The 144,179-nt window shown below is 39.7% G+C and overlaps 6 protein-coding genes across 9 annotated transcripts in view; 5 read left to right on the top strand and 1 right to left on the bottom strand.

Annotated features, from left to right (window-relative positions):
* The window catches only part of LOC311304850 (dynein regulatory complex subunit 3-like), a gene marked incomplete at its 3' end in the record, with an annotated part of 45,171 nt that extends 5,675 nt beyond the window's left edge, over positions 1-39,496 (top strand). Inside the window, exons 2-11 of the mRNA XM_084432194.1 lie at positions 28,266-28,381; positions 28,546-28,707; positions 35,526-35,639; positions 36,014-36,128; positions 38,155-38,327; positions 38,433-38,564; positions 38,672-38,789; positions 38,833-38,939; positions 39,085-39,216; positions 39,368-39,496. Coding sequence (XP_084288320.1) covers positions 28,699-28,707; positions 35,526-35,639; positions 36,014-36,128; positions 38,155-38,327; positions 38,433-38,564; positions 38,672-38,789; positions 38,833-38,939; positions 39,085-39,216; positions 39,368-39,496 — 1,029 coding nt within the window. The 5' untranslated portion in view covers positions 28,266-28,381; positions 28,546-28,698. The remainder of the gene's footprint in view (positions 1-28,265; positions 28,382-28,545; positions 28,708-35,525; positions 35,640-36,013; positions 36,129-38,154; positions 38,328-38,432; positions 38,565-38,671; positions 38,790-38,832; positions 38,940-39,084; positions 39,217-39,367) is intronic.
* A 25,896-nt stretch (positions 39,497-65,392) lies between these two features.
* On the top strand, positions 65,393-72,692 carry gid4 (GID complex subunit 4 homolog). The gene is made up of 6 exons (XM_084406148.1): positions 65,393-65,790; positions 66,612-66,671; positions 67,567-67,674; positions 67,774-67,875; positions 68,955-69,085; positions 69,819-72,692. Exons 1-6 carry the CDS (start codon positions 65,602-65,604, stop codon positions 69,880-69,882), a joined length of 654 nt encoding a protein of 217 aa, XP_084262274.1. The 5' UTR covers positions 65,393-65,601; the 3' UTR covers positions 69,883-72,692.
* Positions 72,693-81,030: 8,338 nt separating this feature from the next.
* On the top strand, positions 81,031-84,793 carry noxo1a (NADPH oxidase organizer 1a). Its single transcript, XM_084422463.1, has 8 exons — positions 81,031-81,159; positions 81,683-81,763; positions 81,869-81,941; positions 82,020-82,203; positions 82,307-82,476; positions 82,587-82,694; positions 83,214-83,331; positions 83,774-84,793. The coding sequence occupies exons 1-8, from the start codon at positions 81,094-81,096 to the stop codon at positions 84,387-84,389; spliced, it is 1,416 nt and encodes a 471-aa protein (XP_084278589.1). The 5' UTR covers positions 81,031-81,093; the 3' UTR covers positions 84,390-84,793.
* Positions 84,794-86,984: 2,191 nt separating this feature from the next.
* On the bottom strand, positions 86,985-114,420 carry tbl3 (transducin beta like 3). Its single transcript, XM_084413780.1, has 23 exons — positions 114,255-114,420; positions 114,062-114,113; positions 113,659-113,754; positions 111,195-111,242; positions 110,975-111,116; positions 109,689-109,773; positions 109,369-109,539; positions 109,207-109,282; positions 108,982-109,078; positions 106,747-106,958; positions 106,525-106,666; positions 103,717-103,775; positions 103,496-103,602; positions 100,881-101,016; positions 97,475-97,705; positions 95,053-95,123; positions 94,723-94,879; positions 92,347-92,405; positions 91,335-91,438; positions 89,376-89,447; positions 89,130-89,288; positions 88,936-89,029; positions 86,985-87,542 (listed from the first exon to the last, which is right to left on the bottom strand). The coding sequence occupies exons 1-23, from the start codon at positions 114,284-114,286 to the stop codon at positions 87,197-87,199; spliced, it is 2,748 nt and encodes a 915-aa protein (XP_084269906.1). The 5' UTR covers positions 114,287-114,420; the 3' UTR covers positions 86,985-87,196.
* Positions 114,421-115,061: 641 nt separating this feature from the next.
* On the top strand, positions 115,062-123,813 carry sco1 (synthesis of cytochrome C oxidase 1). 4 transcript variants are annotated; one of them, XM_084413744.1, is made up of 7 exons: positions 115,062-115,405; positions 117,125-117,238; positions 119,899-119,989; positions 120,118-120,315; positions 122,902-122,994; positions 123,086-123,201; positions 123,344-123,813. In XM_084413744.1, the coding sequence occupies exons 1-7, from the start codon at positions 115,235-115,237 to the stop codon at positions 123,476-123,478; spliced, it is 918 nt and encodes a 305-aa protein (XP_084269870.1). In that variant the 5' UTR covers positions 115,062-115,234; the 3' UTR covers positions 123,479-123,813. The 4 variants fall into 4 exon arrangements, with proteins under 4 accessions (XP_084269870.1, XP_084269872.1, XP_084269873.1 ...); XM_084413746.1 differs by having other exon boundaries at positions 115,216-115,405; positions 117,125-117,311; XM_084413747.1 differs by lacking the exon at positions 115,062-115,405 and adding an exon at positions 116,733-116,911 and having other exon boundaries at positions 117,125-117,311.
* Positions 123,814-124,599: 786 nt separating this feature from the next.
* On the top strand, positions 124,600-127,704 carry LOC311305667 (uncharacterized protein). The gene is made up of 2 exons (XM_084433481.1): positions 124,600-124,834; positions 125,788-127,704. Exons 1-2 carry the CDS (start codon positions 124,707-124,709, stop codon positions 126,989-126,991), a joined length of 1,332 nt encoding a protein of 443 aa, XP_084289607.1. The 5' UTR covers positions 124,600-124,706; the 3' UTR covers positions 126,992-127,704.
* The last annotated feature ends 16,475 nt before the right edge of the window (positions 127,705-144,179 follow it).

Genomic DNA, 144,179 nt, shown 5'->3' with positions numbered 1-144,179 from the left:
AATTGCCTGTGACGTGACGCTATCTGTATTTGAAAATACGCGTCTTTTAGATCTATTGACACAAACCAGTCCCCTCGGCGGACATGCGCAAGGATTTTTCTGGTTGTGAGCATCCTGAACTGGCGCTTCAGAAGCGCTCTGTTCAGCTGCCGCAGATCTAGTATGGGTCTGAGACCCCCGTCTTTCTTGGGCACCAGGACGTATCTGCTGTAAAGCCCCCCTTCGCTTTGAGCTTGAGATAGGGGTTCTATAGCCCCTTTGCTCAACAGTTTAAGAATCTCGGCTCGAAGTAGATGAGCTACTTCTGATTCTACCGTGGTCTCGACGCGCGCCATGAAGCGGCGAGGGCGTCGGCGAAACTGCAGCGAATAGCCCCGGGAAGCTTTTCCCACGCAGGTGCGCGAGTAGCTAGGGGCTGGATGCGAAGCACGCTCTGATCGGCTCGCGATACAGCGGCTTTTGTGTGCTGCGACATAAATGTCGCGCTCATGACATCTGAGGCAGGGGGCGCGCTGATAACAGCGGGCAGAATGCCCGTGCTCGACTCCTCTGCAGTGTCTAGCTGAGAGGGGGAGGGCTGGGCTAGTTTCATGTCTGTGTGTGGGCGTGGGCGCAGAACAGCGGGCAGATACACCACCTTTACAGCATCGCTCGCGTGAGCAGAGCATATGCATACTGGTCCTGTATTTACAGGGACCGTGAGACATGTGGGAAGTAGCGTTTGTGGGCACTGGGTAGTGGGCACGCATGCTACATTTGAAGCGCAATCGATCTGAGTCGATTTTATGTGCGCGAGCCCTGTGTGAAGGGCTGTGCTTGTGTGTAGGAATGGGCACTGAGTAGTGGGCATTTTTTCTACACATAAAACACCTTCGGCCGTGGCCAGGACACCAGAAAATACACTCTTTAAGGGATTTATCTGGGTAGCCGTAAAAACGGCTTTTGTGTGCAGGCAAGCGGGCAATGGAACCGGCTTGTTGGCTGCTAAATACGCTGGACCAGTCACATTTCCTGGAACTGGACGAGCGGCAAGCTTTGGTGGAAGTCCGGCCACAGCGGGACTTGGACACCGTCGCTTTCCTAGGCGTGCTAGGACGATTTCGGGGCCTCTGGCTTCAACGCAATCTTTTGCCGCGGGCCACGCGGGGCGGGGCGGCAGCCGGATGAGCGAGATCTCATCAGCGTCATCGACAGAAGCGGCGGCAGACCGCGGCCGCTGTCCGTCCGGAAGTGAAGCTGATGAAACCGGAGAAGCAGGCGGGCGCACCGGCGAGCTTTGACGGCTGGGAGAGGGCTCCGGTGCTGCGTTCCAGTCCAAAACTGTCATGCCCTTCACTCGCAAACTTCCCTCCGTCTCGTTCACTCGGATGTACGTCATTGCGAGTGCCCACTACTGGCGGAAACTGCAATGGGCTGAACTGGAACGTCCTAAGCCCTTGATCACTTGGAATCAGCTGTGGAGTTGATTTATTATTTACATTTTTTTTTCCTTTAAGAATTTGTTTAATGCAGCATCCAAATGTTTATGTGTGTTTGGGTTGTTTTAAACAAAAAATATATATAATTAATATATCATAGAGTTGTCTGTTGTGGTGGTGATTAGATGAGATATGTGGTGACGTCACAATCGTACTGCATTGTGGGACATATAGGTGCCTGAAGTGTACATTTGAAGCAGACTCGCTCCCTCGGTCAAAAACGAGGGAACGAGGGTCTGTCCATATAAACTTCCCTCGTCCACTTCACGAAGTGGAACGCACTTCAAAATGGCGGCAGGGATTCCCCCAAGGGGAAGTGCTTAGGGAAGTTCGCAAGTGCGTGTCTAAAAGTGGACTGGAACGCAGCACTGGATTCGCTGAGCGCGGCGCTTTTTACGGCGCGTCACAACAGCAGGTGTGGGCGCAGTCTCGCTGAACAGTGCCAAGCGAGTCCTCAGAGTCGCTAATATGGCATAATAATTATAGTCTAGATGGAAATAGGGGTCCACGCGCACCCCCCGGCTTTTTTTATGCCACCTGATTTTTTTAAATCTTTAAAGTGTCTATTTTCAGAATCTGCCAGGTACCAAGCTGAAATAATGTCCCAAAGGCTTCATTTTTAACCCTTTGCGGAACCCGACCGGAACCCGAAAAATAAAAAAATTATATATAAAGTGGCTTAACATTTGAAGTAAACGACATACAGAGACAAATGAACACATTTTCCCATACAATTCTGACCCCAGGAATTTAATGGAATGGTTATTTTTAACATTTGATAACATATTGACCCTATTTCTGGACAAAAATAGCAAAAAATGGCCAAAAATGTGTAGAGGATCAACTATATTTTCATTTTCTGAAGCGCATAGGGTGATTTCTTTTTCACAAACTGTTATTTCTTTATCATTCAAGTGTCTATTTTAAAATTAAATTGGGTACCAAGCTGAAATAATGTCCAAAATGCTTTATTTTTAACCCTTTGCACCAAACCCGAAAAATCGAATGTGATTTAAAGTGCCATAACTTTTGATGTAAACAACTCACAGAGACAAATGGACACATTTTTCCATACAATTCTGACCCAGGGAAATTGTTATTTGTTATATTTTACAACATCTTGACCATCTATGGTCAAAAACAGCTAAAAAAAGCTAATTTGACACCATTTTCACCATCTAATAGCAGGCTGAAATGGGGTTTATTTGAACCTTTTACTGCACCTATCCTGAACCTTGAAAATTAAGAAAATAGCTTTACTTTTGAAGTAAACAAAACAAAACAAAACAAAACAAAGCAAATTAACTTAAAAAAAAAAAATCCAAAAAGGTCCAAAAAGTTGACTAACTGCCAGTTTGGGAATGTTGGGGCTTTGCAGTTGGCAGTTGTGGTACCTACAGATCGCCATCTCACACTGCTCTCTCTTTTGGAACAATTTCAGTACGTATTTGAAACTATAATTAAGATATACCTTTGTAGTCATAACTAAGTCATAAGTCATTTTTCAACAGTTTTTACTATAATCACAGGCTTTCGGAAAGCGAGAAGCTATCATATCTGCACAGTATCCGAGATATGAGACTCTGTTAAGCAGCCAGTTCACCATACCGCAAGATGGATATTTGTGAACAGATTCCATTTACATTAGAGGACTTGCCTTTGGATACAATTGGCTATCACCAATACTGCTATAAAAGCTTTACAGGGAAAATAGATTGTTTACAAGTGTCAAAGGTTTCTACATCTGGTGAATCATCATCATTGAAAAAGGACTCTCTGCGCCATGTCAAATCTCTGTCAATTCAATCTGAAGGAGCTCCAAGAAGGTGTTCCTTCTTGTTTCCCAATCAGTGACAAAGCAAAATTCAAGTTCAAGGGCAAGACTGAAGAGCTTACAAAGTTTCAGAGTTGGAAACACAAGGAACTAGCCTGGAAAGTTATTGAACCTAGGGCACAGGAATTAAAGAAAGAGGCTCTTTATTGCAAGGTGTAGGACAAGGACCTTTTTGCAATGGAAGCTAAGTATCATCTATCATGCAGAAACAACTTCAACACAGAGTTCCAAACCCATGAGCGTGGAAGGGAGAGAGCAGAAAAGGCAGCAGACAACATTGACAGCCTGCAGGCCCAGAAGATAGCAGCACATAACAAGTCGTATTGTGTGGTAAAGGATTACATTCTTAGGAATGTGATTGAATGCAAAGAGGTTGTCCAGCTAAGAACCATGTACAACTTGTACATGAAGACATTGGAAAATAACGGTCATTGGAATCGAGAACGGTCACTTCATATTGCATTTACATTTACATTTACATTTAGTCATTTAGCAGACGCTTTTATCCAAAGCGACTTACAAATTAGGACTAGATTAAGCGAGTCATCATGAAGAGGCAAAAACGAAAACAACGCAAGAAGTGCTCAAGATACGAAGTTCAGGCATTATTCAGAGTAGCATAAGCCCGATAAGTGAGGTTTTAGAGGGAAAGGGGAGTTTTTTTTTTATTTTTTTTATATCTATGCAGTTAAGTGCTCACGGAAGAGATGGGTTTTCAGCTGTCTTTTGAAGGTTGTCAGGGATTCTGCATTCCGGATGAGGGTGGGGAGAGCGTTCCACCAGCATGGAACTGTGAATGAGAATGTTCTGGAAAGTGATTTTGTGGCTCTCTGTGATGGAACCACGAGACGTCGCTCGTTGACCGATCGTAGGCTTCTGGTAGGGATATAGGCTCGTAGTAGTGAGTGAAAGTAGGAGGGAGCTGAGCCTGTGATAGATCTGTAAGCAAGTGTCAATGCCTTGAACTTGATGCGAGCAGTGAGAGGTAGCCAGTGCAGAGAGATGTACAGAGGAGTGACGTGGGCCCTCTTGGGCTCGTTGAAGACAAGACGAGCTGCAGCGTTCTGGATTATCTGTAGAGGTTTGGTTGCACATGATGGAAGTCCAGCCAGAAGAGCATTGCAGTAGTCAAGCCTAGAAATGACCAGGGCCTGGACGAGAAGTTGTGTTGCATGCTCAGTTAGGAAAGGCCTGATCTTCCTGATGTTGTGCAGTGCAAAGCTGTCTTTGAAATGTGATCTGTGAAGGTCAGCTGGTCATCAAACATATATTGCAGCCTGTATTGCAAATATTGCATAGCTAATACGCAGTGGGAAACTCCTTTCCTTGAGAATATTGAAGCTAATAATTTAAAACGCAGTGCAGCTGCACAGCGAACACAGCAGAGCATCTAGCTCGCCCATTGGCTGTGCTGCGGCAACTGCACAACCTATGGCCAAGCGCCTCTGACGTGCGACCCAATCAGATGACTTGGCGCCCAACACGTCAGAGTATGCAAGGCTTGCTCTAGCTGTTATTGCTTGTTTCGACAGCGAAAGCTTCAGAGGAGGTCAGAGACGCGAAGAGTCGCTAAAAGAGATAAAATCTGCTATTTGGCCAAAATGGGCTTCCTTTATAGACTAAGGCCACGCCCATTTAGGTGCACAGTAGACAGCGACTTCAACTCACCTCATAGCCGCTTCTCTTCTGTCGCTGCTCTCCTGAGGCCATCCGGCGAGAAAAACGCTATATCCTTTTACTGCTACTGTTGTGTTCGCCGCTGCGACACTCAGTTCTAAAAGAGTCAAATTTAGCGAATGTTGTTTCAAATGCCTCGCCCCTCGTGCATCCTGTGCGGAGCACGCATACACAAGGAAGATGGGCACTCAGAGTACGCCACGTGCCTGGGACCCACCCACACTGAAGCTGCACTCTCTGCTGTGGGCTTATCTCACTGTGAGAGCCTGTCCATCTCAACACTGCGGACGCGCCTTCTCATAGTCTGGTGCTAGCGCTGCTGCTACCGGAACTAATTCGGTTGCTGAGATGCTGAGTATCCTCACTGCGGCCGTTTTAGACCTCGGTCTCGAATGGGCCTCGCCTGAGGAGCCACCCAGAAGCAGGCTGGATGGATGGTTTCTGCCTGGGCACCAGCAGGCCCCTGTCACAAGCCAGCGCCTTTTTTCACCTCACAAAATCATGGTGTGCACCGTACTCAGCACGCACGAGTGCTTTTACTTCCGCCATGCTCTCATCTGTTGACGGCGCAGCAGAAAAAGGTTATGAGAAGCTGCCTCCGCTCGAAGAAGCAGTTGCCGCCCATCTATGCCCGCCCACTGCTGTTGGCTGGAGATCCAGAGCAGTTCACAACCCATCCCTGGAGTGTCGAAATGGGTTTTGTACAGTACATTATAAAGCGAGGTTACTCGCTCCAATTCCCTCGCAGACCCTCACGGTTTCAGGTGGTTATCGAGACCTCGGTGAGAAGCGGTGTGGCTCACGTGCAAAATCTGCTATAAAAGGGGGCGATAGAATTAGAGGGACCATGTGAAACCCGAGGGAGGGGTTCTAGCAGACCAATCACAGCGCTTGCGTCCGCAAAGAATTGACAAGTGTTACATTTTTGGAGAGGTGCTCGTCAGGGTATGCCGAAGGGTAAGCGCTAAACACAGCCTACGATGTAGCTACAGCGTAAGTTTGACACAGAAGTATAAATTGGGCTTAACTTTCACATTCAGATAACGCCCCATCACAGGCCATTCTTGAGATTCGCCTTCGAGGGGGAGGCTTATCAATACACAGTCATACCATTCGGTCTGTCTCTAGCAGCCCGTACTTTCACAAAGTGCATGGACGCAGCACTTTCTCCCCTGAGGCAACGGAGTGCGCGTGCTGAACTATCTCGACAATTGGCTCATTATGTGTCAGTCGAAGACCAAATTATTGACACACAGATCCATGCTCCTCATCTATTAGAATGCTTGGGGCTCAGGGTAAATTTTTCCAAGAGCAAACTGTTACCCAGCCAGAACATAATCTTTCTGGGCACAGTTATCGACTCTACAATGATGAGAGCGCGGCTCACACCAGAGTGCGCTCTCTCTATAAGGGGTCCTTCAGGGTAGGTGCGTGCATGCCCCTCAGGAAGTTTCAGAGGCTTCTCGGTCTCATGGCCGCTGCATCATCAGTACTCCAGCTAGGGTACGATCTTATCAGTCTACCTATTACTGTCCATTAGCACAATTGTCCAGGGATTTATGTTCGGAGCGAGCCCGGCTCTTATACTCCAGCCCCTTATTCATGAAACCCGACTCATGTCTGGTTACTGTCACTATGTTGGGGTTTGTTATGGCTTGTTTCTGTGAGCCTCGGGGTGCTTCCCTAGGATCCAGTTGTATGCAGCCACTTGCTAATAGTGCAGCATTTTACATTGCGTTACAATACGAAGTGACCGATCTCGAAAGGGAACGTACTCGGTTACTAATGTAACCTCGGTTCCCTGAGAGTAAGGGAACGAGTATTGCGTAGCCTGCCGCACTATTACAATCTGTTGGGATTTGTCACTTAAGTCGATTTAAACCTGCTATTTGGCCAGAATGGGCTTCCTTTATAGACTAAGGCCAAGCCCATTTAGGCGCGCTCTGACGTGCGACCCAATCAGATGACTTGGCGCCAAACACGTCAGAGCGCGCCAAAGGTTGTGCAGTTGCCGCAGCACAGCCAATGGGCGAGCTAGACGCTCTGCTGTGTTCGCTGTGCAGCTGCACTGTGTTTTAAATTATTAGCTCGAGGAAAGGAGTTTCCCACTGCGTATTAGCTATGCAATATGAAGTGACCGTTCTCGTTTCCAATGACCGTTATTTTCCAATGTCTTCATGTACAAGTTGTACATGGGTCTTAGCTGGACAACCTCTTTGCATTCAATCACATTCCTAAGAATGTAAATCTTTTACCACACAATACGACTTGTTATGTGCTGCTATCTTCTGGGCCTGCAGGCTGTGTCTGCTGCCTTTTCTGCTCTCTCCCTTCCATGCTCATGGGTTTGGTACTCTGTGTTGAAGTTGTTTCTGTATGATAGATGATACTTAGCTTCCATTGCAAAAAGGTCCTTGTCCTAAACCTTGCAATAAAGAGCCTCTTCTTTAATTCCTGTGCCCTAGGTTCAATAACTTTCCAGGCTAGTTACTTGTGTTTCCAACTCTGAAACTTTGTAAGCTTTTCAGTCTTGCCCTTGAACTTGAATTTTGCTTTGTCACTGATTGGGAAACAAGAAGGAACACCTTCTTGGAGCTCCTTCGGATTGAATTGACAGAGATTTGACATGGCGCAGAGAGTCCTTTTTCAATGATGATGATTCACCAGATGTAGAAGCCTTTGACACTTGTAAACAATCTATTTTCCCTGTAAAGCTTTTATAGCAGTATTGGTGATAGCCAATTGTATCCAAAGGCAAGTCCTCTAATGTAAATGGAATCTGTTCACAAATATCCATCTTGCGGTATGGTGAACTGGCTGCTTAACAGAGTCTCATATCTCGGATACTGTGCAGATATGATAGCTTCTCGCTTTCCGAAAGCCTGTGATTATAGTAAAAACTGTTGAAAAATGACTTATGACTTAGTTATGACTACAAAGGTATATCTTAATTATAGTTTCAAATACGTACTGAAATTGTTCCAAAAGAGAGAGCAGTGTGAGATGGCGATCTGTAGGTACCACAACTGCCAACTGCAAAGCCCCAACATTCCCAAACTGGCAGTTAGTCAACTTTTTGGACCTTTTTGGATTTTTTTTTTTTTAAGTTAATTTGCTTTGTTTTGTTTTGTTTTGTTTTGTTTACTTCAAAAGTAAAGCTATTTTCAATTTCTTAAGGTTCAGGATAGGTGCAGTAAAAGGTTCAAATAAACCCCATTTCAGCCTGCTATTAGTATAATAAAAATGGTGTCAAATTAGCTTTTTTTGCTGTTTTTGACCATAGATGGTCAAGATGTTGTAAAATATAACAAATAACAATTTCCCTGGGTCAGAATTGTATGGAAAAATGTGTCCATTTGTCTCTGTGAGTTGTTTACATCAAAAGTTATGGCACTTTAAATCACATTCGATTTTTCGGGTTTGGTGCAAAGGGTTAAAAATAAAGCATTTTGGACATTATTTCAGCTTGGTACCCAATTTAATTTTAAAATAGACACTTGAATGATAAAGAAATAACAGTTTGTGAAAAAGAAATCACCCTATGCGCTTCAGAAAATGAAAATATAGTTGATCCTCTACACATTTTTGTCCAGAAATAGGGTCAATATGTTATCAAATGTTAAAAATAACCATTCCATTAAATTCCTGGGGTCAGAATTGTATGGGAAAATGTGTTCATTTGTCTCTGTATGTCGTTTACTTCAAATGTTAAGCCACTTTCTATATAAGTTTTTTATTTTACGAGTTCCGGTCGGGTTCCGCAAAGGGTTAAAAATGAAGCCTTTGGGACATTATTTCAGCTTGGTACCTGGCAGATTCTGAAAATAGACACTTTAAAGATTTTAAAAAATCAGGTGGCATAAAAAAAGCCAGGGGGTGCGCGTGGACACCTATTTCCATCTAGACTATTAATTGTGTGTTATGTCAATTGATGTTTTTATTCAGTTCAATCAAACTGTGCAACTGAGAATTGATATAGATCTCATGATTTGAACAATTACTAATTAATAGGTACATTCAGGTACTCGTAAATTAAGAAGAGGAAAATTTCTTAATTCTGTAGAGTATAAGGACTCTAAATAGGTACATTACTGTAAAGATAAAAATAATCTAGGGACTATTTTTGAAGAAACTTGAGGGGTTTAGAACCCTAATTCAGATATCGTAGATGCTAAAAAAAATGTATAGTTGTAATAGTTGTTCTCTAATAAGAGAGGATAAGTTACTTTGCTGGACTAGGTCCGAATAGATAATTGGGTAAACTTCTATAGCGATTAATTAATGACTAAATTAAATATTTTTTAGGTGTTTCCATTTGTTAAAATAGCAAAAGAAAAACTTTCAAAAGGAGATTGATTTTGGGAAACATATTTAATTTCTGGATTATTATTAGTTAAAGAAGTTACCAGTTGATTATTGAAATTTTCCTTTCATGTATTGTCTAATGTCTGTATTTGATATCTGAGAGGTGACTGCGGGTCTAGTCTATCTAGGAATACAGTAACAGTGCTTGCTAATTTAGCCAGGCTTCCATAAATGAAATATGGACTTGTTTTGTTGAGAAAGGTCTTCAACGAATTAAAAATAATTATGTAGGGGGCACAAAGTTAAAACCTAGACCAAGAACAATGTAACACTTTTGAATTTGAATTTAACACAGTTGAAATGTTAAATTTAAACTAAAATGAAACTAAACAGTTAAGACATTTCAGTGAAATAGAATATTTGCTCGGTAAAGCAAAATTCTAAAAAGCTTTCTTAATTCAAAATGAAGTTACAGATTTAATGATCTGGATCAATGGATCCATTATGAACTATTCCGCATTGCCAACAAATAGAGGCAGGACATGTTATGTCCATCGGTTAATTCTGGAAAAATAGGATTTTAGGATAGGTGATTAATGATTATATGGCACATCAGCAGCTAAATCTATTCTCATGGCAACAGCTGGGTGAGAGTTAATTTTAAAATTAATGACATTGTTTGAAACAAGGTAATACAATTATTGATATTTGTGTTAAGGATAAAAATGAAAGTATTTTAGAACTTTTTGGTTAGATTTTATTACACAGATCCTTAAATAGATCTGACTAAGTAAAACAATAGCCTACTTGAAATAAAAGCTAGCAAAATAGGGTACGAAAAATGGTTAATCAGCAGGTATCAGCCTGTTAAAGGCCTAATAGATCAATGTGATTCGAAATTTAGCAAAGGATAATGAAACTTGATTCAAAGTTAAAAGGCAATGTACTATGGTATGATTAGTTTTTTCTGAAAATAGAATTAGATTGCTAGAATTAGAATGTTGGGAAGAAGATGAGTTTGAGGTTACAGTGCCTGAAGATGAGGTATACGAGAACGAGAGCGAACATGAGTTTGACTAAGAAATTAAATGACCATGGGAAAATTTACCTGTTGTAAATTACTATGATTATGGAGAAGTAAATGTCAAATTGTGTGTATGTGACATGAACATGGGGTGGATTTGTATTGGAAATTTTACATTTAGATGTGTTTTTTACTTTCAGATGTGTGCAACTTGTGTTAACGTTGAATATTTATTTTCACTCATAAGCATTTAAAGAAATATAATCATATAAGCTTGCAGGAACAAAATGTCCTGGGTGATAGACGACTTAGTAGCAAAGAGACTATGTGTACTCAAAGTGACCTATTGTTGTACTTCAAGTGTGAAAAGTATGTGCGCAGCTTGGATAGAAATAGAGATAAGCAAAATGTGTGAAAAAGCTGCAGCTAAAAACAGGAAACTTTTTCAGACGCGATATTGTTCTGTCTAGATAGAATTTATGTTAGACCAGAGATCTCGAACGAGAGACATTTCCTTTTAAGGTAACTAAGGCGATCTTTTGAGACAGACCAGGATGTGTTTTGTGTATATAAGCTGGGCAAAAAGCAGAAGTCGGGGCGCTTCTCATATCAGACTCTGACTGATGTGTGAACAGCCTTTCTTGCAAGAAATAAAGCTGATCTTTAACCTTTTGAGATATCCTACTGTCTTACAATTATTGAGAAAAGTTGAGAAAAGAATTTCCACAACACTACACATAAAACATGATATCAGAGTTTTAAAATCTTTTTTTTTTTAAAGAGAACAATAGGCTCCATCACAGTTGTTTAAGCCAATGGACATTAAGCTGTGTCGTCAGCAAGTCGTTTCCCATCGTGCTTTTGATCAGCGCAGTCGGTGGTTTGACATACGTCAGAATGACATCAGAGAAAGGCGGACCGCACTCGGACACATTTCTAACCGGCATGCATCTCGCGCTGATCACCGGTGATCGGTTCTGCACAGATTTTGGTCATCTCAAACAAGCCTAATATCAATGAAAGTGTGGACATTGTTTTGTATTGAGATCTCTAATAAAAATAAAACAAAAAAGTGAATTTAACAGTCAGATGTTTTTAAGTACTCAAAATGTATTATTCCACTGTCATTTTAGTATTCCAAACTGAGGTGGTTTTGGAGCAGACCCTTAGGATGATTTCCAGGCAGTGGCCAAGACAGGTTAGCCTGGTCCTACCAGACTCTCGTACTTCATTTCATTTACAAAAAGAGTCTGGCCACTCTCCATTGACAAATGTTAACTTCCTGGAAGGTGTATACTCTGTTGAAGTTTAAAACTATAATTAAAACTAGCAACAAGTACTACTACTACTACTACTACTACTACTTCCGCTGCTGCTGCTGCTGCTGCTAGTACTAATACTAACTACTTCAACTTTCTCAACTATTATACATCGTACTTTGTCCAAAGTGACACACAATGAAATGTAACAGTGAGATGATAGGCAAGGCAAGGCAAGTTTATTTATATAGCACATTTCATACACAATGGCAATTCAAAGTGCTTTACATAGAATAAATTAAAATAATAAAAAGAAATAAGAATAATTAAAACAGTTTATAAAAATAAAAATAAAATACAGTACAGTACAAACAGTCGGAAGAACAGCGGCACAGTGCTCATTCAGTAAATGCACAGCTAAACAGATGTGTTTTGAGTCTGGATTTGAATGTGATTACTGTAGGAGCACGTCTGATCTCCTCTGGAAGCTGGTTCCAGCTGCGGCTGGCATAATAGCTAAAAGCGGACTCGCCATGCTTAGAGTGAACCCTTGGTATTTCAAGCTGATATGATCCTAGTGATCTGAGTGATCTGTTGGGTTTATATTCAGTGAGCATATCTGCAATGTATTGAGGTCCTAGGCCATTGAATGATTTATATACCAGTAATAATACTTTAAAATCAATCCTAAATTTAACTGGGAGCCAGTGTAAAGACCTGAGGACTGGTGTGATATGTTCATATTTTCTGGTTCTGCTCAGAATCCTGGCGGCAGCGTTCTGTATGAGCTGCAACTGTCTTATGGTCTTTTTGGGAAGGCCAGTGAGGAGTCCATTACAATAATCCACCCTGGTGGTGATGAAAGCATGCACAAGTTTCTCTAAGTCTTGTCTGGAAACAAAGCATCTAATTCTTGCAATATTTTTCAGATGATAGTATGCTGATTTAGTTATTGCTTTGACATGACTACTGAAACTAAGCTCTGACTCTAGTGTCACACCAAGATTCCTGACTTGATTTTTGGTTGTTTGACCCCTAGAGTGAAGGTATGCGTTCACCTTGAGAACTTCATCTTTGTTTCCAAACGCAATGACTTCAGTTTTGTCTTTGTTTAACTGAAGAAAGTTTTGACACATCCAACTGTTAACTTCATCAATGCATTGGCACAGGGAGTCAATGGGGCTGTAATCGTTAGGCGATAGGGCTAAGTAAATCTGTGTGTCGTCTGCATAGCTGTGGTAAGCAATTTGGTTCTTTCTCATTATTTGGCTCATTGGGAGCATATACAGGTTGAAGAGGAGTGGCGCAAGAATTGAGCCTTGAGGGACTCCGCATGTCATGGATGTCCACTCAGACTTATGGTCTCCTATACTCACATAATAACCTCTCCCATCTAAGTATGACCTGAACCATTTTAGGACTATCCCAGAAAGCCCCACCCAGTTTTCCAGCCTGCCCAGAAGTATGTTGTGATCGACAGTGTCAAATGCAGCACTGAGGTCGAGTAGTACCAGCACTGATAATTTGCCTGAGTCAGTATTTAAGCGAATATCGTTTATTATCTTTATGAGCGCTGTCTCTGTGCTGTGGTGCGGTCGGAAACCAGATTGAAAATTGTCAAAGTATCCATTCGAGCATAAGAATTTGTTCAGCTGATTGAAGACAACTTTTTCAATGATCTTACCTATGAAAGGAAGATTTGAGATCGGTCTATAGTTGCTTAATATGGTCTTATCCAGATTGCTCTTTTTCAGGAGGGGCTTGACAACTGCAGTTTTCAGGGAGTTTGGAAAACTCCCAGAGAGAAGTGAGGCATTTACCACTTCTAGAAGATCTGCTTCTAAACTGTTTAACACACTTTTGAAAAACGATGTGGGAAGTGTGTCAAGAGCGCAGGTTGATGTTTTAAGGTGCTGTACGGTTTCTTCCAAAATTTTGCCATCAATTTCTTTGAAATCAGACATAGTAACTACTTTCTCAGGTGGTTTGATTTGTCTGACCCCAGCGCAAGTCAAGGATGTGCTGATCACCTTTCTGATATTATTGATTTTCTCAGAGAAGAAAGACGCAAACTCACGGCACTTGCTGTCTGAGAGCATTTCACTGGGAATCTGGCTTGGGGGGTTTGTCAGTCTCTCTACAGTAGCAAAAAGAGTGCGTGTGTTGTTTAAATTGCTGTTTATAATATTTGAGAAGAAAGTCTGTCTAGCTTTGCCTAGTTCCATATTGAAAGCATGAAGGCTGTCTTTGTAGATGTTATAATGGACTACAAGTTTTGTCTTCCGCCACATGCGCTCTGCTTTTCTGCATTGTCTTTTCATATTTTGCACTGTTGTTGAGTTTCTCCAAGGTGCTTTTTGTCTGCCACTCTTCTTCCTGACTTTCACAGGAGCAATATCATCAATTACACCTTTAACTTTTGAGTTAAAAGAATCAAGGAGAAAATCAACAGAGTCTGCAGATATGCTTGGTGTTAAGGATATAGCCTTAATAAATAGGACACTAGTGTTCTCATTTAAGCATCTCTTCTTGACAGACACAGATCTAGCTTCAATGGCAGGAGAGATCAATATATCAAAGAAAATACAGAAATGATCAGACAGTGCTCCATCCTTAATAACAATCGATGAAATGTTTAGACCCTTACTGATAAGTAAATCTAAAGTGTGTCCACGATTGTGTGTGGGTCCATGTACATGCTGAGTCAGATCAAAAGTTTTTAAAACAGTTTTGATTTATTTTGCCATATTGTTTTCTGCATTATCTATATGGATGTTAAAATCTCCAGCAATGGCAAAACAGTCAAACTCTGAGGTAATTGTTGATAATAGTTCTGTAAAGTCCTCAGCAAAGGCTGGAGAGTATTTTGGAGGCCTGTAAATAATGAAAAGTAAAATGCGTGGAGCACCTTTTAACACAATACCCAGATATTCGAAAGACAAGTAATTCCCAAATGATATTTGCTTACATTGATAGATATCTTTAAAAAGAGCAGCTAGACCCCCACCTCTCTTAACAGCTCTGCAGACACTCATAAAAGTAAAGTTAGGAGGGGCTGCTTCATTGAGGATTGTTGCACTGTAGCTGTCTTCTAGCCAGGTTTCATTTAGAAGCATAAAATCCAGGTTGTTTGTGGTTATTAAGTCGTTGACTAGAAGTGATTTATTTTTAAGTGAGCGAATGTTTAAAAGAGCTAACTTAACAGACTTACTTTTCCCCACAGCAATATTAGTTTGACGTGTAATAGGCACCAGATTAGTTGGGTTTGCTGTACGGCTATTGAAGGCCTTAGACTTTCTATCATGTAATAGAACAGCAATAGAGAAAGATGCAGGCACACTGGGTTCCCGCTTGTTTTGTAAACATTTGAGAAAGTTACTGTTATCAAAACGGGGACCCGACACATATCACTGAGAGCTGGTATCAGTTGTTTTTGGTTCACCTCGAGCAGAAGGAGGAGGCTGTGGGCCCTGGCGTTGTGGCAGAGGCCGAAGAGCTCTCACAGGAGGAGGGGGAGGGCGAGCTGGGCCCGCAGGCTTTGGTGGTAGTGGTGCCTGTCTTTTTTTAGTTGGTATCTGGGGGCTTGCAGCAAAAGAGTGGGATAGTCTGGTTCCAGCATGCACCAGTTCTTCCATTTTCTGTGAGAAGCACAGTAGTGGCGTTGCAGGGGAGAGGGAGAAAGTGTCTGGTGAAAGGGGCTGTTGCTCTGGTGTTATAGGAGGCTGTAATATGCTGTCCTGGCTTCCCTGGCTGTTTTCCAGGAAGTCGTCCTTGGGTGCTGAATCTTCAAGCAGTTCTGATATGGCTGTCTGTGGTGAGCTCTGTGTGCAGGGCTCAGCTGAGATTGTGTCCGTGAGCAGAGGTTGTTGTGGCGGAGTGGTGTTATCATGTCCATTTTGCTGCTGAAGTGAAGTCCCGTGGTCATTCATACTGTGTCCAGGTGTGTGTGTGCCGTTCAGATTGAGTGGATTGGCACAAACCGCAGAAGGATGATTTACACTTTTGTTGAAACCAGATTTGTCATACACAGATAACGTATATAAAAGATCATCCTTAAAGAGTCCTTACATGTAGAGCATACATGCATAGCTAAACATCATTGGTGATTGCCATTATATACCACAGCGGCACACTGTAAACCCCCTGTGTGAGTGAGTGAGTGAGTGTGTGAGGTGTGTGAGTGAGTGAGTGTGTGTGGTGTGAGTGAGTGAGTGTGTGTGAGTGAGTGAGTGAGTGAGTGAGTGTGTGTGTGTGTGTGTGTGGTGTGAGTGAGTGAGTGAGTGTGGTGTGAGTGAGTGAGTGAGTGAGTGAGTGAGTGAGTGAGTGAGTGTGTGTGGTGTGGGTGAGTGTGTGTGTGGTGTGTGTGAGTGGTGTAAGTGAGTATGTGTGGTGTATGAGTGTGTGTGTGTGTGTGTGAGTGTGAGTGTGTGTGTGTGTGTGTGTGTGTGTGTATGTGTGAGTGAGTGAGTGAGTGTATGTGGTGTGTGTGAGTGAGTGAGTGAGTGAGTGAGTGAGTGATGGTGTGTGTGTGTGTGTGTGTGTGTGTGTGTGTGTGTGTGTGTGTGTGTGTGTGTGTGTGTGTGAGTGAGTGTATGTGGTGTGTGGTGTATGAGTGTGTGAGTGTGTGAGTGTGAGTGTGTGTGTGTGTGTGTGTGTGAGTGAGTGAGTGTGTGTGTGTGTGGTGTGTGTGTGTGTGAGTGAGTGAGTGAGTGACTGTGTGTGTGTGAGAGTGAGTGAGTGAGTGAGTGAGTGAGTGAGTGTGTGTGTGTGTGTGTGTGTGTGTGTGTGGTGTTGAACCAGTGATTGGAGCTCAGTGCAAGGTGTTAACAGGCCTGCAGGCACAACTGGGAGACAAAGAATGCTAGCTCTACTAAGAGCTCAATTGAAAGTATCTACCGATCTATATATTGCAAGTCAGTCTTCTGCTGTGTCTTCCTCTTCTTCTGTAAATTCATCCTCCTCGTCTTCCTCCTCCTCACTGCTGTCTTCGTTTGTATGGTCATCTTCTGTGTAATGGAAATAGTCATTGTCAAGTTGATCCCTGAAGATTAAGGTGTATTGTCTCTTGACTTCTTGCAGGTGATGTGTAATGTGATGTAGTCTGCTACGCAGGGCACATCTTAGGCCTCTGCTTCCCTCCTTGGACAGCGTCTGTGAACAGCCTTACAAGAGATCGCAGAATATATTTTATTTGAAAAATAAAAATGACATGACAAAGCACTGGTATGCAGTTTACCATCATTCATGAATTCAGTGTGAGGGGGAAATGTTATTTGACTACTTACTTAAATGGCTTCCGGTGTCAATGACAGTTTGCAACTCCTCAACTTTTCTCTGCAAGTTACGACAATGCTGCGTCATCTCACAAAGGAGGATGTCTTTTTCTTCCTCCAGTCTACTCACAAGCATCACCTGGTCAAACATCTTTCTTTTGACATCCAATCCAATCCCAGCTGTAGACAAAACATAAAAATGGAAACAAGTATCAGTTTACGCTGATTACAAACTGATCCCTTCTCTTGTAATCATAATGCAACTTCAAACCGCTGTCAATGTAAGAGTAATCTTTAAGAGTTCAACTGTGTTTACGGGGGAAAAAATTGTCAGGTCTGACCATTTGGTTCTTCCTCCCAGGGCCAGATGTAGCCTCCTCTTCCACTGGTTGCCTCCTCAGGGTCAATTTTCTGGTCCGATGAACTGTTGTACAGTGAGATGGCTTCTGTCAGGTTGTCTTTAAGTGTGGATATCCGCCGTCTTTCCCTAAGTTTTTGGGTACTATTGCCTGCAACACGAGTGTGCAAGAAAACATATCCATAACGATCACGTCAACCTTATTGATATGAAAATTATGTTTTTCTTGTTACCCTGAACATGCCCTTGAAAAGGCCCTTTAATCATCTGCTTTCATCACCTATAGTTGCGTTAGCATCTAAATCATTTGCATATTGTATGCGCATTCATGAAAATGTGGCTTACGAACACGTGCATCTGCTTGCTTTTCCATCCATGTGTTATGTGCATTAAGAATTACTTTTTCTTAAAGACATTTACCCAGCTGTACCATTAAAACATGAGGTGTCACAATACAACAAATGTGAATGTATGCAAATAAACTGTTTACATCAACTTAATTCCCATCATACCTTATGCGCATCAAGAGTTAATTCACCCCCCTCTAGCGAATCAATTATCTATGCGCATTAGAAATTATTATGTGCATCTCACGGGTTTCCAACCGGGATTTCTTCTTTGAATAGTTCCAATGCGCATTAAAAGGTTGGATGGAAAAGCAACTATTGACTGGTTATCAGCATTGTTGTCGTACCTCTTAGTGCCCACTCTTTCACATCTGTCATCCACTGGCTTGGATGCAGTAAAATTCAAGAAGTAAAATCATAATTGTACATAACCAGCAAGAAAGCCTGAATACATAATGCTTTAAATCAATGTTTAGGCTGCTGATGGTGGCGTGAGGCTGTTTTAACAGCACACTTTTCCCTCTGATAATATCTAGAATTCCACAGCCTTGTTCATTACTTCATGACCCCTATGTACCCAAACATTAAATGGGTACTATCAGCAGGAAAACATGGCATGCTACAAAGCTTGAGCCATCTCAAACTGACAAAAGAACCTGAGATGTGGTGGACATTAAGGAGGTGCAGCTGGCACAACCGGAAGCACCTGTGTGTTGTGGTAATAATAATGTAGACTAAAGTGAAAAGTGAAGACAAAAGTGAGCCAAACATGATATGATAATAGTTTGGCTGGTGAATGTGTACATTTCATTCAGTCTTACCACTCTCATGCCTGATTGCAGCTTCTCAACGAAAGAGGCCACATCATTGTCAGGAGCAAAGAAGAGACCTTCATAGAAGGACTTATCACCAGTTCTAAAAATAAAAAATGTTGAATACAATGAATAGAAGAACATTTAGTTTGGGTATATCTCTAACTTTATATTCCCTTTCATAGTCATATACTTGTTTCCATAAAACATCTTTGTTTGAGAAAGCAGGCTTTGAAATGGCTAGACCTTGTTACACAGACACATACCAGTCATTGTGACTAAAGAACATAGGCTATCAAACAGAGCAGAGTTATAATGTACATAAACATGTCATACAGATTTACTTCTGCAGGAGCAGCCAACACACACACACACACACACACACACACACACACACACCCCCTCCACACGTGTTCATACATGCACACATGTGCCCTAGTAATCTTCAAATGACTTATTGTCACAGTTTACACACTGAAAGAGGTTTGTACGTGGCAACTCATGCAGTTTACATGTGCATCTACCCTTAACACAATTTATTTTATTTTTTTACACGAGCAGTGCACAAGTTTCAGTATGCCAGTATGGCCTCTGGAGCTGGACGTCTAGAGATCATGGGCGCAAGACCTCAGAGCCCATGCTTTTACTGGAGTTGCCTCATCATCCTCTGCCTCTACCACTAAAAAAAGTGCAAAACAATAGATCTAGGTTCTGCACCCTTCCCCACATCACTGATTAAGGAAAAATGGTTTGTAACTTTCAGCAGGGGAAAACTCATGCTCCATATATTGGTTCCACCTGTTCCCTTAACATGGGTAATAGACCAGTTTCACAGCGTTCAGGTGTCCGGCCTTGTTGATGTTAATGATGCCATAATTGGAAGGGTACATTTTTGCAGGGTGTTTTAATTGTTAATACACTGTATATTATCTATATATTATTTGTACTACTCTTATACTGTTACTGCTACTACACTGCACATATGTTGTTCATACTGCATATCCATATCTATTCTGCTCTTGTAAGGCTACTGCTAATACATTGCACATTTATATTTAATTTATATTACTGTCTACACTGCACTGTATGTCTTATACTGCACCGCCTGTCTATACCATATAATACTAACCTTCCTTTGCAGTTCCTTCAACTAATACTGCCTTCTCTCCTCTCCTTTTGTGCTCGTTTTATCTTCGTGATATTTGTGAAATGGCTGTAGCACTCCCTGTGGTAGCCAGTGTTAGCTGGTTTGACTAACTGGTTTGTAGGTTCATGGCTTTGTAACTTGTATGCCTGTACTGCCTCTTCTGCTATAATACTTTCTCTGCACTCAAGGTCTTTACACAGAAACACTAATTTAATGAATTTGTCCCAGCTTGTGTCTGTGAAGGGAATGGTGGGTCCACTTCCCTCAAATATATGCATGCAGCACTTCATGTTTTGCCATTTATACCCAGTAAACGTGTGCGGGAAAAAAAGTATTGTCTGGCTCGTTTTTATGACGTTATGTTTCCAAGCAATTCAGATCAAATGTGTGAAATCAGAACGGTGTATTTATTAAAGATTACAGGCTTGTTCGACTTCATGCCGCTCTGCGCAGACCGATCGGCGGCTGACTTGAAGCACTGCATGCCGGTTAGAAATTTTGTCCGACTTGATACCATAGACAGCTTGATACAGCGCCGACGCCACGTGACTGTGACGTATGCCATCAAAGTACCGCGAGAGCGTTTCGAGAGTAGCCGGAGAACTCAGCCAGCGCAGCTTCTCAAGAGCGGCTGCACTGGGCTGCACATGGGCTGGTGACGATACAGCTGTTCCACGATTGGCCGGATTCACCACATGACAACGATCACGTGTGTTTCGTGTTTATTCGAACACCTTTAGTTCCTCTAAAGCTCTCAAATCAGTTTATTATAACAGTGAACACTCTTTTCATGTCGTTGTCATGATATATTGTGTCATATTTATCAAATTAAAACTGATTAAAAAAACATAGACTCCACTTCATTGATAGTAGCTTATGTTGAACTTTATTCTTGTTCAAACAGACGCTGTATAAAGCAGTACAAAGTATTGAATGAAAATGTCTCTGAAACATCTGTGTATTATTTGGCGAATATTGCATTTATTTCACTGCAGCTGTGGTAAAGTATGCAAACACCACGTGAGCGGTCACTACGGGAACCAGAAAGTGTCCGACTTCACGTCTCGCCGATCGGTTACATCCAGCCGCATCGGCTGCGGCTGGATGTAACCGATCGGCGAGAGTAGCCGCGTGCAGGCGGGGAGGAGCTGCAAACGGAGACGTGAAGTCGGACACTTTCTGGTTCCCGTAGTGACCGCTCACGTGGTGTTTGCATACTTTACCACAGCTGCAGTGAAATAAATGCAATATTCGCCAAATAATACACAGATGTTTCAGAGACATTTTCATTCAATACTTTGTACTGCTTTATACAGCGTCTGTTTGAACAAGAATAAAGTTCAACATAAGCTACTATCAATGAAGTGGAGTCTATGTTTTTTTAATCAGTTTTAATTTGATAAACATGACACAATATAACATCGCAACTACATGAAAAGAGTGTTTACTGTTATAAAAAAAAATGATTTGTGAGCGTTAGAGGAACTAAAGGTGTTCGGATAAACACGAAACACACGTGATCGTTGTCATGCAGTGAATCCGGCCAATCGTGGAACAGCTGTGTCGTCATCAGCCCTCGTGCAGCCCAGTGCAGCCGCTCTTGAGAAGCTGCGCTGGCTGAGTTCCCCGGCTACTCTCGAATCGCTCTCGCGGTACTTTGATGGCATACGTCACAGTCACGTGGCGTCGGCGCTGTATCAAGTCGGACAAAATTTCTAACCGGCATGCACTGCTTCAAGTCAGCCGCCGATCGGTCTGCGCAGAGCTGCATGAAGTCGAACAAGCCTAATAACTAAATGACATGACGTCGTATGACAAAAGATGGTTACATAAAATAAAAAACAGGAAAAATGGATAATGTTACCTCTACATTCACATTTTCACATCAAACTGAATATGTAGCATAAGTGGGTAAAATGAGTTAGCGGAGCGCGCCAATGTGTTGACAAACGCATCACCAACACCGACACTTTCCCCGGCCCGAACTCCATCTTGATGACGACAACAATCCTCCGATGGTGAGAGGGTTTTCACCTACGTCACGATTTGGTCAGTTACCCGGATGCGCGGCCATATTGGAGGTACTCGGATGTAAACAACAGCATGGATTGCACTGTTCCCTTTCAAGGCGGTCACTTCGACATTACGTCACTGACGTATATGGGAACTCCCTTCCTCCTCATTTCCACTGAAATCTTATAGGCTAACGCCAGCTGGAGACAGCTGGCCAATTGACGCGAAACATGCAAATGCTGACCGGACCGCGGGCAGTATAAATAGCATGGGCGCGACAATTACGTCAGAATCTCTTTCTTCACGCTAGAAGTCTTATCTGAAGTCATCGTGGAAGTTGCAATAGAGGTTACTCACCATGTTTCCTCCCCGCATCCGATGGCTGCTAACTTACATGCCAGATATGTGCGGGTCCTATCGACTCGCTCTACCCTAGCAAGGATCAACCGACGCCGCACTCACGACGGCGGGCATGTGCCGGACAGTGCGCGCCCTCAGGGGAATAAACCCGGGCATCAGCGGAGATGAGGCCCACTGCCGCCAGCAGGCGGCTGGTGGGCCCTCTCCCGCCCTAAGACGAGTATGACGCTGCCCGTCGCCACTCCGGTCCTCTTCGCGGGCTCGCTAGAAGGACTCGACGCGAGAGGCTCTGTTGATAAGGATACTTAGCCCGGTATCTCAGCCAGGCTACTTCAAGAAAGATTCCGTCTTTCCACGGCGTCCTTTGGTAGTCGTGCGCAAGACGCGCGTCTAGAGAGACGAGGCAAAGGCCATGGCTCCGTGTCTAATAAGAAAAAAAAGGGAACTACGGATGTTATGAGTTTCTAGCATAGAGGTCTCTAGCCGTCCCGCTCTGACAATGGAAAGTGCACAGCCGCAATCCGGTGAGTGTTGTTTACCCCTAGTCAGTCTTGACTACGGGGTTGCGCAGTCGTTACCGCTTATGCTGTTGACGCTGGGCCAACGTAACATTACATTTTGATGTGCTTACAGCTTATGTTGTCAGGCTGCCCTGTATCCTTCAGTGCAACTGGCCATGCTGATTTAACTACGTATTCACAGTTGTTGTCGCTACGCCACTGACGCTGTGTTTATGTACACACTGCACACTGAAATGTGCTATGATTTGTGCCGTTATATATTGCCCTGTATCCTTCAGTGCAACTGGCTATTCTGATTCAACTATGTATTCACAGTTGTTGTGCGATGCCACTGACGCTGTGTTTATGTACACTGATATGTGTGTGTTATGGTTATGCCACGATATTGCCCTGTATACTTCAGTGCAACGGGCTATTTTGATTACTACATAGTCACAGTTGTTGTGTGATGCAACTACGCTGTGTTACGTACACACTACACACTGTTATGTGTTAGGATTTATGCCACTATATATTGCCCTGTATTTTTCAGCGCAAATGGCTATTCTGATTTCTACACAGTACATTCGCAGTTGTTGCGTGATGCAACTGACGCTGTGTTTACGTACGCACTGATTTGTGTTATGAATTTTGCCGTCGTATATTGCCCTGTATCCTTCAGTGCAATGGCTATTCTGACTACTACGTATTCACAGTTGTTGCGCGATGCAACTGACGCTGTGTTTATGTACACACTACACTACACACTGATGTGTGTTATGAATTTTGCCGTTGTATATTGCCCTGTATCCTCAGTGCAATGGCTATTCTGACTACTACGTATTCACAGTTGTTGCGTGATGCAACTGACGCTGTGTTTATGTACACACTACACTACGCACTGATTTGTGTTATGAATTTTGCCGTCGTATATTGCCCTGTATCCTTCAGTGCAATGGCTATTCTGACTACTACGTATTCACAGTTGTTGCGCGATGCAGCTGACGCTGTGTTTATGTACACACTACACACTACACACTGATGTGTGTTATGAATTTTGCCGTTGTATATTGCCCTGTATCCTTCAGTGCAATGGCTATTCTGACTACTACGTATTCACAGTTGTTGCGCGATGCAGCTGACGCTGTGTTTATGTACACACTACACACTGATGTGTGTTATGAATTTTGCCGTTGTATATTGCCCTGTATCCCTCAGTGCAATGGCTATTCTGACTACTACGTATTCACAGTTGTTGCGCGATGCAGCTGACGCTGTGTTTATGTACACACTACACACTGATGTGTGTTATGAATTTTGCCGTTGTATATTGCCCTGTATCCTTCAGTGCAATGGCTATTCTGACTACTACGTATTCACAGTTGTTGCGTGATGCAACTGACGCTGTGTTTATATGCTCACTACACACTGATATGTGTTATGAATTTTGCCCTTGTATATTGCCCTGTATCCTTCAGTGCAATGGCTATTCTGACTACTACGTATTCACAGTTGTTGCGCGATGCAGCTGACGCTGTGTTTATGTACACACTACACACTGATGTGTTATGAATTTTGCAGTTGTGTATTGCCCTGTATCCTTCAGTGCAATGGCTATTCTGATTACTACACAGTACGTATTCGCAGTTGTTGCCCGATGCAACCGACGCTGTGTTTACGTACACACTACACACTATATGTGTTATGATTTTGCCGTTATATATTGCCCTGTATCCTTCAGTGCAATGGCTATTCTGATTACTACACAGTACGTATTCACAGTTGTTGCGCGATGCAACTGACGCTGTGTACACACTACGCACTGATATGTGTTACGATTACGCCGCTATATATTGCCCTGTTCCTTCAGTGCAACTGGCTACTCTGATTATTGTGTATTCACAGTTGTTGTGCGCTGCCACTGACGCTGTGTTATGTACATTGATATGTGTCTATGATTTATGCCGTTATATATTGCCCTGTATCCTCAGTGCAACCGGCTATTCTGATTAACTACGTATTCACAGTCGATGTCGCTATGCTTCTGACGCTGTGTTTTGTACACATCAATGTAACTAGGCTATCACGTTGCCCTGTATCCTTCAGTGCAACTAGCTATCCTATCTAACTGTGCATAGTCACAGTCGTCGCTACGGCGACTTGCACTGCATCTGTGTACACAACTGAAGCGTTATGCTGTTATGTTGCCCTCAATGTAACTGACCATTGTGTTTGAACTGCGCATATTCATGCAGTTTCGGTCGCTTCGACGACTAGCGCTGCATTATACACACAGATGTTTTAAATGTGCACACTGATGTGTTATGCTGTTATGTTGCCCTCTATCCTTCAGTGCAACAACCAGCTGTCCTATCTAACTGTGCATATTCACAGTTCTGTCGCTATGGCGACTACACTGCACTTATGTACGTACAAGGACGTGTTTTTGCTATTTTGTTGCCCTGTTCCTTCAGTGCAAAACTAGCTATCCTAATCTACCGTGCATATTCACAGTTTCTGGATGTATGTATGTGCACAGATGTGTTACGCTGTAATGCTGCCCTGTTTCCTTCAGTGCAGCTAGCCATCCTGATCTAACTGTGCATCTCAGCTACGGTGACTTACGCTGCGTTATGTATATACATGGATGCGCTATTCTTACGCACTTGTGTTATGCTGTCATGTTGCCCTGTATCTTAGTGCAACTAGCTACCCTAGTCGAACTGTGCATATTCACAGTCTCTGTCGATACGATGACCTGCGCTGCATTTATTTGCACATGCATGTGTTCATGCTGCGGTGTTGCCCCGTATCCTTCAGTGCCTATACTGAGCTACTGCGTATAGTTGGCGCTACAGCGACCGATGCTGTTACGTACATGTGCTACGCTGTTATGTTGCCCCGTTTCCTTCAGTGCAACTGGCTATTCTGTACTAACTCGTATACTCACAGTTCTAGCTACGGCTACGACTGTGTTTGTGTACTTCTGAGGCGCTATGCTATTATGGGGCTATTATCTAACTGCGTATATTCTCAGTTGTTGTCGCTACGGCCACTGGCACTGTGTTTATGTACATTCAGTTATGTGTAAATTCCTCGTGACCCCCTTACTGGCCTATCATCCCCGGTTCACGGACCTGAGAGAGTTATGGGGCTCCCCCATGACTATCCCCCTCAGACGATTGGCACCCCAGCCCCAAGCTGTGGAACCTTCTTGTGTGTCCGCTGCTGGGTCCTTAGTTGAGCAAGACACTTCACACTAATAAGTGCTGAGAGATCTCTTTGAGAATGACCTTTCCACCTGCTCTCGCCCCAGCGAAGCACTTGGAGATCTACGCTCATTCTACGTGAATGATGTTGCATTGTCTCGGACCTAGTGACTGCAGCGTCACTCTCCGTCCGATACCAAGCTGCGTTCCGAAGTCGCTTAAACCGTTCAGAGCACAGATTGATCCCTGCCCGCCTTATCTGTTGAGCCGTCAGCCTCACAAGTGCTGTTGGCCCTGTAAGGGCTTTGCGGATGTACGTGGACCACTAGGCAGCAGTCTGACTAGCTGTTTGTGTGCTTGGTGGATGGTACTAGGGACTGAGACTTTCTCACTGAATTCGACGCTTTTCAATGTGGTTTAATGCCTACGGGATTTAGGTATGCTGGCTGTCTTCTCAGAACACGTTCGCCAGGGTTTCAAGTACTGCCTATAGCGTCGTGGGTTTGGTGAGTTTTATTTATGTACTCATGAACTGTTACCACCAGCTGTACAGTAGTCTGCATTATGCAGAGTTACCATTGCTGCTAACTCTGTGTTATGACTATAATGTATATAATGACTATACATAGCTGTTTCCGCATTACACAGTAGTTTTCAATGTACTGTTAACTCTGTGTATGGCTGTAAGGTTATGCAGCTGTCACCGCTATGCCGTTGACACTGTGTTAACTCTTGTGCTTGAGTGCTTATGGTGTTGTGCTGCCCTCCAGTGCAGCCTTCGCTTCATTGCATTGGATATGCAACTTGGTAGGTCAGAACAGACGTTTCTTGGTCTAGTTTCGCCTATCAGTTCGAGTGCTCCTGCGGCGCTGCTGGCTTAGAACTGTTGTCTCTCGTGGGAGTGTAGCTTGACCCCGTTCAGGGCTTATCTTCTCTGCGCTCACGGCGGGATTCTATACAGTTCCCATATACGTCAGTGACGTAATGTCGAAGTGACCGCCTTGAAAGGGAACGTCTCCGGTTACTATCGTAACCTCGGTTCCCTGAGAGGCGGGAACGAGACATTACGTCAGCCGCCGTGCTCGCCGTTTGATCAGCTGTGCTAGCGTTCAGTCTTGATTCTGACGTAATTGTCGCGCCCATGCTATTTATACTGCCCGCGGTCCGGTCAGCATTTGCATGTTTCGCGTCAATTGGCCAGCTGTCTCCAGCTGGCGTTAGCCTATAAGATTTCAGTGGAAATGAGGAGGAAGGGAGTTCCCATATACGTCAGTGACGTAATGTCTCGTTCCCGCCTCTCAGGGAACCGAGGTTACGATAGTAACCGGAGACGTTTATGTACTACTGAACACATTGTTACACTAATTTCTGATGTCTAAACCACGGGAACAACACATGGAAGCTGCGAAATCATATAGAGAAGGACTTAAAGCAGGAAAGAGCTCAACATTTTGACAAACTTAAGGTAATATGTGGTAAAGATCTGAACGAGCTAGCTTCTCCAACTAGTCCTTACTTCTATTTCGACATTGGCTACGTTCAGATTGTCAGTCCAAAAAAAAAAAGCACATGAAATCCGTTTCAAGCTACATCCATATGTGGTTTAATATCCTATTCAAATCATATATCAGGAAATCCACCAGTCTGAACGCTCTTTCGCGTGGTTTATGTGACTTTCTCACGCCACGTAAAATGTAAACATCAGACGTTGTTATAGGGAACATGCTGAAAGTCGCGTCCGAAAAACAAGGCTGTGTTGTTGCAAAGTGCCGGACAAGCAGAAAATTATTATTTTTGAAAAGTATTTTGAAACCGGCGCGGAAAAAGAGTTGTGCATACACCAGCCTCCTACAGTTCTGCAGCTCGAGACGCAGTAGTCCAGCGCAGCGGCTACACATCTCCATATTGTAAAATTTAAATAAGAAAACATTTATATTGCAAATGCAAACCCCTCCATCAACGCAACATCATTGCCGTGTTGTCAAAGAGCTGCGTGGACACACAAATCGGACCTGAACAGTTGCAATACAGTGTGGACATCATTTTAGATCATATTCCAATCGGATACAAAGATAATCGGATTGACAGTGTGTATGTACCCATAGTTAACTATTTTACGTCAAAATTTTAGCCATAGTTAACGCTTAATTTACACATGTGGCTGATGCTGTGCCTCTCTCAACCACAAACGCCATCTTTCATCAGTTTTTTGCACTCTTCTCTTTAACTTTCGGCAGTCTATAGAACTAGAAATGTTTTTTCTCGGTGCGACCGATGAGTACATACCAAAACTTGACCATTTTTCAGAAGCAATAATCAGCCAAATTTGCGATCCGTTCAGTTCAATGGCACTGTTTACGTTCAGTGCCTCCAAAATGGCCGACTTCCGGATTGATGACGCGTCGTGAAAACCCTATACTTGGTACTTCTATACTCTTTGGCTGTCCGTTATAAAAACATAAATTTATGGACATGTTTGCTTTTCGAAATTTAGTTTAGAAATAGCGGAGGCATTTTAGTACACGTGGAATATTTCTTCTAAATTCAAATTGCCAACATTTCCTTAGATTTCCATTTCATGAAGAATCTTACAAATTAAATACTCGGAAGAATATCATAAACGTTATATGGCTGAGTATTATTACTAAAATGTATTTTAATTTCTTTAGAGCGCCTCAAAACTCCTGAAAACTCCGGAAGCTGATGGCGTCATGGCGGTAGTCTGTGGTTGCTGAGCAACAGTGTTTGCGTCCAGCACACGAGTACTTCAGTGATATATTTCCAGGTAAGTTAAGTTTGTTGTGAAATGAACGAGCTTTTAGTAATAACATTTAAAATAGGTGACTGATACCGTGTTTTGACTGATTGATGTTTTTGACTGTCTGACTGATATTAAAATCATATCCGGAGTATCTCCAAATACTAAGGCAGAATTATTATATTCCTCAGATCTGTCATTCAATAATATTGAAGTGATTGAAGGACTCTCTTGTGAAACTTCAGGACTTGAGTTTGTTCAACAACCACATTTCTGTCATTGAAAAACTGGATACGCTGCAGAACCTGCACATCATCTCTATTGGAAACAAAAGCATTGCTCAAATGGATAATGTAAGCCAACTATATTTTACATGATACAATTTTAGAAAATGTGGAATCCCCGCTGGGTTTCGATATTCCCCAGACATTCGCTGAAAAATGGCAATACCTCCTAAACGACTTGGCCAAAAATTATTTAAACCCTAATGCCGCTAAAACGGCAAGGCTAACAATGTTTCACAAGCTTAATTTTCCGTATTTTTGCTCTATATAATAAGCACTGCCCCTCAAAAGACGCCGCAATGTGAGTTTCGCCGGGAAAGATGCGAGTAAGGGACCGTGGGGAAAGTGCACTTTTTCTTTGTTTTTAAGGAAAACGCAGAGTGTGTGTTTTTGTAATAGCTTTTTGATTTTAAAGGGCCTATTGACATGAGACCAGTGCAGTTCGGTAGGGGGCCTCAGTGGGCATCTTTAACAACCTCTCCTTTACCCCTACTGGCTGAAATGGGTATTGCATGTCCAAAATTAACATTCTTTTTGTAATAGCTTTGTCCATCAGTGAGACAGAGACATCAAACCAGTGTCATTAAGTAGAGGAGGACAGGGGACAACTTTCACAACCTCTATTTTTACCCCTACTGGCTGAAATGGATATCACATGTCCAAAATTAACATTCTTTTTGTAACGTTAATAGCTTTGTCCAGCCGCAGTGAGACAGAGACATCTAACCAGTGTCATTAAGTAAAGGAGGACAGGGGACAACTTTCACAACCTCTATTTTTACCCCTACTGCTTTATTTTCACCCCTTACTGGCTGAAATGGGTATTGCATGTCCAAAATTAACACTTTTTTTGTAATAGCTTTGTCCAGCAGTGAGACAGAGACATATAACCAGTGTCATTAAGTAAAGGAGGACAGGGGACAACTTTCACAACCTCTATTTTTACCCCTACTGCTTTATTTTCACCCCTTACTGGCTGAAATGGGTATTGCATGTCCAAAATTAACACTTTTTTTGTAATAGCTTTGTCCAACAGTGAGACAGAGACATCAAACCAGTGTCATTAAGTAAAGGAGGACAGGGGACAACTTTCACAACCTCTATTTTTACCCCTACTGCTTTATTTTCACCCCTTACTGGCTGAAATGGGTATTGCATGTCCAAAATTAACACTTTTTTTGTAATAGCTTTGTCCAGCAGTGAGACAGAGACATATAACCAGTGTCATTAAGTAAAGGAGGACAGGGGACAACTTTCACAACCTCTATTTTTACCCCTACTGCTTTATTTTCACCCCTTACTGGCTGAAATGGGTATTGCATGTCCAAAATTAACACTTTTTTTGTAATAGCTTTGTCCAACAGTGAGACAGAGACATCAAACCAGTGTCATTAAGTGGAGGAGGACAGGGGACAACTTTCACAACCTCTATTTTTACCCCTACTGCTCTATTTTTACCCCTACTGGCTGAAATGGGTATTGCATGTCCAAAATTAACACTTTTTTTGTAATAGCTTTGTCCAACAGTGAGACAGAGACATCAAACCAGTGTCATTAAGTAAAGGAGGACAGGGGACAACTTTCACAACCTCTATTTTTACCCCTACTGCTTTATTTTCACCCCTTACTGGCTGAAATGGGTATTGCATGTCCAAAATTAACACTTTTTTTGTAATAGCTTTGTCCATCAGTGAGACAGACACATCAAACCAGTGTCATTAAGTGGAGGAGGACAGGGGACAACTTTCACAACCTCTATTTTTACCCCTACTGCTTTATTTTCACCCCTTACTGGCTGAAATGGGTATTGCATGTCCAAAATTAACACTTTTTTTGTAATAGCTTTGTCCAGCAGTGAGACAGAGACATATAACCAGTGTCATTAAGTAAAGGAGGACAGGGGACAACTTTCACAACCTCTATTTTTACCCCTACTGCTCTATTTTTACCCCTACTGGCTGAAATGGGTATTGCATGTCCAAAATTAACACTTTTTTTGTAATAGCTTTGTCCAACAGTGAGACAGACACATCAAACCAGTGTCATTAAGTGGAGGAGGACAGGGGACAACTTTCACAACCTCTATTTTTACCCCTACTGCTTTATTTTCACCCCTTACTGGCTGAAATGGGTATTGCATGTCCAAAATTAACACTTTTTTTGTAATAGCTTTGTCCATCAGTGAGACAGACACATCAAACCAGTGTCATTAAGTGGAGGAGGACAGGGGACAACTTTCACAACCTCTATTTTTACCCCTACTGCTTTATTTTCACCCCTTACTGGCTGAAATGGGTATTGCATGTCCAAAATTAACACTTTTTTTGTAATAGCTTTGTCCAACAGTGAGACAGAGACATCAAACCAGTGTCATTAAGTGGAGGAGGACAGGGGACAACTTTCACAACCTCTATTTTTACCCCTACTGCTCTATTTTTACCCCTACTGGCTGAAATGGGTATTGCATGTCCAAAATTAACACTTTTTTAGTAATAGCTTTGTCCAACAGTGAGACAGAGACATCAAACCAGTGTCATTAAGTAAAGGAGGACAGGGGACAACTTTCACAACCTCTATTTTTACCCCTACTGCTCTATTTTTACCCCTACTGGCTGAAATGGGTATTGCATGTCCAAAATTAACACTTTTTTTGTAATAGCTTTGTCCAACAGTGAGACAGAGACATCAAACCAGTGTCATTAAGTGGAGGAGGACAGGGGACAACTTTCACAACCTCTATTTTTACCCCTACTGCTCTATTTTTACCCCTACTGGCTGAAATGGGTATTGCATGTCCAAAATTAACACTTTTTTTGTAATAGCTTTGTCCAGCAGTGAGACAGAGACATCTAACCAGTGTCATTAAGTAAAGGAGGACAGGGGACAACTTTCACAACCTCTATTTTTACCCCTACTGCTTTATTTTCACCCCTTACTGGCTGAAATGGGTATTGCATGTCCAAAATTAACACTTTTTTTTGTAATAGCTTTGTCCAACAGTGAGACAGAGACATCAAACCAGTGTCATTAAGTGGAGGAGGACAGGGGACAACTTTCACAACCTCTATTTTTACCAATACTGCTCTATTTTTACCCCTACTGGCTGAAATGGGTATTGCATGTCCAAAATTAACACTTTTTTTGTAATAGCTTTGTCCAACAGTGAGACAGAGACATCAAACCAGTGTCATTAAGTAGAGGAGGACAGGGGACAACTTTCACAACCTCTATTTTTACCCCTACTGCTTTATTTTCACCCCTTACTGGCTGAAATGGGTATTGCATGTCCAAAATTAACACTTTTTTTGTAATAGCTTTGTCCATCAGTGAGACAGACACATCAAACCAGTGTCATTAAGTGGAGGAGGACAGGGGACAACTTTCACAACCTCTATTTTTACCCCTACTGCTTTATTTTCACCCCTTACTGGCTGAAATGGGTATTGCATGTCCAAAATTAACACTTTTTTTGTAATAGCTTTGTCCAGCAGTGAGACAGAGACATCTAACCAGTGTCATTAAGTAAAGGAGGACAGGGGACAACTTTCACAACCTCTATTTTTACCCCTACTGCTTTATTTTCACCCCTTACTGGCTGAAATGGGTATTGCATGTCCAAAATTAACACTTTTTTTGTAATAGCTTTGTCCAACAGTGAGACAGAGACATCAAACCAGTGTCATTAAGTGGAGGAGGACAGGGGACAACTTTCACAACCTCTATTTTTACCCCTACTGCTCTATTTTTACCCCTACTGGCTGAAATGGGTATTGCATGTCCAAAATTAACACTTTTTTTGTAATAGCTTTGTCCATCAGTGAGACAGACACATCAAACCAGTGTCATTAAGTGGAGGAGGACAGGGGACAACTTTCACAACCTCTATTTTTACCCCTACTGCTTTATTTTCACCCCTTACTGGCTGAAATGGGTATTGCATGTCCAAAATTAACACTTTTTTTGTAATAGCTTTGTCCAGCAGTGAGACAGAGACATCTAACCAGTGTCATTAAGTGGAGGAGGACAGGGGACAACTTTCACAACCTCTATTTTTACCCCTACTGCTTTATTTTTACCCCTACTGGCTGAAATGGGTATTGCATGTCCAAAATTAACACTTTTTTTGTAATAGCTTTGTCCAGCAGTGAGACAGAGACATCAAACCAGTGTCATTAAGTGGAGGAGGACAGGGGACAACTTTCACAACCTCTATTTTTACCCCTACTGCTTTATTTTTACCCCTACTGGCTGAAATGGGTATTGCATGTCCAAAATTAACACTTTTTTTGTAATAGCTTTGTCCAGCAGTGAGACAGAGACATCTAACCAGTGTCATTAAGTAAAGGAGGACAGGGGACAACTTTCACAACCTCTATTTTTACCCCTACTGCTCTATTTTTACCCCTACTGGCTGAAATGGGTATTGCATGTCCAAAATTAACACTTTTTTTGTAATAGCTTTGTCCAACAGTGAGACAGAGACATCAAACCAGTGTCATTAAGTAGAGGAGGACAGGGGACAACTTTCACAACCTCTATTTTTACCCCTACTGCTTTATTTTCACCCCTTACTGGCTGAAATGGGTATTGCATGTCCAAAATTAACACTTTTTTTGTAATAGCTTTGTCCAACAGTGAGACAGAGACATCAAACCAGTGTCATTAAGTAGAGGAGGACAGGGGACAACTTTCACAACCTCTATTTTTACCCCTACTGCTCTATTTTTACCCCTACTGGCTGAAATGGGTATTGCATGTCCAAAATTAACACTTTTTTTGTAATAGCTTTGTCCAACAGTGAGACAGAGACATCAAACCAGTGTCATTAAGTAGAGGAGGACAGGGGACAACTTTCACAACCTCTATTTTTACCCCTACTGCTTTATTTTCACCCCTTACTGGCTGAAATGGGTATTGCATGTCCAAAATTAACACTTTTTTTGTAATAGCTTTGTCCAACAGTGAGACAGAGACATCAAACCAGTGTCATTAAGTGGAGGAGGACAGGGGACAACTTTCACAACCTCTATTTTTACCCCTACTGCTTTATTTTCACCCCTTACTGGCTGAAATGGGTATTGCATGTCCAAAATTAACACTTTTTTTGTAATAGCTTTGTCCATCAGTGAGACAGAGACATCAAACCAGTGTCATTAAGTGGAGGAGGACAGGGGACAACTTTCACAACCTCTATTTTTACCCCTACTGCTTTATTTTCACCCCTTACTGGCTGAAATGGGTATTGCATGTCCAAAATTAACACTTTTTTTGTAATAGCTTTGTCCAACAGTGAGACAGAGACATCAAACCAGTGTCATTAAGTAGAGGAGGACAGGGGACAACTTTCACAACCTCTATTTTTACCCCTACTGCTCTATTTTTACCCCTACTGGCTGAAATGGGTATTGCATGTCCAAAATTAACACTTTTTTTGTAATAGCTTTGTCCAACAGTGAGACAGAGACATCAAACCAGTGTCATTAAGTAGAGGAGGACAGGGGACAACTTTCACAACCTCTATTTTTACCCCTACTGCTTTATTTTCACCCCTTACTGGCTGAAATGGGTATTGCATGTCCAAAATTAACACTTTTTTTGTAATAGCTTTGTCCAACAGTGAGACAGAGACATCAAACCAGTGTCATTAAGTAGAGGAGGATAGGGGACAACTTTCACAACCTCTATTTTTACCCCTACTGCTCTATTTTTACCCCTACTGGCTGAAATGGGTATTGCATGTCCAAAATTAACACTTTTTTTGTAATAGCTTTGTCCAACAGTGAGACAGAGACATCAAACCAGTGTCATTAAGTAGAGGAGGACAGGGGACAACTTTCACAACCTCTATTTTTACCCCTACTGCTTTATTTTCACCCCTTACTGGCTGAAATGGGTATTGCATGTCCAAAATTAACACTTTTTTTGTAATAGCTTTGTCCATTAGTGAGACAGACACATCAAACCAGTGTCATTAAGTGGAGGAGGACAGGGGACAACTTTCACAACCTCTATTTTTACCCCTACTGCTCTATTTTTACCCCTACTGGCTGAAATGGGTATTGCATGTCCAAAATTAACACTTTTTTTGTAATAGCTTTGTCCAACAGTGAGACAGAGACATCAAACCAGTGTCATTAAGTAGAGGAGGACAGGGGACAACTTTCACAACCTCTATTTTTACCCCTACTGCTTTATTTTCACCCCTTACTGGCTGAAATGGGTATTGCATGTCCAAAATTAACACTTTTTTTGTAATAGCTTTGTCCATTAGTGAGACAGACACATCAAACCAGTGTCATTAAGTGGAGGAGGACAGGGGACAACTTTCACAACCTCTATTTTTACCCCTACTGCTCTATTTTTACCCCTACTGGCTGAAATGGGTATTGCATGTCCAAAATTAACACTTTTTTTGTAATAGCTTTGTCCAACAGTGAGACAGAGACATCAAACCAGTGTCATTAAGTAGAGGAGGACAGGGCTTGCCTTGCCGTTTTAGCAGCAGTTTCAGCGAATGTCTGGGGAATATCGAAAACAAAACTAACTTTACCCCGCTAGAAGAGCGGGGCTTCGTTTTTCAGCTGACCACTTGTGAAATAGAAGTGCACCAGCACACTTTTAAAAAGAGGAGCTATTATGGAAATATTTTATTTTAAAATATGTCGGTGCACTTTTTAAAAGTTTACTTAAGAAACATTCATGAAAGTGAACTCATTCATGTTATATTATCTGCAAGTACAGTTTTGTAAAATGTATGAGATTCGAATTAAACATACAAGTGCACATTCAATACATTTAAACGCGCTTCTTTTTCACAAGTGAGGGATAGCTAACATTTGGCCTAATGTTCTGTTCATAATTCATATTTTTTGCACCTACATATAAAGCGTGAAACTGCCGTTGCAAAGTATGGAGAAGCTGTAGAAGATGTGCAATACAATGAGCTCCAGAAGGCAATTGAGGCTCAGAGGATCAGAAACGAGACGCTTCAACTACACAAGGTAACCAACATCACCATGCCATCCATCTCATCAAGGGCGTAGATTTGGTTTGAACATTGGGGGGGTTTAAGTTTGGGTATGCCTCCTGATGCCTCCTTTTCATGTGATCATGGTATAAATATTGGAGGGGTTGTAATGCATAGATATAAATATTGGGGGGTTATCTCCCCCCCAACCCCCCCACAAACTACGCCCTTGCATCTCATTCAAGTACAGGAACACTGATCTTAAATGCTCGAGGTTTAATAAGTCAGATTTACACTACAGTGTTTGAAACGCTGCACTGTATTAAAATCTTCTTTCTACTGGACATACAAACTTAATATATACTCTTCTTGACAGTAGTGAATAAATATTGCTTCCTTCTTTCACAGAACGCATTCGTGGAGTTCTTAAATGGAGGTCAGCTTTTCGACAGCATGTTTGCTGAGGATGCTGGTGCAGAGAAACTGGCTCTCCTCCCGGGAATTGAAGCACTGCGCAATATATATCCTTATAATGAATAGCAAAATATACAAATCAAACCACAAATGAAAGCAATACTTTATAATTCACTCTTAAACATAGGGTTCTTTTTTGGCATTCATGGAGCTTTCTTTTCTTTAGATTAGATTTTTTTTCAGATAAAAAAGGGTCCTTTTAAGAACTGTTTCCTGAAAGGTTCTTTGGGGAATGAAAAATGGTTCTTCTATGGCATCACTGCAAAAACAAACAAAAAAACAACAAACCTATTATGCTTTTTTTACATTGTCAACTCCATTATTGTGTAATATTGCTGTTTGAGCATGAAAAACGTCTGCAAAGTTACAAAGCACAAAGTCATTCCAAAGGGAGTTATTCTTGAGTTTTCGCCCGGGAACAAACACGTCACAATATTTCCCGCCCAAGACATACGCAATATAAAGGGGCGGGGCCTAGTTGAGTTAGTTAGTAGTGCGTTGAAATTCATGGTTATGGTTAAGGGCGGTACATTTCCCAAACACGCTCAAAGCAGTTGACCAATCACGACACATTGATTCAGCTGACCAATCAGAGCACATTGTGCTTTTCAGAAGTTAGGAGTTCATTGAGACAGGAACTAAACAGGGGTGCATTTCCCAAAAGCATAATTAGCAGTGTTGGGTAAGTTACTCTAAAAAAGTAATTAATTATTAGATCCTAATTACATCTTCAACGGTGTAATTAGATTACTTATTACTGTCTCTCCACCCCTTTTCAGCGCTGCGCTCATTGTCTTTTGACTTCCGGTCTGTATTTTCACAGCGTTTTGCGTGTTTATTAATGAACGGCTCGTTTTAAAATCTTCCCGGTCGATTTACATTTGTTAAGTCATCTGCTTTAAACATTACAGTCCTCATGATAACTTTCGTTAACTTTACATTAAGTAAATCCACTTAAAAAGCTAATTACTCCTGGACAGAAATGCCATATAAATATACAGAGCGACCGCAAAAACGGAAGTTAAAAGACAATATTCCAAAGATGGCGGCGCCCTTGTTTCTCTGGTGCATAAGGTCTATACCGCTGTTTTCACTGTCCTAAGAACGGGCTGATGACTTCCTTGTTCTATGAAGTCCCTCCTTCAGGAATACGTAACGAGTTCTGATTGTGCCAGCGGTTCCTGTGTTGTGATTCGACAGCAGCTTAGCGCACGTTGCCCAGAAAGGTCACGCCTCTTACCATAACGTGGAGATGCATGCGCTCAGTGCCAAACAAAGGTGATTGGACTCCGGGATGAGAATAACAGCGTCTCGACGACATGGCGACAAACACACTGTACAAACGCAACTCTTCCTCTTCGCCGTGGGAGCGCAACAAGACCACGCCCCCTTTTTTGTGTATTCCTGTGGGCGGAGTTTAGTCAAAAAACTGTTCTAGTGACGTCATTAAAGAAGGAAGTAGAGGGATGTAGTCCAAACCGGCCGTTCGATGTAGGCGACTTCTGTTAAATAAAATATCTCGCTTTGCATTGAACTTTGAGCTTTATAATTTTACAGATATTATTTATACTCTAACAACAACATTACACACTAACTAAAGTTTGAAACATGGGATCACGAAGAACGGGACCTTTAACATAAAATTTTGATGTTAAATCCACTATTGTTTTATATAGAATTGTTGTACAGCCTATACAGTATTGAATGCAATTACATCAGAAGTAATTGTAATTGAATTACAAAGAAATTAAGAGTAATCCCTTATTTTACTTTTTCAAGGGAAAAGTAATTAAAATACAGTTATTAATTAATTACGCCCAACTATGGTCGCAAGTTCTGTCGTTTCGGCATAGTTCAATGAGTCTGTGTTTCCCAAAACTATAGTTCCAACAAACATTCGCTAACACCATCGCAAACTTGTGTGGTCGGATCGACAGCTCTCGACCTGTGGTTAGAAGCAGAGTTTTTTGTTAAAATATAATGTGGACTTATCCTTATCTTTAAGAGTGCAGATGAGGGAACAGCTGTTAAAAAGGACTCAAAATAATCCATTTACCTTGACAATCCATTTACATTTAGGAGCAAAATGGAAGTTCTATGTGTGCAGATATTTGATGCGGGTTTGGCTCAGCTTGCTCAGAGAACGGCTGAGGTGGAATGCTTTTTAACCTGTTCCCATGAGGCAGTGGCTGACAATCGGCGCAAAGCAGCGCAAATAGTTGCTGACTTTGAAAACTCCAGGAGACAGGTTGGTTTCTTCTCCGACTCAGTCACACGAGGAAAACAAGACAACCGGTTTCTGACCAGTTGAACACATCAAAACGCTCATAAATTAAATTCTGTTCTATTGCAGAAGACTGTGGAAATGCAACAGATAACAGATGCCGAGCTTCTTAAAGCTCAGATCACTTCCTGCCATGAACAGGCTGACCAGTTGACTGAAACCCTCATGAGTATTGAATTGCAACTGGTGGACCAACTGGAGGTCAGAATAAAAATACCTATATTGTTAATGTAATATTAATTACGGAGCATATCACCTACAGTAAACGAGTGGAAATTTCACAAATATGCTTTTTTAATTTTTTTAAGGACATCTTCAAAGACTTTGAGAGGAACATCTCAGACATGGTTGGAGGGTTCATTGAAAATGTGCAAGGGATATATCCTTTATCTAACAAAGCAAAACAAAAATACTTTTATTTTATTGGTAAGGCTTCTTTAACTCTAACACACATTTGCACTGATTCGAGACCTGGAGAACCAGTACAATGAACAACAGCTTGTGATTGCCTTGGCAACACTGGAGAAGGTGGTTAAAAGCGAGCCAGAGGAGGAAATACCGGATGATCTGTTAATGGTCAGTGGAAAACTGTCTTCATGATCACTTAATTTCTGTGTAATTATGAATAATTAAGAAGTCAAAAGCCATCGCAACTACATGCCAGACACTTATTTTTAGTATTGACTGATCCTTCGTCCTCATTTCCTATGCTGCCCTGTAGCTCCTGGTAGATAAAGACACAGTGACCAATGCAGTCAGTGCTTCTCACGACTCAGCCCTTCAGAAGATTGATAACAGGGAGGATGAGCTACTGGCACGGGTCAACAGCTGGATGAGCGATCTGCTGAAATCGGTACTTGATTATGAACACACATCCTGTGAACTCCTTAACAATATTATTATATTATATTATATCAAGTTGTGTCCTACCGTGCAGCTGTCCAGGATCAGAACGACCTTTTGTTATTAAATAAAATATAAATCTTTTTTGTTTGTGTTAATAGATACAAAATGATGACGTGAAGAGGAATCGCAAGCGCATCTCAGAGATCCAAAACTACATTCGTTTTGTAAAGTATGAGCTGGAGGACATGGCATCATCAGCAGAGATGGCGGATGGTAGATGGGAATAGGAGATAGAAGAGGATGATCGCAGGTAGGTAGATTGGGTAAGTCTTTAAGTCTTTAGAGTGAGTCTTGTTGAGACTATGTTGAGACGAGACCAGTGAACCAAAGGTGCAGTGGGTTTATAAAGGGAGTGGGTGATGAGGTGATGATGAGGTGCAGGGTCAGCTTGGGTTTTGTGCCTCTGCACTGCCTGCTAGAGGTGCACGTGAGCCGTGTCCCATACCCTCTCGCTCTGCTCAAACCAGTGGTTGACAGCTGGAACCTCCGAGGGCTCACCCGACCAGGAAAAAAGCGGCATTTATATAGCGCTTTTAACAATGTAGACTGTTCCAAAGCAACTTTACATTGATAATAGGAAATTAAAGTAAAGTGTTTTGGCATTATAGCAGCTCTAGAATAAAGTTATTGTCCAGCTAAAGTTAGTTTGATTGATTCACTTCCGACGCAACGATCATTAGTTATTAACTTAGGGGCCGCTAACACGACACCGTTTTAACAGAAAACTCTTAAGTTCTTTCTGCTCAAACTTCAAAAACACGAACCAGCGAGAACGACGATGGCGTGCACATGCGTATTACGAGTTCAGTCTATAGGTATGTGCATTTGAATATATGTACGCAAGCGTGTAGTCCTTCCCTACAAATCAACCCTCAACATACTACTTGCCTGGCCTTAAAATGAATAATACAGAATTTGTATCGCTTCCACGTAGCCACGCGAACCGTAATTATCCCGACAACGCTTTATCTGTAGATAGGTAAAGGGAGGGGAGGGAGGCCTTCACATGGAAGAGCCTAGTTGACATTTCAGGACTGCGCTGTCGTCGCATCCAGGCGCAGGTCCTTCGTCAGGTCTGGATACGGCCTGGATCCGGCAGACTGCGGTAAACCTCGGGATAAACAGAAAGACTAATATTAGCATAGACGCCATTCTTATTATGATTTAACGAGTACATCAGGATTTATGGGAAGTGTTCCTGGTTCCGTCTGATCTAATCTATGCAGCCTAACATTGAATTATAGAAGTCTATAATGTATTATGTGAATGCTAGGTCAAAGAGATGTGTCTTTAATCTGGCTTTGAACTGACAGAGTGTGTCTGCTTCCCGGACAATGTTAGGAAGACGGTTCCAAAGTTTTGGTGCTAAATAGGAAAAGGATCTACCCCCAGCAGTTGATTTTGATATTCTAGGTATTATCAACTGGCCAGAATTTTGAGATCGCAATAGACGTGAAGGACTATAATGCGTTAAGAGCTTGCTCAAGTACTGTGGAGCTAAACCATTTAGTGCTTTGTAAGTAATCAGCAATATTTTAAAATTTATACTATGTTTAATATGGAGCCTGTGCATTGTTGACAGAACTGGGCTAATATGGTCATACTTCCTGGTTCTGGTAAGAACTCGAGCTGCTGCGTTTTGGACCAGCTGTAATTTGTTTATTAAGCATGCAGGGCAGTCACCCATAATCTAGCCTTGATGTCATGAACGCATGGACTAATTGTTCTGCATTTGTCAATGAGAGCATATGACGTAATTTAGGTATATTTTTAAGATGAAAAAATGCGGATCCCTTTCGAGGGAACTCGAACTGCGTCGATAAGACACTTTGGGGAACGCCCTTAGCGTAGCGGCTCTGAAGCATGAATGAAACTAAGCCAATCTTGATTGGTGTTGCGTCATGACGTAACGTGTGACGGCATAACCGGAAGATACAAAGGGACGCTGGCACAAACACACATTAGCTCCTTTGCGATGAAGCAAGCGCTCTGCCCGCGATAGGTGTGGCGACGAGACGCAGTGTCTCGCTCCCTTCTCGGGGAACAAGGTTTACAGTCGTAATCCGAGACGTTCCCCTTCGAGGGAACTCGCACTGCGTCGTCGTCGTGACGACACTTTGGGGAACGTAATGGCCACTATGCCACACCGTAATCACGCCCGCCCTAGTATGAAGCTGGAAGACCAGGCATACCTAGGACGCGAGCACTCTGGCGCCAGGCGTCACAGGGAGTTGCAGACTGTAGAAACGTATGAAGGTGTGCGGGGTGGCCCACCCAGCCGCCTCGCAAATCTCCTGAAGTGAGACACCAGAAAGGAGGGCCACCGAGGAGGCCATGCCCCTGGTGGAATGAGCCCTCACGGTCATAGGTGAAGGCAAATTGTGCACCTGATAAGCCGTGGCTATAGCCTGGACAATCCAATTGCTGATTGTCTGTTTAGATGCAGGCAGCCCTTTCTTGGGTGAACCAAAGCACACCAACAACTGGTCTGACTTCCTCCACTGAGAAGACTTCTCCAAGTAAACCCTTAGGGTAGAGTCCTGCACGGGTTCGGGTATCCGCGGGTACCCGACGGGTGACCCGGAAATTTTGCTCAAACGGGTGAAAAATATCCAACTGTGTCGGATACGGGTGCGGGTCGGGTCGGACACGGGGGAAACACGGGTCTAAACACGGGTTTAAAACAACCACATGCAAACGTAAAAATATATGCATATTTTTAGGAACACATCTACAAAAATATGCCTGTAGGCTATTTCAAGTTGATAAAATAATTTAAAATCCACATCAGTTTATTTGTGCCCACGCGCCACGCCCTCCCAGTAGCCTATCTATAACGTTACCTAGGCTTCTTTCACTTTTAAAAATTCATCATAACTGCGCGCGCGCGCGATCTGCTTGCAGTCGTCGAGATGGATGCTAAGGAGTTGAAGAAAAGAATAGCAGTGGAGATTGTAAAGTTGTCGACAATACGTCATAAAAAATCAAGTCCAGTGTGTGGGAGAAATTTGGAGTTATCTGAAGAAAATATTGTGAAAGGCTTTGCTGCATGCATTTTCGTGTTGGATAGCTGCAAATGTGGAACTTCATCGCAGAGGAAGCACGCAGATAACTGTGGTAACAAACCAAGCAGTTCTATCGAGCAGTATTTTTCAAATTTAACATTGTTAAGTTTGTATGGCGTGCAGGGCGTGTTTGAACCCAAAATTGTCAGATGTAGGCTAGACGAAATTGCGTGACATATAGTGTTGTAGCCGCGTCTGTTCGATTGGTAAAATGTTACAGGCTACTCAGTTTTGTGGTAACGTTTGCCATGTTCTTCATGTACCGGCCTTTTGACAGCTTCGGCTGAAGTTGTCCTTGTGTTAATTGTTGTGTAATAATTTCTGTATGACCTGGCAATAAACATTTTTGTAATTGTGTCTATAATGTGATTGGCTAAACTGATTTTATTTTGGGTGCGGGTCGGGTGTCGGTTCTATTTTAAGCGGGTCGGGTCGGGTGCGGATTTGAATTAGTGCTGCTGTCGGAAAACGGGTCGGATGCGGTTTTAAGCACTGCGGGTACGGGCGGGTGCGGATTTACAGAATCGGACCCGTGCAGGACTCTGCCTTAGGGCTCTGACTGGGCAGAGCAGGTAAAGTCTCCCCTCTTCCGCCGTCACATGAGTTGGAGGATGGAAGGCCTGAAGAACCACTGACCTCATCCTCCGAGCCCCACGGAGGAAACGTACAACCAGATGGTGCTTTCCCAAAGGCCCATCACCTACAGGCGAGTGGAAAGCCGCAATGGCAGCCACATACACCTTAAGTGTGGACGGGGTAAGACCAGCAGAGAAACGATCTTGGAGGAACTCCAGCACTGAAGCCACTGGGCAGTTAACTGGTTCCACCTCACGCTCTCTACACCAAGTGGAAAACACATTCCACTTCAGGCTGTACAGTCTCCTAGTAGAAGGAGCCCTGGAGCTGAGTAGGGTCTCGACAACACCTGCTGACAGGCCAGCCTCTAGGTACCGAGCCCCCTCAGGGGCCAGACCCAGAGGTTCCACAGCTCTGGCCGGGGGTGAAATATTGTGCCCCCTGCCTGCGACAGCAGATCCCTCCTCAGAGGGACCTGCCATGGGAGGCCGTCCAGCAGTGCTACAATGTCCGAGAACCATACCCGGGTCGGCCAGCGGGGTGCTACTAAAAGTAGGCTGATCCCCTCCCGGCGGACCCGCTCCAAGACTCCCGGGAGCAGAGCGATCGGGGGTAATGCGTACAGACGCAGCCTCGGCCACGTCTGCATCATAGCGTCCAGCCCCAGCGGAGCTGGATGCCTGAGAGAGAACCACAGTGGACAGTGGGACGTCTCTTGAGACGCGAACAGATCCACTTCCACTGGGCCGAATCTCACGCACATGGCTTCCACCACCTCGGGGTGGAGTCGCCACTCCCCAGGCCTCAGCCCCTGTCTCGACAGGACGTCTGCTCCCTGATTTTGGTCCCCGGGGACATACATCGCTCTGAGAGACGACAGTTTCCCCTGGGACCACAGAAGGATGTGGTGTGCCAGTCTGCATAGAGGGCGCGACCTTTCGGGGGCGAAGCGTACCAATATCGGGTTCTTCCCTTTGGCCTAGCTCTCTCCCCTCGCACCTTCACCAAGTGCATGGATGCAGCGCTGGCTCCGCTGAGTGTTGAGTCTCAGCCCCAGGCAGCTGATATGGGCCAGAACGTCATCTCGATGCCGAACTGCCATCTCGCGCGACTTGGCCAATATTAGCCAGTCGTCTATATAGTTGAGTACACGGATGCCCTGGAGTCTCAGCGGAGCCAGCGCTGCATCCATGCACTTGGTGAAGGTGCGAGGGGAGAGAGCTAGGCCAAAGGGAAGAACCCGATATTGGTACGCTTCGCCCCCGAAAGGTCGCGCCCTCTATGCAGACTGGCACACCAGATCCTTCTGTGGTCCCAGGGGAAACTGTCGTCTCTCAGAGCGATGTATGTCCCCGGGGACCAAAATCAGGGAGCAGACGTCCTGTCGAGACAGGGGCTGAGGCCCGGGGAGTGGTGACTCCACTCTGAGGTGGTGGAAGCCATGTGCGTGAGATTCGGCCCAATGGAAGTGGATCTGTTCGCGTCTCAAGAGACGTCCCACTGTCCACTGTGGTTCTCTCTCAGGCATCCAGCTCCGCTGGGGCTGGACACTATGATGCAGATGTGGCCGAGGCTGTGTCTGTACGCATTTCCCCCGATCGCTCTGCTCCCGGGAGTCTTGGAGCGGGTCCCTCTGAGGAGGGATCTGCTGTCGCAGGCAGGGGGCACAATATTTCACCCCCGGCCAGAGCTGTGGAACCTCTGGGTCTGGCCCCTGAGGGGGCTCGGTACCTAGAGGCTGGCCTGTCAGCAGGTGTTGTCGAGACCCTACTCAGCTCCAAGGCTCCTTCTACTAGGAGACTGTACAGCCTGAAGTGGAATGTGTTTTCCACTTGGTGTAGAGAGCGTGATGTGGACCCAGTTAACTGCCCAGTGGCTTCAGTGCTGGAGTTCCTCCAAGATCGTTTCTCCGCCGGTCTTACCCCGTCCACACTTAAGGTGTATGTGGCTGCCATTGCGGCTTTCCACTCGCCTGTAGGTGATGGGCCTTTGGGAAAGCACCATCTGGTTGTACGTTTCCTCCGTGGGGCTCGGAGGATGAGGCCTGCGGCTCACTCCAGAGTCCCAACTTGGGACCTGGCGGTGGTACTTGAAGGGTTGGCTGAGGCCCCCTTCGAGCCACTGGAGTCGGCTGAGGCAAAGAACCTGACCTTCAAGGTGGCCTTTCTCCTTGCTATCACCTCTCTGAGGAGAGTGGGGGATCTATAACGCCAACTTGCCTGGAGTTTGGATTTTGCCCCTGGCGGAGTTAAGGCCATCTTACATCCTAGACCGGGCTATGTGCCCAAGGTGCCGTCTAGTGTGGCACGGTCAGTGGTTCGTCAGGCCTTCCATCCTCCAACTCATGTGACGGCGGAAGAGGGGAGACTTCACCTGCTCTGCCCAGTCAGAGCCCTAAGGCAGAGTCCTGCACGGGTCCGATTTTGTAAATCCGCACCCGCCCGTACCCGCAGTGCTTAAAACCGCATCCGACCCGTTTTCCGACAGCAGCACTAATTCAAGTCCGCACCCGACCCGACCCGCTTAAAATAGAACCGACACCCGACCCGCACCCGAAATAAAATCAGTTTAGCCAATCACATTATAGACACAATTACAAAAATGTTTATTGCCAGGTCATACAGAAATTATTACACGACAATTAACACAAGGACAACTTCAGCCGAAGCTGTCAAAAGGCCGGTACATGAAGAACATGGCAAACGTTACCACAAAACTGAGTAGCCTGTAACATTTTACCAATCGAACAGACGCGGCTACAACACTATATGTCACGCAATTTTGTCTAGCCTACATCTGACAATTTTGGGTTCAAATTTTGGCCTCCTCGGTGGCCCTCCTTTCTGGTGTCTCGCTTCAGGAGATTTGCGAGACGGCTGGGTGGGCCACCCCGCACACCTTCATACGTTTCTACAGTCTGCAACTCCCTGTGACGCCTGGCGCCAGAGTGCTCGCCTCCTAGGTATGCCTGGTCTTCCAGCTTCATACTAGGGCGGGCGTGATTACGGTGTGGCATAGTGGCCATTACGTTCCCCAAAGTGTCGTCACGACGACGACGACGACGCAGTGCGAGTTCCCTCGAAGGGGAACGTCTCGGGTTACGACTGTAAACCTTGTTCCCCGAGAAGGGAGCGAGACACTGCGTCTCGTCGCCACACCTATCGCGGGCAGAGCGCTTGCTTCATCGCAAAGGAGCTAATGTGTGTTTGTGCCAGCGTCCCTTTGTATCTTCCGGTTATGCCGTCACACGTTACGTCATGACGCAACACCAATCAAGATTGGCTTAGTTTCATTCATGCTTCAGAGCCGCTATGCTAAGGGCGTTCCCCAAAGTGTCTTATCGACGCAGTTCGCGTTCCCTCGAAAGGGATCCGCATTTTTTCATCTTAAAAATATATATAAATTACGTCATATGCTCTCATTGACAAATGCAGAACAATAAGTCCATGCGTTCATGACATCAAGGCTAGATTATGGGTGATTGCCCTGCATGCTTAATAAACAAATTACAGCTGGTCCAAAACGCAGCAGCTCGAGTTCTTACCAGAACCAGGAAGTATGACCATATTAGCCCAGTTCTGTCAACAATGCACTGGCTCCCTATTAAACATCGTATACATTTTAAAATATTGCTGATTACATACAAAGCACTAAATGCTTTAGCTCTGCAGTACTTGAGCAAGCTCTTAACGCATTATAGCAGAGTCCTGCACGGGTCCGATTTTGTAAATCCGCACCCGCCCGTACCCGCAGTGCTTAAAACCGCATCCGACCTGTTTTCCGACAGCAGCACTAATTAAAATCCGCACCCGACCCGCTTAAAATAGAACCGGCACCCGACCCGCACCCGAAATAAAATCAGTTTAGCCAATCACATTATAGACACAATTACAAAAATTATTGCCAGGTCATACAGAAGTTATTACATGACAATTAACATAAGGACAACTTCAGCCGAAGCTGTCAAAAGGCAGGTACATGAAGAACATGGCAAACGTAAAACTGAGTAGCCTTTTAACATCTTACCAATCGAACAGACGTGGCTACAACACTATATCTGCCACGCAATTTCGTCTAGCCTACATTTGACAATTTTGGGTTCAAACACGCCCTGCACACCACACATAGTCTACTTAACAGTGTTAAATTTGAAAAATACTGCTCGATAGAACTGCTTTGTTTGTTACCACAGTTATCATATAATACATTATAGACTTCTATAATTCAATGTTAGGCTGCATAGATTAGATCAGCCGGAACCGGGAACACTTCCCATAAATCCTGATGTACTCGTTACATCATAAGAAGAATGGCATCTACGCTACCATAAATTATACATTTATCTCTGTAAAGCTGCTTTGTAACAATCTACATGGTTAAAAGCGCTATATAAAAAATGAGGATTTTTTTTAATCCAAATTTTCTTTGCGGGCAAAGAAGAGAAAGGGGAGGTGACCTTTCCCCTTATGACGACATAAAGGGAAGATTCTAGATTCGCCCGTCTGAGCTTTTATTTTATTACAAAAATACCCAGGGCTTTGTTTACACCTATCAAAATGTCTAGCCACTGGGGGACCATAGGCAGGCTAGGGGAACTCATATTAATGTTAAAAAAACCTCATAAAGTGAAATTTTCATGTCATGGGACCTTTAAAAGCTGCTAGATCTGCTTATTTTTCAACCCTATTAGAAGAAAATAAACAAAACCCTAGGTATTTATTTGAAACAGTGGCTAAACTAACAAAAAATAAAGCTTCAAGCCCAGAAGTTTCCAAGCAGCACAGCAGCAATGACTTTATGAACTTCTTCACTTACAAGATTGATAATATCAGGGAGAAAATTATAACTATGCAACCGTCTACTACAGTATCGCATCAGGCAGTGCATTGCAGTGTCCCTAAGGAACAAATTGATTCGTGACTTTCAAATGAAATATTGGTATCAAAGAGCACACCCAGGTTCCTAACCGACGACGAAGACTTAACAGAGCAGCCATCAAGTGTTAGACAGTATTCTAGATTATTATTGTCCAATACTTAGAATCTCTGTTTTTTCAGAATTTAGTAGTAGGAAATTACTAGTCATCCGATTTTTTATATCACCTATAAATTTTTTCATTTATTTCAGTTTGGTCATTTACAGATCATTCAAACAAATCATTCGAAACAGTGACGCCAAATCGGCATAACAGTGAAAATTAATTCCATGCTTCCTAATGATATCTCCCAAGGGTAGCATGTACAGAGTGAAAAGCAACGGTCCTAGTACTGAGCCTTGTGGTACGCCATACTGAACTTGTGATCGATGAGACGTCTCTTCATTTACTGCTACAAATTGATAACGGTCAGATAAGTATGATTTAAACCATGCTAATGCGATTTCACTAATGCCAACATAATTTTCGAGTCTATTTAAAAGAATGTTGTGGTCAATAGTATCAAATGCAGCACTAAGATCGAGTGACACTAATAGAGAGACACAACCATGATCGGATGATAAGAGCAAATAATTTGTAACTCTAATGAGAGCAGTCTCAGTAGGGGAGAGCAGGGGTGAAATTACCATTTTTCAGAAAAACATAATTTGAAAAGATAATGTTTTAGACAGAGATATATTTTTGTTGTGGTCAGACACTCACAAGTGTGGTCTATCAAAACCAGGTGGTATTTTAAAAAAAATGTAGAATGACTTCAGTATAATTTCACTTTGAACTTAAAGGTATAGCGGAGGATTTTCTTTTTCCGGGTGGATCATCAAGACTATTGGTCCTCCTAAGTGTCAATCATTCTGGTGATATGTTTACGTAAGGCCGTCGTATGTGCTCGTGCACACGATTCACACGATGGCGTGCGCTCAAAACACAGGTTGGGCTTCCCACTGATGCCTCAGTCGCGAAGTTTCTACTTGACAGGTAAAGTTTGGCATGCTATTTGGAGAAATCCATTTAAAATCACTGCTAGTAAAAGTTAATGTAAGCTATGATTAGCTCGTGCATGCTCTCTCGTGCACACGTTTAATAGGCGTTCCCTCTCGGGAGCAGGTAGAGTGTTGCGCATGTGCATTTTTTCAAAAAGTGGAGAGGGCGGTTCTTTTCTAAAATTCGGGAAAATCCTCCGCTATACCTTTAAGACTGCTCATGTTACTTTCGACCCCGTCAGCTGGGACGAAAGTAACACACAGGTAGGTCAAAAGTAACAACAATATACAAGCTAGATTTTTTGTGTCACTCTTTGTTTTGTTTTTTATTAGCCTAAATATACATGAGTATGACCTTGTTAACATGTAACTGCAAACATATTTTGGCCTTTATCTTTGCAAAACTTCATCAATGTTTCAAAAGTAACCCAACAGTACAAACTTGAATTGTTTAGAATATTTTTGTCAATCTATTTTATGAAATGTTTTATCAACATGAAAAATATGAAAATTAAATTAAATTGGCATAATATAAATTCTCAACATAATGTAACACTAGTCATTTTTCACTATAGCGGGACAAAAGTAACAAGTGTTACACCAAAACAGTGAATGAAGATCTCGCAGTTTCTGCACTCTCACTAATGATTTCACCAATGCAAACATGATGTACGTACAATAAGAGCTTCGTTGTGCAGCGTTACAGCGTCATTGATTTCATAACGAGTTTTGGCAAGTGTCCAGATAAACTCGCGCTGTGTGATTGACAGCTTGGGCGACTGGAAAGGGATCGTTCTTTGATCGCTATCTGTATATTAATCACAGTTTAAGTAAGATTATTTTCATCCTACTAAGAGAAACGACGTTACGTTGATCGTTTAGTCACTGGCTTGATTTACTGATGCATAAACAGTATTGAATGACTTTGAGAGAAAGATTATCTGTCTGAACTTGAACAATTACACATCAGACATTCACATAACCCACTGGTTCTTCAGAGGCTCGGATGAAGGAACTAAAAAAATACCTTTGTGTTCATTTGTACATCCAAACACTGAGCAACTGAGGAAAAATGATTCGGACGATGATTCGGCTGCGCAGTTCCACCTGGCCTTGAACATGGGCTGGCATATGCAAATTTTTGGAGGCGTACATATTAATGATCCCGACTGTTGCGTCACAGTCGGTGTTATGTGGAGATTCGCCTATTTTTCAGGGGTGTTTTTCAAAAACGAGATTTAAATAAGAAGGAGAAAACAATGGTGTTTGAGACTCACTGTATGTCATGTCCATGTACTGAATTCTTGTTATTTAACTATGCCAAGATAAATTCAATTTCAAATTCTAGGGCACCTTTAAAAACATACTAACATTATAAGGGCACCCCAGGAAACATTATAAAATAATCCATGTCATGGGACCTTTAAGGCCTCTCTGTATGCAATCGAGCTCTCTTTCCATGAAATGCGAAATACCTCTAGTTTTGTTTTCTTCCAGTTGCGCTCCATTTTTCTGGCTGCTCTATTAAGGGCCCGAGTGTGCTCGTTGTACCACGGCATTGGACTATTTTCTTTAATCTTCTTTAAGCGCAACGGAGTTAGGGGCTGCGTTTAAAGGATTTATTAAACTCCTTTGGGGTCAAGCAAAACGTCACTGGTCCCACTCATCGTCTTAATCATACACTAGATTTAATTATATCACATGGAACCAATCCAACCGATATAGATATTATACCGCAAAGTGATGGTCACTGATCATTACATGGTAACTTGCATACTACGTACTGCTGAAATTTGTCATGTTGCGCCACATTATCGACCAGGCAGAACAATCCTTCCAACAACTATAGATAGATTCTCAAATAGCTTACCTGATCTATCTCAGCTGCTCAGTGAACCCAAACAAACATTTACATTACAAACATTAGACATTGTTGCACCAATTAGATTAAAAAAGGTTAGAGAGAAAACTAAAGCACCATGGTACAACAGTGCTACGCATGTTATCAAGAGAGAAACTCGTAATTTAGAGCGTAAATGGAAACAAACTAATTTAGAGGTCTTTAGAATCACGTGGAAAGACAGTATGTCACATTATAAAAAGGCCCTAAAAGCAGCCAGGGCTGAGCATCTCCGCAAACTAATAGAAAATAACCAAAATAATCCAAGGTTTTTATTTAACAGCGTGGCTAGACTAACAAATAAACAGACATCACCTGAGCAAAATATTCTGTTACAGTTCAGTAGTAATGGTTTTATGAATTTCTTCACTGAGAAAATAGAAAGCATCAGAAACACAATTGTAAATGTACAATCTTTAATGGTGTCTTATGATTCAGCCTCAATTATCGCCCCTCAAGAACAACTACACCGCTTTACTACTATAGGACAGGAAGAGCTAAATAAACTTATCATTGCATCTAAACCAACAACATGTTTATTAGATCCAATACCCACTAAACTACTGAAAGAAGTGTTACCTGTAGTGGAAGAGCCTCTTCTCAATATTATTAACTCGTCTTTATCTTTAGGTCATGTTCCAAGAATATTCAAGTTGGCAGTTATAAAACCTCTCATTAAGAAACCACAATTAGATCATAATAACCTAGCAAATTACAGACCCATTTCAAATCTTCCATTTATGTCTAAAATACTAGAAAAAGTGGTGTCTGCTCAATTGTGCTCTTTCTTGCAAGAAAATGATATCTATGAAAAATTTCAGTCAGGATTCAGACCGCATCATAGTACAGAAACTGCGCTCGTTAAAAATTACAAATGATTTACTTCTAGCTTCTGACCGAGGCTGTATCTCAATACTAGTTTTACTCGATCTTAGCGCTGCGTTCGACACTATAGATCACATAATACTCTTAGATCGACTACAAAACTACACTGGTGTTCGTGGACAGGCATTAAGCTGGTTTAGATCGTACTTATCAGACCGCTACCTTTTTGTCTGTTTAAATGGGGAAAAATCGAAGATAACGTCAGTAAACTATGGAGTGCCGCAGGGATCTGTGTTAGGCCCTCTGCTATTCTCAATATATATGCTGCCACTTGGTAATATTATAAGAAAACATGGAATTAATTTCCACTGTTATGCTGATGACACTCAATTATATATTTCATCACGACCAGATGAAAACAATAAATTATCTAAATTGACAGAGTGTGTTAAAGATATAAAATACTGGATGACGTGTAATTTTCTGCTATTAAATTCAGATAAAACGGAGGTATTACTTATTGGTCAAAAAAACTGCCCACAAAACCTCTTACAATACAACTTTAATTTAGAAGGATGTCCTGTTACTTTATCCACTACAGTAAAAGACCTGGGTGTTATACTAGATCGCAACTTGTCTTTCGAAAATCATATTTCATATGTTACAAGAACAGCCTTTTTCCACCTTAGAAACATTGCTAAGCTACGTAACATGCTATCTGTTTCTGATGCAGAAAAGTTAGTTCATGCATTCATGACCTCGAGACTAGATTACTGTATTGCTTTATTAGCTGGTTGTCCTGCATCCTCAATAAACAAGCTACAGTTAGTCCAAAATGCAGCCGATAGAGTTCTTACTAGATCAAGAAAATATGATCATATAACATCAATTCTATCATCTCTACACTGGTTACCAAGTTCCGTATCAATTACAAAGTATTACTACTGACCTATAATGCCCTAAATGGTTTAGCTCCTGGGTATTTAACGGATCTTCTATCGCCCTACAATCCATCGCGCTCTTTAAGATCACTAAATTCGAGGCTTCTGGTCATTCCTAGGATATCTAAGTCCACTAAAGGAGGGAGGGCGTTTTCACATTTAGCTCCTAAACTCTGGAATGGCCTTCCTGATATTGTTCGAGGCTCAGACTCGCTGTCCCAGTTTAAAACTAGATTAAAGACGCATCTCTTTAGCCAAGCATTCACATAATACTTACCTTTTATACTACAGTTGAATCAGATTGAATGCATTAATATTATGAACAGCAGCTACGCTAATTATTTCCAATCTGCTTTTCTGTTGTTATCTCGGGACGCTAGTCCCGAGGTAAATAGAGTTCGTCAGCTCCAGTTTGTATCCAGCCTCTCATGGAAACTTCAGATGCCCCAACACCCGTGCAGAGACGACTCGAAGCCTGTGAAGAGACGACTCGACGCCGGCGATATGTTATGCCCTAAATTAATACATGATTAACTAACTGTATTTTTCTATGTACATTTCTGAAATGCCCTTTCTGTAAAGCTGCTTTGAAACAATATGTATTGTGAAAAGCGCTATACAAATAAATTTGAATTAAATTGAATTGAACGGAGCAACTGTGTCTAAAGTGCTGGAAAAGAGAGTCAAAAGTTTCTGTCGCAATATTGAGTTCTTCTAAGCTATCTGGGATGCTGAGATGATGAAACTGATCAGGAAGATTATTAATAAAGCAATCTTTAGTGGCAGAAGTGATAAGTCTAACATATTTGTAACACGGAGTAGGCTTTGCAGCCTTGGCTAAATGAAGTTTACACGAGACTAGATAATGATCTGAGATGTCATCGCTCTGCTGCAGAATTTCAACGGCATCAACATTGATTCCATGTGATAATATTAGATGTAGGGTATGATTACGACAATGAGTAGGTCCTGACACGTTGTCTAACTCCAATAGAGTTAAGATTGTCTTTAAATGCCAATCCCAATGCATCTTTTTCATTATCTACATTTATATTAAAATCACCAACAATTATGACTTTATCTGCAACCAGTACTAACTCTGATAGAAAGTCAGCAAATTATTTGATAAAGTCTGTATGGGCCCTGGTGGCCTGTATACAGTAGCCAGCACAAATCTCAAAATTGATTTATCATTTACACTATATATTGCTATATTAAGCACCAACACTTCAAAATAATTAGGGTCCGAGCACCGATGGTGAGAGGACCCTATTGTTTTTGCTCCGTTTATTAGGGCCCAAGCCCTGAAAGGGCGAAGTCAAGTCTTTTTAAATGAAGTCAAGACATTGAGGATGTTAAATTACGGACGGATTTTTGATATCTCGAACGGTTTGGCCGTGGCGAGGAAACGAATTTATGGCGAATAATGGAAACAGGAAGTGTGTTATAACTTCTGCATACATTAACTGATCTTGATTAAACTTCAGCAGTGTGTTCGTTGTAAGAGGCCGATCAGATGGATGTAACTATTGTGAGTCAAAGTTTTAGCGCCACCAACTGGCAGCAGGAAGTGTATCACTTTCAAAATGCTTTTGACAAAAGTGGGTGGGTTAGTTTTACCAACAGTTACAAAAATCATCATATATATTGGTCTCATCGAGCCAGACAACTTTCTAATTTACAGTCATTAGCTCCGAGCCAAAGGAAGTCAGATATTTTGGTTTGAATGTGGATTTTTTGGATATTTCAGACTCTGAGTTTTTAGCTACTCTTCCTAACTGGTTTGTTTTATTCACACGAAACTTTTTCAAAATGATGAAAATACATTAAATATGCTAAATTGCGAACGGATATTAAACATCTCAAATGGTTTTGCTATAGTGAGGGACTAAAGTAATGTCCAAAAAGGAAACACTAAAAGCCTAATTTCTTCTAAAAATGTAATTAAACACCATTTATTTCTATATAAAAGTATACAAATATCACAACTAAACCCATATAATTCTTTTTTTTTTCAATTTAAGAATTATTTATAAGTTTAAAAATAGTAATTGTACTATTTAGTCCCATAAAAGTCAAGTCATACATAGGGCTATACTGCCCTCTTGTGTTCAAAATCAGGTAGGCCCATTGTATCTATATAAAAATATACTAGGTATGTGACGGTGAGAATATTTTACCACCGGTTAATCGACGTGTGACACCACTGGGGGCTTTTGAATCGCCAACTTAAAGTCAAATATGTTCGTCCGCACTGACATTGATAGTGGTTGAGCGAGCGTTTCAAATGAATTCCTATGGAAGTAGGAATTAACTGAAAAACGTTCACTCTGTTCTGCTCGTTCCTTGCCGTGGATGCGCACCGTTATGAATGCCTGTGCAGCCGTGAGCATTTTAGTTTCATTTGTAAAATTAGCACCTTTCGGGGGGTGGATTGCTTGAAATTATTTTACAAAAGCATAATGTTGTGTTTTATTGCGACTGTACACAAATATAAGTTAACACTTTGCAGTTTGAATGTCGTCCTGTATAACGTCACACGCCACGCCACGCCACGCCACACACACACACACACACCCACACACACACACACACACACACACACGGTTTACTATCTTTGTGGGGACTCTCCATAGACTTAATGGTTTTTATACTGTATAAATTGTATATTCTTTCTCCTTACACTAACCCTACCCCTAAACCTACCCATCACAGAAAACTTTCTGCATTTTTACATTTCCAAAAAATGTAATAATAATAAAATTTATTATTATTATTCTTCTCCAAAGTGATTCGCTTTTTAGAGGGTCTAAACATGCTCGAAAACTCATGAAACTTTGCACACGCTTCAGAAGTGGTGAAAATTTACGTGTGATATGGGTTTCAAAATTGGGTGGGGCAAAATGGCTTAATTATTGCCCCTACATTTTGCCCCGGCTCTACGTTTCACGTACAGGCAAAGCCCGTCTACGGAAAGCCTCTTCACTCCAACGCCCTATTAAGTCCTATTGGTTGTAGTTCCAATCAGAGTTCCACTGGGGGCGCTCGCCATGAGTGCAAAATGAATGGGAGTCAATGGGGCTAGACGGCTAAATTTGTCTCCCTCACCCGATTGCCGTTGAGAAATCTGATTTGATTGTAGGTTTTGCAAGTTCAACATGGGTTATAGATCGAAAGTTGAATGAACGAGTACTTATTTCTTTTTGATTTCTTACAGGTTGAGTTGTTGTTGCCCATAACACGCTAGCATTCTGCTAATGACGTCAGCATTCTGACGTCATTGACATTTTGAAAGACTTTTAAAAGCAAATAGGTGACTCTAAAAAATCTAACACCAAGCAATGTGTAATTTCTTTACATCCCCTTTCGAAAACAACATTCAAATTACTAGACAAAAAATTATATCCTAAGAAAAGTGGATTTTGAGCGGTATAGCTCCATAGACCTCCATTCATTCTGCACTCGTCATGTGAGCGCCCTCATATGGAACAAGAGTGGAACTGCAACCGGAAGTTTATTGAGTGGCACTTCTCCCCTCATTAGACTTTCTCTGGTACAGGTATGAAATTTGGTACATACATGTAATGACCCAATACCTACAAAAAAGTCTCTTGGAGCGTAGCCCTAAACACAACAGGAAGTCAGCTATTTTGAACTTCCTCTCAGATTTTGTGCCATTTCCTGATGTTGTATTTTAACGAACTCCTTCCTAGAGTTTTGATCTGATCCTCTTCAAATTTGGTGAGTGTAATCTTAAGGCCTTTGCGTCGTTAAATTGTGAAGATCTTAAGTTTTCGTCGAAGGGTGTGCCCTCGGCGACCTGACAAACGTACACCCAATTTCGGCCTTTTGGTGATATATGCATGATCAGATAAGTTCAATATTAATTTTGCTTACAGTTCCAATGTTGCTAGGCAACCACAGACAGCCTGCAGTAACTCAGGCATACCATGTCCAATCTGCCCCAAACTTCACATGTTTGATGAGTCCTGTCCTGAACACTTGACCATGCTCATATTTGGTTATAGCAATGTCACTGCTTCTGAAGAGGTTTTCATCCTGAAATTGTTGTAATAGTCAGCGATGAGGTCTCTGTCTCTGCTGGGGATGTGATGTTTTGTCAGAGTGAGCTGCACAAGCTTGTGTGGTATTGAGCCATATGCATTTGCCAGATCGAGCCACAGCACTGACAGATTACCCTTGTTCTCTCTGGCCTCTCTGATGAGCTGTGTTACCACTCCTGTGTGTTCCAAACATCCAGATATTCCTGCAATTCCACCCTTCTGGACTGATGTGTCGATAAACCTGTTCTTTGAGAGGAAGGTGCTCAGCCGGTTGGAGACAGCACTGAAGAAGATCTTGGCTTCAATACACAACAGGGAGATGATGCGGAACTTGTCTATCTTCTTGGAGTTCTCCTCCTTCGGAATCCAGACCCCTTCAGCAACTCTCCACTGTTCAGGAATCCTGAACACAGGATCTTCCACAGGCGCAGCAGGAGTTTAGGACAGTTCTTGTACACTTTGTACCAAGTGCCGCTTGGTCCTGGAGCGGAGCTTGCTTACCCTTTCCCGACAACCTCTCGAACCTCCTTCAGCTGCAGCTCTGACATGTTGAATTGCACACTTGGCCCAGGAGGATCTATCAGAGTGCGGCACTCCCCCAACTCTTGCTCTCTTGCTGGGTCGCTGTATGTTTCCTTCAGGTGGTGATCAATCTCCTCCTGAGAGCAGACCAGCTTGCCACTACGCTTCTGTCCTAGCAGCTCCTTAGTGAACTTAAAGGGGTTGGCAATGAATGCAGCTCGCTTTCGGGGTCTTTCGTGGCGGCGCCTCCGGTGCCACTCTGTCCGACGGAGGATCCTGATCTTCTTTCGTAGGATGCTCATCAGCTGTGCCAGGCCAATGCGATCCTCCTTTCCTGTTTGCCTGTACTGTCACTTCAGGGTCTTTATCTCCTGTCTGATGTTATGGATTCTCACCTCACGTTGGTTATTTGAGTGAGATCCTTTGGAGCCTCCTTCATTCACCTCTTCACCAAACCGTTCGGATGCAATGCTGAAGATGATCGTTGTCAGGGCTTGCAGTTTCCTGTCGACGTCTCCCCTGATGGTGGCCTCCAGAATCTGGTCGACATCAATGTCAAACTGGTTCCACAGTGAGGTCATGTTAGCTGCTGGCCAATTGATCCGCCTCATCTCAGACTTGATACTAGAGGGAGTCATTTGCAACACTTGGAGGTTCCGGGCACTGTGGGGTGACTCCAGGCCTGGCTCCTCCTGCGTCTCACCAGGTTGAACACCTGTGCACAACGTTGTGTTGGTCCTGTCCCCACCAGACACTTCATCCTCCCTTGGTGTCTTTAGGCCTTGCTTGTTCTTACAGATTTTGCCACATGTACACTGCTTGCTCGTAGTCGTTTGTCCGTTGCCTTGTTCTAATGCCGTTGTGTCCGTCCAGTTGGGGTGCTCATCCTCCCCCCCTCTCGGGCACCCCTGGGGGTATTTTTCCATTAGGTTCATCGTAGCTTGTTGTGGGAGTCCCCCTCACAGAAGACACAAATTGGGTTGCCAGCCCGTCTTTCCGAAGACTTTCCGAGGACTTGGTGACTTGAGCATTTGAATTCCATAATGATTGAGCCCAATGAAGCGTGCGGCCGGATAGCAATTAAATCACAAACGCCACTCTGGCTGAATCGCTGGGGAATTGATGACCTTGCATCTCAAAATATAGTGAATATTGCGGGATGAAACCGCTGTAGTCCTCCGCCTCACCGGTGAATGTCGCTGGTCGGGCCATGGGACTGGCAGAGGCAGCTGGTGGTACAGTGGGCGGGTGGGTTATCCGGTGGTGATGGAAGTAAAGAGAGACAGACAGCATGTACCAATTCAGCGAATGGATTGCATTGCAGATCCATCGCTGGTTCTGTGGGGTTCTGCATGCGGTCTGGTCTTCTGTCAGGTTTAGTGAGGACTAAGGCAGGGGAGTAAGATCAACAATGATTTATTGAGAACAGAAGCACGGAACCAGCAGATGTTAAGGTAAGTAGGTAATGCAGTACTGAGATGATAAATTAACTTAGCTGAATGAGTAATATGAATGTCTTTGCAGGTAGAGAAGAAACCAGAGCGGAGAACGGACGATGATGGTGATTAGCAGAGACATAGAGACACAGAGACTGCTGGAGACATATCCTTGTTATGAATGGCAAAATATACAAATCATGACAAAGAATGATTTCTGAAGGATCATATGACACTGAAGACTGGAGTAATGATGCTGAAAATTCAGCTTTGATCACAGGAATAAATTACACTTTACTGTATATTCACATAGAAAACAGCTGTTTTAAATTGGAATAATATTTCACAATATTACTATTTTTGTTTGTGTTTTTAATCAAATAAATGCAGCCTTGGTGAGCAGAAGATACTTCTTTTAAAAACATAAAAAATCTTACTGACCCCAAACTTTTGAACGGTAGTGTATATATAAACTACTCGGTTACTATCGTAACCTCGGTTCCCTGAGATAGGGAACGAGTATTGTGCGTAGCTATACGCAGTGGGGAAACTCCTTTTCCTCGATTTACTGAAGCTTTTATGTAAAACGCATTTGCAGCTGCACAGCCAGCACATTGAGCGTCTGGCTTGCTCATAGGCTGGGCTGCAGCAACTGCACATCCAATGGCGTGGGCGCCTCTAACGTGTAACCAATGAGCATCATCACACGTCAGAGCTCCCCAAGGGGGCGTGGCCTTAGCCTATAATAGCCCCCCGAATTCGCCATTATAGCAGGTTTCACGACTGAAGCGACAACTCACCAGGTTACTATAGTGCGGCCGGCTACGCAATACTCATTCCCTATCTCAGGGAACCGAGGTTACAATAGTAACCGAGTAGTTCCCTTTCGAACGGTCACTTCGTATTGCGTAGCTATACGCAGTGGGGACGCCATGCAAAACGCCGCACCAGAAGTAACTGGTTGCCACTGAACTCAGGACCCCTGAGCCAATAGACAAGCCCGAAACCATTATATATATCAGACCGGACACCGTCGGGTCTTATAAATATATATGTGTCAGTAACAATACCAACATAATATACTAACGAACCCAGACACAGTCGGGGCTATCAGCATAATACAATATAACCAGTAAGCGGGTTTTATATATGTGTATGAATGGTTATGCACAGTAACAATGTAGACAAGACCAGACACCGTCGGGCCTTTATCATAACGAAAATACCTTCACTTGTAGAGAAGCCACTTCCATGTTATAAAATTTCCTAAATGTGGAAGGCGAGGACCAGCCGGCCGCATCACAAATATCTTGAATGGGAAAGCCAGATGACCAAGCCCACGACGAAGCCATGCCTCTAGTCGAATGGGCCTGAATACCTATGGGGCAAACTTAACCCACCGAGGCATAAGCCATAGATATGGCGTCCACAATCCATCTAGACAGTCTTTGCTTAGTGACTGGATCACCCTTGGATCGGCCACCAAAGCAGACAAAAAGCTGTTCGGACTGTCTAAAAGATGCAGAACGCTCCAGATAGATTCTCAGCGCTCTGACAGGGCAGAGAAAATTAACCTCCCCATCCTCAGCAGAAGGGGGAAGAGCTAATAATGTAATGACCTGTGCTCTGAACGGTGTTGAGAGCACTTTGGGTACATAACCATGCCTAGGTTTGAGGATGACCTTAGTGTCACCTGGACCAAACTCCAAACATGAAGGGCTCACTGAGAGAGCCTGCAAATCTCCTACTCGCTTGATAGATGCCAGTGCCAACAGGAGAGCAGTCTTTAGCGAGAGAGGTTTAAGATCAACCGACTGGAGCGGTTCAAACGGCGGGCCCTTTAAAGCCCCCAGGACCATGGAGAGGTCCCAAAGGGGCACAGAAGGGGGTCTGGAGGGGTTGATTCTCCTAGCACCCTTCAAAAACCGCACCACCAAATCATTTCTTCCTATTGATTGGCCAGCCACCAGAGCATGATGCGCTGCAATAGCTGCCACATATGCTTTGAGCGTGGACGGGGAGTGGCCCGCGTCCAACAGCTCCTGCAGGAAGGAGAGTACCACAGATACCTCACATGACTCTGGGTTCACATAGTTTTTCGAGCACCAGCTGGAAAAACCTGACCATTTCAAAGCATATAGGCGCCGAGTAGATGGGGCCCTGGCTTCAGAGATAGTATTTAGGACCTTCCCCGGAAGGTCCCTGGGTACCCGTTTAGGGGCCATACATGGAAGGCCCATAAGTCGGGTCGAGGGTGCCATATCGTCTCTTTGGCCTGAGAGAGGAGGTCTTTCCTCATCGGAACAGGCCAAGGGACTGTGTCTGATAGCTGAAACAGCTCCGGAAACCACGGTCTGGATCTCCAGAGAGGGGCCACCAGCAGGACTGGGCACCCGCTCTCCCTGATCCGTTTGATGACTTGTGGAATCATCGAGACGGGGAAAAACATAAAGGGGGCGGTTGGGCCAGTGATGGGTCAACACATCCCTGCTTTTCGAGAAGAACATTTTGCAATGGGTGTTGGATCTTGAGGCAAAAAGGTCTATTTCGGCCTCTCTCCGAACACACTCCCTATCAGACGGACCGTCTGTGAGTTCAAGGACCACTCGCCTAGGGGAGTGTTGCCCCGTGAGAGCATATCCGCGCCCAGATTCTGAACGCCCGGGATATGCATTGCCCTCAGAGAGCTCAGATTGGTCTGTGCCCATATGAGGAGGTCTCTCGCCATGGCATACAGGTTGCCTGACCTGATGCCGCCTTGGCGATTTATGTAAGCCACCACTGACATGTTGTCCGTGCGGACCAGGACATGGTGACTTTTTAAGTTTGACAGGAATGCTTTCAGGGCCAAACCAACTGCTTTCATTTCCAGACAGTTGATGTGTAAGCTCTGCTCCGTGCTCGACCAGAGGCCGGAGACAGGCTTGCCCTCGTGCAGCGCACCCCAATCCAGGTTGGATGCGTCTGTAAACACCACTTTCCTTCTGGAAACTACCCCCATGGTCACACCCTTGAGGTACCAGTCCTGAGCCTGCCAGGGAACCAGGGCTCTTAAACAACCGTGATTCACCATGATGCGCAGGCTGCCTGACTGCCATGCATGGGTTGGCACCCGGCGTTTCAGCCAGTGCTGCAGCAGGCACATGCGCAGTAGTCCCATACAGAGTACTGACAATGCCGCTGCCATGAGACCGAGAAGTTTCTGAAATTTTCTCAGGGGCGCGCGCTCTGAACGAGGCTGCTAGCGTCTGCACTGAGAGTGCACGCTCTCATGTGAGCCGCGCTGTCATCACCACAGAGTCTAGAACTGTGCCCAGAAAGACTACGCTCTGGCTGGGGGTCAGTTTGCTCTTGGTAACATTGATTGTGAGACCCAGGCATTTCAAATGGCCGAGAATCAAATCTCTGTGAGCTATTAGCTCGGTTCTCGACTGTGCCAGCACTAGCCAGTCGTCGTGATAATTCAACACGCGCACTCCCTGATGTCTCAGGGGAGAAAGTGCTGTATCCATGCACTTCGTGAATGTACGGGGTGCTATGGATAGGCCGAAAGGCAGAAATGTGTATTGATAAGCTTGACCCTCGAAAGCGAATCTCAAGAATGGCCTGTGATGAGGGTTTATCTGAATATGAAAGTATGCATCTTTCAGATCCATCGTGACAAACCAGTCCCCCGGGCGAATTTGCGCGAGGATGTGTTTGATAGTCAACAATTTGAATGGCCGTCTCATGAGAGCTTTGTTCGAATGTCTCAATCTAGTATGGGTCTGAGACCGCCGTCTTTTTTCGGAATTAGAAAATAACGGCTGTAGAACCCCGAGTGTGTTTGCGCGGGGGGGGGGGATTAATTTTATCGCCCCTTTTGCTAACAAATTCTGTACTTCGGCGCGAAGCACGTGACCCATGTTGCTTCTCACTGAAGACGCCTGAAACTTTGGGGGTCTGTGAGCGAATTGGAGCAAGTAGCCTCGCTTTATAATGTTTATGACCCAACTCGACACATCGGGGATGGCTTGCCAGGCCCACACCCGTGTGGCTAGGGTTTGATACACAGTTTGGGATGGGCCGCCTAACACAGGGGGACCTGATACCCTTACATTGTGATTTGTTGGACTGACTGTACAGGCTTTTGTCTGGGAAAAAGTCAGTCTAACAACTGGGAGGGGGCCACCTAGTGAAGGGGGACCATGAACCCGTGTGTTGTGATTGTGAAACATACTCTTTTTGTGCTTTACGTGGGTCGCCGTGAAACGGCGTTTGTTTGTAGAGGCGCGCGCAGTGCAGTGGGCCTGTTGACAATAATAAAATCTCCAGCCGCCTGAATTAGACAGGGAGCTGTGAGAAGTGTCATGGGATTTTGTGCAGTGACTATCTGTGGCGGTGCACGCTTCATAGCGAGCGCGCTGACTGCAGTGATAGTGTGCAGCATGAGTGGCGCGCTTGTAACGGGCCTAATGACTGATTTGAGAAAGTTCCCAGCTACCTGTGAGCGGGGGCTGTGGGGGAACATTTATTTCTCACTCAGTTTGAGCTGCTGTGAGAACAGCGATAGTTTGCAGCGGTGCACGGTTTAACGGGCCCCTAGACTGCAATTATAACTCTGTTAGAATCATGATTTAACATGACTAGCTGGCCATGCTTCGTCCAATTGCACTCCTGCTGGGTTTAGATGGGGGGCGGGGTCAACGTTGAGCCCGACCAACCCCTTTCCCGGACGTTGCCAAAGAGGGTGAGTCACGCGGGGGCGGAGCCGGCGTGAACTCGTTCGCTTTGGTGAAAAGATTTAGTCCAGCCGAGAGGCGCGAGAGTCTCAGAATCCACCACTGAGAGAGGAGGATTGACAGAGAAGAACTCTTATAATACTTAAAATGGCAGCTTGTTCTTGTAGTGAGAGAGAACGGTTTCAGTGTGGTTGATTCCAGGCATGAAAACCACACTGTTGTGTCTGAATCACGGAGAAGGTTCTGCGTGATGACCAGAATGTAAGGGAGCGGTAGCTCTCTTGTGTCGTAAAGAGAGATAGCCGCGTGCACATCTGACCGCGCGCTTCTTCCGTTGCTGCTCAATGAGGGAAGGAAGCGGGCAAGCGCATGAGAGAGCATTTTCAGAGAAAACGCGCTTCTGTGTGACGTGCAAAACAGAGGACGGGGTAGCTCTCTTGTGTCGTAAAGAGAGCTAGCCGCGCGAACATCTACCCGCACGCTTCTTCCGTCGAGGCTCGACGAGGGAAGAAACGGGAGGAGCGTGAGAGGCGGTTTGCCGTCCCAAAGGAAAGTTAGCCGCGAGCACATGATGTAATAAGCCGATCCGCACATCTGACCGACCGCTTCTTCCGTCGCTGCTCAATGAGGGAAGGAAGCGGGCAAGCGCATGAGAGAGCATTTCAGAGAAAACGCACTTCTGTGTGACGTGCAAAACAGAGGGCGAGGTAGCTCTCCTGTGTTGTAAAGAGAGCTAGCCGCACGAACATCTACCCACGCGCTTCTTCCGAGGGAAGAAAACGGGGGGAGTGCGAGAGGCGGTTTGCCGTCCAAAAGGAGAGCTAGCCGCGAGCGCATGATGTAATAAGCCTGTAGGCCTCATGCAGATGCATCCGCACTTGGCACACATCCGCCGGCAGAGAGTGCATTTTGCGTGGAGAACTCCCAGGCACGAAATGCAGCTCGCGTGTCCATCGGCCTCGTGCAGCTTACCTCCGCACGTGGCACAAGATGAACCAGGCATATTAGAAACACTAAATTGCTAGTAAAAGGATATGTATCGTCGTCGCCGGATAGCCACAGGTGAGACAGCGTCAGGGCAAAACGGCAGAAAGGGCGTAGTCCGCTGAAAAAGATGCTCGCTCAGGCTGAAGGGCTTGTTCAACGGCGAAGCTCAGTAAAACAGTCAGAGACATGAAGTTGTCGCTGAAGGAGTGATATCTGCTATAATGGCGAATTCGGGGGATTATTATAGGCTAAGGCCACGCCCCCTTGGGGAGCTCTGACGTGTGATGATGCTCATTGGTTACACATTAGAGGCGCCCACGCCATTGGATGTGTAGTTGCTGCAGCCCAGCCTATGAGCAAGCCAGATGCTCAATGTGCTGGCTGTGCTGGCTGTGCAGCTGCAAATGCGTTTTACATAAAAGCTTCAGTAAATCGAGGAAAAGGAGTTTCTCCACTGCGTATAGCTACGCAATACGAAGTGACCGTTCGAAAGGGAACTATGTTTGCTTATTTTGTTGTTAGATGTTGATAAGTATGCAGCTGTATTATCTTTGTTTTGTTTATTACATTTTGAGATCATCAGTTTTACAAGGTTGTAGGGTTTGTTTTTGTACTTTATGCAATGCTTCCATCTACAGACGAGTAAAGAGTGCTGCAGCATTTCCATTTGTTGAGAGAAAGAGAGTGAGAGAGAGAGAGAGAGAGAGAGAGAGAGAGAGAGAGAGAGAGAGAGAGAGAGAGAGAGAGAGAGAGAGAGAGAGAGAGCTGTATATTACATAAAAGGGCATTTCTCAAATGGGGTGTGTGGGTAGTTATATATAATTTGGAAATAAAGCTATACATATATATATTATATATATATATATATATACATTTACAAGTCATTACATGTTATCATAGCTAACACAATCCTTTCTGCCAAATTTGTTTAAGAATTTTTTTACATTTGTTTTAAATTGTGTGTGTATACACAAATGGAATTTTATATATATACATACCACGTTAAACAGGTTTTATTAGCAAATTCATTGTTTAGAAACAGCTGTCACAACATAAACGATTCTCTACATTTCTACAGTACTGCTTTCTTGTAGTAGAACTGCAAATCCCATCATGCCTTTTCCAGAGTAGCCAATGAACATCCAGCGTCATAGTTCCCCGATGTTCGTCATCCAATCAGAGAACAGCATGCTGGATCACATGACTCGCTGTTGAGCGCCTTCATTCTGCTCTGAGGGACTCATCCGCGCGTCCTGCGGGAGAAACTCCGAAACTCACGCACTGCGCTGTCAGTGTCGCGTTTTCTTCTCTTCCCGGGTCTCGGATAAGCGACGCTCAGGTGGTTGTGTTCGGGGACTTCCCCGCAGAAGCGATCAAACATGCCGGTCCGTACCGACTGCTGTCAGGGCTCGTCGTTGGCCTGCATGGCCTCGGCCTCTCTCGTTCCGCCCCCGCCGATCAATACCCGTCAGCCCGGCGTCAACACCTCTCTGCTCTACAGCGGCTCACAGTTCCGCGGGCACCAGAAAAGCAAAGGAAACTCCTATGATGTCGAGGTGGTTCTGCAGGTAAACACTTTTGCTCTCTGTGGATATGCTCAGTAAGAAGTGAGCTGCCTACCTAGGCATTCAAATGACTGCTGTCTAGGGTAACGATAGGCAGCTCACTAGGACTATGAAGCCCAAAAATGCTGTTTGTTTGTTTGTTGGTAGTCAGCCTAAAGTTACTAGGTAGGGTTTGAGTCCAGAAATGCTGTCTAGATAGGGTGTTCACTCACTTGGTTGTGAAACTTTGAAACCCAAACATACTGTTTGTTTGTAGGTAGCTGCTATGAGTCTACTATGTAGCTTTTGAGTAAAAAAAAAAAAAAAATGCTGTCTAGGTAGGGTGCTCACTATGTTGTGAGAATATGAAGCCCAAAATTAATATGCTGGCTACCAGTTTGTCAGCTATTTTGGACTTAAAACCTACATAGTAGGCAGCCTACATGCGGTCTAGGTAGGCAGCTCACTATATTATGAGAGTGTGAGCCCATATGCTGTTTGTTTGCTTTGTGGGTAACGTTAGCCAGCCTACTATGTAAAAATGTCCATCATACTATCTGTCTAGGTAGTTTACTTGTGTGATTACAGTGCTCATTGTGCAATGTGTCAAATATTGCATGTCAGTGAATCTGGATATTTAATCGGTATAGATCCGTTACCCATTTCTAAGTAGGGCATCCAGAGTGAGTCGTATCTTCATGTTTGAGTCCAGATTAGTATTTTCAGAGGTTTTTGTTGAATGTTATTAACTGACCCACATTAGCAGATCTGTTCTTGTGGTCTGGAGTTGTGCCAAGTACACCATTATAGTGATTTTATGAAAACCCTTTGCTTCTGACCCACAGCATGTGACCATGGAGGACTCGTACCTGTGTGGATACCTCAAGATCAAAGGTCTGACAGAGGTGAGTGGTCAAGCTGACCGCGTTTCGACTTCTGTTATCATACTGTGACCTGCTATATGTTTCTTTAGTAGCTGTTGTGTATGGCAGGGCATGACGCAAACATAAGCACTCTTGTCGTTTGTCTGAATGGAGATTCTGCTTTTGTGGTCTTGTTTTCTGGTTTTAATACTGGAGCACAATAGATTTGGACTCTGACACTGACTGACTGACACACACTGAAAGTTAGTCTTTGATATTATCAAGATACAGAAGCCTAAGTGTACTTTAAGAAGCCTAATGCACTTAAATGGGCAACTCATTTATTGATATGCATCTCAGTTGCTGTGTGTCAAAGGAAATATGACACTGTCCGGTATTTATCTTGATATTTGTGTCATTTTCCTGAAATGTATTAAATGCGTGATAAAAAAATAAATAAAAAAACTTATATTCATATATACTTCAAACAAGTAGATTCAAAATGTTAATGCAAGAACAAGAATGATAATTTTCACTCATATGCACCAATATAACAGTACAGAGTATTAAACATTTTGGGGTTAGTATGCGAGTGAATAATTGAATCAGAGTTTGAATCAGTTATTTTAAATGAACACTTTGAACTGATTCATGGAAATGACTTGTACTTGCCAACTTCAATGACATAAGTTTAAATAATAGATGCTATTAAAACATCACGTGACAAGGAAGTATATCACAGTCTAATCAATGACACACTCTTTAGAAAACGTATCGGCCACATAAAAAGTGCATTGACATCATTGTAATATATTCACGATTTTATGTTTCCTGAAACATTTGTGTGACTTTATCAGAAGTATGTATTGAGTCAGACCACGTTATAAAGCTCACAGAAGGTGAAGTGTCACTCATCCTGCTCTATTGCTCTCTGTAGGAATATCCCACTCTCACTACATTCTTTGCCGGGGAGATCATAAGCAAGAAACGGCCCTTTTTAACCAGGAAATGGGATGCGGATGAGGATGTCGACCGAAAACACTGGGTAATAAATATAGATTCATTGTGTTTATAATGCATAATAATTATGCGCCATGACTCAAGTAGAAACTGATCTGCTAAACATGTTTTTCTTTTTTCTCAGGGGAAGTTTCAAGCATTTTATCAGTACGCAAAAAGCTTTAATTCAGATGATTTTGACTATGAAGAACTAAAGAACAGTGATTACGTCTTCATGCGGTGGAAGGTACGGTGCACATCACGACCGAAACCATATACACTACCGTTCAAAATTTCAGGGTCAGTAAGACTTTGTTTTGGTTTTGAAAGAAATTAATACTTTTATTCAGCAATGCTCTTACATTGTTACAAAAATAAATGCTGTTCTTTTGAACTTTCTATTCATCAAAAGTATCACAGTTTCCACAAAAATTCCACAGCACAACTGTGTTTAACATTGATAATAATAATATGAAGAAATGTTTCATCTAATCTTCATATCTGAATGATTTCTGAAGGATCATGTGACACTGAAGACTGGCGTAAGGATGCTGAAAATTCAGCTTTAATCACAAGATTACATTTTACAATATATTAACCTAGAAAAAAGTGATTTTAAATTGTAATAATATTTCACAACATTACTGTTTTTTTTATCAAATAAATGCAGCCTTGGTGCGATTTAGACTCTTTCAAAAACATAAATACAATCTTACTGACCCCAAACATTTGAAAGGTAGTGCATGTATACAAATCCATAAAAGCTGCTTTGTATAAATATTAGGGATTTCGATCATTGACGGGGGGTGTCCGTCAGGAAAATGAAAATTAATGTTGACAAATAGAAATATGACATGAAACCATGAACGTATGAATAGAAAAAATAACTGCTAGATTATGATGCATCAATGTTATCGAAAAAGAAGCATCTAAAAGGAACAGCTGCTTGACAGAAAGACGTGAATGCGCACATGACCTTGACCGTGCTAGTCTGATGTGTAGCTAACTCGTGAACATGCTGAAAAGCTAAAGCACATCTTGCGCTTAACTGCATTTGACGATCAAAGTGATTCCAGTCACCACTGTGTGTGCGGTTTCACTTTATTTGGCCGGTCTGGAAGCTAACCAATCAGAACTCAGGAACCGCCCCAAATGCCGCAATAACCAAACAGAATAAAATAGCAGGCCGATCATCGTTTTCATGATCGATCGTCGCTGTCACATTCGAGGTACTCGTGCCCATCCCTAATAAATATACAAAGCTGGTGAAATAAATGTAAATAATCAAAAAAGTCCTACTGTGAAATGTTTGTTTGTTTGGTTCAGGAGCAGTTCCTAGTTCCAGATCACACTATCAAAGACATCAGCGGTGCTTCCTTCGCTGGCTTCTACTACATCTGTTTCCAGAAGTCCACCGCCACCATAGAGGGTTACTACTACCACAGAAGCTCTGAATGGTATATATAAATATATAGAAAATGAAGATGAGTGTGTGAGTGTATATACAGTAGTCAACATGAATTTTGAACAATAAAAAAATTATTGTCTTAGGACAACTTTGATGAAATTTTTTGATCCACTTCAAATGTCGACGACTAGTTTAATGTAGTTTAATTTTAGTTTAAACGTTAATGAAATTAGTCGTTCCGCACATCGCTTATAAATATATATGTTTATGTGTGTGTATATATATATATATATATATATATATATATGAAGAGTTCAGATGCAAAAGCCTCTAAGTGCCATCTGAAATTTTCTTCTAGAATGATCATTTTTATCAAGCTCATATATTTAAGTTCAGTAATTTCATTTAAATGGCAATGAAAATGACCTATTAATTGTCATATATGTGTGTGTGTGTATGTATGTATATGTATGTATGTGTATATATATATGTGTATATATATGTATGTATATATGTGTGTGTGTGTATGTATATGTATACCTGTGTGTGTGTGTATATATATATGTATGTGTGTGTGTATATATATATATATATATATATATATATATATATATATATATATATATATATGTGTGTATGTATGTATGTAAATATATATATGTATATACAGTGTGTGTGTGTGTGTGTGTGTGTGTGTGTGTTAAATCACAAATCGTAAATATTCTGAATATATCGCCTAGTCCCAAGAACCCAATTTTTATTTGTCATATTCTTCTGATCAGGTATCAGTCTCTGAACCTCACACACGTCCCTGAACACAGCGCACCCATCTATGAGTTCCGGTGACACTGAAGTCCTCGCGTCACGGCAAGAGGGTGAATCTACAGCGGACAGGGGAAATGGACATGAGTGAAAGAGAGGAACTGTCTAATGCATACGTGGAGGACTCGGCTGTCCTCTCCCCTCAGTGAAAGAATAAAACGGAGGTACAGATGATGGAGAACTCTTTCAGGAGACCGTACGCAGGCCGATCAAGCGAGAGGGATTCGGGGATTCGCAGCAGTGTTAGCGTTTTGGTTTTTCTTTTATGTTTTTGAGCTTTTAATGCTTCTGTCCTCCGATCATCTTAGAAAACCAATTTTATCCGTAAGGTTTGGGGATTAAGATCACAGTTTTTCAGGATGGAAGAGCCAATTGTGATTATTTTTATTTTTTCAGTTTTTTATTTTTTGTTTGTTTGTTTTTGCCTTGTTATTTCATAAAGCAGCATGGTCAATCTAGAAATGTTGAAATTTGTTTTAATTTATTTTTAATCGTTCTGTATGAAAAGACTGTGGAAATGACTGTGATCAGGACAGTGTATACAGACACCGGGGACGTCTTTTACAGAAGTATCAAAGATTCTGTGTGCGATATGATGGGTACAGAGAGTTGCTGTTGTCTGTGGCTTGCTTGGCCCTCAGACGTTTTTTATTAACGTAAGGTGTATCATCAGAAGTCACATATATAGCAGCTGGGTCTTTCGCTTCTACGTGTGATATATTTTTTATTATGAAATGAAATGGAGTTGGGTGTTATGGAAAGAGGCATATATTATCCCACCGTGGTTAAGCTATTTGTAGAGCTGCTTTGGATAAAACATTAATGTCTGATTTTGAAGAAAAAAAAAAATCTGTTGGTAGTTTTACGCTCCTTGTTTTGCTATGCAACCTGAAAAATCTCAGCTTGTAAGAATCTCAAGTATATGGAGGCTTGTTTTTGCCACAGAATAAAAAAAATAATAATAGGTAATTGTTTTGGTAATTAATTTTTAATCGCACAATTCCGACTTATTTCTCGCAGTTCTGAGTATATGTCTTGCAATTTTTATTTAACAGCTTGTAGTTCTGATATTGTTTTCTCAGAATTGCAAAATAGTCATTGTTCTGAAAAAAATTCTAAGTTTACATCTCATGATTGACCTTTTTCTCACTTTTGTGAGTTTATATCTCACAATAACTCTGAATTCTGAGGGAAAAAGTCAGAATTGCAAGATGTAAACAGAATTCTGGTATTTTGTTTAAAAAAAAAAAGTCCGAATTGCAGGATTTAAACTTAGAATTCCGGTAAAAAAATCTAATAAAAAAAGAGTCAGAAATGCAAGTTTTAAATTCAGAATTCCAGTAAAAAAAATGCCAAAATTAGAAGTAAACTCAGAATTCTGATTAAAATTTAAAAAAGTCAGAATTGCAAGATTTAAACTTAGATTTCCAGTTTAAAAAATAAATTAAAAAAAGTCAGAAAAATCAAATTTTAAATTCAGAATTCCAGTAAAAAAAGTCAAAATTGGAAGATGTAAACTCAGAATTCCGATTAAAAAAAACTCAGAATTCCGATTTAAAAAAAACTCAGAATTGCGAAATGTAAACTCAGAATTCAATTTTTTTTTTTTAACTCAGATTTGCTAGATTTAAACAGAATTTTGATTTGAAAAAAAAAAAGTCAAAATTGGAAGATGTAAACTCAGAATTGTGATATATGAACTCAGAATTGAGAAATCAAATCAGAATTGTGTGATTTTTATAAAGTCGCAATTTCCTTTTTACAATTTATTATTTTTTATTTAATGGCAGAAACAGGCTTCCATGCAAGTATCTTATCACTTTGTTCACTTTAATATTCACAGCTCAGCGAGTGTTGATTGATATTCGCACCAATGTCAGGTGGCGTGTCAGAACGCAAGGCGTTGCGCAACTTTCATGAGATCATGATGGATAAGCAAGTGTTTTTATTGGAGGGCTCAGGAAGATTTTTAAAAGCAAACAGTCCAGATGATGGACCAACACTGTTCTTTTAAACTACCCATCAGCCTCGAGTCGTTCTTGACGGCCGTGGTCTACATCCTTTACAGTCTAGCAACGCACAACAAATATAACGGCTGAGGCTTTAAGGAACCTTTCGTGAGGCGTTGGAAGTCTGGGAGAAACATTTATGATATATCCTTTTAAGCTTTAGTCCAACCCTTTGCCTTAAAAGTCCGAGATTTGTCTATGAAACCACTTTTATAAGCATTAGTTTAAGCTCTGTACAGACAGAAACGACATGTACGAATGCAAGTGTTCAGGTTATGAAAGTGTTTTGAGGCGTTTGAAATGAAAGATTGCTGTACCTCATCCGCCAAACCTCCTTTTTAATTGTAGACTAGTGAGAATTTAACAACAGGTTCACACATTTCAACCTAGCTATGTTGAGACGTCTAAATGACATTCTGTACGTACACAGCAAGACAATACAGAAGAATTGCCCAAATCCAACTATTAATGCACATTGTTTCCCATGCAAAATACCCAATAATTGGCATGTTTTTCAAATATGTGTAAATTTGACTTTTTTTTTTTTTCTTCCTTTATTTTCTACTTTGTAAACATGGTTTCAGAAAGATGTTTATGAATATGTGGGATGTTTTGATTGTTGCACCTAATAGTCTGCAGCCTGAAGGTCAAGATTTATTTAAATAAATGCTAAGAAACTGAAAGGCCACTGCACATGCTGTTACAGTACAGATGTACATAAACATAATAGTGCTGTGGTGTACACAAAAGATTTAATTCTCTACAATTATGAGTCATCTTTTTATTGCCACAAAGGGATAAGAAAAATAAAGACTATTGAACACAGATGTGAGTTGGTCTTTATGGGAGCACTGGATACAAAAATCAATCTCTTTTAAAAAATGAAGGTCCCGAAAGCGGTTTGTTTGATTGTTTGTGCAGTGATGCTATAGAAGAACCCTTTTTGGTTCCCAAAGCAGAACTTTTTTTTCTTTCTTTTTTTCTTGGTGTGAAGAACATTTTTTACACCAGACCTTATGTAGCCCCGCCCCTTTTCAGCGCTGCGCTCGTTGTCTTTTGACTTCCGGTCTGTATTTTCACAGCGATTTTGCGTGTTTATTAATGAACTTAATAAAATCTTTTAAAAAAAAAGTTTTAAAATCTTCCCGGTCGACTGACATTTAAGTCATCTGCTTTAAACATTACAGTCCTCATAATAACTTTCGTTAACTTTTCATTAAGTAAATCCACTTAAAAAGCTAATTACTCCTGGACAGCAGCGCCATAGAAACATACAGAGCGACCGGAAGTTCAAAACATTCAAAAACAGTATTCTAAAGATGGCGGCGCCCGCGTCTCTCTGGCGCATAAGGTATGCTGAAGGTTTATTTTTAAGAGTGTACGGATAGAAAATCTCAAAGGTTTGATGCAAACTGCAGACAGTACATGAAATGAAGAATTCTAATACACAAAGATATGTGGGCTACATTTTGGAAATGTAAGCAGCTCTTTCAACCAGCAGATGGCGTAGTATCATCTCTTTAGTGCATGGGCTGTGATCTAAATGCACTCCAACATCATGCAGCAGTGCACTTTTAAACAGTTGTGTGCCACATTATTAAACAGTCTCATTATGCCTAGTTGATTTCAGAAAATGGTGCACGGTTATGACTAAATACATTTTTGTTTATAAATATATTACCTTGAGTTCAAGTCAAATGAGTCAAAACAGAATAGACCGAATTTTCATATTTTCATCATCATTGCTCCAGTCTTCAGTGTCACATGATCTTTCAGAAATCATGATTTGATGCTCAAGAAACATTTATTATTATTATTATTATCAATGCTGAAAGACAGTTGTGCTGCTTAATATTTTTGTGGAAAGAGTAGAAAGATAAAAAAAACTTTAAAATTTATTTGAAATAAAAATCTTTTGTAACATTATAAATGTATTTACTGTCAGTTTTGATCAATTTAATTCATCTTTGCAGAATACAAAAAAAAAAATCTTACCTTTACTTGACTATAACTTTTGAAGTTGAGACTATAAATATATGTAGCAGGAATCAAGGAAGAGGAATATATATAGTCTCAACACACACACACACACACACACACACACACACACACACACACACACACACACACATATATATATATTCCTCTTCCTTGATTCCTGAGACTGTTGAGACTATAAATATATGTAGCAGGAATCAAGGAAGAGGAATTAATACTGAAGTGTGCTTTTTCCCCATTGTTAAGTTGGGCACGTGCCTTTGGAGTTTTGTCCCAGTAGTTTATTACCTATAACTTACACCAGCATTTTTTTTATCACTAAATTATGTCATGTGGCTAACGACAATCCTACAGTAAAATGACAACAAAATATTTCCCAAAATATTTCCCAACGCATTGCATGTTTCACAATGTTCTTGACGTCAAAAAGTAAATGACACTGACAAGTCTTTTTATTATTCTTTGTAAACAAGAGCGATTCATATGATTCACAACAGGAAGGGACTCGAGGAAGAGGCCAGTTAATATGTATCTTCCTTAAAGGAAAACATCTAGTAATGCATAGGTTACATAACAATGTTAAACATTTGCACTTTTGTGCATTAAGCTTGAGTGATGTCAGTGTAATGAAAACCTGTTGTCCATTATAATTCGTTACATTTATATAGCGCTTTTCTAGGTACTCACAGCGCTTTACATGGAAGGGGGGAATCTCCTCAACCACCACCAATGTGCAGCATCCACCTGGATGATGCCACGGCAGCCATATTGCGCCAGAACGCCCACCACACACCAGCTTACTGGTGGAGAGGAGACAGTGATGCAGTGATTGTAGAAGTGATCACTTTCACAAGTTGCTCGCCTCAAAGGGGAGAAAAGATAAAGCTTGGAGTGAAAATTCACACAGAATTTGTTGAGAATCTCAAACACTCAACTGGTCTGATCCTGCTCTGGTTGATGTCCATATCTCTGGGACACTCTTATCTGTGAAGGTAGCACTGCTGACCAGCAGTGTTAGTATAACCACATTCACACCGCCTTTAAAATGCAGTGTTAAAGGAAAGGCTTGATTCTGATCACAGCATAAATCTAAATGATTTGTAACACGAAGCAAACGAGGATTATCATCTCTGTCATTGGTTTGGCACCCCTTTCAAAGTCAGTTAGTCAGAGATACAAGTAAAATGTGCAATAAACTCAATGTTTATGTTTTGTTTTACAAGAAAATGTCAGCAATGCTTGCCTAAAATCACAAGGGTGTTCTGGGCGGTTGCCAGGACATTGCTGGGAAGTTGGGAAATCCAGTCCTGTAATCACTGAAGTTGGCAGGTTAATGAGGATTTGCATATTCCCGTCAGCGATCGCCGAACCCCCTTTATAAAGCATTATCATTAACTAAAACTAAGATATTAAGGAGAACTTTTTAAATTTCTTGAAATAAAATAAACATTAACTGAAAAAATTAATTAAAAAACGATTATTATAACTAAAATATTTCAGCTATTTGCCAAGGCAACAGTTCTCCTTTACATTAAGATTACGTTGAAGTAGCTAACTAAAAAAAAAATATATATATAATAATGATAAAAACTATATAGAAATATTACAATTATATATAATCTAATTCAAAATATTAACAAAAAGTATTATGGTACATCAAGGATAATAAAATAACACTAGTATAAAGTCTGCATGTTTCGTTTCAATTTTCAGTTTGGAAGTTTTTTTTATATGATATTTTAGTATTTTTGCATATTTTATTATTTAAATGTCTTAGTGGTTTTCATATAGAGAAATGCTATTCCACCTTTTTACTGCTTTGTATTATTATTATTATTATTATTGTTGTATTTCACATCATTAAATACAGCATATTTGCCGTTAATTGCCCTTACCATATGTCTCTATATGAGGACATACCAAAAACTCCCAAACCCATTTAAGGGTAAAAATGTAATTGATGTTCAACAAATAAAACACAGATACCGATCCCTTTCTTAAAAAGCACTTATTGATTACAGACTATAATATAGATGTGCTTTGTTTGACAGAAATCTGGCTAAACCCAGACGATTACATTACTTTAAATGAGTCCACCCCGCAAGATTACTGTTATAAACATGAACCTCGTCTGAAAGGCAAATATCTTCAGTATTAGATAGATAGATAGATAGATAGATAGATAGATAGATAGATAGATAGATAGATAGATAGATAGATAGATAGATAGATAGATAGATAGATAGATCTATATCTCCGGCCAGAAGGCAGGGGGAAAAATTATTTACTGAGAAGTCTAATATAATTCTTTTGAAGTGTTGGTGGTTAATGTAACATTATCTAGTTTAAATGAAACACTCGATAATCACGTTTGAGATTTGTCCTGGCTACTATATAGGCCTCCAGGGCACCATACAGACTTTATCAAAGAATTTGCTGATTTTCTGTCAGAGTTAGTACTGGTTGCAGATAAAGTCCTAATTTTAATATCCATGTAGATCATTAAAAAGACGCATTGGTATTGGCATTTAACCCTTGTATGGTGTTCGGGTGAGTAGGACCTGTTTTCATTTTTTATCAAAAGAAAAATGATAGGCTACGATTAATTATTTTTTCAAACTCAGACTCATTGGCCTTGGCTCATTTTCTGTGAAGAATATATATCAGAACACATTTTCAATGACCACACACTGTACAACCCCCCTACACATTTAGGATGTTCGGGTCCACTGGACCAGGGGTTAATAAAAGTGTGGAAATTGTAGGTCCTGTATAGGCTACCTTTACTCTGTCCTCCTCCTGTCAGGGCCTGCTGTTATTGTGTGTGTGTGTGTGTGTGTGTGTGTTCATGTATAAGGTGTATGAGGACACAAATGTGTATAATGACATGGGTATTACAACGTAAACATGGTTTATGAGGACATCTGTGTCCTGCGAAACTAGGCTAGGCACTGATAAAACGCCATTATCATTCTTTCCAAGAGCATAGCGCGGTATGCCGCGGTCTCTCCTGAGATGGAATCAGCTGGCTTTTGGCATAGTTGATTCGTGAGATGAGACGTGATCATCTCTGTGTCCCATTCCGCACACTCCCGTGAGTGAGCGCATATCAGATAATCGTCCAGATAAGCAGATATTCTGAGCCCAGCGCTGATAACGCTGCCTCTGCACCTCTGAGTCAGGCTGAGCCCGAATGGAAGAGTAAAAAATGTGTACACTTCGCTCTAAAGTAGTTTCCCACTACTTAAGTTATCCATGTCAAGCACAAATAAAATGTACGTACAGTTACAGATCCTTTGGATTCACATTGGGAACATTTCTGTTGCTGCAAGGCAGCACATAATAATGCTTTTACCATTACACTCAACCTAACATATGCTTCTTATATTATTTGAGCTACTAGAGACTCAGAATGAGATGTACTGTACCGCTAAAAGGAGACAAACAAACCACTGGAAGGATTACTGTATTAAATTAAATATTAGCTTAAAAATGAGTTAGTTGCCTTAGTTTGTTGTCTTGTCAATCAGTTGTTGGAACCTCAGTTGAACCTTTGTCAACTCTGTGAATATTTAATGTCAGATACAGGTTTCTGTTCATTTTCCATTTATTGTGTTAAAATATTAAAACATCAACTGAACTACATGATATCTGATTTAGCCTACCTAAGAACATTAGTTATATGTTTAAAATTAAAAAGGAGGGTAGAGAATTAGCCTAAGTAGTTTAGGAACTGGATTGTTCATAATAACCCTAACCCAGGAAATAAACCCAGAATAATATTTTTTTTTTTTTTACTTAGCTCCTTTACTGAACACCATTATTACATAGTTGAAGACTTTACACGATTGTTGGATGAATCAAATTAAAATAGCATGCTTTTTAATGCGTCTGACGGAGTTGACCATTTAAGTTACGAGGTGAATGTAAAAAAAATAAAATAATAATGTTAAAAACTAACATCTAAAACATGTTTTGTCCCTTATCTCAAGAATCAGTGAAATACTTCTGGAATTAATAATGATAACTTCACACTCATTTGAAACTGACCTGTAGGAGCCATTTTCATTCAATTCAGTCCATTAGGTGGCGTTCTGACATTGTATATTAAGGGCACTTGGGTAACGACAAAGGATAAGTGTGTATTGGTAGTCGAGAAGCACGCCATTTTTTGCGGGATTGTGTTATTGTGTGTTATTGCATCAGGCTTGATTGGTAAAGAGTGACATTCAAAGAAACAATTTGGACAATGTGTGTGTGCAGTATCTGCAAGGTATGGACTTCATATTATGAACTTGAAAGAATGAGACACCACAGGAAGCTAATTGGAAGCAATGTTTTTATTTATTTATTTTTATTGGAGCACAATAAAGACACTATTTGCATTTTACATCTGTGTTTATGGATTCAATTTGTACGTGTCAAATACTTGCTCACTCCTGCAATACCAGTGGACACTAAGTGGAAAGCCGTATAACAGACCTATGACCTTGAACATGAAATGTATGTAATTTTAAATGATCTCATGGATGTGGCTATTGTGGTTTCAGAGCTCATGTCATTTTGATGTCTGCCAGGAAACAATAGCAAATCTGATCATAGGTAATAGCTCACATTTTTTTAATAAGCACCAGAATTGAGGTATTAATTAGGTATAACGTTTTTGTTTTTCCTCAGATATCCCTAAATCTGAGCAATACGGGTTTTTCTATGAGTAATGAAGAAGTTGAATAAACAACATTAGCACAGACAAACCTATTTGCATAAAATCAAATCTGATATTTCAATAATGGGATTTTCAGTGAGTCAGTCAATACTGTTAGGAGGGTCAATACTGACATCAGGGTTAGGTGTGAAAATTTTTTAAGGCAAACAAAGGTGTTGGACACACCTCTGAGAGGAATCCTGCCTACGTTTCCTTATAACCCCATAACATTAAACCTTAGCTTCTATTTCCTGGAATGTCAAGGGTTTTTCCTTGTACGTGCTCAACAAACGGATTTATGAAAATGTCAGCATTGTTCAGTGACACAGTGATGATGACTTTGATGTGGAGAAGGGCTTGAACTATTAAATTGGCTTACTGTAAAAAGTGTTTTCATTAGGGGAGAGTGGGGTAAGATGAGCCATTTTTTTTTTTTTTTACGTATGTGGTCCTCAAGGACAAAATTAGGAAATAGTACAATAAAAAAGTATCTAAAGTTTCCTATCATTTTAAATGATCAGAATACGTCTATTACAAAGCGTTCTAAAATAGATATAGCTTCTCATAAAAAAGTGTTCCTGTGACTCAGTTTGCCCCAGGTTAAGGATAAGTTGATCTGGGTGTAAACTGCCCATCTAATTGAATCTGAATCAAACTCAGGTGAATTGTAACAACAGTCTACCTCTTTTAAAAACTACTTCAATGATCAATTTTTTATTTAACAAATAGTCTTAAAGTAGTCTTAAACAACGAAAAACCAACCAAATGAAGGTGAAAATTCAATCTTTAATTGTTTGCATTTCTGAAACAATATGTTGAACACCAAAGTTGTAACCTTCCCAAAAACAGACTAAACAGAGTCTGTTGAGTAAACATAAATAAAAGAAAAAATCTCATTGAAACTTATAAATATTTTAGTCAAAAGGTTCTTGGCATAGTAGTCATGTACAAAATATGCCTTTATCTACATACAATTTATATAGCCTTTGGCTTTATCATACTTCTACGTTCAAAAAGCTGAAATAGTAAATAGTAGCAGCCCCCAATGGACATTCTTGTTAAAATATCAAATTATGCACACCTTATTAATACAGCACATGTAGCCTACAGAATACAGAATATACAACGCATTGCGTTTAATTATACCTGAAGCGTTTTCCTCCCATAGAAAACTCTTAACGTGGCTTTCTATGGGAGGATGGCATTGCTGTGCACAACAAATCATTTAAATGGTATTCAATGCAAAACAAAAATGAAAAATATAAGTAGCCAATAAAATAAACATAAGTTATTGTAGCCCACAGACTATATTAATTTAGGTAAAGTGTTGTATTTGTTTAATTTGCAGTGCATTAGGCACATATAAGTGTTTGTGCGGAGTGTGGAGCGCGCGCACTGCATGGAGGCGCCGGCGCGGTCACTTGCATTTTCCTATCAACAGTGGAAACAACTTAAAATACTCCATCATTTCTGGTCATACAGAAATAATACATCATTCGACTACTTTTATTTCGTTGTGCTTTTGTACAATCAAATAAAACAAACAGGACGCGCTTTCATGGTCTCCGTCTCAAAAATGAAAATAAATCAATGAAATAAACAGCCATATAGACTAGACTCACAGACATGAGAAATATACCTATATAAAGCTTGAAATGTTCACCAACGAAAAATATCGCATCGAAAGCAAATAGGGTACCACTACCATCTGATTATGTAATCCTGTCCGTATAAAAAGTGCATTTCTCTCTAAAGGCGCATCTAAATTACAGCGGAGATGTATGGAGATATGTTTGCAGCCTACACTGATTTAGAAAACACTAGTTTATTAATAAACAAGACATATTTATTATCATTGGTCTACTTTTGCCGGTGCTTTGCGGCCAGATTTATGCATGAGCTTGAGCGCGGAATAAGCTATTCCTCCATGATGCACCCAAGATTTAATTAATATAAACGTGCGATTAGTATAGTCACTAATTGCTTAATATTGACTAGAAAAATCTTTAGTCTATGGCTGGCAACTCTAATCAATAGCCTGCATTTACTAGTTGACATTATTTAGGCCTAATAGTATCCAGCTCTTTACATTAAATTAGTTGAGTTAGCATAATTAGTTAATGAACTAATAAAATAATAAAGTTTAAATTAAGATACTAACCATATATTTCTATATGCATTACTTATTCCACCACGCAAAGGGCTGTTTTTAATGTGTCAAAAATGGTGTAAGGTGTATAATCCGTTATACATGTGAAGATTGTACTGTATCTTGAAGATTTTTGTATTGTATTGTATCGTATCTTCTGTTATAAAGACGAACATGCTCTTTCCAATAAATATTGTTGATGTAATATCGGACTTACCGGTTTGTGAAATTGCAGCGGGAGCGCGCGCGCGCCGCGCATGTTCCCGCCTCTGACTGGAGGTGTAATAAGAGCGCAGCAGAGCAGCAGTCAGTCAAACATCAGAGCAAGAGCTGCAGACAACACATCTACTACAGCAGCCTATTACCTGATCAATATGGAGGAGCAAAGATATCCTGTCAATATTCAGCTTGTTGGAGTGATGCAAAAAGAAGAAGCGAAAGTAAGACTTTTTAATTTTTACATTTTGCATGCATTATTAAAAAGCTACATTACCGTTGTTTTGAATGAACGTCTCGATGATGTTTGAGAATGTTCCAACATATTACAATTTTACATATTATTAAAATTGACATAAGTAAATACTGGAGTAATAATAACATAACAATGTGGAATTACAAACAGCTCCGTGAAACATTTAAAAGTAATTCACACTGTAAAACATTTTTTTTTTTTTGGTCAGTTAACATAAAATATGCTTTATGTGGTAGCTAGTTAACTTTTTTTCTTTAAATAATAAAAATAAAGGCTATGATAACATGACTTATTAACTGGAATATGTCATTTTGAAGGGTCACATCAGATATAAATAGGGATAGACTATCTTATGTATAGGTAATTCATTCAGTAGGCCTACTTACCTAACTAAATACACAATAGCATGAAGACTGTAATGTATAGTGAGAGCTTTGATGTAAAGAGAAGCACTGACATTCGTCTAATCACATTCTTCCCATTCTTCCCAGTTGTACATGACCACCGTTCTCTGGTCAGATCAAAATGAGATCACTGTGTACAGATCGCTTGAAGACTTCAAGACACTGCATGTAAGTCTCCATCATTTCATTTGAAAACAATTTCTGTGGCCTATTTTACTGTATAAATACTGACTTCAGTTGAGTAGAATAACATAAGCATGGTTATTTCTGTAGAGACAACTCAAGAAGAAATTCCTTCCTTCAAACCCCATGAAAAGGTCAGGAAGGATTGTTCCCAAGTTCAAAGGTAAATACTCTAATAGTTTCCCCTTAAAACAATACAAATTCAAGTACTCATTGTTAAGTAATAAAAATCCATTTGCAGCTGCAAGAGTGCGAAAAAACATGCAGAAGCGGAGTGCCAGTAAGTCGATGCTCAGACTGAAGACTCTGGACGAATACTGCAGTGAACTGATGAAGAGCGATCCCCGTATCTGCCAGAGCTCGGAGCTCATCCAGTTCCTGCTTCCCAAATCCCAGGACCTCAATGCTGACTTTGCAAAAAACAGGTAAGCTAATACTGCAAAACAAGCAAAGCAGAAAATAAATACATATATGAATTTTCAAAACTATAGTATACAGAATATTTAAAGATTCTGTTTTGTTCTGCAGTATTGTGATCATGCCATCCGAGACCACTCAAACGAGCAATGGGGTGACTCAACCCTTCGTTACTGAAACATACCGCTGCGTAGCTACGTATGAGACCAAGGACACCAAGAATCAGCCCTTCAAGGTTGAAGTGGATGAGATTGTGGATGTGCTCATTAAAGACCAAAACGGTGAGAACTCATTTGGCCGAACTACACAGACAGCATCTAGAAGCAGGGAGCCTCTAAGAACACTCTTTATTGTTTGCTGACCTTGTTGTTTTTTTACTTTTTCTTGTCAGGATGGTGGCTGGTGGAGAATGAAGCCAAACGTCTCGCCTGGTTTCCTGCTCCGTATCTACAGAGAGCTGAGATGGCTGATGACGGTCCTGATGTGATGGATGGCGAAAGTAAGAAATGGTTTAGTGGTTTCTAGTGTGTTCTGTCTACATTGATCTGGAAATAAAACCGGTTTGGCCGCAGTTTTCACATTCTTCTGTTTGCTCTGAATCATCCTTTCTTTGGAAACCACAGTTTATATAACCTAATTACGCTTATACCGTTAAGTTTCATTGAAAATCAATGAATTGTGGTCACTTGCTTGTTGCAAATCACTGGGAATGCATCTTTAAACCAAAACTAGCAGCCAAAAAAAAATAACCCTTTACAGGGGTGTCCAATCCTACTCCTGAAGGTCAACATCCTGCAGTCTTTAGCTCCAATATGCCCCAAAACACACTCGCCTGGAAGTTTCTAAGGATCCTAAAACCTTGATTAGCCGGTTCAGGTGTGTTTGATTGGGATTGGAGCTAAACTCTGCAGGATTCTCATGGAAACTCTATTGGAAACCCTTGCTGTTGTATATTAATAATGGATTCATTTGTTGACCAGGACCGTTCTTTAACAAATCTTATGTTTCCCTTCTTCAGGTGTTTTCTATGTTGCAGCCAAAAGTTACAAAGCCATAAACAGTGATGAAATATCAGTCGAGATTGGGTCTGTGGTGGAGGTGTTACAGAAGTCTGACAATGGCTGGTGGATAATAAGGTAAATTTCAATATTGTTTACTCCTGAAAATGAGCAGATGTAACCAGTTGAAATAAACACCAGTCATTTTACGGGAAGGAATGTTTTACTTGCTCGTGTGTCGTGTAGATAACGCTTGGGGAAACTTGGCACTTGCTTTACATCCTCATTTTTGCAGACTAGTCTGTGCAGACCAGGAGCAGCCAAGGTCGGTCCTAGAGTTTAGCGCCAACCCTAATCAAACACACCTGAACAAGCTAATCAAGGTTTTCAGGATTACTAAGGCTACAGGCCATTGAGTATTTTTTTCAATACTCAGGATTGGAGCTAAACTCTGCAGGACAGTGGCTCTTTAGGACCGACGTTGCCTATGCTTCTTCCTTGTTCACTTCCACTGAATGAAATTGACCCACCCAGTACCCATTCCTCAACGATTGACAGCTGTTTTGTCTCTATCCTTCAGGTACAATCGAAAGGCGGGCTTTGTACCATCTATGTACCTGCAACCGTACAATAACCCACGGATTCGCATGATGCCCGCTCAGAGGGAGATGACCAGCTCCACTCTTGACTTGGCACGGCTTCAACAAACTGGAGACAATTCCCTGAAGGCTTCCGACCGTGGGCTCAGCAGATCCCAGGGCAACCTGCGTCTACCTCTAGGAGGCACCCTGGACCCTAGAGATAAGCTGATGTCACGTTCAATGGGTAGGCTGTCGGACGCTAGTATGACATGGTTGACTCCATCAATCCGAGTGCAGTTTGCAGAGAACGGCCAGCAAAGAAGTCTGAGTGAGGACAGCGAAGAGTTCAGCGACGAAAGCAGCTTCTCCGGCAACGATTCGTTAAATCGCACGGACGCAGAACAGCGATTCCGCCGGAGTCGCACCCCTACGCTTGACTCTTCTGGCAGACTGAGCGTTGAAAGTCCCACAGAAGACAAGATGATCAGCAGCCGATCAGACCCTAGTCTCAACAAGATGCCCTCCACCCCCAAGGTGCCAGCCAGACCCCAAGCTCAGGAGATACTCAAACGCTGCACCACCGTTACACGCCAAAACCTGCAAAGAACCAGTTAGGTCACTGCAATGTGTCCAGTACTTTAGGTTACATGTTTGAGGAGAAACAAGAGTTACTGTTCATTACCAAAAACACTCATGTGATAATAATGTGATTACTTGATGGTCAAATTAGAACCTAGAAGTCTATTTCTTCTTCTTGGAACAGAATATTATGCATGTTACAGATGATAATCTACTAGAGATGCTGCTCTTTGGATCAGGCACATAAAATGTATAGAACAATCTTCAACAGAATATTCATCCAAGATTTAGGTCTTTCTTAAGTTTTTGCTCTTCGAAGAAAAAACCTTTCCATAGTGGAAAATCTAACTTGTACCTTATATGCATTGCATATCTTGACATATATTATACATTGTACACTCTTGAGAGAATTTAATAAAATGGTTGTCCTAAAGACTGGCATTTTTGGAGTTTTATTTTCTGCAGGGGTCATTGATTTCAAATCCTACTCTTGGAGGACAACCTTCCTGCACAGTTTAACTCAAATCCTAATTCAATACACGTGAACCGGTTAACCGAGGCGTTCAGGTTTACTTGAACATAACAGTCATGTGTGTTGGAGCAGCGTTGGAACTGAAGTCTGCGGGGAGTCAGGAGCAGACTTGGCTATTCCTGTTTTAAGTTACTTTTAATAATTGCAAGCATATTATTACTATGGTTTTAAATCAGGGGTGTCTACTCCTGGGGCCATTCTTCGTATGTGGATTACTCAGTTATCTGGATTTTACTGTTGACGATTTGACATGATCCATGATCGTTCGGATCTTCGAAGATCATCCTGGAGTTGCCGTTGTTGTGCCGAATTTTGACCCCCGCCAAATTATTACCCCCCTAGTATTGGTAGGTTTAGGATTAGTTGTGGGGGAGGGTTTAGGATTAGGCAATCAGGTACTGACTTCAACGAGGGGGGTAATAATTTGGTTTTAAAACCACATGCAGGCCTACAGTTGGTCTAAGCCAGACATTAATTTGAACAGTGACAGCTATTATGGGAGTGAATACTAAGGAATACTAGAAATCGTGAAATAATTGGGAATCATGTAACAAACAGTACACGTTTCATTTATCTTATTACAACTTTAACGTCGTTTTGGTCGCTTGGCGGTTTCATTATGAAGGTCGTCTTTTTCCAATATGATGTGATTACGTTGTCTTGCCAAGTTGCCGCCAGCCAATCGCTGCATAGCCAATCATGGTTTCGAATATCGATATATCTGCCCTTTCCAATGAACAGAAGAACGAGCAGTAATCTCAGACAGTTTAATACAGATATTTTAATCAATTCTGCAAATTCGTTTAAAGAACCAAATTCACCAGAGATCAGTTATCACGATTAGTATATCTGTCATCTGTCAAATCATCTTAGATGTATTAAGCAAGGTACAAAGAACAGCCCCTTGTTCTTGGAGGGCAACTAAACTGCAGAATTTAGCTTCAATTCTAATGAAACACACCTGAACGAGCTTTTCAATGTCTTCAGAAACACTAGGCAGGTGTGTCGGAGCAAGTTGGAGGAGCTCAACTCTTCAGGAGCAGAATTGGACACCCTTGACTTAAGGAGCTGGCTTCAGTTTTTTTGCATGCATATTTAAATAACCAAAGTAAATAACCAAGACATTTAAGCATATATATATAAAAAAATAAAAACCTGATTAGATGACAATCAGGCAGTCAAAGCTGTACAGTGTTTTAATCTGGCACAATGAGATAAAGTGACAAATGAGAAGCTAAATCTCAGTGTAAATCTGGGTATGTTTTTTTGCGTAACCGGGTGTGACTGAAACAAGTGAAACGTTTTATTTGTTTCTTGGTTTCTAGCATCCTGTAGCTGTGTTTCACATGTCATTGGTCCAAAATCCTGATCTGCACAATGGGACAGCATTTTCTGAGTCGCTGCGTTCTCTCAGAGAGAACAGACAAATTACTTGTCTGTGTAAACTAATGCAAACATCGAGATCAACTCAAGAGAGAACATATGTAGTTGGTAATCGGTAAAGAAGGAAAGAGTATTGCATACAAGCTGCATCCTTGCCAAGCTGTGTATCCAACACTTGCAGCAATCTGGGATGCCCAACATTCAATACTGTTAAGCAGTGCACACACACCTCACTGTTTGCACAAGATACTGAGCGTTTCAGGAAAAACGATGCGGGAACAAGCCACGGTATCATTTAAAGGACTCAATATGCACTATTACAGCAAGAGCAGGAAGGATCAAGTTTGTTTTTGGAAATGGTTGTTTGAACAGTGCTAGAAGTTCAGTGATACTTTGAGAGTGAGATATTTAACGAATGTTCTGTGATAAATACAAGTTCTGTGGAACGTGACATTGTCCATTACCGCAGAAAACACAAAAATAAAGTACAATGTTAAAAGTTTCAATGGGGTTTCAAAAAAGTAGAATACTCATATTTTGGTTAAATTACTTTGTTAAATTATTTTGAATTTGATATGTAAAATTGGCCAAATCATCCTATTAGTAGTTTTAATTTGAACATTTATTGATATTCTTAAATGTTGCTCATTGACTTCCCAAAAAAATTCGTTTGACAGACCTCAACTTAATTCCAACAGAGAGGGTAATAAAATGTATTTTTCTTTTCCAAGAGATGTGACCATTATTTATTTGAAAGATGACAAAAAAATACATAAAAAAGTGGTGTGCTGATAAACACAGGAAGCCCCCTGTTTATCAGCAGCAATGTGTGGATGAATCAGAATATTCAGAAAGACCAGAAATGGTCCATCAATTCAGTATACAGTTCTGAATAAAATGGCTCGTGATTGACAGCTACAGCAGCCAATCATCTTATAGTTGCTGTTTCGCAAAGGGCAGAACCTGTAAATTTGTTGGGAAGAGACTTGGTGGAAATTTCCATGACTTCATCTTCACTCTCCTCACTGGACACATGACCTTCCTCTGCGCCTCCATTCACCCCGTTGTGTTTCTTGAGATTCGCATGAGCACTTTTAGACGTGCTGACACCTTCATCAAGAAGCTCCACTCTGTTTTCTGAATCCTCCAAATCTTCCTCTTCCTCTTCCTCTTCCTGCTGAGATGCTTGAGTGTCTGTCATCTCCATTGGTTGCTTGTCTATGATGAATATGGACTGAGGACTGGTGTCCATCTCATCATCGTCCAAGTTCACACTAAAAAAAAGCAGACCAACCGTAAAACATGATATATTGAACAAACTTTCAAATGTAAGACTGGGGAACCACAACTACACTGCTGTTCAATAGTTTGGTCTTGGTAAGATTTGTTTAACTCTTATGCTCACCATGAGTGCATTTGTTTGATCAAAAATACAGTAAAAAAAATATATATATTATTACAATTTATTAATATATTATAATATATTGTAAAATGTAATTTATTTATGTGATGCAAAGCTGAATTGTCAGCATCATTACTCCAGTCTTCAGTGTCACATGATCCTTCAGAAATCAATCTGATATGCTGATCTGATGCTCAAGAAAAATGTCTGATTATTATCAGTGTTGAAAACTGTTTTTGTGGAAACCATGATAAATTTGGTTTGTTTCAGGGTTCTTTGATGAATAGAAAGGGAGCAGAACTCAGTTCAATCCCTATTAAAAGAGCGACATGCTCATGCAGGGGATTGTGGGATTGTCAGAGAAAGTATTGGCAATTTTTGTCTAAAAGTTGAGATATGCTTTGAGAGGAAAAAATGCACATATCTGGCAAAAGACAGCAGGCGACAGCAAGGAAAAACGTGGTAAGATGTTTGGCATGTGACCTTATTAAGAAGCTTAAAGTGAAAGGAATGTTTAATATTTGTTGAAAGAAAGTCCAGGAGAATGGTGTTGATTTAAACCCACTTCCTGGAAGATGAGAATTGAGCAATGACTCATGTCAGACACTCAATTCTTCAGAACTGTAATCAGATCACCAAGGAAACTTCACTATGATGATGTCTATCTTGAAAAAACTTGCTGCCTGAAGAAAACGATTGCCTATTTAGATCTACAGAAGTGCTTTCTATTGAGCTTTGTTTTTCTAAAAATGAGATCGGCTCTTGTTGGAAGATGTTTGCGAGGTTGTTGCTTACTGGTTTGAATCAGTGAGAATCTAGACAAGTCCCTGTTTTTGGGAGCATTTAAAAAAAAAAAAAAAAAGGCAAGTCTGTTTGCTTAGAATATATATATATATATATATATATATATATATATATATATATATATTATCTTTTATGGAGGTCCACTTTTTTTCTTTTTTACATCAAAAACCATTGTAATTTAGAACAGGCAATTTTCTATCCTGTTTTTGATAGACAATGGAGCTTGGTTTAAAATATAAGCTTATTTTTGGACTAACAAGGAAGTTTTGAGTTCTGAAACTTGCAGGATATTTATAGTTACAATGCCCTCTTGTATGTCAAAAGATCAAGGAAATTTTTATTCCTCAATTCATAACCTCATTAACCTTGAGCACGAGCAATAATACTGATTCTTCCCTAAGCAAACACTACTAACAATTTAATGAATGCACAACCAGGAAGTTTAGGGAACGTGTTTTTACCTCTCTTTGCCACCTGTGATGCGCATTTTCTGCCACATGTAATCCAGAAACATTGAGGCCTGCAGGAGACGGCCAATCCGCTGCATGTGTCTCTCTGCGGGAAACAGGATTCAAACGTATTAATGGAAAGGTCAGAAAGCACTTTACCACAGAAACACCACGTCCTCATGTGTGGGTTGGTTTGGATAAAACACCTGTGTACGGGATGAGGCCCTCCAGGTGAGTACGAGCCCCCTGGTACTGCAGCATCTCCTCTGGGCTCAGGTGTGTGAGCAGCACCTGCAGGATGGCCTGAGCGTCCAGACAGCTGCGCGAGTTCGTGTTCCACACCACACAGTAGCGCAGCACCGACTCTGAACACAACACACACACTCAGGTAAGGCAGTCACGATGAACCCGATGACCTTCACTAGTGCAGTGCACCAACACACGGCGTGTACCTTTTTGATCCTGACGCAGTTTCAGGAGGGTCTTTTCTAGCTCCTGTATCCCATCCTCCTGCTGCCGAATTTCTATGAAAGATTAAAGAAAATAACATAACATATGATTAATTGTGTGTGTGTGTGGGGGTCTTTTGGTACCTCACAATTCGATTTAAATCGATTCTTGAGGTCACGATTCAATTAAAAATCGATTCTCGATTTTGAATAAAATTTCTATTCAATATATGCAAAGATTTGATTGTAGTTTACTATGTTGTGTGACTTGTTTGACTAATAGGTCTAGAAGAAAGAAATCTCACTGAATAAAAACTTGAAATTTTTGTTTTTTCTTCCCATTTTTGTCAACCTAATATTATAAAACAAATGTCATTTAAGCTTACTGCAATCATTACACGCAAGACTGACAGTCTTCTGTAATAAAGCAAGTTAGCCCTGAGACAAACAGAAAAACTAAATTCCTTGATACAATATAAAAAAATAAAAAAAATAAACTAAGCTTCTCAGGTATAGTAGCCTAGGTTTATTTAACATGTCTTAAGAAATACTAGAGAAATTGAATAATCAAATGTAGAAATAAAACACTGTGTGTATATATATATATATATATATATATATATATATATATATATATATATATATATATATACATATATATATATATATATATACACACACACACACATATATACACACACACACATACACACGCTTCTATAATGCTTGATGAGTTATATATATATATACACACACATACATACATATATAAATACATATGTGTGTATATATATATATATATATATATAACTCATCAAGCATTATAGGAGAAAATTTAGAGTTGCTATCTTGACAAAAGGAGATTGCAAAAAGTATTTAATAAAAGGGGGCAAATAATTGTTCCCAACGTGTTTATTTCATAATGTGATTTCCACCCCTCTTTAAATTAATGAAAGGTTCGATTTTTGTATTTTTTTTAAAATAAAATATCAAAAGGATAAACAATGCAGATTTATTTTTTACAGCCATCTTTGATCATATTTACCAAGGGGGCAAATAATTCTGACCAGCACTGTATATATAGCCCAAATATAAAAGTGATGCATCAAATAAATTAAAAAATTATAAATAAATAACTATAAAAAGTGTATTGTTAAGTAAGTTGCGCATTAATTCAGTAAACAAACAGATATTAGTCAAATCTAAACAATCCACTGTCATAAAATGTACATTTCTAGTATAAATGTCTTCTAATCTTCAAAATCTTTCTTCTTTAAACAGGATAAAAACTTGCAGCTGGATAAATTAAAGCCGGTTCATGTGCACAGCGTCATTCACCTTGAAATCATATGATTCGATTCACGTCTTCTGACTGGCAAAGGAAAGTGGCATTTAGAGGTTTCTGCCAACGAACCGGTATTTCTGAACGGGCTGAGGCTGGGGTTTAGTGGGTTTGAATCGAAAGTATTTGATGAACGTATACTACACGTGCGGAGAGCGATCGCTCGACATCTTTTTTTCTTTTTCTTTGATGAATAGAAAATGATGAATAGTCAGATCTGCATTTACTTGAAATAGAAATCTTTGGCATTTCTTAGGTTTGACCAGTTCAGCCAAAGAGCAACGCTGGAATTTCTTAAGGATGTGTTGTTGAATACAAGACAATGAGTAATGAGTAATAATACACCAAGCATCATCTTACACAATCATAAACCCAACATCAGAAATTAGCCAGTGTTTGATTTACAACTTTCAGGAACTAAAGCTCATTCACTTTTTCCAAATAAACCCAGGACAATGAAGTTTTAAAAGCAAGCGGTGCAGCGTCTCAGATTCCAGGTCATGGGAGTATAAAATGCGGATCTACCAGATTGTCTTCCTAACAATCAGAGCGGCCATTTCAAATAAATGCTTTTGGAAAGTAAAGGTTGACTCAATGCAGGGAAACAAAAGAGAAAGTACCTCTGATGACTCGTAAGGCAGTGTGCGGCTGATCCAGAGAGATAGCGATACCCAGAGCCTTCAGGTACTTCTTCTCATGAAGTAAATTTGACAGTTCCTGCTGCCTAAGAAGATGCCACAAAATCTATAAGCACTCAACAGGATATTTTGTTTTGGAATGACAGACAATAATCCAAAAGAGCTACGTAAAAGCGCTAGTTCATCCAAAAATGAAAATGCTGTCATCATTTACTCTCCCTCGTGTCGTTTATCTCCGAAGCACAAAGATATTTTAGTCAAACATTAGATGTTTCTTCATTGAAGGTCCATCCAAGCCAAATTTTGATGTTTCAAACAAGTTTTTAAGAGGAGATCATAAAAATTTCAATCGAGTGGTTTCATCCACTAAAGATTTTGCTCTCGTGCCAAGAAAACAAAGTCTGATCTTCCGCTGACCATATTTGATCTGTTCTATACGTTCGCTGATCAATGTTTATATGTGAATAAAATCCTACATTAAATCTGTTTTGCATTTAACTGCTTGATTCATATGGATTACTTTTGCTATGTCTTTATGAACGGTCAAAGTTTTGGTGGAATGGAGAGAATAAAGAGAGATCAATCTAGATAATAGAGAGATAAATCTCTTCTAATCTTCATCTGTGTTTCAAAGATAAATGGAAATCATGCTGGTTTGGAACGACATGAGGGCGAGTAAATTACCGAATTTTCATTTTTGGATGGACTATATCTTTCATATTAGAAAAACCATTAAAATGAGCATATCAGAATTGAATCAATGCTAACGTTTATGTATAAGCTGTCATGTGTAAAGAATGGACCAGCAATGGATTGATACGGATCAGGTAAACCTATAAAGCGCTTTAAGGGTTTAAGAAACAATGTTTTGTTTCAACAACAGGATTGGTTTGGCAAGTGATAAATGTTATGACATTCCTCCTTGTCAATCTTTCATCAGGTATCTATCTGCCTGACAGCATTTGTTTGTTGCATTAAGCAGGCAGTGACTTACTTAAGGACTTGCTCTTCTTGTTTGGCCTGCTCCTCCGCAAGCTCCACTTTAGTCACATCCTGACCAGAAAACAAACAACTGTGTCAATACTGACCAGCACGCATAGACAATTGAAACAAATACACAGCAACCTTGACAATTGGTATAGGTATATAGAAATGTTTTGGCTGGAATGCAAATTATTATTACGCCAGAGTTTTTGGGAGCATGACTGTATAGATGAGCAATCAGTTTCACATAGTTACAGATACAGCAGCTTGCTAATTATAAGGATTATAAGAAATTATAGTTTTGTCCACATAATGTGTGTTACATAAGAATGGTGTATTAATTAATCCTCCAGTTTGTGATCCTCCAGAGCACTTGTGACTCATTAAACAATTAAAATTCACATTTGTCGTCGTCCTCAGGAATTGTGTTGTCAAAAATATTATGTATCGAAAACTGTACCAATACTGATTTCCTGTAGCATCTATACACTGATACAAGCTGCGCGTTCTCGCTCTCTCTTCTCTCTAATGGCGAAGTGACACACACCGCCTTACTCTCACTCACTCGTCTCATTCGCTCCATGTGGAATAGTGCTTGTATTTCGCATGATTTTAATCATTGTCGCAGGTTTCACGCTCTCACCAAAAGCACATGCAACACTGATCTATAAGTGTCGCGCACATAAAGCCGCCTCTCAAACAGCTCACGAGAACCAAAGTGACTTCTTTTTATGGCTTATTTCAGTCAAATACATACAAAAATGATGTCAAAATACCCATCTTTGTGTTTTAGGTAAACATAATTGAGAGAAAACGCATGTTGTGTAACAGTGCATGAGCTCTTAAAGTGACAGTAGCATAATAAACCTTATGCTGTCTGTCATGATAATCAAAGAACCAAAGACAGATAAAAATCACTCTTTGCTCAACTGAATAACTTCTTATTGAATTATTACTATGACAGCTATCCAGTGCTATTTTACATTTGATTACTTTCATTTCTGTAGTATTTCTGACCTAAATACTACTGATAGACCCTCCTGAAAAACTTAAAGCTGTTTTTTTTTTCATTTCTCTCTTTATTTTCTATTGTATTTTTTTGTGCTGTTGTTTGCAATTTGTTTATTTGTTATTATTTTATTACTATTTACATGTCTTTTTTTGCAAATGTAGCTCAACAATTTAAATAAAGCCTCCATGTGGTGTGTGTAATATTAACAAAATATTATGGGATAATAACAATTTATGTGTATGGCAGTATATATGGCAGTTTCTCACGTGGAATCAAAGGTCATTATTTTTCAAGGTATCGTATCGAAGTTGGAAATTCCAGTTTCGTGACAACACTACTCAGGATGACTAGAATCAATGCCCAAACATTAAATCATGTATGTATATGTATTCAGCATGGATATATAACTGTTGATCCACTGCATACTGTAACACACTGATATCTTCAGCTATTAACCTGCTGACCTACTTGGCTACAAAGATATGTGCTTTTATGCAAGTTAATCAGACAATATCCTGTTTCTGATGTAAATTAGTAAATCATAAACGTGTCCTACAGTGTGTGTGTGTGTGTGTGTGTGTTGTTGGACTTATTGCACACAATTTGCAAGCAATCAAATCAGATGGATGAATCAAGGTCTCCTGTATAGTAATATTGTAAATAAATAAATAATATAATATAATATAATATATACACACACACATATATATATTATATATAATGTATGTATGTATGTATGTATGTATATATATATATATATATATATATATATATACATACATATATATACACACACACACACACACACACACACACATATAAAAGGTCTACACTATATATATTTATTATAACAGGTTTCTATGTGAATATGTTTTAAAATGTAATTTATTCCTATGATCAAAGCTGAATTTTCAGCATCATTACTCCAGTCTTCAGTGTCACATGATCCTTCAGAAATCATTCTAATTTGATGATTTGATGCTCAAGAAACATTTCTGATTATTATCAGTGTTGAAACCAGCTGTGCTGCTTCATATATTTAGTGGAAACAGGAAGTTTTTTTTCCAGGATTCTTTGAACATTTAAATATTTTGAAAAGTAATATATGTAACTAAAGAAGATAAATATAAAGGCTAGAGATATCTGCTTCATCATCATGATTGTGTTGAATAGCAGAACATAACAATCCAGAAACAATGAACTGAAACATATTCATCATTCATCATGATCAGTGCCAGTGTAAAACAATGGGCCTTTTCTCTTGGTACGGGAAACTGACTGTTTCAGCACAAGATGCAGTTCACAATGTTTGATTTCACATTCGGTTTCATAACAGTGTTTTACCACCCTGCTGAAACTGTCAGGTGGACTGACCTTCCACAGTGTGATGGTGGAGTCGGCTGATCCAGACACCATCAGGTCGTCATTGCTGCTGCCATGCAGAGCCCACACTTTGTCCTGGTGAGCATCGAACGTTTTCACACACTCATTCGTTTTTATGGTCCACAACTTCACAAGTCCGTCAGATCCACTGAGGAATGACAGAGAAATAGAGTTGGGTCACAAAGGCACATGTTTGGACTTTGAACCACAAGCACAAATAATATTTCTATATCAAATATCCTTATTCAAATGAAAGTGAGCGTCTATATAGTTGAAAATAGTGCATGCATCAGAAAATGTAAGAGATAGTAGATAACCTACCTAGACACTAGTTGAGTTCCTCGACTGACAAATATGATCTTTAGCACAGATGCATCATGGCCCTCAAAAGTCTGCAGAGATAAAACAGAAATCATTTGAATCTACTTCATAAACTTCTGTTTAAACCGAACATCAGTATGTATGTTTCCATCCACCTATTTGTATGCGAATTTTGGGATATCACAAAAAACAACAACACTGAATGTAAAAGCCAAGATGTGCATAAATTAAAAGAAATTTGCATAAACGTATGTGCGTAATTAAGGCTTTCTAAACACAGTTCCTGATCTACTATGATTCAAAAGGTCATGTTACACTAATAATTTTTTATCAAACACTTATCAAAATGTATTCATTCTCTGAAATGACTTTCCTATTCAGATGATGCCCCTAAGACTTGCTATTTGGCACTGTATGTAACACTCATTTTACTATCCAATTGGATAAAATCAAGCCCCATCTTCGATTATTTGTTGAATATTTTGCTTGGAAAACAATCAAATATAATGGGCTGCAAAAGCAGTTTCATGTTTAAATGGTCTGATTTGCCCGTGCAACACTCACCACTGATGCTAGGGTATTGTGGGAGGTTGTCAGAACATTGCTATGCCATATTCTGTTCTCCAGATAAGACTGCAGAGTGCAACAGTCGAATTCTGGAAGTAAATCCCATTCATTTTCTCCATAGGGAAATAGATTTTTAACAGTAACTTATAAACCTATAAAGACAGACCTACTGTGAGCTATGAGGTTGTTAATCGATGGTAAATATACAGGTATATAAGGGGTGTAACGTCACGGTTCGATACATATCACGATACTGAACTCACGATACAATATTATTGTGATACTCCAAGACACATGATAAAAGGTTAACAAAAAAATACTGTTGATTAAAATGCAAAATTTTGATTTGATTGTCATTTGCGATGAGGATTGTATTTCTTTGCCTCATTAAAGCCGTTACCATCACCATTAAATCAAAACTGACAATCCTTGTTTTATATTATTTCATCATATATATTTTTTCAATCTATGTGCCCGTTAATCAAAATAACTTCCCATCGTGCAGCGGCATCTCTTCTCTGATGACGTGAGGGCGGGATCAACCTGTCACTCACATGAGGTCCACCAATAGCAAACCACAACCATCAAACCATTCAATAAATTCCTCATGAAATTCAAGTCTCTCCCTACATTTGTTCTTGTTCGAGAAGCCGTTTTACTCTAATATATCACAATATGGAAAAAAGACTTCCGTGTCATGTCTTCTTTAAGTACACAGTCTTGTACCTTTGTCTTTTTGCCCGATTTTGATTTCAGTCAGGACCACTCTGTTAGATTAGAGGCTCCGAAAGAAATTTGGCGGCAGGCTTCGCTCCCTGAATGGCTGGAAGGGGTACGGGCGTGCCTTGATCTTTAAAGAGAGCACCTCCTTAATCTGCAGAGATATCACCTTTATCATCATCAGGTCATTGCTGGGCACATTGGGCGACAAGCGTCCTCCAAAGTATTCGATCCATGGCCACATTCTCAACATCTTTCCTTTGGACACCGTTTCTCAGGTCTTCTTGGAATGTCTGTCTCCATGTCTTTGATCGCCCTGTTTGGGAATGCATAGGAGAGTGAGGCTAACCCTCAGCACAGTCACAGTGTCTGAGATTCGTCTAGTCCCACTCCACTTTCCGCTGGCGTAATTGTGATCGGGAGGATGGTTATATTGAACAGCCTAACCTTGGTCACTGCATCTATGGCCGGCATATTCTCGATGGGACGCGTCCTTGATGGGACGGTTGACGTCCGCCTCTGTCTCTCCATCAGTGGCCACTGTAGATAAACTCCATCAGCGTTTCCTCAATCAGCTGTCCTTGAACCATCAGTGGAGCTGTGCACCTCTCACTCTCATGGATCGGTCTTTTCTCCACTGATTCTCAGCCCAATCTTGCCAGCTTCTGCGTCCAGGTTGATGGTCACTTTTGCAGACGCTTTCTTGTCTCAGGCGGCAGAGATAGCGTATGATTGTTCTCTGGTAAGGCGATTGGTTACGGTATTACTAGAAAACTGATGTTACATCAGACATAATGTTGAATAGATAGGCACGAAATCACTCTCACTGACCTTTTCCTGTACCATTTTCAAAAAATGTCTAAAGACATCTTTTTCAGCAGCATCTGACCAATAATACTAGCACTTACCTTTTCTATTCGGGTTTCTTTCTGATAAAAAAAAAGAAAAAAAAGAAGACCTTGCTACGTGTACTGTGCTAGACTAACTGAGACTTGTTACAGCACTTGTATACTGTTGCTCTATTGTTCTCCTCATTTGTAAGTTGCTTTGGATAAAAGCGTCTGCTAAAGGATTAAATGTAATGTAAATGAAAGGGAGGAATAATGCTTGGATTAAAGCTGAAAGTGTAAGTTACCTTGAGGCAGCAGAAGTCTTGGAGGCTCCAGATCTTGATGGAGCCGTCCGCTGAGGCTGTGGCCAGGACCTGGTCCACAGGAGAGAACTGAACACACCAAATACCTCGACCATGACCTCTGAAGACGCCTAGCAGACTCATGTCAGCCAGGGACCAGAGTTTAGCTGTGCGATCCTGAGAGCCAGAGGCCAGCAGTTTGTCATTGGGAGAGATGGTCACACTGTTCACATCCTTCAGGAATATTCCAGGAGACAGAAACAAAATGACAAACATGTGTGAAGCATTTTATTTTAATTATATGTATATATATATATATATATATGTATGTATATGTATACATCTATATGTATGTATATATATATATATATATATATGTATATATGTATATACAGTGAGGAAAATAAGTATTTGAACACCCTGCTATTTTGCAAGTTCTCCCACTTAGAAATCATGGAGGGGTCTGAAATTGTCACCTTAGGTGCATGTCCACTGTGAGAGACATAATCTAAAAAAAAAAAATCCAGAAATCACAATGTATGATTTTTTAACTATTTATTTGTATGATACAGCTGCAAATAAGTATTTGAACACCTGAGAAAATCAATGTTAATATTTGGTACAGTAGCCTTTGTTTGCAATTACAGAGGTCAAACGTTTCCTGTAGTTTTTCACCAGGTTTGCACACACTGCAGGAGGGATTTTGGCCCACTCCTCCACACAGATCTTCTCTAGATCAGTCAGGTTTCTGGGCTGTCGCTGAGAAACACGGAGTTTGAGCTCCCTCCAAAGATTCTCTATTGGGTTTAGGTCTGGAGACTGGCTAGGCCACGCCAGAACCTTGATATGCTTCTTACAGAGCCACTCCTTGGTTATCCCCAAAGCATGATGCTACCACCCCCATGCTTCACAGTAGGGATGGTGTTCTTGGGATGGTACTCATCATTCTTCTTCCTCCAAACACGTTTAGTGGAATTATGACCAAAAAGTTCTATTTTGGTCTCATCTGACCACATGACTTTCTCCCATGACTCCTCTGGATCATCCAAATGGTCATTGGCAAACTTAAGACGGGCCTTGACATGTGCTGGTTTAAGCAGGGGAACCTTCCGTGCCATGCATGATTTCAAACCATGACGTCTTAGTGTATTACCAACAGTAACCTTGGAAACGGTGGTCCCAGCTCTTTTCAGGTCATTGACCAGCTCCTCCCGTGTAGTTCTGGGCTGATTTCTCACCTTTCTTAGGATCATTGAGACCCCACGAGGTGAGATCTTGCATGGAGCCCCAGTCCGAGGGAGATTGACAGTCATGTTTTGCTTCTTCCATTTTCTAATGATTGCTCCAACAGTGGACCTTTTTTCACCAAGCTGCTTGGCAATTTCCCTGTAGCTCTTTCCAGCCTTGTGGAGGTGTACAATTTTGTCTCTAGTGTCTTTGGACAGCTCTTTGGTCTTGGCCATGTTAGTAGTTGGAGTCTTACTGATTGTATGGGGTGGACAGGTGTCTTTATGCAGCTAACGACCTCAAACAGGTGCATCTAATTTAGGATAATAAATGGAGTGGAGGTGGACATTTTAAAGGCAGACTAACAGGTCTTTGAGGGTCAGAATTCTAGCTGATAGACAGGTGTTCAAATACTTATTTGCAGCTGTATCATACAAATAAATAGTTAAAAAAGCATATATTGTGATTTCTGGATTTTTTTTTTTTAGATTATGTCTCTCACAGTGGACATGCACCTACGATGACAATTTCAGACCCCTTTCATGATTTCTAAGTGGGAGAACTTGCAAAATAGCAGGGTGTTCAAATACTTATTTTCCTCACTGTATATATATATATATATATATATATAAAAGCACATTGTTTCATATAAAAAAAGCATATAAAAGCATGTTTCTTTGACAACACTAATATATATATATATATATATATATATATATATATATATATATATATATATATTAGTGTTGTCAAAGTTAGCACGTTAATAGCGCGTTAACGCAAAATCATATTAACGGCACTAATTTTTTTAACGGGCGATTAAAGTAGCGTGTATTTTCTGTTTGACCCGTGGCCCAACCCCTAGTTGGAGAAATGGAGAGACACAGTGTTGCCAACTTAGCGACATTGCAGACCCCTTTAGCGATTTTTTTCCCTTCAAAAAAGCGCCCAAACCTTATTTAGTTTCTGAGAATATACCGGTACTGCCAGTACTGCTCTCCCAGCACACGCGCACCTCTCTCTCTCTCTCTCTGCGTCTCGCGCTGAGAGCTGGTTATGTCTTAATGGGTCGCGTTTCAGTCACTATTTCATGTTCATTCCGTTAAAATATACCAATGAACAGTTTTATTGAGAATTTAGCTTCATCAAAATGGGCACAGAGAGAGACAAACTAATGTAATAATAAATAATAAATGTACATTTAGCATTTTCAGAAGAGCTGCCCTGTCATGCAAAAATCTAAACATATTTGTGTTAGTAAATTGCTCAGTGCAAAGAAAGAGAATAATGGGAACCTGGTATTTCTTTGTTCTTTCTACATGTGTCTAATAGACATGAACAAGTTCTTTGAAAAACATCTATGACCTTTGAAACATGTCTCGTCTTCATGCTCTATGTTGACTATGGTTTCAATAATAAACATACATTTGCATAAAGCATCCATATTTATCCATGCCCATGTTGATTAGAGTATTACAAACTTGAAAAGTATTAATTTAAGGTACATTTAGAACAAATAAAAAAAAAGTGCAATTAATCACGAGTTAACTCATGACAATCATGCGATTAATCGCGATTAAATAAAAAAAAAAATATTCCTATCTGTTATTTTGAACTTAAAGGGATAGTTCACCCAAAAATGAATATTCTATTATCGTTTACTCACCCTCAAGTTGTTCCAAACCTGTATGAGTTTCTTTGCTCTGCTGAACACAAAGGAAGATATTTGGAAGAATGTTTTAATCAAACAGATCTCGGTCCCCATTGACTACCATAGTATATATTTTTTCCTACTATGGAAGTCAATGGGGACCGAGATCTGTTTGGTTAAAACATTCTTCCAAATATCTTCCTTTGTGTTCAGCAGAGCAAAGAAACTCATACAGGTTTGGAACAACTTGAGGGTGAGTAAACGATGATAGAATTTTCATTTTTGGGTGAACTATCCCTTTAATAATGAATGATGAAAATGATAAACTATGGTTACACAATAAGAATGTGCATGTTTCTCTTATCTCAACAATGGACAATGGTTTTGACACAATGGACGCACAAGAAATGTCAAAAAAGATGGAAAACCGAGCATGTGCTGTCAAAACATGTTCTCCGCCATGGTTCACCTGACAGCTTTGCAGAACACATTTCTTGAATGAGATTGAACGTGACGAAGGCAAAGACCCACCTTGTCATGAGCTTTCTCTGTGAGTCTTGCCGTCATCAAGGCCGGTTCACATCCCACGGCTGGCAGAGAGTCAGGCAGTTCCCACACCTTAATAGTGCAGTCCTGACTGCCTGACACCAGGAAGACTTTCTTTAACCTGCATGCAGGAACAGTTAAACAGGTGTACGAGTTAGAAGAACTCAAAAACAAACACTTATTTGCACAGTAGGGTTGTCAAAAGTACCGATTTCGGTACTGAAATTTAAAAAATGTGACGATACCAGCATTTCCCTCTAGCATTTTGAGCACTGTTGAACGGATCCTTAAACACCTCTGACTGGCCATTGCGTTCACACGATTAAAATAGTGATAGTGACTAATCAGGTCTCTGATTGGTCATTCCGTTTTGTTGGTCATTGGTCATTCCGTTCACATACTCAACATATGTCTCTGATTGGCCATTATGTTCACACGCTCAACATATATGTCTCTGATTGGCCATTGCATTCACGTGCTCAGTGTGTTCAAGTGCTCAACATATGACTCTGATTTGCCACTGTATCACACGCTCAACATAAATGTCTCTGATTGGCCATTGTGTTCACGCGCTCAACTCTATGTCTCTGATTGGCCATTGTATTCACGCGCTCAACATATGTGTGTCTGATTGGCCATTGTGTTCATGCACTCAACATAAATGTCTCTGATTGGCCATTGTGTTCATGCACTCAACATATATGTGTCTGATTGGCCATTGTGTTCACATGTTCAACATTATGTCTCTGATTGGCCATTGTGTTCACATGCTCAACATAAATGTGTCTGATTGGCCATTGTGTTCATGCACTCAACATTATGTCTCTGATTGGCCATTGTGTTCACGTGCTCAACATAAATGTGTCTGATTGGCCATTGTGTTCATGCACTCAACATAAATGTCTCTGACTGGCCATTGTGTTCACATGTTCAACATTATGTCTCTGATTGGCCATTGTGTTCACGTGCTCAACATAAATGTCTCTGATTGGCCATTGTGTTCATGCACTCAACATTATGTCTCTGATTGGCCATTGTGTTCACGCGCTCAACATATATGTGTGTGATTGGCCATTGTGTTCACGCGCTCAACATATATGTCTCTGATTGGCCATTGTGTTCATGCACTCAACATATATGTGTGCGATTGGCCATTGTGTTCATGCACTCAACATAAATGTCTCTGATTGGCCATTGTGTTCATGCACTCAACATATATGTGTCTGATTGGCCATTGTGTTCACATGTTCAACATTATGTCTCTGATTGGCCATTGTGTTCACGTGCTCAACATAAATGTGTCTGATTGGCCATTGTGTTCATGCACTCAACATTATGTCTCTGATTGGCCATTGTGTTCACGTGCTCAACATAAATGTGTCTGATTGGCCATTGTGTTCATGCACTCAACATAAATGTCTCTGACTGGCCATTGTGTTCACATGTTCAACATTATGTCTCTGATTGGCCATTGTGTTCACGTGCTCAACATAAATGTCTCTGATTGGCCATTGTGTTCATGCACTCAACATTATGTCTCTGATTGGCCATTGTGTTCACGCGCTCAACATATATGTGTGTGATTGGCCATTGTGTTCACGCGCTCAACATATATGTCTCTGATTGGCCATTGTGTTCATGCACTCAACATATATGTGTGCGATTGGCCATTGTGTTCATGCACTCAACATAAATGTCTCTGATTGGCCACTGTGTTCACACGCTCAACATTATGTCTCTGATTGGCCATTGTGTTCACATGCTCAACATAAATGTCTCTGATTGGCCATTGTGTTCACGTGCTCAACATATGTCTCTGATTGGCCATTGTGTTCATGCGCTCAACATATATGTCTCTGATTGGCCATTGCATATATGAAACAGTGTCAACTGCCAGTTGGCCGGTAACATATTTATAAATTCTAGCAATGCAATGTTGTGAGAACATGATTGTGAACAAACGCGAACGCCGCTCGGGACAGTTGACTGGCCACTGCAGCATCAGCACAAAAGTTGAAGCCTTGCCAATTGAAATATTCAAGCGCAAGAAGATGTGAAAAGGAACTCAATTTATTACTTGCTATGTGGGAAGTTTTCAGTGCGCAAACATTCGCGCACCTGAACGCCAAGCGAACCAGGACTAAATGTATTTTTGTCCTGGACCAAAAGAACCAAGAGCATACACACACCCCCGCTTCAGTTGACGCCTGAAAAACCACACGCAGCTATGGATTATTCTCCTAAAAATCTTCATTTGTGTTTACCTGAAGAAAGAAAGTCATGTACATTCATTTGTGGGTGATCTGATTGGATAGGTCACGTTCTAAGGTGTTACAAAATAGCCAATAAGTGCAGCATTGGCAACCATAAAAGTTCATGAACTATATTAAAATGGGTTATGACCAGGTTTTGCAATTATTTGATTAAAATGTAATGTTTGATTAAAATTTGATTGCAAAATGTTGATGTTAAAATGTCATTCCAGAAACACACTTTTCAAAGATGTTTCAGGACAGACCTATGATAACGCTGCAGGTGTTTTTGCACACGTCTAGACTTTATCGCTCATCAAACTGCTATGTCCAATGATATACCCTGACCTGGAGCAGGCGATAGAGCCCACGGCATTGGAGTGTCCGCTCCCCTGAGCCACGCACTGCACGTAGCCGCTCTTCGGATCCATCTTCCACAGCCGCAAGGACTTGTCCTGCGTCAAAAGTTACATAAACCTGTTGTTTTTCCATGTGTGGGTGAAGCTATACATTCAAAAATATTCTGAATACCATGATATGCCAGTGAAAAGACAAAGTAAAAGAGTCACCTTTGCACAGCTGGCAAACATGGAGCCTTTGCGAAACACATCAATAGATAAGATGGTATCTGCAGACAGATAATCAGAGCAGAACATCAGCAGATGACAAGTTAAAAGTGCTCTCCTCATCGACGAGAATGTCAACAATGAAGACTGATGACTCGAGGTGCATGAAGAATACGTGGAGTGTGAGATTCCCTTTGTAATGTTTGAAGCCGGTTGTTTTTACACAATTGACAATTTAAGCAGTTAACAAATCTGGTATGTAGGGCTGCAAATAATGACGGTTTTGACAATCCATTGACTATTTTTTGAATAACTGAACAACAACAAAAAGTATGTATCTAATGATAACGTAATAGCGTGTGCACAAACACAGACACACCTATTAACCATCTATTAACGCTAAGCTTATGACTTACTTATGAAAGTGACCTACTTATTCCACATCCTGCTTAAAGTTTTCCTCAAAACAATGAGCAAACAATAACAATAGCTCTCAGTTTGCGTCAGGAAATGTTATGTTACATTTATAACAACTGGTTAGTGTTAGTTTCAGGGTGGGGCAACCGATTAGCTGCATTTTTAACTAAATTATCGTAACTTGCACTCAGTGATATTTAACTTTTTTGTACATACTTCTATAGTATTTATTAATATTCTATATAAGCTTTCATTTTAATGTTTTCACTGTAATTTTTGTTTAAGATTGAGTAATTTTGTTGTGCTTTTGTCGTTTTTACAATTAAAAAAATGATTCTATATAGTTTTAAATAATATTTATTTCATTTTAGTTTTATTATTTTAGTACTTAGACTTGTTTCAGTGTTTTTTGTTTAATTTGTTTCATCTCATATTTATTTTAGCTTTGATTCCCTTACAGGGAACAGTTTTAGTTAACAATAACACTGCTTCCTTTTAAACCTTGCCCAAGAACAAATATTTGATCAAAATTAATATTTTAGTCTATTTTGTCAGGTTGACACTCAGACTCCCTTGCTCAGTGAATTCTTTGTGTGTGTGTGTGTGTGTGTGTGTGTTTAACATGGGCTCATACATTTCATTTGCAGATATGAATCTAATGATAACTTGTGCTGTAGGAAACACCACAAACAAGTGCATTAACAGCACACACACGAAACTATACTAATGATCTTGTTTTGACTGAATCAAGTTCCATGCAGTTATTGTAATAAAATTGAGATACTATATTTATTAACATTTTAAAATGGTTTATATTTTAATCTTGGCTTCACATCTTGATTTTAATTTTAGTAAAAAAATAGTAGTTTTTTTTTTTTTTTTTTTGCTATATTAGTACAGTACAGGTCAAAAGTATGGAAACATTACTATTTTTAATGTTTTTGAAAGAAGTTTCTTCTGCTCATCAAGCCTGCATTTATTTGATCAAAAATACAGAAAAAAAATAATAATATTGTGATATATTATTACAATTTAAAATAATTGGTTTTCAATTTATTATACTTTAAATTATCATTTATTTCTGTGATGCAAAGCTGAATTTTCAGGGTCATTACTCCAGTCTATCACATGATCCTTTAGAAATCATTATAATATGATGATTCATTATCAAAGTTGGAAACAGTTCTGCTGCTTAATATTTTTCCATAACCTGTGATAATTTTTTAGGATACTTTGATGAATAAAAAGTAAAAAAAAAATAAAACAAAAAAAAAGAAGCACATTTTTTAAAAATAGAAATCTTTTGTAACAACAATATACACTACTGGTCAGTAATTTTTTTTCTGTCTTTTTTTTGAAATAAATCAATACTTTTATTCAGCAAGGATGTGTTAAATTGGTAAAAAGTGATAGTAAAGAAGATTTATATTATTAGAAAATATTTTTTTATTTTGAATAAATGCAGTTCTTTTTAACCTTTTATTCATCAAATATATTAGGCAGCAGAACTGTTTCCAACACTCATAATAAATCAGAATATTAGAGTGATTTCTAAAGGATCATGTGATAGACTGGATGTCACATGTGACACTGAAGACTGGAGTAATGATCCTGAAAATTCAGTTTTGATCACAGGAATAAATTATTTTTTAAAGTATATTCAAATAGAAAACTATTATTTTAAGTTGTAATAATATTTCACAATATTACTGTTTTTTTTTCTGTATTTTTCATCAAATAAACACAGCCATGATAAGCATTAGAGACTTCTTTCAAAAATATAAAAAAAACATAATGTTTCCAAACTTTTGACCTGTACTGTACATCAAGTAAAAAATGAAAATGAGAAATGTTACCTTGCCAACTAGCTGATGTAAAAACAAACAAAAAAACATTTACATTTAAAATTTTATTTCAGGTAACAAATGTTTTATGGCATTAGTTTTATTTAACTATAATAACCCTGGTTTCCATCATGTATGTTTTTTCACTGCTCTCAAATGTATTTTCATTATAGTGAAGCCAAAGACAAATTTCCACTTGTGGACAATAAAGGAACTAAACTAAACTAAAAACAGCGCTGGTTGTTCTCTCGATACTCGACACCACTATGTTTTACAACCAAATTATATTTAATAGGCTATCTAATTCATTTAAATTACAGTGGAATGTTTTCCTCCACGTGAGTGTCCGAACATGATGCATGACGTGATACGCTTAGCTTCCCGAAGCGATATTTGAGATAGTGTGGGTTTAGTGTCGCGTGCACACACTCTCAAGTGGCCAAGATTGCAAGTGTGGGTATTTGGAAAGGTGTGAACCGAAGTGTTTTGAATGAATGCACAGAGTGTGTAGCGTATCCAGCGTGCTGCTGCCCTCTAGTGGCTCACTGACCTGTGTGTCCATACAGAATCTGACAGCTGTTAGTGGCCAAATCAAACACCTTCAGCTGAGAGCTGTTAGTGGCCACAACGATGTGCGTGTCGTCCTTCCCCAGGAACTTCACATCCAAGATATCATCATTGTAGCCCACGAACTTCAAAAGAAGAGATAAACAAGCCGAATGATTCACCATTCCAGATGCAGCGTTGACGCAAGGCGAGCTGTGAGGCTTACCTGCTGCTGCACGGTGAGCGTGGGCATCTGATAGATAAGGATGTTGTGCTCTGCGGTGACTGTGGCCAGTCTGTTGGACTTAGGCATGGGCAGGAGGTGCACCAGACAGCGCGGGTCCAAATCGGCCTCCTCCGTGCTGAGAGCCGGGGCATCAGGCAGAGTCTGCGTGAACACACAGCGCGCTGAGCTGGAGTCCCACACTCGAAGAACGCCTGCGGAGAACATCACAATTACTCAGAGCAAGGACTCAATATTTGCATTGCACAGGAGCGCCACACAGCGCCAAAATCATTCATTTTTTGCCAAAGCCTACAAATAAGCAAAATGTATATCTTTAAACAACAACGTTTTTTCATTCATCTTATATTTTAAAGGGTTTGCATGCATCTTTTTTTATCTCTATTAGATGCAACAAAGCAGATTAAAGTGTAATTTTGCCAATTTTCAACCCGATTTGTATTGTTACAATGTCGGTAGTACATGAAAATTAACGGTTTACTCTTCTGGAAGGCAACATGCCCATACATTATATAAGGTTTCATAAAGACAACAGACTTTTTTTGTTTTCTCTAGACAGGCAGCAACGATTTTTTTTTTTTATTGAAAGTTCTCCTGTAAGCCCATTTTGCCAGTGATGAAGTACCCATTTGAAATGATGTCTCAGTGTGTCTGTGTCATGAACCTCAGCCATTGGCTGATCCAGTAATCATTTTAGATTTTCTGGATTAAGAAAAACTCTATATGTACGTTTTTAAACTACATGCAGCCATTAAAACTAAAATCAATCTTTTTCATTGCTACAAGTGAATTTAGGCATCACAACATTATAATGCAAAGTATAAAAATGAATATTGATTTTGAGATTTGCTAAAGATCACATTTAACAATATTAAGTGAACATTAGATGGCAGCAAAGTTCTAACTTTAAAAATATATTAAATGAGCATGAACAATTAAACAATATTAAATGGACATAAATGTAAAAAAAATTAACGGAATTAAAGCTTAAATAAAATAAAATATAAATATTAAATCAATAACAAAGTAAAAAAAATTAAAAAATAAATATATATATCTCTTTAACATTCTTTAACAAACAAACAAAAATAAAATAAGTTTAAGTACCAAACTTACAAAAAATTTTTTTTATAATAAACTAAAACAAATATATGAAATAAATATCAATTAAAGCTAAATATAAAAAAAGCACAACAAAATTATTAAAAACTTAAATTAAAATTAAAACTGAAAATATATAAAAATAATAGCTAATTCACATTATTGGTTAATACTAATTAAATACTACTAATAAATAATACTAGAATAACACTGATACCAGTTAGTGTGTAGTTGCACACCAGTGTAGGGTTGCACCAGCCATTCTTTCTTACGCAAGTCCACACTAGAGGCTGAGTAACTACTAGCCAGTTTGTAACTAACTCTGTACTTTATTCCGTTGCACCATTTGTTCTTAAGGCAGAATGTAGCTAGTAGGTCGTAAGCTCTCCGTAAAGTAATGCGTAGTCACATAATATGACGTTTACCCTCAATTATCCAATAGCAGCCTTCAAATACGTGAGCAGAAGTTGAGTTGAAATGCTGTGAATTTCAGTTTATCCTTCATTCTAACTTCTTTTGCCTCACGTTACTAACGGTAAAAACAGTTTAACGGTTTCCTTTAAATACGATTCTTAATCATGGATAACATAAGGGTTTTTATATGTAAATAACATTCAGAAACTGTATTTGAAACGAAATGAATAAGGATAAATAAATACAAAAAACATAAGAAATTACATTTATTGATTATGACTGATTTTATTTGGCATGCACAACACGGACCGATGGGACAGATGCACACAGCGGCGCGCTGTTTAGGACGGGTTCATGTTGAGGAGCCGCTGACAAAGTAATCTTTTCACACAATGTTCTGCAAGTGTAAATGTCAGCATTGAAGTCAGAATTGAATTCTGTCAGGTAAAAGAAGAGATTATTGATGCAGTTCAGTTACTCCTGATCGGAGGCTTCCATAAATATTTAGCTCAAACGAAGAGTTACGCTTCAACTAAGTTTAATGGTGCAAAGCTATATTGAGCGTTTTTATTGGAATTTAGTGTCCATTTACGTCAAAACTAGGCTAAGTTGTTACGTACGCACAGCTGGTCAGTACTGCTTTTATGGATTTTCATCCAATATAAATTAAACGGTTTTGAGATTTGAACGAGTAGAGTTTACCTTTGCTGCCAGCCGTGACAAAGTGTAACTCTTCATTCTTCACACCCATCTGGGAGTAATCGCTCGTCCCAGGGAGAAGAACAACACCTTCCACAGCCTGAACATCCACAAATAAGAGAAATCCATGTAAAACAACAAGGCCGTATTTCCAGAGTATCATTGCTTATTTACAAAGACAATAATTGAGCTGCTATAAAGCTAAATGGGACACAGTCTCATCCTGACCTCATAGACAGGGACTGTCCTCTTCACCGCCTTCTCCGTCAGGTCCCACACCGAACAGATTTTGTCTCGGCCAGAACTAAAAAAATGTAGACTTTATTAAAACTGGACTATTATGAGGACAATGCTTGATGAGATTCCCAAGAAACGCGACGGTTCGTTTACCTGACGAGTGTTTGGCCGTCAGGAGAGAAGGCCAGCGATGTGACGGCACTGTAGTGGCTCTCCAAAACACATATGCACTTGCTGCTCCGCAGGTCCCAGATCCGGATCCCACAGTTCGCAGAGGAAGAGAAGAGCTGCAGCCGGCTGATGTCTGGATGAAACTCAACCAAACTGAGAGAGAGAGAGAGACGTTACAGCTTTTAGACATGGCATAACAACCAGCTGTGCCAGTATTTCATCATCACAGAAAGGAAGGAATTATAAAGGATAAATGAGAGATGATTTCGAAATTTTGGAAGCTGAGTTTCTTCAGTGCTTACTGTACGACACCAGACGATCCTTTCAGATTGTGCGTGCAGTACTGCTTCACAACATCCCACAGCTTGATGGTGCCATCACAACCTCCTACAAACACAACAACAAATATTCACTACCCTTGTGAAAACGAAGCGCCCTTAACTTTATTCGATGTGCACTTGGAGTGTGTATTTTGGCAGATGATATAATATTAATGAAATAAAAGGCCAGACACTTTCATGACTGTTTCTTGTCACACTTACGTAAACTTTTTAAAAAAGTGCACTTTGTAGTAATGTAAAATTAAAAGTTTAATGTTGAAATACATTTGAAAATCATTGTTTTTATAATAATCTTTTGCGGTGCTTTAAAGAAGTGCACTTATTATGATTTGTTGACTAACATAATACAGCACATCTCAGTACTTGATTATTATTTTAAACTGTAGGTATTCAATATTACATTTAATATACTTTTTGTGTTTAATATACTTTTAATATACTCTGTTTGACGCCAACCATAAGCGTTTTGTCGATAGAAATGGGTTACTCGCTACTGTAAAGCGACGTGACTGGCTCCGAGCACAGAGGGCAGACACGACTAATCAATAAGCAAATTTGTTGTTTATCGACAATAATGAATTTTATTGATTAGTATTTGCAGCCCTACATGTAATACGCATACAATTAATTATCTAAAAAACATTGCATTCTGGTCACACTTATGTTTATTCTTTTACAATATATTATTATAGTAATACTATGTAATAATATAGTATTATTATCTTTTTAAAAGCACGCTAAAGTGATATTTTTCTCAAGAGTATTGCTAAGTAGTAAAAAAAAACAAGATTACAATTGAAAATATCTTAATATGACATTTTGCCCTATTATGAAGATATACAGTTGTGCTCAAAAGTTTACACACCCCTTGCAGAATCTGTGAAAATATGAATAATTTTTGCACGATTACTCGCAATAAATATGAAATTGCGCAGTATTAAGAATTAATACACAGTATTAAGTATCAAGGGCTTGTAAACTTATGACCGGGGTCTTTTTTATCAATTCAGCTATTTTTTTGTCTTGTGGACTATATGTAGCCTAATCATCCTTTATGTAAAATATCTTGTTCAGGACAGTACTAAACAAAAAATAACATGCATTTTGTATGTTCCCTCTTATTTTGTTTGTAAATCATTCACAGCTTCTGCAAGGGGTGTGTAAACTTCTGAGCACAACTGCAGCTGACATTAAGACTGGCGCATATAGTGCTACTCGTTGCATCAAACATCTGGCTTATGTCTGACCTGTCGCCAGCAGGGTGGAGGTGCAGTCAAAGGTCATGCTGGCCACAGGCACATTGTGGATGGCCCTCCACGACCGAGTGCACTTGTCCTGCTTCCAGTCCCACTGCTTCAAGAGCAAAGCCCTGCTGGCGGTCACCAGCATCTGCAGAGAAACAACAGCTCAGTCTCAGACATCCTGAAACTGCAGACAGTCCAATGCCAGATCACGGAGTGAGCTCACCTCATCATCAGGGCTGAGAGAGAACGAGGTGATGTCCTCTTGATCATCCTGCTCCGAGAAAGCAAAAAGTGAGAAAAACAGGCAGTCATATTTCAGACATGGTGCTTCTTCAATTTTGGGCACTTTTATATCATTTTATTATATGAAGTTCACATTAAAGTTTACTTCAATCCCTTCATCATATTGCTATTTTAAGATGTATTTATTATAAATGATTTATCCGTGCACGTCATTATTTTTTTTAATTAATGCGTTAAATGTGTTTTGTGTTAAATGTGTCGTGTTTAAATTCAATCTTTAATCAAAATAACTCCCCCTCGCACTTGCAGCTCGTCTCTTCTCTTCTCTGGTGACGTTTTTACTATCAACCCGTCACTCACATGAGATCCACCAATAGCAAACCACAACCATCCAATCAATTCCCCATCAAGTCCCGCTAGAGCTGCACGATTAATCGCTGAAAGATTGCGATGTCGACACCCATGTGATCTTATTCCTAAATGACAACGTGTCTATTAAACCTTTAACAAGTACGATCACAGAGAAAATTCAGATCTGCGATGGCGCTGATCCAGAGAGAGCAGTTGTCATGTACAGTACAGGTATGAAACAGCGTCACAAACAGACTTCTCAACCGCACAGTATCATTATATCAGTCTTACAATAATTCAAATGATCACAGAAGAACTGGGATAAAAGTTTTTAAAAAGTTTAGCTTTTGAAATAAAGATTGTCTCAATTACATTGTTACACCAGTAGGTGGCGACAAGTGACTGTTAATGAATGTATTCGTCTTTGAATCATTCATTCAAGAGATTCGTTCAAAAACGCTGATTCATCCAGTAATGAAACTAAGTGAAGTATTTATGAGTGAGTAATTGAATCATTCATTCAAACCGATTTAAAAAAATAAATTTATTCGATATTTTTAAATAGACTGTTTTGTTTAGCTGACCATTCAGAATCGTGGGAGGATCGTGTTTATCAAATTATCCAGAATCGTGCAGCTCTAAGTCCCAGCCTACATTTTTTCTTGCTCCAGAGGCCGATTCACTCGGATATACGGCACTCAAAATAGGGAAGAAAAGACTATTGCAACTTCGGTTTCATGCCGACTTTAAGGAAAGACACTATACAGGGTAATCATTTTAACTAACAGAGATCATCATACTTCACCAGTAATTCTCACATTAATACAACAATAATGGTTTTGTATTACAAGCTTTCTGAAATGTTCATTGACGAATAAGGTTTTTAAAAGTGTAAAACAATAGAATGGAGATATAACTATATTTGAAACCATTTTTTAGTTTACCTAGGTGTTAACAATAAGATTTTGTGGTTTGTACAATCAATTAACACTGTTTTTGGTCATTTTTTACAAGATGGAAAAAATTTGTCACCAAAAAAGTCATTCGGTTTAACCACTGATTTGAAAGTTAAAAACTGATTTGGCATTGATGTTGAGATAGTGTATATAGTGTGTACCACAGAAGAAATATTAAATTAAATTATCACTGATCTCATAAATGTAATCATTTATTGGACTACTCTAAACACTCCAACATATTCAAGTTACACATTGCACAGGGAAAGGAGAAAAGGGGAAATATATAAAAAAAGAGCCTTATCTGCTTTATATTTGTATTATTGTAGTTCCTTTAGTTATTAAAAACAATATTATTCCATTTAAATATTTACTATATCGGTTTTACCAAATGACCTTTTGACACTTCAAAATCTTTAAAATACCTTTATATGTAGTAAAATATAATTAAAACCTTTTGGATTCAGTAAAAGAGATCAAGTTGTACTACCTTACATACTTTGGATGTTATAAATTTGTTTTTTTTTATTATTATTAAGCCCTTTAGACAAAAAAATGACCCGTCACGTCATTGACCCATATGCAGATGATGCATTATCTTATTAATTCGGCACTAATTTTCCAGAACTTTAATCTGAAAATTGTATAAAGCAGGTTCAAATTTCTTGTTTCATTTTGTTGGCAATGTTTTACAATATTATTAGTAATAAAATGTTATAGAAATCAGGCCAAAGATATAAGAACAACCCATCTGTCAAAACCTTCTGAATATAGAGATAATATTTTGAGTTTCTGTTGATTAAATCAATCTCTTTCTATCTTTGTATTAACCTTTTTTTTTTTTTTTCAATTAACTGAAAAATGTATGGCAAGCAGTTTACTTACTTTTTTAAGCTAAACCAACAATTATTTTTACAGTGTAGAAATAAAATTGTAAAGTCTGGTGTATGTAAGTGCTCCTAAGAAACTAAGTAAAACAAGCATAAATCATTTCAATGTCGATGTTGAGAAAATGATTTTAGCAATGAATAAAGCATTCTCCTGGCTGTGATTGATGCATGTCCACGGTTTTAGACAAACTAAATGAACTAGATCAAAAGTGCCCACAGTTGAAGAACAAAACTGTAAGACACTGACCTGCTCAATACTATGTATGATTTTCCCTGTATTGATCTGCAAAATGTTGACTCTTGATCCACATGTGCAGAAGATGTGCTGTTCATCACGACTGATCTGGATGGAGATACAAAACAAGTCAAGCGAGCAGGTATAATAGCTGGAGTTAATGTAACTAGTCTAATAATATGATAATTTAAAAAAGTTTACACTTTATTTTTTAGGTGTCTTTGTTGCACTGTAATTATACATTTAGCCCTAAGTACTGAATGATATTAAATAACAACTTTTATTTAGTAACGTTATAGGGTTTGGTTTGCGGTTAGTTGCATGTATGCATAATTTATAGTTATTAGTTACTATAGTAACTACATGTACCAAAGACACTGTCAAATAAAGTGTAACTAAAAAAACATGGACATACCTGCACTTTGCCTCCCTTATAGAACGGCTCTATTTTGCTGGAGACTGCATAACTAAACAAGCAAATGAGATGATCATAAACTAGTTGTCAAATAAGGCAGTTAACAGTAATCTCAATTTCATTTGTCACTGCACATTTCGAATGAGTCTTTTCCATTGAGAACAGTCAAGCACAGACGATAAAGTACACTTACTTAGATTTAAACAGCAGCGTGTGTCCAGCCATGACAACAAACGATGTTTGCGACTTCTCGGGAATAATATGGTTCTTGTAAAAAGCATATGTATTTAATTCATGCACCTCTGATTTTTACACGCATGGTGCATGTGTTCATTCCAATGTCGCACGAATATGACGTCAAGATGAAAACGCATGCTACAGTGACCTCTAGTGGCAAACAAACGAATGCCAAACAAAATAAATACATAAATAAAATAAAATAAATAAATAACAATGATAATATTGATGATGGTAATAATAATAATAATAATAATAATAATAATAATAACAATAACAACAGCAATAATAATATCACTATAATTATTTAGTAAAGGAGAGAGCATAAGCGATAGTAAAATAATCTTTCAAATGTTCACAAGCGCATTTGTTTTAAATAATTATAAAAATAACCTACATTATTTCGGTTTTAGTTGATTTGTTTTCAATCCGGTTTTGTTGTTCAATGTATTTGGAGAATTTGATAGGGATGAAAAGTCCTAAAGCAAAGTATTTGTATTCTTTATTGAAGGATGTTGGTTTTGTAACGTTAAAACCTCCTTATTTGTGTGTATCTTCCTTGTTTAATTGTATTTATTTTTTTATTTTATTTTTTTCTAATATATTGTTTGGTATGTTGTGGAGAATGTGATGTTAAAACTGACCAGTAATCTTTAAAGTCATTTTCCCTTTTCGGCTTTGTATCGTGTTTTTAAATTAAAGCGCTAGATGTCACCAATATTCTCCGTCCATGGAAGCGAAGAAGTCTTCTTACGTCACCTCCGCTTTTTCCATGTCATATCCTCAAACAGACCTCAGATCAGTTGGATCGCTGTCATTCTCCGTTCAGTTCGTTGTTTTTCATATTAACAGCTGATTCAGGGTCAGTCATTTGTATGCGACGTATGTACGCCGTTAGGTTGTGTAAACCGACAGTCACTTCCGCGTTGAGGAAGCATGATGTTAATGACTATCAGGCTCAGCACTAACGTTATGGGTTTAACAGTAGTTTCAAGTTTAACGAGTTTAAGATGTCAGATGTTTAGAGCAGCCTGTGTCAGTAAACGTTATAATGTTCAAAGTCTCTGCAGTGTCTCCAGATCAACACAGTCACAGACCAACACACTGGTAGGTCACTGGCATAAAATGTGTAGTAACCATGTTTTTCTATTTTTTTTTGGCGGATTTATTACCATTTGTATAACCACAGTTTTAAATACCATGGTATAAACCGTGGTTAATTTGTGGTTACCATGGTTTAAATAAATATTTTTATTTTATTTTAAGTAAAACCATGGTTAATTTTATTCGTTAAGCCATTCATAAATGATCAAATATACTCCTGATATTTCATATGCCAGGTAATTAGAGTGATTAAAGTGTTGTCTGTCATCCTTATGTATTAATTGAACCTTTAATTGTATCACTGGCATATTTGAAGTTGGTGGTTCTCAAGCTTTTTGACTGTATTGTATCTGTATGTCCAACACAATATTCAAAGGTCTCTCATTTAAGTTAAACTATTGATATATTCTGCTGTAATTATGACACAGCTGCTTGTTTTCGACGTTTTTTTATTGACAGAAGCTGTGAGTGTCATTATATTCAATTAATTAAGTAGTTAATTTTGTGATTACAGAAGTTTCAAGAACTGTATGTTCAATACCAATAGTTTATAATGATAATAAGTAAACTTCGCAATGGAATAGGAATTTGCCTACATTTTTAAATAAAAAATAAATTTTCAGTTTAGACCTTAATTTTATGTTGTTGTTTTTTTAGATGATTTTAATATAAACCATAGATAAATATGGAAATAAATTAAACCATATTAAAAGGTTAGTTCACCCAAAAATGAAAATTCTGTCATTAATTACTCACCCTCATGTCGTTCCAAACCCGTATGACTTTCGTTTGTCTTCAGAACACAAGTGAAGATATTTTTAATGAAATCTGAGAGATTTCTGTCCCTCCATTGACAGTCATTGACTCCATTGGTAGTAAAGACATCATTAAAGTAATCCATGTGACGACAGTGGTTTACCCTCAATTTTATGAATGCAAGTGCTATGTTTGCGCAAAAGAAACCCATAATTTAAACGCTTACAAAATACATGACGCATGCATGTTGTATTGATGCAAGAGCAGATGTTGTGTGAACGCGGGTCAGAGAAGAATATTTTGTAAAAAAAAAAAAAGAGGTAAATGATGTTTTTTGTACAAACAAAGTCACTCCATAAAATTGAGGTTAAACCACTGGCGTACCATGGATTACTTTAATGATGTCTTTACTAGTGGCTTGAAAGTGGTAGTTGCATAGACCAGTGGTTCTCAACCCTGCTCCTGAAGGACCCCCAACACTGCACTTTTTCTTTGTCTCCCTAATCAAACACACCTGATTCAACTCATTAGCTCATTAACCCATGTGATAATGAGCTAATGAGTTGAATCAGGTGTGTTTGATTAGGGAGACAAAGAAAAAGTGCAGTGTTGGGGGTCCCTCAGGGGCAGGGTTGAGAACCACTGGCATAGACTGTCAATGGAGAGACAGAAATCTCTAAGATTTCATCAAAAACATCTTCATTTGAGTTCCGAATATGAACAAATATCTTATGGGTTTGGAATGACATGAGGGTGAGTAATTAATGACAGAATTAAACATTTTTGGTGAGGAAACTCTATAAATCATCCTGCGGGCCCCTTCAAAGTTTGCTGAGGCCCCCTAGTGGGCCCCTGGTTGAGAACCAATGGTCTGAAATGTGTCCGTTTTATAAATAATGGTTTATGTAGTGTAGTGTAAGTCCAGCATGTTTCTTTATTGCATTTGTATGTGACTTTCTTCTTCAGTTTAGGACATGTAGGACAGCACCATGTGTGTCCCTTCTCAACATGCGGACGCTGTCCACTCTGCCTCCACCTCCCTCATCTAGCAGAGACAAATCCAACAACAAGAAGACTGGTGTAAGCCTCATTCACAGCAAGATGTAAAGATCAGGGGCCTGATGTATAAACCTTGCGAATGCACAAAAAAAAGGTATGAAAATGTGCGTACGCAGGTTTCCACGCACATATCGGGATTTATAGCGTAAACATGTCCGCACTCTTTTACTGGAGTGAGTGAAGTAAACAGATTGATTTTAAACTCTGTTTTCAGTTTGATATACACACTTAGATTGAATATACCTCTCGTTAAAGGAGTTATTAAGCACTCAAATATCATTAAGTCGTTATCTAGAAGTTAAACAAAAATGATATGAATCTAGATAGAAATGTGATAGTGGATGCGCTGCTTTTAAACACTTTTCCTGTGGCACGCTACGTTTTAATTTCTTAAAGGGATAGTTCACCCAGGAATAAAAATTAGCCCATGATTTACTCACCCTCAAGCCATCCTAGATGTATATGACATTCTTCTTTCAGACAGATATACAATCTGAGTTATATAAAACAATGTCCTGGCTTTTCCAAGCTTTATAATGGCAGTGAATGGCCGTTTATGTTTTGAAGTGCATCTCTCCATGATTAAAGTGCTCCACACTGCTCTGGGGGGTTAATAAAGGCCTTCTGAAGTAAAGTGATGTGTTTGTGTAAGAAAAATTTCCATATTTAAAACTTTATCGACTAAAATAACTAGCTTCCGTCAGACGGACGTACGCATTGATTTACGGCGAAAGAGTAACACTTGACCAGACGCATTGACGAATACGGAAGCACAGAGGATAGAGCAAAACAAAACACCAGTAACGAATTAGAAGTCTAAAATGACACTTTTTAAAGAGAAATGTGGGAGGAGCTTGAGTTTGTTGCCCAGCCCTGTGTGTTTGAACCGCAAGAGGCGTTAAAGCTTACGCTACTCCTACATCCTACGTAATACATCGTCACGAGTTACTCTTTTGGTGTAAGTTGACTTGCGTGCGGCCGTCTGCCGGAAAGTTTTAAATATTAATATTTTTCTTACACAAACGCATTGCTTCACTTCAGAAGGCCTTTATTAACCCCCCAGAGCAGTGTGGAGCACTTTAATCATGAATAGATGCACTTTGATGGATTTCAAAACATAAATGGCCATTCACTGCCATTATCAAGCTTGGAAGAGCCAGGACATTTTAATTAATTAATTTTACTCCGCTTGTATTCGTCTGAAAGAAGAATGTCATATACACCTAGGATGACTTGAGGGTGAGTAAATCATGGGCTAATTTTCATTTTTGGGTGAACTATCCCTTTAATGACAGCGAAGAGTGCTAGGTGTATGAAAATTCCTCTTTAAACTAAATTGCTGAGGAAATATTTCTCGCGAGAACAGTAATCAATGATGTATGGAAGCTTGTTTCTGCTACAGAATAAAACATTTTAAGATAATTGTGACTTTTTTTCTGAAATTTGCGAGATGTAAACTGACTTTATGTAAACTGAAGTTCTGACTTTACAGAATATCACGCAATTGTGACTTTATAACTTGCAACTGCAAGTTCATATCTCGCAAATCTGACTTTATAACTCGCAATTGTGACTTTATATCACGCAATTCTGAGATAAAAAGTCAGAATTGAAAGATATAAACTTACAATTGTGAGATAAAAAAAAAAAATAATGTGGCAAAAACAAGCTTCCATAATGATGCATATATTTATTTTAAAATAAGACAAAGGATACTAAATGATTTTTAGTAATGTAATGTGACGGCACAAATGCCATTTATAGTCCGTATCTCATAGAGGAGACTGGTGGGGAGGAATGTACGCACAATCTTCCGCCGATAAGGATTTCTAAATGGAATTTTGCGCAGGTTCTGGCACAAGTACGGTTTATAAATCTGAAAACTTTTGTGAGTTCGCAAAATCTATCTTTTGTGCGTACACACTTTTTTAGGATGAAATCTACGTAAAGTTTTATACATGAGGCCCCAGGACTGCTAACTGAAAGATTGTTGGTTTCCCAATACCCTGGTTTTGGAATGCATTTGTAAATTAGTATGAGCAAACGGATACATTTATTTGATCAAAAATACAGTAAAAACAGTAATAAAAATTTAATTAATTTTAAAATAACTATTTTCTATTGTAATATATTTTAAAATGTAATTTATTCCTGTGATCAAATCTGAATGTTCAGCATCATTACATCATTGCAGCCTTCAGTGTCACATGATCCTTCATAAATCATGCTAATATAATAATTTGTTGCTCAAGAAACCTTTCTGATTATCAATGTTGAATACAATTATGCTGCTTCTGTGAAAGCAATGATACATTTTTTTCAGGATTCTTTGATGAATAGAAAGTTCAAAAGAACAACATTTACTTGTACATATTGTTTTTAAAACATTTTAAATGTCTTTACTGTCACGTTTGATCAATTTAATGAATCCTTTCTGGATAGAAATATTAATTTCACATTTTTGAATGCAAATATACAGGGTTTCCAGAAATGTTTTCCAGTATACGGTATTCAAAAAAAGAAACTGGTTAAGAAATTTGCTTCGGGACACAATAATCTCAGTTCCCTTCCCAGCAATCCAAATGTGTTACCTTTTTTAATAGGACATTGTTTGTGGATTACCAATGATTGGGTGTATTTTGATCAGACATATGAATGGTACTGATGTCTCTTTTCCACAGCCAGTTACATGGAAATCTCTTGCCATCACATTTGCGCTGGGAGGAGGTCTTCTTCTAGGGATGAAATACTTCAAGAGAGAAAAAGAGGAAAGTAAGGACTCGGATCTATGCATGTATAAATGATTAACCTACACCACATTGTTTTTGCATCCTTATATTCTGAAAATGCTCCACAACCTAATGATAGCTTTATCATTAATGTGTTTTTTGTTGTTGCAGTGATTGAGAAAGAAAGAACAAAGTCGATGGGAAAACCAGCTCTCGGAGGTCCATTCTCCCTTGTCGACCACAACAATAAACCCACGAAGAGTGAAGATTTCCTCGGCCAGTGGCTCCTGATATATTTCGGTTTCACACACTGTCCAGACATCTGTCCTGATGAACTGGAGAAAATGATTGAGGTCGTTGATGAGATTGGTAATGTATCATTTAATTTTCTTTACTACGTAGAGCCACATTTTTTATTTTTATTGACACTATATAGCTCTCAGGTTTGATGTGTGCATAATATCATATTAAAATGTCTGTAAAGCTGGATTGTATTTTATACAGTGGCCCCTAAATATTTGGACACTTAAAGCTACACTGTGTGATATTTTCCCCCATCTAGCGGTGAAATTGTATATGACTACACAGTGAATATTAGTTTCTGTTCCTTTCAATTCCAAGTGCGTTTTAACTCCTACGGTGGCCGTATTATTCCAAGATTAACATGGCTTCCAGTAATGCAAGAGGTCGGTCTGGCGTTATGCGCAACCATGCTATGGTTAGACAAGCAACTATAAAACTTAGAATTTACACAAATAGGCTGAATTACCTGTCGAGAAGAAAGCAGGCAACTTCGGCGTCCGTTTTAAAATCTTTGCTCCTCATGAGCTCTTTCCATCTGGGAAAAGTTACTCCAGTATTGACTTTGGTCTTGCTGATTTGCCTGTCGCGTTGACGTTTTAATTCTCTCTTTCGCTTCCTTGGCGACTCTGCTACATGTCCTTGAAAATAGGCGTGATCCTCCATCAGCAATCTTTCAAATCCGCCGACAGTCGCGAGTAATCTCCCCCTCGCATTCGTCTCTGTGTCACTGAGTGTAAAGCGCAAAAGGCAAAGCTTGAATTTACAGGTATGTCCCTCTTTGGCTAATGTATTTTCAAGATGGAGGCGCAACATGGCTGCCGCCATTCGAGCGACTCGCTCGTATGTATTATAAATGGCAGATTCTACGCTTACGAGAATACTTGATTAGTTGGTGGAAGTAATTACACATGAATGAGCACATATACTTTTGATAGAACAAAGTGTTTTTTGCTAAGAATCAATTTAAAAAGTGTAAGCTTTAAACAGGCTCTATGCAGAGTTCAGAAACCCTTATTATTAGCGACACCGGTGGCCGTTAAGTGAACTACAACAACTTACTGTTCACACGTAACGTACAAGAAACTGAAAAGGTCCGGATATACTCACGGCGAATCACTTTTTCGTTCTTCACTTAGAAGTAAAAAGTAGTTGGAAATATCTTTGCAGTGATATTCTGTTAACAAACATCCCAACGCTGTCCACAAATTTGTGCTGCGTGTTTTCTTCTCAATAACAAAATAAACACACAACAAAAACAACAGCGGTGAGAAAACAGCAGTTAAGAAAGCATCTGATCATAGCGATGTGGATATGTTTGCATGAGGTCTGCGATTCACCGGCATCATGTCGACACATTAAAATCACACCGTTATGATAGTTTGATTATAAAGTATATTTGAGACTATAGACTATATAGATCTGACTATGTGAGACTATAGTTTAAATTAATTCCTTTTCTTTGCATGACACATTGACATTACAGTACAGAACGTCTCTTTCGGCATTATCCAGAATATTGTATTTAATTTCACGTGCCACTGAACGGAAGAGAGGCTCTCGGGAGTGTGTAAACGTCTCATCCTTTGTATTTTCCTGGCAAAAATGACCCGAGTCCTTCACTTAAAAATCAGTCTACAGGCTTTCATAGACAACCTAGGAAGTTGGTGTGATTGATTAGCAAAAACAAACGATTAATGCATGATATATGTATATGTAATACTTATATAGTCCCTTTAAAGGGATACTCCACTTTTTTTGGCTCATTTTACAACTCCCCCAGAGTTAAACAGTTGAGTTTTACCGTTTTCGAATCCATTCAGCCGATCTCCGGGTCTGGCGGTACCACTTTTAGTATAGCTTAGCATAGATCATTGAATCGGACAAGACCATTAGCATCTCTCTCAAAAAAATGACCAAAGAGTTTCGATATTTTTCCTATTTAAAACTGGTCTCTTCTGTAGTTACATCGTGTACTAAGACCGACGGAAAATGAAAATTTGCGATTTTCTAGGCTGATATGGCTAGGAACTATACTCTCATTCCTGCGTAAGAAACTTTGCTGCCGTACCATGAGTGCAACAGGCGTAATGATATGACGCAGCGCCTGAAAATAGGTCTAATAGGTTAGACAAACTTAGTCCCGGTCACGTTGGAAGTTACCGAGCTGGGGACTATTTTCAGGCGCAGGAAAAATATCGAAACTCTTTGGTCATTTTTTTGAGAGAGATGCTAATGGTCTTGACCTATTCAGCTATGCTAAAAGTGGTCCCGCCAGACCCGGAGTTCGGCTGAATGGATTCGAAAATGGTAAAACTCAACTGTTTAACTCTGGGGGAGTTGTAAAATGAGCCTATTTCCAAAAAAAGTGGAGTATCCCTTTAAGCTACCACAAAAAATATATATGATTGCATTTTTATAAAATCTTTGGTAATGTGCAATATTAATAAAATATATGTATATAATATTAATAATATATATTAATAATAAATAATAATAGAATTAATCATGTATAATAATTATTATTATTATTATTGCTTTTATCATTATTATTACATCAGATGAATTGGCACACAAAGTGGCTTTTATTTTAAAGAAAAATAGTACAAGACCCATTTAAAGGAACTCTTCTTGTGTCTTACATTTCTGTCACAGATAAAATTAAAACCCTTCCAGACTTAACACCAATTCTCATCACCATTGATCCTGATAGAGACACACCCGAAGCAATGGCAGCGTATGTCAAAGGTGAGCAGGGATCATCTTCATTACTCTGCACTCACCATATGCTGTGAAATGATTTCCTCATCATTTATATTTTTGAATATCTCACATGCAGAGTTCTCCCCAAAGCTGATCGGTCTGACAGGCAAAACTGCCCAGGTTGAGCAAGCGTCCAGAGCCTACAGAGTGTATTACAGCCAGGGCCCAAAAGATGAAGACAACGACTACATTGTGAGTTATTGGTTCTCCTTAATTATGTTGTGTGGCTTGTGTAAAATTGGTTTTCTCTTGCCTCATGTTAATGAATTGAATTCCTAATAATCTCACAAGCCTGAAGTCAGCATGCAAATGCTGTATTTCCCTGTAATTGCAGGTAGATCACACCATCATAATGTACCTGGTGGGACCTGATGGCCAGTTTCTTGAATATTTTGGACAGAACAAGAAATCCTCTGAGATCTCCTCATCCATTGCATCCTACATGAGAAAGTACAAACATGGAAAATGAGTCAAAGTGCATTGCTTTAGCTTACACTTGAGTGTTTATTTCTCTCTCCGAACACTGTCGTTACTCTGTGAAATGGGTTTTATTTATTTGAAGTGAAAACCTGACACACAAAATCAAAGATTCTGAAGCATTCCCCATTTTGCCACAGCCCAACACAGTAACTTTTGTTGATCTTTATTCATTTCTGTACACAGCATTCTAATTCAAAGGATTCAACTTAAATAAACTACGTTTTGATTGCTATTTTTGTAATGCATTGTGATGATGAATTGTGTGGTACCATGTTGCATCACTAATTACATTGACTTTACATCATTAAATAAATAAATTCATAATTTATGTCAATTCTATAAATTGAATTAATTACCAGGGTGAAGACTTTCAAACAACCATTTCTTAGTCAAACTGTTAGCGACTGACAGATGATTGACAGAACGCTCACATTCACTGCATCTTTTTACTACACAAACATTTGGTAAAGCACATTCATTTCACCATTGTTTTACTCAACAACTAGGCAGCGGTGTGACTGTAGTGACTCCTCCATTAATCACAGTCAATAAAGGGCAAACATCTAGACTGGACTGTAATATGGGGACAGAAACTGAATCTGCTTGATGGTACAGATTCTAGGAGGAGTTTGAAAGATTATGTTTATTTCAGTTATCTTTAATCTGATGCATTTACATTGTTACTGTGCCTCAGATGCAAACTTAAACTGTCTGTAATAGGAGTTGTACAGACTAGTTTATATATATATATATATATATATATATATTTTTTTTTTTTTTCATGTGGGATCTGAGAGGAAGTGGGTAAATAATAACAATTGTAGGACAATCATAGGAGATTATCCCTGAGTGGAATTGGTGACAACTCTCCTCATGTTACATCCATATTGAAAAGTCATCAACATATATTTTATTGGTGCACAGAGTAATATATATGTTCATTATATTTTAATTTCAATGCCATGTGTTTTCCCTGTGCTCTTTATGGATGATCAAGATGCTTAAGACTTTCAAGCATGTAGTCTCTACAGTTCACCAGCAGATGACACCCTTTAGCTTAAATGTCATCAAATAAATAAAAACATGATGTTTTGTGTCATATTCTCTTACCTATCCGGTTGTTAAGTCGTGACGTAACCACTCTCCGATTACACTGTTTCCGGGTCCAAAGGCATTGTCCTCTCTACCTACCTAAGGCTTTCGTTGGTGTTTTAACAATGCCGCAGTGCTGTGTCCCGTGTTGTTTGAACAGATCAGAGTTTAAAAAAACAAGTGACATTCAGCTGTCTTTTTACCGCTTTCCCTGTGACGAGAAAGAGAAGAGGAAATGGCTGCTGTTGATAAGGTGAGGTTACAAATCTTAAACGAATGAAGAAACTTTGGCGCCAGTGGGTGCTAACGTTAGCACCAAAGCAAAACCAGCACTTTGAGAAAAAAGGCTTATGTAGTCTAAAGCATAACTAGCCCTTTGAGAAAAAGGTTTATGTAGTCTATGGTTTTTATATGTTGTTTGTTGCTATAAACCCAAATCTTGCAATCATGTTTCGGTTGTCAGGTATTGTTCTGTGTCGCCTAGTTAAGATGAAACTAGCTAGCTAAGGCTAACTAGCTAGCATTATCTTTGGCAATAGTCAATGATAACACTGAAGCACGAAGATGTGAGTACGTAACAAGAAAAACCATTAGACCAGTTTAAGTATGATAATCTCCTAACCTTACTCATTTCTATAAAATACATCCAGGACATTTTTAATATAACTCTGATTGTCTGAAAGAAGAATGTCATATAAGTTACCTAGGATGGCTTCAGGGCTCATTTTTGAGTGAACTATCCCTTTAACTGTATTGTACACACATTAGTTTCTGCATATTTTTTCTTGCAGAAATCAGATTAAAAAGTAAAAAAAAAACAGGTTAATAGGTGTAACGTTTATGAGAAATGTTAGCATATTATCATACTTTAACTGGTCTAATGTTTTTATTTGCTATAATAGAGTATTGTTGGAGGGAGTCTGAGATATAAGATCAGAATCACGATTAATGGCCAGGTATGTTTACATATTTGACTCTGATCTTACATTGCTCTCAGTGTACATACACAGAACAAGCATAAACAAACAGGACAACAAGCTAAATAAAACGGACACAAACTACAGCGTACAGTACACACCTGAAACAAAACATTTGTAGACAGCAATTATTGCCAATGACTGCTTTACTGTTATTGTGGTGCGTTCACATGACAAATAATTTAAGTATTATAATTATTAACCTTTTTTTTTTTCTTTTTTTTTACAGACGTGAAAACTTCACCCCAAACTGCAACTCCAGGGTGTGCAGTTGGCATTTCCCCAATGGAAAAGCTGCTGGGCCATCGCGATTTGCTTGGAATGAGGGGAAGACTTTCCAATTCCCCAAGCACGTCAGCCATCTCCTTAAACGGAAGAAACACATGGTCCCTAGCAGTGGTGAGGATGAGGGTACGGATGCTGACATGGTACCTGCAGAGACCCCATGTCCTTCAAAAAGTCTTGTGGCACTTGAGGTGGAGAATGACATGCTGAGGAAAGAGAATGCCCAATTGAAGAAACAATTGGAGAAACAGAAGCAAACTTTTTCCTTTAGTCAAATTTCTTCCAGCCCTGACAGAGTTCAGTATTATACTGGATTGCCTGATGCTGCCACTGTCCTGTTTTTGGAAGCGCTTCTTTCTAAATTCGAGCTACAATATCATTCTGATTGGACTGTCCAAATGATGCCCCTAGTTGATCAATTGCTCCTGACCTTAATGAAGCTTAGACTAAATTGCGACCTCGTAGACCTTGCGACAAGGTTTAATTGTAGCACAGCCACAGTAACCAACATCTTCACCACCATCATTAGTGCCCTGTATGACGTTTTGTATGTCGGTTTGCTTGAGAACAACATCCCCTCCACAGCCAAGAATCAAACATCACTGCCAGCCTGCTTCCAGCCCTTCCCCAACTGTAGGATCGTGCTCGACTGCACAGAGGTTGCCGTCTCTAACACAGAGAGGCTTGATACACAGTGTCATTCGTACAGCCAGTACAAAGGACGAACCACACTTAAGGCTTTAATCGGTGTCGCGCCTAACGGAGTTATTACTTTTGCCAGTGACCTGTACGGTGGGAGTGCCTCAGACGAGGCAATAACAGCTGACTGTGGACTTCTCCAACATTTACATCCTGGTGATATGGTTATGGCAGACAAGGGCTTCACAATACAGGACATTCTGCCAGAAGGAGTTTCCCTGAACATCCCGTCTTTCCCCGTCAATGGACGGTTTACGCAGGAGGAAGTGAACAATAACAGACTCATCTCAAAAGCTAGGATACACGTGGAGTGTTCAATTCAGCGACTGAAATTGTTTCACATTTTGGGCCACGTCCCATACCAGTTCAAACTAAATATTAACAAAATACTTAAAGTGTGTGTGTGTCTTACAAATTTACAAACACCCATTCTCTGTGAAATTGGATGAGGTAAAGGTATAAGCTTAATGGGTTAGTTCACCCAAAAATGAAAATTAGCCCGTGATTTACTCACCCCTGAAGCCATCGTCATTACGTTGTGCGTCAAGTTCAAGGGTTACTCTTTTAGCGTAAGTTTAGCTAGTTATTTTAATCGAAATTTGTAACCCCCCAGAGAGTCGTTTCGAGCACTTTTATGATGGATAGGTGCGCTTTGATGGACTTCCAAAGACATACAGCCATTCACTCCCATTATAAAGCTTGGAAGAGCCAGGACGTTTTTTTAACATAACTCCAATTGTAATGTCATATACACCTAGGATGGCTTCAGGGTGAGTAAATCATGGGCTAATTTTCATTTTTGGGTGAACTATCCCTTTAACTGTATTGTACATACATTAATTTCTGCATATTTGCTTGCAGAAATCAGATTAAAAATTCAAAATACAGGTTAATGGGTGTAATACATATGTCTGTATATAAATAACTATATATAGTTTTATTTGGTAAAGGTTACTTTTTATTTTAAGGTGTCAATGTTACAGTATAATGATGTATTTAAGTACTGAGTAATATTGGTTGAGGGCTAGTTGCATGTAATTATGCATAATTTACTGTTATTGCTATGGTAAGTACATGTAACATTATGTAAACAGGACACTGTAAAATGAAGTGTTTAGCATAAAGGGCCTACAAACTTGTATAATAAATAAATGACCTTGCTTGTGTGAAATGCCAAATTCTCATTTGTTTTCAAATTGAACTGTGAGAGAACGTATGGTAGGAAAAAATCTTTATAAAATCTTTCCAAAATGTCAATGTTAACGGCCCGTGTAGGGTCTTTGAGCACTGGCAGAAGGACAAGGTCAAGAGGAGCCCGCACAAGCAGGTGAGGTGTCCGGTCCGGTGCGGGTTTCCCTGGATCTGATGCCAGTAGTTGTGAGTTTGTTTTAGTGTCAGGGAACCAACTGCTTCATCAAACTCCAGGAGAAAGTCCCTATTCTCTGCAGCCTGCAGGATAGATTGGTTCTGGCTGACCACAGACACTTGACTTCAATCAAGCGGTTTCCAAACACCGTCCCATCCAGAGATCCACCAAGCAGGCTGTGGAGGATTCCCCAATCACATGCCTTCGGGGGGAGGGGACAAATGCCACTTAGTCTTAATAAGTGTACTCACAGACACAGATGCCTTCATTTTAAATATTCACTTAACTACAACTTACTTTAGATCCTTCTTTGAGGTTGTGCTGGCCAGGCAGGGTTTTGAATAAGGAAGGTTGGGTAAGACTTCCGCTTGACTGCTGCCAAGACCAAACCAAAATTACTTGCTGTTATCCTTTTCTTACGATACGCAAACCTGTTAAAAGAAATCAACCATGAGAGAGAGATATATGTGTGTGTGTGTGTTTGTGCAAAACTTATTTAAATCTTATTCTGTGCTGTATGTAAATCTAAATCCTCTATGTTGAAGATGCTATAAAAATTGGTAACGTTAATTTGAGTTTTTGAGTCTTTGACTCTGAAGAAGACCCATGGGCGTCGAAACGTTAATCGTTTTGTACCAATAATAAATTATTTAAAACATTGTGTGCTCCGGTCCTGTTCCTTGGTCCTAGCTAAACCTTGGGTCTCCTCTCTTGAGTTTTTGAGTGTTGAGTTGATTGCTAGTAATACTGTGATTGACTGTTCATAATGCCTTGGACATCTTGCAAGTGGCCTTAGCTTTCATATATAGGCCATTTGCTGCACTCATGCTTAAAGCAGATCAATTAGACTTGGGAATCTAACCTTCAGTGGGTGTTCTGATCCTCTGCAAGGACAAGTGCAATCACAAATGTGAGAGGTATTGATTCAACAATACAATGCACAAATGACTCCAAATGATTAAACTTGTCTAAATGTATGACTTAAATGAACCTAAGAACTGTTGGACTGACGTAGTTAAAAAAAAAAAAAACTTTATACAAAGTCAAACTGATGCACAGATCAATGTGCAAAAAAATAAACAAATATGTTTCTTTTCAGTTAGCAACAATTTCATTGATTTTGGTTCAATTGTCACGTAGCGCTGCTGGTTCCTCAACCATCTGTCACAGTATCCTTTTGGCATCCTACGTCAAAACACACTCACGTGACATCATCAAAGTCCTGGCTTCTGAACATGTTGAACAGGATCAAAGCTCACTCCCATGGGGCTAATTCTGGAATGTCATGCATCAGAGATCACCTTTATGATCAGAGGGCAGACTGTGGATTTCTACATATGCTTATATGCTCTCCTTGTTCTTTTTCATTCTTCCTTTGAAGGTGTTATTTCTGTTCACCAAATATTATTCGGACAAATAATGATTGTTCCCAAAGCATGTCTTCTTACAAACATTTCAACTTTAAACTGAAAGAATATAGGATTTATGTCGAATGTCACATGAACAAACAGGAAAACCGGTCTCATCACATCTGCTCGTCGGAGAAAGTGTTAACAGAATTGTGGTCAGCTAATCTAGCTATTTTTTACTATTATTTTATTGTATTATTCAATTTTAATATCCAAATGTTAGTGAGAAGAGGAAAAATACAAATAAAAACTTTGAGATATCTGCATACGCTATGGACATCATTTGTAGCTCCTTTGAAGGCATCTTGAGTAAAACAGCTTAACAAAGCACATACAAAAAACCTCGAAAAGTGATTCAACCTGTTTTAATACCTAATTTTGCTGCGCATAACCCCCATTCTATTCAATCTCTTGCAGTCTGAATTAAAGAACACTGATATTGCATAAGGAGCAATGTATATTTTAAAACAATTTAGATTTTGTTATATACAAAATCTTAATTCTGACAACTACAATCCCATAAAGCATTGCTAACAGCATCCGAATTAAAACTGATGGAGAAATTTAAAACTATACTAATTTAAAAATCTTGATTATAAATGTAAAAACAATATATTTTAAGTTTATTGCAAAATATGCATATAGTGTTTTGAGAGCAAAATATGGCATCAAAGTGCTTTTCCAAGTCATTTTTAAGAGGACAGCATGTCTCAATTCACAAATCACAGTCACAAAGCAATGTATCCTAACGATACCTCCTGTTACCAAATGCTGTTCCTAGAAAAGTTACTCTAAGCTTCATATTAGGCCGCTAACGGATGTGTAGGACTTGTCTAACGGCTGACGTCCTCCACCAAGGATTTCCAGGATAATGTCAAACGAACATTCTCACATGTAACACAGTTGAAGAATTGTGTAGGCCGTCAAACTGAGCTTTGTTGGTGGTATTTTTGGGTCTGGAGGAGCAAGTACTCATAACAATCAGCAGAGCATCTATCCTTGAAAACGGAAGTTAATGTTAGAGAAAAGATTTAAAGGAACACTCCACCGTTTTTTGAAATAGGGCTTATTCACTTTCTTTCCTACATTTAGATAGGTGGGCAAATGCATTTTTGTCTTAGTGCATGCATTGTTTTAGTTTGACAGGGTCGGCGCTAGCTTAGCTTAGCATAATGAATGGAATCCTTTGTTGCCAGCTAGCATGTCCTGAGTAAAAGTGATATATATATTAAAAAAAAAACGAATTACTTCTTGTGGCCTGCGTATTCACAACAAGTACAAATAGCGATGCAGATTAACACAAGGCGATTTCCTAGGCAGATATTGACTTATATATTATGGACTATATTAGGGGGAAGCACAGGCGAAGCACTGCTACTTGGGCGTGATATCTCTGTGCCCAAGTAGCAGTGCTTTGCCTGTGCTTCCCCCTAATATAGTCCCAAGTCAATATCTGCATAGGAAATCACCTAGTGTTAATCTGCATCGCTATTTGAACTTGTTGTGAATACGCAGGCCACAAGAAGTAATTAGGTGTTTTTTTTTGTTTTGTTTTTTATATCACTTTTACTCAGGACATGCTAGCTGGCAACAAAGGATTCCATTAATTATGCTAAGCTAAGCTAGCGCCGACCCTGTCAAACTAAAACAATGCATGCACTGAGACAAAAATGCATTTGCCCACCTATCTAAATGTAGGAAAGAAGGTGAATAAGCCCTATTTCAAAAAACGGTGGAGTGTTCCTTTAAAGTGTCCTCAAGTCACGTGACAACAACGGTCCCTATTGTGCTCTACAGCTTTAAGAGTAACTGATATGGCACACAGACAAAACCAGAGTGAAAAAATTCACATGGCACAATAAAATAACCCTTAACTAAATATGTCTTGAAACAGTGAATGTCTCTGTAATAAAGGACGTGAGTGGATTAAAAAAACTGACCTACATTTGACAGGAATTTGGATGTCAAGGTGGTTGATTATATGATTAAACTTAACCTTTGATGTATTTTTCATCTTTAAACATTTTTCATCTAAGATTTTATACATTTCCATTTACTGTTTTAGTTCTGTCTTAAAGACGTAGCCTATGAGTTAAACACAAAGGATTTTCATCCATGCACTTTTAAATCCATTCTTGAACAATGTTACCTGATCTTGGCGACACATTTAATTAGCCTTTGAATTTCCGAGGCTCAGCTTAAGAGCGGAGCACATAAAATAGTGTGACGTGATTAAGATTTGAATAGAATTACATGCCCGAATATAGAAGGTGTTTTTTTTTTTTTTTTCTTTTTTTTCTGGTCTGGCACATCTTAATAAAAGGAGGATCATGCTGTGCTTAGGAGATTGTCAGTTCGTGATCACCCGTGGTATGATCAATGTCACATTCAGTTTAGGCCTATTACTTGTGCACTTTTGTAGGATAAAAATATTATAAATGTAAATATGGGTTTTAAATAATTAGTCTAAACAAGATAAGTATTGAAGTGTATATATATATATATATATATATATATATATATTTTTTTTTTTTTTTTTTGATGTTGAAATTGTTTACATTTTTAAATTGTACATAAAACCTTTAGCCTATTGTTATACTAGAATATAACAGTAACACTTTACAATAAGGCCCAATTTGGTAACATTAGTTAATGAATTAACTACAACAATGAGCAATATTTTGACAGCATTTATTAATCTTTGTTATTGTTACTTAATAAAAATACAATTATTCATTGTTTGTTCATGTTAGTTCACAGTGCATTAAGTAATGTTAACAGATACAATATTTGATTTTAATAATGCATTAGTAAATGTTCAAATTAACATTAAAGGTACACTATGTATCTTTTTTTGGTTCGAAATTAACACAGTTTAAATGATGAGTCAATACATCATCAATACTTCTTCCAAAACATGTTTTTGTCTTATCCTGATTCACCATGGTAAGCCTATTATGTGTTTATATTTTAGACACATAATAGGACCTATCCATAATAGGATAATATTCCACCTGGTGGAATGGTTTTCGCTGGAAATTACATACTTCATGTAATTCCGTGTGTGTCTCGTCATATCTATAAATAGAGAAAAGTTTCTCTGGCTACTTTGATGTGGGAGTGGTAGAGGTTAGTTATAACAACGAGCGAGAAAGTTTGAGATGGAGCCGCTAAATCTCCAGCCTCCGCAGAACAGAGGAGAGTCTGCTGACAAAAAGAGCGTGTTATAAAACAAGAATCAACATTGACTTATCTTTTCAGAGATGGCGAGAACTGAGGCGTTTGAAATGTTGTTAGAGACACGGTGAGAAAGGTATTTTATTGAACAGATAAATTGCCATATGTAGCTCTCTAACAGAGTTCACTGTAAAGCATTATCTATTGTGAAGAGCTGAAGCACAACCAAAACAATGTTCTTCCGCAAAACGCATGCAGTTTTGTTTTTTAAAGCAAAAGTAACATGGTGTACCTTTAACTAAGATAAACAAATGCTGTAGAAGTATGTAAGTACGTTTGTATTATAATGCAGAAAACTAGTGTTAACAAATGAAATCTTATTGTAAAGTGTAACTAATAGACTTTATGTAGCCCCACCCCTTTTTCAGCGCTGCGCTCGTTGTGTTCTGTCTTCCAGTTTTTATTTCCACAGCATGAAGGTAAGATCTTACGGATATATGAATGAACCGCTTGTTTTAAACCGCTTCTTCTCGGTCTACTGACGTTTTGTTATGACATCCGCTTCAAACATTACAACGCTCCTGATAACTTTCGTTAACTATTCAATAATTAAATTCACCTTGCCAGCTAATCACTCTTCAACAGCAACACCATAGAAATATACAGAAATACAGCAAAAACATACAGGTTCAAAGACAAAATTCTAAAGATGCTGTGGCACATAAGGTCTATAGTAATATAATATACACATATTTCAGTCGTGCAATCAATATCCTACTACTGGTGAGAACTTGCAAAGGTATAGTTCAAATTTTCCATTTATTATTGTTCTGTTCATCCTCTTGGATTTGCATGATATTTTCACAACATCAGTGTTTTTTCCCCCCCCCAGTTTCGGGTCATCATGAGCAGCGATGCAGAAATGGCCCAATACGGGCCAGCTGCAATATACCTCCGCAAACCCGAGAAGGAGAGAATTGAAGCTCAGAATCTGTCTTTTGATGCCAAGACAGCCTGTTTTGTTCCTGATGCCAAAGAACTGTACAGAAGAGGCATCATTCAAAACAGGGAAGGAGGCAAAGCTACAGTCCAGACCGAAACTGGGGAGGTGAGATGCCATGAAATTGCTTTTGATTGAAGAGTCTTTAAACGGCATTACACTGCAACCCATTCCATTCAAAATACAAAGAAATGGCATTGCATAGTGACTGCTTGATGCCTGCAGTTATATGACTTTTCCTCTGCAGACAGTGAAAGTGAAGGATGAGGAATGTCACCCAATGAATCCACCCAAGTATGATAAAAATTGAGAACATGGCCATGATGACCCACCTCAACGAGCCCTCTGTGCTGTTTAACCTCAAAGATCGTTACGCGGCGTGGATGATTTATGTAAGTAATGCCTCAGTTCTGAAAAATGGTCAGACAGGAGCACATAATATCAGTTTAATGAATATCTGTGATTTCTCTGCAGACCTACTCTGGGCTGTTCTGTGTTACTGTGAATCTTTACAAGTGGCTCCCGGTGTATAACTCAGAGGTGGTGGTGGCATACAGCGGCAAAAAGCGCATGGAGGCCCCATCTCACATCTTCTCTGTGTCTGACAATGCATTGCTTACAGGTCGGTCTATTTCAGAACAACATTAAGGGCACATAATTAATTGAGGGAAAAGCTCTAAAAGTCAGTTTTTATAAAAGACACTGATGTTTATTTTTATACATTTTTTTTTATTAATTTTATACAGCAGTTGTGTCTACAGCTACACTGCACAACGGATTTACTGTTTATTGGAGCTTTGAGGTAAATTCTTCTGCACAGTGACTAATTAAATGCCTCTGATTGGCCATTGCGTTTATGTGCTTGAGCATGTAATTACGATGCTCAATGATGCAAACAACAACAACAACAACAAAGACAGGATAAATAGGCAGTAATTGTAAGCATAATCATTATTTTTTCTGACTAACCATGTAGCTTTAATTTAAATATTGCACTGAGAAAATCGGGTCAAGTTGATCGATCATCTGTTTGCAGAAGATTCTTGATGTGGATCAATGTAAAGAAACTGTGTTCTGATTGGGTGATGCTTCGATGACGTATTTTTGTAGGTCAGAAATAGTTTGCATTTTAGCCCTTCTGGTTCCATCGTCCCCAAAGTCAATGGGGGAAACAAATGTAAATATGTTTTTTTGAGGATAATAAACCAGCGGGCCAATATTGCAGATGATTATGCTTAATGGAACCTTTTCACTGACTGTGATGGCGCGTTTTAACGGTCATCAGCATTGTTTTACTTTTTTTTATTTATATATATATATATATATATATATATATATATATGTACATTTATAATACTATACTTTGTATTATAACTTTGCATCAGATTACAGAAAACGTCTCGGGTTACGACTGTAAGAGACACTGCGTCGAATACGACACTTTGGGGAACGCCCCCCAACGTAGCACCTCTGATGCATGAATGAAACTAAGCCAATTGTGATTGGTGTTGCGTCATGACGTGACGTGTGTCGGCATACACGAAAGCTACAAAGGGATGCCGGCACACAACAGCGTTAGCTTCTGTGATGAAGCAAGTCGCTCCAAGGCAGGGGAAGGCGTGGCGAAGGCGTGGCGAAGGCGTGGCGAAGGCGTGGCGAAGGGACGCAGTGTCTCGTTCAATTCTAAGTGAACAGGGGTTACAGTCGTAACCCTAGACGTTCCCTTTCGAGGGAACTCGAACTGCGTCGAATACGACACTTTGGGGAACGAGTACCCACTATGCCACAACGAGCCCTGCCTGTCCCAGTGGTTGCCCATCCTGCTGCATCACACACTTGTTGGATTGGGCCCCTGAAAGGAGGGCTCTAGAGGACGCCATGCCTCTGGTTGAATGAGTCCTCATGGCCAAGGCAAGCTGCGCACCTGATAGGCCATAGAGATAGCCTGAAAGATCCAGTTGCTGATGGTCTGTTTGGCTGCGGGAAGCCCCTTCCTGGGCGACCTGAAACACACCGGCAACAGGTCTGACTTCCGCCATGAAGAGGACCTCTGGATATAAATCTTGAGAGCTCTGACAGGGCTGAGCAAATAGATCCGCCGTCATCCGCCGTCACGTGAGGTGGAGGATGAAAAGCCTGCAGAACCGTAGGCCGTCCCACATTAGATGGCACTTCAGGCACGTAGCCCGTCCTGGGATGCAAGATAGCCTTAACAGGTTATGACATTGCGTGAATGCAGCATAAGCTCATTGTTTTGGTTCAGGAGGAACTGTAAAATGTGACTGCTGTTTGTTTGTAGCACTTGGTGACTGTCTGTCCACAACTCTGTGATGTCTGCACGAGCTGAGGTATATGGAAACATATGTTGACAGGCAGGTAGGACATTGTATCGTACTGAATACACTGATTGGACGAACATTTTTTGGTCCTGAGACTTCCACAGAAGGTATGTTTTGATATTTAGACCACTTCTATTATTGATTGCTGTCAGGATGTGAAGAGAGTTTCAACCAGTATAACAAAAAGTGTGAAGAAAACAAATTGCCTACCCTACCTTTAATGTTTATATATGAATAAAAGCCTAAATTCATTCGTTTCATCACTTGATTCGTAATGGGTTCATTCTAAACCGCTTGATTAATATGGATTAGTTTTATGATTTCTTTATGAACATAATGAAGCGTCAAAGTGGTAGTTGTGTAACTGTCAACGGAGGGACAGAAAACTCTCAGATTTAATTTAAAATGTGATTTAAGATGAACAAAAGTCTAATAGGTTTAGAATGACATTTCTCTTGCATTTTTGGGTGAACTAACCAAACTAACTCATTGAGACCTGTACCAAAAAATGTAGGATAAATACCACACATAAAACCTCAATGTTGTTGACTATTAGCTTGCCATAAAAATATAGTTATATAACATATTTATATGTCCCAACTTGTATGAAATGTCATCTATATCAATAAAGCCTATTGATTTCTCTGCAGCTTTATTGTTGTTTATCGTTAATAGGAATAATAAGAATAATCATCTAAACACTGAGTCTGTCTGATAGGAAAGTCAACTTAAGAGGATGTCCTAGTGGTTAGAGCGAAACATACCTGTGTTTTTAGTGCAAGCATGAATTGAGCACAGCACAGATTAGACACAAACTCCTTCTGGTTTTCCTATATTTCAAGGATAATGAATAATTCATGATTGTTTTGTTGCTGTTGTTGTTGTTGTTTTTCAGCTGCATATGTATTTATAAATGAAGGGAATGAGCATATCAGGTATATCAGATGTTAAAGAGAGCAACAGGGTCTAGGTAGTCTTACAGAGTCAGAGTCTTGGGTGTAAAATCTGAACCGCACTGCATCTTCTGCTGGCAAAGAATCTCCCACTTAGACAGGAAGGAGCCATATGACTGATATGTAAACATAACATTAATACATGGGTGAATCAATGATGGCACAATATTTGACCAATTATTGTAGAAATTGGTGGAACATAGACTTTGTGGCCAGACATTTCAGAGGTCCAAAAGTAATAATCACTATTATAATTTAACTTTGAACACAAAGCAAAATATACAGTTCTGCTCAAAGTTGGCTTGCTAGTCAGTGCTTCAAATACCATTTCAAAAACCCAATGCCACGAACATTCAGATTGGAGCATGTGAGGTTGGAACCGTTTTTATGTAGAACAGAACAGATGGTCTGTTAGCAGTCCATGGGGCTTCATCTGAGGCCGAAATTTTGGACAGATACGTTTGGAAACTTCCACTTTCAACTTCTATTACCTACATAACTTCAATCAATTGAGACATGGAAGCAGATATTAGTTTATGTGCAAATTGTGTTTGGAATGTAAGATTGTATATCACACACAGAATTGAAAGTTGAAAGTTCTAGAGCTTCATAATTTATTGCATCTAGCTAGAACATGGTGAATTATACCCACTTGGATATCATGGAATAGTCATTCACTGCCTCACATTGTCACTCATGGTTGTAGAACAGATGATGAAGAAGAATAGAGTTACTCAGAAAGTAATTTATAATCCATTTAATAATGAATTTCTTTGTTCTGCTGAACACCAAGAAAGATGTTTTGAAGAATGTGGAAATGAATGCTGAAAAACTCAGCGTTTTTTTTTTGGGTCGCCGAGAATGGACGAATATTCAACTTTGTTTGGGTAAAACGCAGCGCTCATCACTGTCACTTTTTACCCAGCCGTCCAGTCACAGTGAAATGTGATGTTCACTAGTTCGCCTGCCCATTTAGTCTTAAAGGTTATTAGTAAACTAACTTGGCTTGCTGTCCTCGGAGGAGACTCGAACCCGAGGCTCGGCTTGAGCTCTGAGTTACCCCCCCCCCCCCCCCCCCCCCCCCCCCCCCCCCCCCCCCCCCCCCCCATGATGAAATTGCGCATAAGAGGATAGAGATCATTTACTGGAGGAGAAGGGGAGGAGTAGGGCTGCCGGAAGAATTTGTCAATGGGATGACGTGGTGTCTGCTGCTTATATAGTACGCTCGTAATGATGATTGACAGGCCTGAATGTTTAGGCTCCTCCCAAACCTACGTTTTGAACTTCATTTAAACTTAAGTAATTTTTTGTTTCTTCCTAAGGTTGAATGGGATCACCAAAGGTCAACAGCAAAGACATTGGTTAATAAAGTGAGATTAATTTAATTATTGGAGGTTTGCCTAATATTCAGAATTTCACGTTTTTATTCATTTCGAGAAATACTGAATCTGTTTTTGTGCAAGTGAGATGAGTAAATGCCTGTTCACATTTAGTCTAAAACTACAATAAGCATCATGTTTACACACAGTTTACACAGTCTGCACTTACTCACAATTTCACTCAACATGGGTACAGGAGAGCGGTCAGTCACTAAATGCGATAAAGTAAAGTTTTTTTTCCACATTTAAAAAAAGTAGCTCAGATATTTTGACGTAAATTTAAAAGTAATGTGTTACTCTACTGGTAACTTGAAAAAAAAAAAAAGTAATCTGATTTTGTAACTCGCATTACTTGTCCGCGGAAATTCCTTATCAGCACATATAGCGTCTCAACTGTAAAAAACGCTGCAATGATAAAGCGCTCTCACGTTTTCAGAAGAGCGCTGCCGTTTTCAGCTGGCTAAAAACACTTAGGCCCGGTTTCACAGACAGGGCTTAGACTAAGCCAGGATTAGACCATAGATCAATTAGGACATTTAAGTAATTTTTATAAACATGCTTAGAAAAAAAACATTACCGATGTGCATCTTAAAACTAAAAAGGCACTGATATATTTTTAAGATCAGTCAGTGCAAGTTTATTTCAGTGGAAACAGCTCAGACTTACATTTTAGTCTAGGACTAGTCTTAAGCCCTGTCTGTGAAACCAGGGGTTAGACACACTGCCTAATTCAATTGTTGATCCTGTTTTTTAACCCTTTCAGCTTTAAGACATCTTGTGGCCCCGTTGGAAGTTTGCTGAGGCCCCCTGGATGAAAACCACTGCTTTAATAGATTATAAAAATCCAGAATGCACAAAATATGTAACATTTAGTGAACAATATAACCAATCAGCTTTTAGCAGACTCACTTGGCACAAGTGACTGCCTGCACAAGAGACTCTAAATGGGCGAGTGACAGAGGATTGTTTACTGTGACACAGCTTTTTTACCCTCTCTGCACTGAAATGGAGCCCACGAGTATAGATAGCAGTGCTTGAGACCATCTATCCACATCATCGTCTTATCATGTCTAATTTAGACACCCAGCTTTAATCAGTGGTGCGGCTGTTCTCACCTTTAATTAAGATTGTGTTAATTAAAACTGGCCAAGTTTACTTCAGACTACAATGTCACAGTTAGGTGATTTTGCTGCAGGGCTTTGGTTAAGCTTGGTGGGGGGAAACGATACAGGAAGGCTTTTGTTTCAGGCTAATTAATCGCTTGACTTCTCTTGACAGGCGTGGAGTCTCAGACTTGCCACAACCATTTGTCAGTGCCAAGATTTACAGGGTTTCATTGCATCCACAAGAACACATTCAACACATTGTGGCTGATAAGCTGTTGCAATATTACGAGCCAAACCTGCTATATAAATAAATAAATAAATAAATAAATAAATAAATGCACATATAAATTGTAAATATGTGAAAAAGGACATGAACGATGCAATGCAAATAGGTTTAACCATGTAATGTCCACTACAGTCGCCAAAAAAGCCATTTTTTAACAATTACGTTTAGCCTATACTGTCATTATTCATTATGAATTTCCATACTTTCAGAGAATGTACTGAATTTGAAGAACTTTTCAGTTATTCACATATGTTCTGTAATTACTGTATGTAAATGCAAATTACATTGTTTAAAACTTCTTTTTTTTTTGATAAAGGTTCTACAGTGCTATGCATAAGTTAATACACCCATGCTAAAGTTGACTAAAAAGAGGAATAAAAAATCATCTTTTGGAAATTGAACTTAATGCCTTAATTAAAAAAAATTAGGAAAAATCTTTGTGAATGAATAATGTATCGTAAATAAATAAATGTTCTTCCTTAAATTACAGGGTGCATAAGTTTGGACACCCCTATGTTAAATTCCCATAGAGGCAGGCAGATTTTTATTTTTAAGTTTTTTTTTTTTTTTTTTAGGATACTATGCATCCTGATAAAGTTCCCTTGGCCTTTGGAATTAAAATAGCCCCACATCATCACATAGCCTTCACCATACCTAGAGATTGGCATGGGGTACTTTCCATATGATCATCTCTCAATGCAAATCAAACTAGCTTTTAGGCTAACTGAAATAAAACCATGCCAATCTCTAGGTATGGTGAAGGCTATGTGATGATGTGGGGCTATTTAAATTCCAAAGGCCAAGGGAACTTTATCAGGATGCATAGTATCCTAAAAAAAAAAAAAAAAAAAAAAACTTAAAAATAAAAATCTGCCTGCCTCTATGGGAATTTAACATAGGGGTGTCCAAACTTATGCACCCTGTATTTTAAGGAAGAACATTTATTTATTTACGATACATTATTCATTCACAAAGAAAATTGGTGTCCTTAAAGGTTGGATTTTTCAAAAAAATTTAAATTAAGGCATTAAGTTCAATTTCCAAAAGATGATTTTTTATTCCTCTTTTTAGTCAACTTTAGCATGGGTGTCTAAACTTATGCATAGCACTGTATATTCAAGGTTGAGTTTATTGTCATTCGGCTCATATAATGACAAAATATTGTTACATCAAGGGCTTCTTGAAATAAAATAAATTCTTTCATGATTTAATAATGCATTAAATGCAAAAAAAAAGCATTATATGCAAATTTTTTTTTAATTATTACCTTAATTTCTGTTGTTAGAGCATTGATTTGTAGAGTTGGAGAAGTTAATGAATTTCTCAGTTACAAAAAGAATACCATGACGATCAAGCTTGTGTCGTTTTATCAACTCATCATATAACTCCGATAGGTTATACCTTCATCTCCTCCCGCTCTGCTGCCATCTTGTTACTCCTAACTAGATTATAATACCTGCCCAGCACTCCTAAAACATTTAGGAGCTAACCCTGGTGCTCTCCGTGTGTCGAGCAAAAATTACCGATTCATTTTTTTCAATTAAATGAATGTAGCCTACTATATTTTAGTTCGATAATGTTTTTAAAATATTTTGTATTTTTAGGGGATATTTTGGTACTAAATTATATTTACGCTGCATTTATAATCCATTTATTCACTTTTTGATCATAGACCTGAAAATGTCATTTCCAACTTAAACTGTCGTAATTCATGAAGGCTTTAGGACAGACTTAAGTTTTATCTCTTTTAAGACGACACTTGGCAGATTCTTACTGAAGTGAAAAAAGTTTTAAAAAGTGAACTTAGAAAAAGTTACAGAATTTTACATTTATTGTTATGAAAAAGATTATATTTTATATGAAATATATATTTTCAAAATCACATTTTCCTCTAAAAAGGCAAGAAAATCAAAGCTAATAATCAATCAAATTAATAATCAATAAATCTAAACAGGCTGTGTTCCAAATTTGAGCTTGATATCTCATAAAATGAGCTTTCAGAAAGATTTTGTTTGGCTGCAGTACCAAAGGTCTCCACTAGATGAAATTCGTCTCCCATTCATTTCCAATGCGGTCATTTTTGACCGCGAGCAGTCCAAGTGTGGCTATTTTTTTTCAGGACCATTTAGCCTGCTCGAATCACGTCCATGATTTTTATTTTTGTTCACATAAAAAGTGCCAAAACCTTTACCAAGTTTCGTACCATTCCGATAAAAAAAAAAAAAAATTCAAATAAATAAACAAATGTAAACATTTTCGGTCAAAAATGAATGAAGAACACCATACCGGAACGAATCACACTTGTACTTAAGTCTAGGAATACGACTAAAATCATATCATTCTTAGAATTTCGACACACTTAAGATAAAAATTTTACTCTGAGCAGCTTTATACATATGGACCCAGGTTTCCATTATGACCTGTTTGTGTTAAATATTTCTTTGATAACTGCACTAGCTTCTTCTAGCACCTTATAAACTGCAAGTGTCGTACCTTCATAAAGCACAGCTGCTGTTTGGACCCTAGAGAGTGCTTGTATTATAAGGGCACTGCTTTAATTCTGCATGTGTGTCTGGTCTGTACAATGTTTGTTGACACTGCTTTTAGTCCTTAATGATGATGTTGTTGTACAGTGCACAGTGCCCCCACAATCAGTGGGTGTTTTCTGCCCACAGATAGGTTTGTTTAACCAAAGAGGAGTTGCTGATGTGTCATGCACTAAAGATTATTTTGTTCATCTCCATTCAGACCAGGAATTTATGTGAATGCAGTCCCGTTTGTTTGTGAGCACACCAAGGGGTCAAGGTTTGGCTGGTTAGTTTGGTCCAGCAAGCCCCTGCTGGTCGATCGTGACTACAGCATCTGGCAGTAAAAAGCATAATCAAAAGAAAATGATTCCACAGCATCAATACATTTAAATATTCAAATAAACGTTTCGTTGTCTTAATTAAATCATTGTATTATAATTACATGAAATGACTGGTGACATGCTGTCGTGACTACCCTTCTAGGCTCACTACTGGCAGCTATTTTGGGGTTGACATATTGTAGTCCTTAGTTCACAACACATAAGTGCTTCAGTTAGCACCTAAGAGTCAGTCTTAAAAAGCATTCAGTTGCGTTGTAGACTCTGGGCAAAACTCCCAGAGTCTGTGGCAAAACTCAAGTGTTTTCCACATACCATTCAGATCAGAAAGAAGATGGAAAACACTATAGAGGCACGAAACATCTTTTAGCATTAGGTAAGTGCCTTTTACCAACACAATCCAATCTGAAGTTAATTAATACATTGTTCGGCCGGACGTAACTGTTTTATATAAATATAGGTTGTTTGCGCACGTAATATCAGGAAGCAACATAATACGCACATGAGGACAGGAGGGTGATGGCGATGTGCAAATTGAGTTACCCCTCCCACTCCTGCTAGTTTTACTCAGATATCTTATCCCGTGCAAATTGGCCATTAATATTACAGACGTCCTGTGGTAAAATCACATTACTCCATCTACCCTTGTAAAGTTAATCCCGTCCGAATAGGACTTTAGATTTGCTGAAGTTGCTTCTTTATAAATAGCTTTTATAAAAATTTATAAAAAGAATTTTTTGACACTCAAGTCAAAGCTTAAGCCTATTCTTAGCATTTTTGAGTAGTTTTATACATAGAGACACACACACGATGGGTTTCCATGTTTTATGGGGACTTTCTATTGAATTTTATACTGCACAAACTGTATATTCTATCTATCCCCTTACATTTTCAAAAAAACATCAATTGGCATGATTTATAAGCTGTTTTCCTCATAATTTCAGATATTGCCATGTTTGAGTCATATTTTGATGTCCCCATAATGTGTTTACTAGAACCACATCATAACCCTATAACCCCCAAAAAGAACATATTTATTTTATGTTTTAATGTTTATTGTCCATCTCTGATGTCACAAACAATGTAAATGTTTAACATGTATTGTCATTGACAAAGCAAGTATGTAGAGAAAGTAGAGAAAACAATATTCATCTAGTCATTTTGATACACGCATTCATTGAGGGTGGACAATCTCTAGATTTAAAACTATTAGAATTAGTGTCTTGTAAGATTGACTTGGTCTGCAATTGCACAGCATATTTGTTTTAAATGAGTTGTTTAGCCTGCTCCTACATGTTATTTCAAGAAGAAACCTTGAGAAAGTTTGATTTGGTGGTCTGTGGTCACCCAATTACAAAGATAGTTGTCGTATTCATTTCCTCTAGACTTCTGTTGCATCCAAGGATGTGTCAGATTCCCTGCCAGTTAGTGGACTTGAGTTTGTGCAGGAAAGCTTTCCTTCAAAATGCCCCATTTAGGCTGCAGTCTCAAGACAGCATTTTGTCTTCTGTCTTCCGCCCTTCCTTCCCTTTTAGTGATCCGTCTTGTCAGTGGCAAGAACAGTAGAGCACTTCTAGCTCTGTTTGAGAGTGCCATTAAAGGAGGAAGTGAGGGACTGCATGGGCAGCAGGCGCCGCACACAAGGCTCAATTTGATTTAGTAGAAAAGGAGAGTTTGACAGCACAAAACAGGCCTTGTTGCTTAAGAGAGTGCCATCGGCCCATCCAAACAGTGTCAGACATTGTGCTGCTGTTCA

Source organism: Rutilus rutilus (assembly GCF_951802725.1).
Source record: "Rutilus rutilus genome assembly, chromosome: 1".
Lineage (NCBI taxonomy): Eukaryota > Metazoa > Chordata > Actinopteri > Cypriniformes > Leuciscidae > Rutilus > Rutilus rutilus.
This window is presented reverse-complemented; position numbering and strand designations above follow the sequence as displayed.

Excerpts from the sequence above, each read along its gene's own strand:
- noxo1a (XM_084422463.1), top strand. The coding sequence starts at position 81,094 with ATGGAGGAGCAAAGATATCCTGTCAATATTCAGCTTGTTGGAGTGATG. Across the intron at positions 82,204-82,306 it reads GCTGACTTTGCAAAAAACAG|TATTGTGATCATGCCATCCG; the intron begins GTAAGCTAATAC and ends TTTGTTCTGCAG. Across the intron at positions 83,332-83,773 it reads AATGGCTGGTGGATAATAAG|GTACAATCGAAAGGCGGGCT; the intron begins GTAAATTTCAAT and ends TCTATCCTTCAG.
- gid4 (XM_084406148.1), top strand. The coding sequence starts at position 65,602 with ATGCCGGTCCGTACCGACTGCTGTCAGGGCTCGTCGTTGGCCTGCATG. Across the intron at positions 67,675-67,773 it reads ATGTCGACCGAAAACACTGG|GGGAAGTTTCAAGCATTTTA; the intron begins GTAATAAATATA and ends CTTTTTTCTCAG. Across the intron at positions 67,876-68,954 it reads ACGTCTTCATGCGGTGGAAG|GAGCAGTTCCTAGTTCCAGA; the intron begins GTACGGTGCACA and ends TGTTTGGTTCAG.
- LOC311305667 (XM_084433481.1), top strand. The coding sequence starts at position 124,707 with ATGCCGCAGTGCTGTGTCCCGTGTTGTTTGAACAGATCAGAGTTTAAA. Across the intron at positions 124,835-125,787 it reads AAATGGCTGCTGTTGATAAG|ACGTGAAAACTTCACCCCAA; the intron begins GTGAGGTTACAA and ends TTTTTTTTACAG.
- sco1 (XM_084413744.1), top strand. The coding sequence starts at position 115,235 with ATGATGTTAATGACTATCAGGCTCAGCACTAACGTTATGGGTTTAACA. Across the intron at positions 115,406-117,124 it reads AGTCACAGACCAACACACTG|TTTAGGACATGTAGGACAGC; the intron begins GTAGGTCACTGG and ends TTTCTTCTTCAG. Across the intron at positions 119,990-120,117 it reads CAAGAGAGAAAAAGAGGAAA|TGATTGAGAAAGAAAGAACA; the intron begins GTAAGGACTCGG and ends TTGTTGTTGCAG.
- tbl3 (XM_084413780.1), bottom strand. The coding sequence starts at position 114,286 with ATGGCTGGACACACGCTGCTGTTTAAATCTAA. Across the intron at positions 109,774-110,974 it reads CTCCACCCTGCTGGCGACAG|GAGGTTGTGATGGCACCATC; the intron begins GTCAGACATAAG and ends TTGTGTTTGTAG. Across the intron at positions 89,030-89,129 it reads GGGCCTCATCCCGTACACAG|AGAGACACATGCAGCGGATT; the intron begins GTGTTTTATCCA and ends TGTTTCCCGCAG.